Genomic DNA, 120,787 nt, shown 5'->3' with positions numbered 1-120,787 from the left:
CTAGGAATTTATTGTCCAGTAAACATTTTCACAGGCAAAAATATTACTATAAAATCATGTTTATTACATCAATCTGTGCAAAACGAAAAAATACACAATTAAAATGGCCATCAAAAGGAGTATTGATTAAATGAATGATAGTAAATCCATTCATTAGTAATCATATTATCCAAAAAGAATGAGGCATATTTATGTGACACGGGAAGATCCACAACTAATGTTAAATGGTAAAAGATATAAAACGTTATGCCCAATAAAATACTTTCTGTGAGAGAATATGTTAATTTATGCAAGTGGCGCCAATGTGGAGGGTTTATGCTAATTTCATTATACCTCACAGACAGACCTGGGCTCTCCCACTCATCATCTATGTGGCCTGGGGTAAGTCATTGAACTGCTGTAACCCTCAGCTTCTTCATCTGTCAGGCAGTGATACCCTGACTACTCTGCAGGGTAACTCTGAGATTTAAACGTGATCATCCCAGAATATGCCTGGCAAACAGTAGGAGCTCAGAACTTGATGTTTTTTTCCTACAGCAACTGCTGTAGGGGATAGTAGCTAATGGAACATGTTGGTAAATCCTTATATATAGCAAATATTGTAGAAACATAACTACATGCTACTATTTTTTCAAACCCTCCCCCCACCCTTTTTTTTTCCCCTGAGACAGAGTCTCACTCTGTTGCCCAGGCTGGAGTGCAGTGACACCATCTCGGCTTGGCTCACTGCAACCTCTGACTCCCGGGTTCAAGTGATTCTTGTGCCTCAGTCTCCCAAGTAGCTGGGATTACAGGCATGTGCCACCATGCCCAGGTAATTTTTTTGGTATTTTTAATAGAGATGGGGTTTCTCCTTGTTGGCCAGGTGGGTCTCCAGCTCCTGGCCTCAAGTGATCTGCCTGTCTCGGCCCCCCAAAGTGCTTCCTCAAACCTCTTCTATCCAGTAAAACAGCCTCACTGGGTCCATGGATATCATGTGGCTGCCTCACATTTTTACTTTATAAAAGGTCATCCTGAGGCATGTGAAAGCATGAATGAAAACACTTTAGGAACAGGGCCACAGGTTTGCATGAGGCTTGTCAGTGCACCTCCAGGATGAAGACCAAAGGAATTGTGCAATTTCTAGTGGAATCATTTACACTTAAGATCTTATTTATTTATCAAAAGACTGCTTGCTGTGAGGTAGGAATTCTTAACCCCAATTTGCAGAAACTGAGACTTTGCCTGACACCACAGAGCTAGGAAAAGGTGGGCATAAGATCCTCACCAAGTCTGACTTCCAAAGGAAGATTTGAAAAGAAACCTCCTTGCTACCTGCCAAATCTCTGTAGAGCCAGCAGCCATGTTCCCACATGAAACAGGACAATGACAATAGCACCAGGAATACCTAGTCCTGGTCAGATGCCCTCATGAGCTCAACTCCGCAGGATGGGGACACCGGGCCCTGCTTAGGGGAAAGGAAGGGGGTTTGTAGAGGAAGCCCAGCCAGCCAAGCAACCAGAGATGGGAAAAACCCATTGGGAGGAACTTGCTTGCTCTAGCTGGGCTTTGCAAAGAACAGGAAAAGATGAGTCTGCACAGACAGAAATGGTCTAGAATGGCTGAATGTTTCATGTAGAACTTTTATGATTAATACACTTGTACCATTTCTTAGAATCATTTGCTTATTTAATTCCAGTGTATCAAGTGATAATTTTGTTGATATTTAGAGGCCCCTCAGTTAATTTCTGTGCGATTTTTGATTATATTTAATAAGGAAAATAATATGAAATGTCTAAGAAAAAAAGAAACAAAGCCAATTATTCCTGAGAATGTTTAAATTTATTGAAGTACACTTGTTAATTTTTAGTATAGAACCTACATTTCATAATAGAAAACCTTGGACTTGCCAGTGGTAGCTGCTGGAATGAGGTGTTTGTCCAGTACATCCAGAACATTGCCACAGATTAACTTTAGCTCAGTCTCAACCTGAAAAAATAAAAATAAATTTAAAAAAATCAGATCGTTGAAGTCTAGAAATTCTGTAAATTATTACACATTCTATGTACCTCTGTTTTTGTGGAAGAGAGCTTAGTGTTACAGAGAATTCGTTTCCCTCTCCAAACTCCCTTCCTCCCTTTTGACACAAAAGCAGAGAAAAGCTGCCTCTCCGTTAGCAAAAGTATCTTTTCCTTTCCGCACGCAATTACTGCCTCTCCGTTAGCAAATGTATCTTTTCCTTTCCGCACGCAATTAAGTGCTACACACACACACACACCACCCCCCACCCCAACACTCCCTCACAGTCCAGCGGAAGAATCACCAATGACTGAAATTAAACACCGATGCTTCTCGGTAAACACTGGTCAATTACATGAATATTTCACAAGGTAGCAACTATTGTGTCCATTTACTTGGGAAAACAGAAGCTAAGACATTAGCTGAAAGATCATCCCCTTGAAAGAACTTAATAAGCAGAGCTAGGATTTCAAGCCAGGCAGGGTGCAAGGGACAGCACAAAATTCAAACCCAGGCAGTTTGCCTTCAGTACTTATATTCCTAACAACATTCAACAGGCAATCCCTTTAGGGGAAGAGATCAAGAACTAGTTAAGATACCAAAAATCTGTGGACTAAAGTAACTATTGCCACTCATTTATATTCATGTATAATGCTGAAAATGTACGCCACCTCTTAAGGCACATACCCAGTTTACTTTTTTTTTTTTTTTTTTTTTGAGAGGGAGTCTCACTTTGTCACCCAGGCTGGAGTGCAGTGGCATAATCTCAGCTCACTGCAACCTCCACCTCCCGGGTTCACGCCATTCTCCTGTTTCAGCCTCCCGAGGAGCCGGGACCACAGGCGCCTGCCACCACGCCCAGCTAATTTTTTTGTATTTTTAGTAGAGACGGGGTTTCACCATGTTAGCCAGGATGGTCTCGATCTCCTGACCTCGTGATCCACCTGCCTCGGCCTCCCAAAGTGCTGGGATTACAGGCATGAGCCACCACGCCCAGCCTATTTTTTGTTTTTTAGACAGAGTCTTCCCCTGTCACCCAGGCTGGAGTGCAGTGGCCCTATCTCAGCTCACTGCAGCCTCTGCCTTCCAGGTTCAAGCAGTTCTCATGCCTCAGCCCCCTGAGTAGCTGGGATTACAGGGGTGCGCCACTGTATCGGGTTAATTTTTGTATTTTTAGTAGAGATGGGCTTTCACCATGTTGGACAGGCTGGTCTTGAATTCCTGGCCTCAAGAGATCCACCTACCTCGGCCTCCCAAACTACTGGATTATCGGTGTGGGCCACGTGTGGCCCAACTCTACTATTTCAATGAAGCTCCTGTACCCTAGGTCATCACTGACTTCCCAGTTGCTGAATCCAGTTGTCTTTACTGAGTTGGTCCTTAATTTAACTTTCTTCTGCATTGAAGCTACTGACTGACCACAGCATTTTGAAACTCTGTTCCTCTTATTACTGTGATTCTAGTTTCCTTATTTTTCGTCTTATCTCTTAAGTCTGTGGTTTCTCAGACTTCCTCACAATTCATTGCATATTTTAAAAACTCAAAAATATAAACCTCCTGAGCAGTTCAAAAATAATATACCTTTGAAATTTTTTAAACTTTTCGCAGTTGCAAGAATAGTTCAGTGATCACCAGTTGTTATCATTTTGCCATATTTTCTTTGTCTGTGTGTCCCTCCCTTTCTACCTGCCCCCACATATATGTATATCTATGAATATTCATGTTTTTTAACTTTAATAAATTTTCTCCCTCTACAATTTGAGAGTTAACTGCAGATTGCATAGCACTTTACCCCTAATTTCTTCTATATGTCTGCTAAGAATAAGGGCATTTTTTTTTTTTTTTTTTTTTTGAGAATGAGTCTCACTCTGTCACCCAGGCTGGAATGCAGTGGCACAATCTTGGCTGACTGCAACCTCCACCTCCTGGGTTCAAGCGATTCTCCTGCCTCAGCCCCCCAAATAGCTGGGATTACAGGTGCCTGCTACCATGCCTGCCTAATTTTTGTAATTGTAGTAGAGATGGGGTTTTGCCATGTCGGCCAGGCTGATCTCAAACTCCTGACCTAAAGTGATCCAACCTCCTTGGCCTCCCAAAGTGTTGGGATTACAGATGTGAGCCTCCATTCCCGGCCTCTTTTTCCTTTTGTAATTAACAAGTGATCTATGGAATGATAGAAACAGTGTGAATATTCTGTCCCATAATAATCTTTACTTAATGGTTGCATCTGGATTGCCCCTTTCCCAAATCAAATATTACTATAGTGATTAGAAAATGGAGACTTTTCTATTTTTTCTGTATTTTTTCTATATTGTCATTCTTCTGTAAAGATTTTTTTATACTCCTTTTTTTTTTTTTGAGAGGAAGTCTCACTTTGTCACCAGGCTGGAGTGCAGTGGTATGATCTCAGCTCACTGCAACTTCCGCCTTCCAGGTTCAGGCGATCCTCCTGTCTCAGCCTCCAGAGTAGCTGGGACTACAGGGATTCGCCACTGTGTCCAGCTAATTTTTTGTATTTTTAGTAGAGATGGGGTCACACCATGTTGGCCAGGATGGTCTTGATCTCTTGACCCCATGATCCAGCCACCTCGGCCTCCCAAAGTGCTGGGATTACAGGCGTAAGCCACCGCGCCTGGCCCTATACTCCCTTTTTACATTTTTTTTCTTTTGAGATGGAGGTTCACTCTGTTGCCCAGGCTGGAGTGCAATGATGTGGTCTTGGCTCACTGCAACCTCCACCTCCCAGGTTCAAGCAATTCTCCTGCCTCAACCTCCTGAGTAGCTGGGATTACAGGTACCTGCCACCACACTCGGCTGATTTTTATATTTTTAGTAGAGATGGGGTTTCACTGTGTTGGCCAGGCTGGTCTTGAACTCCTGACCTCATGATCTGCCCGCCTCAGCCTCCTAAAATGCTGGGATTACAGGTGTGAGCCACTGCACCTGGCCCTTTTATTTTTTTTTCTTTCTTTATTTTTTGAGACAGGGTCTTCCTCTGTTGCCCAGGCTTGAGTGCAGTGGCACGATCATGGCTCACCACAGCCTTGGACCCCAGGCTGTCTCAGCTCACTGCAACCTCTGCTTCCCGGGTTCCAGTGATTCTCGTGCCTCAGCCTCTGGAGTAACTGGGAGTACAGGTGCTCACCACCATACCTGGCTAATTCTTGTATTTTTAGTAAAGATGAGGTTTCACCATGTTGGGCAGGCTGGTCTCAAACTCCTGGCCAACATGGTGATCCACCTGCCTTGGCTTCCCAAAGTGCTTCATATTGTTAGCCCTAATTTTAGTCGAATTCCATAGCGTTCTTCTTCTTTATTTTTATTTTTTATTTTTGAGATGGAGTCTCTATCTGTCCCCCAGGCTGGAGTGCAGTGGTGTGATCTCAGGTCACTGCAGCCTCCACCTCCGGGGTTCAAGCAAGTCTCTGCCTCCGCCTCCTGAGTATCTGGGATTACAGATGCCTGCCACCATGCCCAGAAAATTTTTGTATTTTTAGTAGACACGGGATTTCATCATCTTGGCCAGGCTGGTCTTGAACTCCTGACCTTGTGATCCACCCGCCTCAGCCTCCCAAAGTGCTGGGATTACAAGCGTGAGCCACTGCGCTCGGCCACATTCTTCTTTCAGTTCACATTTGGATATCCTTTTTTTCTACAGTGAGAACTCTGGTAACAACATAAATAAATGCAGTCATTTGTTCGGTTGTACAATATATGCATAATGAAAATTAGAATACCAATAGTATTTCCAGCTACAAACCTACTAAGTTTGATTTAATATTTCTTTGCAAGTTTTTGTGTGCTTACCTATAGGCCACTAAGGGTGTGCAGTCTAAAATTACTTAAGTATCTTTTTCTTACTGGGCGCAGTGGCTCACGCCTGTAATCCCAGCACTTTGGGAGGCCAAGGCGGGCAGATCATGAGGTCAGGAGTTCGAAACCAGCCTGGCCAACATGGTGAAACCCCATCTCTACTAAAAATACAAAAATTAGCTGGGCATGGTGGCGGGCACCTGTAGTCCCACCTACTTGGGAGGCTGAGGCAGGAGAATCAGTAGAACCTGGGAGGCAGAGGTTGCAGTGAGCCGAGACCACGCCACTGCACTGCAGCCTGGGTGACAGAGTGAGACTCCGTCTAAAAAAAAAATCTTTTTCTCTTATATCTTTTTTCTCTTTCTCTTTCTGTGGTAAAGTTATTGGTGTAATAGTCAATTAAATTTATGTATTCCTATTGTATTCAGTTGTACTTCTCACCCCTCATCCTTGTTGATTTTATTTTACTTTTGAAATATATTAAACATTAATATGGTTCAAAAGAAAAAATCTACATTTTATAATTGCAGTAATATTTGATTTAGGAAAGAAAAAAATGGATGATGAAACCGTTGAGGTTTTACTCAGAAGGTATACTGAAAAGTCTTATTTCTTGTCCTTCCCTTCCATTATCGTTAGCTTTTAGTTTATCTTAGTTGTCTTCATTTTTGCAGGTATAAGCAGATACATATTATATATATATTCTCATTTCCCCTTTCTTGTACAAAAGATAGCATAGTATCCATGCTGTTGTACTTTTAAATACTCTTCTGTATCTTGCTTTTATGGAGATTTTCCTTATTTTTATAGCTTTGTTTAGATTCCTTAGGTTTGGGGCCAATATCCTATGTCCGAGCATTTAGGCTGTTTCCAGTGTTTCACTTTCACAGATAATGTTGCAACCAATAACCTGTGTGTTTGCTTTCCATATTACTTATGGAGATGTACCATCGGGGTAACTTCCTGGAACTTATACCTGGCATGTCTAAAACAGGGCATCATTTTCCCAAAACTTTTTCACTTTCATTTGACGATACTGAATGGCACCATTATCTAACCTATTACTTATGCAGAAATAAAGGTATCATCATTTCCTCTCATATCTAGTTTGTCAGCAAATGCAAATTATGTATTCTTAGCCTTTCATTTTTTTCTACCTTCATTTTCTTATAGATCTTCTTAGTTGGTTTATTATACTAGCCTCCTAACTAGCCTTATTTCTCTCCTAATACTCCCTACTGCTACTAGACGTGTCTGTCGTAAAGCCAAATATTTGTTCATTTCACCCAGACCTTCCTTTGTCCAGACCTTCCGTTTCCTGGCCTCTACCTACTTCTCTAGCCTAATCTCTACCCACTTCTAACCATAGTGAACTACTTGTAGATTCCCCAGACATATCCTGTCCTATCAAGCCTCTTTTGCACTGGAATGCCTTTTTTTTACCTTCTACATTTCCTGCTTTCTTTGTTTCTTTTTTTTCTTTTTTTTTTTTTTTTACCATTTTTGTGGAGAATGGGGTCATGCTTGTTACCAGGCAGATCTCTGAACTCCTGAACTCAGGTGATCCACCTGCCTCGGCCTCCCAAAGTGCTGGGAATACAGGCGTGAGCCATGGTGCCTGGCCTATCTCCTCATTCTATATATGAGAAAACTGAGGCACAAATAGGTGAACTGGCTTGCTTGAGGTCACAGAACTACGTTGTGAACTCATGCAGCCAAGAACTTGCCGTGAACCAAGAGTCAATGCCAATAACCACCATGTTACAGGACCTCAATGCAGAGAAAGAACAGGATCTGGCAACTTTGTTATTACTTTCTCCTTTAAAACATTAAAATCCAGGAAGAAGTGCCCTTTCAGACAAGAAAAACTGATAGCTCTTTCCTACTGCTTTCTGAATCTTGGTTCCCACAAATTAAATAAACTAGGCTGTACTGTGTAAATAGCAGAGTGAACTGATGGAATTATTTGTTACAATTTCTAAGGTCAATTTGCAACATATAAAATTATATACAAGCAGGCAGTCATTGAAAATGTTTGTGGAAGGCTTATGAACTAAAGTTGATAAAAAGTATTAAGCAATATGTGGACACACACACATATATCCACCCTACAGAGCAGACAATCCCAAGTGCTACAGTGCTTGAGCAAATATCTTTAATGAAACTTAAGTAGAGTTACTGCCTTCCAAAATAAAAGCAGCTGCTTGTTTTAATATTATCAATGAGGAAGCTGTGATCAAAACGCATCAGCTGGAATTAAAAGTCATTTTTATTTCACTACTTTAATCCCTAGTCCTGAAACAAGGGAACAAGCCCCACAGTGTTACATTTCACTTGCTAGTAACTAAAGGAATGTATACTCATAACAAAACTTCCTAACCTTATGGAAAGACACAATAGAGAAAAGGAAAAGTTCTCCAGAAAATTTTCTCTCCAGAGATTATCATTATCTATGATTTTTATTTCTTCAGATTTTTTTCTATTCGTATATGAGGTCAGCCTCTATCTGCAGATATAGCTTTTATAAAACACAATTAACAACTCCAAAAGCCTTAGAGAGCAATGGAGAACTTCATTACAGCTTTGAGAAAATGAATAACTGAAAATTACATTGCATGTCACAATAAAACTTCCAAAATGTCCACGTTAGCCATTTTCCCTCCATCTCACAAAACTGCCCTTTCTCTCTTTCTTCCTCCAAACTCATAGCTACCTTGTCTCAAACCTACTTCCTCTTGTTTCTTTTCCTTTTATGTTTTCCTATTCCTAAGTAAAGCAGTCTATAGGCATTTTCAGTTTCCAGCCTAAGTGACCCCATGGTTGAACAACTTGTCAAGTAAATGAAGGCTGCTTCCCCCTTAGAAAGGTCCCCAAAGGGAGGACAGAAACAGCAACAGAAAACACTCATAATTTAATGTTATGGTCCTTTTCACACATATGTAGCTATATCTATTTTATTTTATTTTACTTTATTTTATTTTAATTTTTTAAGACAGAGTTTCACTCTGTCACCCAGGCTGGAGTGCAATGGTGCGGTCTCAGCTCACTGTGACCTCCACCTCCCAGGTTCAAGCAATTCTTCTGCCTCAGCCTCCCAAGTAGCTGGGATTACAGACGTGCACCACCATGCCTAGCTAATTTTTGTATTTTTAGTACAGACGAGGTTTCACCATGTTGGCCAGGCTGGTCTTGAACTCCTGACCTCAGGTGATCCACCTGCCTCAGCCTCCCGAAGTGCTGGGATTACAGCACTTTTACAGCATGAGCTGCCATGCCCAGCCTATTTTATTTTATTTTGTCTTATTTTATTTAGAGACAGTCTTGCTCTATCCCCAGGCTGCAGTGCAGTGGCGTGATCATAGCTCACTTGGCTAATTTTTAAACTTTTTGTAGATATGGGGTCTGGGTATGGTGCCCAGCCTGATCTTGAACTCCTAGGCTTAAGTGATCCTCCTGCCCTGACCTCCCAAAGTGCTGGGATTACAGGCGTGAGCCATCCTGCCCAGCCTGTATCTATTTTATAAGTTGGTTTTTTTGATTACTTTAATGCAAATGAGATTATACCATACTCTCTTCTTTGTCACTTCCTATTTTCATGTAATTTAAGTTAGACATCTGTTGATGTCAGTATAAATAGATCTAGATCATTTTTTATAGTTGTATAGCTTTCATTACATGGATGTTTCACAATTTATTTAGCTAACTACCTATTGTTGGACATTTGGTTATTTCCAAATTTTTGCTATTTTATATAATGCTGCACTTATATAAAATAGTTTTATATAATTATGTTTAATTATACTACTACTATGTCTGACAATTGACTTGTATCAAGAACATACAAAGAATTGTTACAAGTTGCCAGGCAGAGTGGCTCATGTCTGTAATCCCAGTGCTTTGGGAGGCCAAGTTGGGCAGACCTCTTGAGCCCAGGAGTTGAAGACCACCCTGGGCAACATCGGGAGACCCCATCTCTACAAAAATACAAAAATTAGCCAGGCATAAGGGCACACATCTGTAGTTCCAGCTACTTAGAGGCTGAGGTGGGAAGACTGCTTGAGCCCAGGAAGTTGAGGCTGCAGTAAGCCAAGATCACACCACGGCACTCCAGCCAGCGCATCAAAGGCCCTGTCTCAAAAAAAAGGAAGAAGCGGGGGTGGCAAATAAGTAGAGTATAAGCCACCTCATCCAACCTGATTGGAACCAGTAGTTGACTGGTTAATCAGTTCAAGCAAGGAATCATAAAAATTGATGCATGTGCCGGGCATGGTGGCTCATGCCTGCAATCGCCTCACTTTGTGAGACCGAGGCGGGCTGATCACCTGAGGTTAGGAGTTCAAGACCAGCCTGGCCAACATGGTGAAACCCTGTCTCTACTAAAAATACAAAAGTTAGCCATGCATGGTGGCACACATCTGTAATCCCAGCTACTCAGGAGGCTGAGGCAGAAAAAAGAAGAAGAAATGCTATGTGAAGCCTTTTTATAAGGGCATTAATTTTATTCACAAGGGCAGAGCACTCATGACCTAATCACCACCTTGAAGGCCTCACTTCTTAACATCATCACATTAGGTCTTAGGTTATAACATGAATTTTGGAGGACTCAAGAAAAAAAAAGTGAAAGACAACCCACAGAATGGGAGAAAATACTTGCAAATTATATACAAAGTAGGCCCACTTTATTTGTGGAAAATATGTAGCCAGACACAGTGGCTCATGCCTGTAATCCCAGAACTTTGGAAAGCTGAGGTGGGAGGGTCACTGTCCCAGGAGCTCAAGACTAACCTGGGCAACATAGGGATACCCTATCTCTACGATAAATAAATAAAATTACCCAGATGTGGTGATATGTGCCTGTGGTCCCAGCTACTTGGGAGGTTGAGGTGGGAGAATAACGTGAGCCCAGGAGGTTGAGGCTGCAGTGAGCCAAGATCACATTAATGTACCCCAGCCTGGGTGATAGACCGAGACCTTATCTCAAAAAAAAAATCTATACATCTATATATATATTTATCTATATATAGATATAGATAAATATAGATATATAAACTTATATTTATAGTTATATCAATACATAAATATATAGCTATATATAAATATGTTTATAAATATATAGATACATATATGTAACAAAATATGTTCCAAGACCTCCAGTGTATACCTGAAACTGCAGGTAGTACCAAACTCTATAGATACTTTTTTTTTCCTATACATACATACATACTTATGATAAAGTTTAATTTATAAATTAGGTACTGTAATAGAATAACAACAACTAATAATACAAGAGAACGATTAGAATATACTTTTTTTTTGAGATGGAATCTTGCTCTGTTGCCCAGGCTGGAGTGCCATGGCACCATCTTGGCTCACTGCAACCTCCACCTCCCAGGTTGAAGCAATTCTCCTGCCTCAGCCTCCCAAGTAGCTGGGACTACAGGCGCCTGCCACCCCTGGCTAATGTTTGTATTTTTAGTAGAGACAGGGTTTCACCATATTGGCCAGTCTGGTCTCAAACTCCTGACCTTGTGATCCACTCACCTTGGCCTCCCAAAGTGCTGGGATTACAGGTGTGAGCCACCGTGCCCGGCTACAATATACTTTAATATAAGTGACATGAATAGTTTTCTCTCTCTCTCAAAATACTGTAATATTTGGGATTGCAGCTGCCTGCAGGTAACTGAAACTGCAGAAAGCATAAGGGGGACTACTGTATCTGACAATGGACTTGGATCTAGAACACATAAAGAACTCTTACAACTTGATAATAAAAAGGATATAACCCAATTTAAAAATGGACAAAAGATCTGAACAGATATTTCTCCAAAGAAGACATACAAATGGCCAGTAAGGGCCAGGTGCTGTGGCTTATGCCTATAATCCCAGCACTATGGGAGGCCAAGGCAGGTGGATCACTTGAGGCCAGGAGTTCAAGACCAGCCTGGCCAACATGGCAAAAATCCATCTCTACTAAAAATATAAAAATTAGCCAGGCGTTGTGGCGCATGCCTGTAGTCCCAGGTACTCAGGCAGATGAGACACAAGAATCACTTGAACCCGGGAGGCAGAGGTTGCAGTGAGCTAAGATTGCACCACTGCACTCCAGCCTGGGCAACAGAGCAAAACCCCACCTAAAAATAAATAAATAAATAAAAATAAAAGAAAGAAAATAAATAGCCAATAAGCACAAGAAAGTACACTCAATTTCTGTCTTAGTCTGTTTGTGCTGCTGTAACAAAATACCTGAGACTGAGTAATTTATAAGCAAAAAATTTATTCCTCACAGTTCCAGAGGCTGGGAAATCCAAATTCAAGGTGATAGCACATTTGGCATTTGGTGAGGGCCTGTTCCATTGTTCCCGTTCTCGCAGAGGCATCTTCACACGGCAGGAGAAGAAAGGAAAAAAGAAGAAGAAATGTTATACGAAGCCTTTTTATAAGGGCATTAATTTCATTCACGAGGGCAGAGCACTCATGACCTAATCACCACCTTGAAGGCCTCACTTCTTAACATCATCACATTAGGTCTTCGGTTATAACATGAATTTTGGAGGACACAAACATTCAAACCATAGAAACATCGTTAGCCATCAGGGAAGTGCAAATCCAAACCACGTGAAGATACCACTTCACACTCACAAGAATGGCCATAATAAAACGACAGATAATAACAAGTGTTCGAGAGAATGTGGAAAAATTGAAACACTCATATGTTGCTGGAGGGAATGTAAAATGCTTTGCAATGAAGTTGGAACTGCTTTGGAAATAGTCTGGCAGTTCCTTCAAAGTTTAAACATAGAGTTATCATATGATCTGGCAATGCCAGGCTTCATCATATTCCCAAGGGAAATGAAAACATATGTCCACACAAAAACTTATACGTGAATGTTCATAGCAGCATTATTCATAATAATCAAAAAGTGGAGACAGCTGGGCGTGGTGGCTCCCAACACTTTGGGAGGCCAAGGCAGGAGGATCGCTTGAGCTCAGGAGTTCGAGACCAGCCTGGCCAGCATAGTGAAATGTGATCTCTACTAAAAATACAAAAATTAGCGGGACATGGTATACGTGCCTGTAATCCCAGCTACTTGGGAGGCTGAGGCAGGTGAACGGCTTGAATCCAGGAGGCGGATGCTGCAGTGAGCCAAGATCACACCACCGTACTCCAGCCTGAATGACAGACTGAGACTCCATTTAAAAAAAAAAAGAAAGTGATAAAACAGATAAATGAAATGTATTATATTCCTACAATGGAATATTATTGAGCCATAAAAAAACAAAAGGAAAGAAGTACTGACACATGCTATAACATGAATGAACCTTGAAAACATTAGGTTACTTGAAAGAAGCCAGTCACAAAAGACCACAAATTGTGTGGTTCCATTTATATGAAATGTCCAAGTATGCAAATCCTATCCTAAAAGAAAGTAAATTAGCGGTTGCCTAGGACTGAGGGATGGAGGAAATGGGGAGTGACTGCTCATAGGTATGGGATTTCTTTTTTGGGAGAAATGAAAATATTCTAAAATTGATTGTGGTGGCCAGGCTCAGGGGCTCACGCCTGTAATCCCAGCACTTTGGGAGGCCAAGGCGGGCAGATCACCTGCGGTCAGGAGTTCAAGACTAGCCTGACCAGCATGTAGAAACCCCATCTCTACAAAAAATACAAAATTAGCTGGGCATGGTGGCGCATACCTGTAATCCCAGCTACTCGGGAGGCTGAGGCAGGAGAATTGCTTGAACCAGGGAGGTGGAGGTTGCAGTGAGCTGAGATCGTGCCGTTGCACTCCAGTCTGGCGAGAGAGTGAGACTCCATCTCATAAAAAAAAAAAAAAAAGAATGTTTCAGGCAGAGGGAAGAGAAGTGCAATGGTGCTATTTCAGGCAGAAGCTTGTCAGGTTTGCTGTGGTGTGGCTAATGTGGAAGGACTCAGTGGGAAGGAAAAGAGATGAGGGCAGAGTACTGGGCAGGGCCAAGTTAAAGCCATATGCATACTGTTACATTTTTTACTTGTCTAATATATTTCGGTAAATATAGACAAAACATTACAAATAAAGATGTAACTTTTGATGTTTGTAAGGTCATCTGTTATTTCCACTCCTTTTTTTTGAGATAGGGTCTCACTCTGTCACCCAGGCTGGAGTGCAGTGGTGCGACCACAGCTCACAGAAGCCTCGACGTCCTGGGCTCAAGCGCTCCTCCCACCTTAGCCTCCTGAGTATCTGGGACTACAGGCACATGCCACCGTGCCCCACTAATTTTTTATTTTTTGTAAAGACAGGATTACTCCATTGTACCCAGGCTGGTCTCAAACTCTTGAACTCAAACACTCTACCCACCTTGGTCTCCCAAAGAGCTAAGATTACAGGCATGAGCCACTGTGCCCAGCTTGTTATTTGCATTTGTGATTTTAAAACTCCATGTTTTTTATCATAAGATTGTCAGGTGCTTTCTGAACAGGAAATGCCTTAATTTATGACTCAAAATACAAACAAATGTAGGTGATCAAAGGCATATCTATGTCTTCAATGGAAATATATATACATATGTCATTAATGAAGACAACCTGAGAACATGAAATTCATGATATATTTTCTTTTCCATCACCTAGCCCCCTAAAGGAGAGATCTTTCATTCAGAGCCCTGGGTTTTGTTTTGTTTCATGATTTGCTTTTTTTTTAAAATAAGAGTTTATTTATTTCTCTATCTGGGACAGGGTTTCACTCCCATCAGCCAGGCTGGAGTGCAATGGCATGATCTCAGTTCACTGCAACTTCTGCCTCCTGGACTTAAGTGATTCTCTTGCCTCAGCCTCCCGAGTAGCTGGGACTACAGGCACATGCCACTGCATCCAGCTAATTTTTTGTAGAGACAGGGTTTCACCATGTTGGCCAGGCTGGTCTTGAACTCCTGAGTTCAAGCGATCCGTCTGCCTCTGCTTCCCAAAGTGCTAGGGTTGCAGGAATGAGCCACCGCGTGGCCAAAAGAGTTTATTTTTTAAAGAAAATTGACTTCTTTGAAAAAGTAGAAATGAGGCTGGGCGCGGTGGCTCACACCTGTAATTCCAACACTTTGTGAGGCCGAGGCAGGTAGATCGCTTGAACTCAAGAGTTTGAGACCAACCTGGCCAACATGGTGAAGCCCTGTCTCTACTAAAAATACAAACATTAGCCTGGTGTGGCGGCAGGTGCCCATAATCCCAGCTACTCGGGAGGCTGAGGCAGGAGAGTAGCTTGAACCCGGGAGGAGGAGGCTGCAGTGAGCCAAGATCGCACCATTGCACTCCGGCCTGGGCAACAAGAGCAAAACTCCATCTCAAAAAGAAAAGAAAAAGTAGAAATGAGGAAGTGGCCAGCCTGTGTGGGGATCTAATCAAACAAATCTTCCCTTGATGAGGGTAGTACTTAAGTTGAAAAAAATTTGCCTATATAATAAATATTGCAATACTTTATTTTATTTTACATTTTTTGAGATGAGGGTCTCACTGTGTTGCCCAGGCTAGTCTTGAACTCTTGGGCTCAAGGGCTTCTCCTGCCTCAGCCTCCCCAGTGGCTGGGCTAATAAGCACACACCACCGTGCCCAGCTCTACATACAGATTTTTTTTTTTTTTTTTTGAGATCCAGTCTTCCCTGTCGCCCAGACTGGAGTGCAGTGGTGTGATCTCCGCTGACTGCAAGCTCCGCCTCCCGGGTTCACGCCATTCTCCTTCCTCAGCCTCCGGAGTAGCTGGGACTACAGGCGCCTGCCACTGCGCCCAGCTAATTTTTTGTATTTTTAGTAGAGACGGGGTTTCACCGTGTTAGCCAGGATGGTCTCGATCTGCTGACCTCGTGATCTGCCCACCTCGGCCTCCCAAAGTGCTGGGATTACAGGTGTGAGCCACTGCGCCCGGCCCATACTGATTTTTAAATTAAAAAAATCTACATTCTATATGCCCATCATAGCTTCTCCCTAATAAAATCTTTGTGAGTGTTTATGGGACTTCTTCCCTGGAAAATCTGCAAGCAGCCTGGTAGCTTTATATATACAGGAAAGCCAAAGGACAAACTAGGAATTATGTCAGAGATGGGGAAAGACTAAGGATTTTACCCAAATCAGTTGAGAATCAGCCTTAAGTATAAATGGGCCAGGTGTTGGTGGCTCACACCTGTAATCCTAGCACTTTGGGAGGCCAAGGCGGGCAGATCACTTGAGGTCAGGAGTTCGAGACCACCCTGGCCAACATGGCAAAACCCCGTCTCTACTGAAAATACCAAAATTAGCCAGGCATGGTGGCACGTGCCTGTAGTCCCAGCTACTTGGGAGGCTGAGGCAGGAGAATCACTTGAACCTGGGAGGCAGAGGTTGCAGTGAGCTGAGATCACGCCACTGCACTGCAGCCTGGGTGACGCAGCGAGACTCCATCTCAAAAAAAAATAAAAAAATAAAAAATAAATGAAGCACAATTAACATTTTATAATTTTATAGAGCAAAAGTTCATAAAAATAAATATTCTAATTAACTGTTTCTCCTACATCTTATAAACACTATTATCAAGCTCATTTAATATTGAAGATAAATTATATCATGGCATGGGTAAAGATTTTCGATAAGGAGTTGCTGAGATAAGAGTCAAAATTCTCCAGCATAAATTCACTGACAGGGATTTCTGTTCAATCTTTTTAAAATTCTAATATCCAATTTATTTCCTCTAGAGAATAACTCATGTAGAATCATAACCTCTTTGGTGGACCTTGATTTTTCCATCAGTAAAAGTATAGAACTAGTTTTGACTTAACAGTCAAGAAATGCCTACCGTCTCCATATCTGGCTGATGAGAGCGCCCTCATGTGTGCATTTTTTGTAATGTTTTAGAAATCTGAAAAAGACAATATTAATCTCAGCAGTAATACAATAAATAATATCTTCATTTGCACATTTATGATAGCTTCAGGTATTACTCAGTAAAAGCTAAAGGCAAATGCTGTAGTAGGTTAATCTTACTGTCGTTCACTATCAAACCTTTCATATGCCAATTTCATCCTAAAACAGTGAAGTTATTGTTTTGGTTTAAATTTTAATTTAATGACCTAAGGGATTTTTTCCCTTAAAACTTCTAAGTATTTCATTATAATATTATTTCATCATTAGGCTTAAAGGAAAATATGTGGTCAATTGAGTTGTTATTTATTATACATGATAGCTTGACATCATCTTTTTAGAGATGGAAAACAGCTCCAGGGACCAAGTCTAACTCAGGTTTTTGATATAAGAATTTACCTGTCGGCCGGGCGTAATGGCTCACACCTGTAATCCCAGCACTTTGGGAAGCCGAGGCGGGTGGATATAGGTCAGCAGATTGAGACCAGGAGTTCAAGACCAGCCTGGCCAAGATGGTGACACCCCATCTGTACTAAAACTACAAAAATTAGCCAGGTGGGATGGCAGGCACCTGTAATCCCAGCTACTTGGGAGGCTGAGGCAGGAGAATTACTTGAACCCAGGCAGCACAGGTTGCAGTGAGCCAAGTTCACGCCACTGAACTCCAGCCTGGGCAATAAGAGTGAGACTCCATCTCAAAAAAAAAAAAAAAGAATTTGTTAGTTTAAATCATAGCAATTTCTTCCTACTCAAAGAGACTACATTGGAAGAAGCCAAAAGAGAAGCTTATTTATTTATTTATATGCTTTATTTATTTATTTTTGAGACAGAGTCTTGCTCTGTCACCCAGGCTGGAGTGCAGTGGTGTGATCTCGGCTCACTGCAACATCCGCCTCCTGGGTTCAAGCGATTTTCCTGCCTCAGCCTCCCTAGTAGCTGGGATTACAGGTGTGTGCCACAACAGCCAGCTAAATTTTGTATTTTTAGTAGAGATGGGTTTTCACCATGTTGGCCAGGCTGGTCTCAAACTCCTGACCTCAGGTGTTCCACCTGCCTCAGCCTCCCAAACTTCTGGGATTACAGGCATGAGCCAGCAAGTCCAGCCTAGAGAAGCTTATTTTTTAAAAGAAAATATACAAAAAAATCAAAATCTCATAAGTCCAATTGTAATTTTTTTGGCGTTTAAAAAATGCTAATGCCCTCAAATATTCTCCTATCCAATCATTGTATTTTAAATGGCATTCCTCCAACAAATATTTGTTGAGCCCCCCACTATATGCCAGGATTGAAATGTCAAATTGAAGGAGGCAATAGCTACTGAAGTAAAGCAAAAAAAAGTACTGATTATTTTTCCTTCTATAAAATGACCTAGTAATAACCGCTTTACCCAGGAGAGTTGCTGTAAAGATCTAATAACATGACATATATAACCATACCCCTAAAGAATGAGGTGTTATTAAAATGTTTGCAAGAGAAACCTTAGTAATTCCAAGCACATATTTTAGGAATGGTTTCTTGTGTAGAAAATCCTTGAATGTGAGGCTCTGCTGATTTTTGTAATGCATATTCTCTTCTTATGTATGTGGATTTTTTTTTTTTTTTTTTTTGAGACAGAGTCTCACTCTGTTGCTCAGGCTGGAGTGCATTGGCATGATCTTGGCTCACTGCAACTGCCACCTCCCAGTTTCAAGTGATTCTCCTGCCTCAGCCTCCCGAGTAGATGGAATTACAGGTGTGTGCCACCACACTTGGCTAATATTTGTATTTTTAGTAGAGATGGGGTTTCACCATATTGGCCAGGCTGTTCCGGAACTCCTGACCTTGTGATCCACCCACTTCAGCCTCTCAAAGTGCTGGGATTACAGGCATGAGCCACTGTGCCCGGCCTATTTTTTTAACTAATGTTTAAAGAGACCCACTTTATGTACAGAATTCTGGCTACAACCTAACACATGAGTTGCTCTGTTCATCAGTTATAGCCAATTTAAGTAATTGTGAAAAGCTCAGCAATACTTTAACTGGCAATGAAAGCTTCAATATCTCACGTTTACCACCACAACTTTGGATTTCTTGGTAGCTAAATAAAATGCTTCTATTTTGTGGGGGAAATACTTTCACATAAGTTGAAATTCTGCAATGTTCAATTGACAAAAAGGTCTCTATGTTAAATCAAAGCTATAAATTCCACATCAGTAATACATGAGAGAGAAAAAAAGCCAAAATTAAAGTGATTCATGCTCACTTCCCTAACTGAACCTAAGATTTTACTAACAGAGATGCCGTAACTTTGATCACGCACACATCAAACTTGAATTTAAAAACATACATGCACTCACTCATCTTTTATCTCTTATGTAATTAATACTGTAAGATTATATTTTGCCTACGTGCTCTATATTACTAATTTATAGGATTATTACTATTCAGTGTTGTTTACTTGAAACCATACTGTACTATACACAACTTTTGCATTCCATGCTAACTTTATTTTTTTTAATTAATTTTTTTTGATACAGAGTCTCACTCACTCTGTCACCCAGGCTGGAGTGCAGTGGCATGATCTTGGCTCCTGCAACCTCTGCCTCTCGGGTTCAAGTCATTCTCCTGCCTCAGCCTCCTAAGTAGTTGGTACCACAGGTACATGCCACCACACCCGGCTAATTTTTGTATTTTTGGTAGAGATGGGGTTTCACCATGTGGGCCAGGCTGGTCTCGAACTCCTGACCTCAAGGTTATAGGCATGAGCCACCATGTCCCAACCCCATGCTAACTTTAGAGCTTATTTCACATCCCGTAAGATACAACACTACTTGTGTTACGTAGTGAGCAGTGTGGGGAAGAAAAGCATAGAATTAAGTTAGTGACAAATCCAGTGAACTCAAAAAGAGGGAAAAAAACACTCCCAAACAATTGTTGTCCCCATATTCTATTCTCCCTAGAGGTAGTCCAAAAAGGAATGACAAAAGAAAAAAAAGGATACAAAATGAGATAATGGTTCATGTGACATATAAGTACAGTAATAAAATAAACATATATGATATTTAAGCAAAATAGTATGTATGCATTGATGGTCATCTGATATAAATCCATCATTTCTGTTGGCCAATATCTAAAACCTTTACTTTTCTGAGGAGACAAGCTATAAATCTATACAGATATTTCTACAATGAGAATTCACTATTACATATGAACCAATATAATTTGGTGTCAAATATTCACAATTAGTTTTAAAAAATCCCCTACTTGGCCGGGCGCGGTGGCTCATGCCTATAATCCCAGCACTTTGGGAGGCCAAGGCGGGTGGATCATAAGGTCAAGAAATTGAGACCATCCCGGCCAACATGGTGAAGCCCTGTCTCTACTAAAAATACAAAAATTAACTGGGCATGGTGGCAGGCGCCTGTAGTCCCAGCTACTCAGGGGGCTGAGGCAGGACAATCACTTGAACCCAGGAGGCAGAGGTTGCAGTGAGCTGAGATCGCGCTACTGCACTCTAGCCTGATGACAGACTGAGACTCAGTCTCAAAAAAAAAAAAAAAAAAAAATCCCCTACTTATGTTAAGAGCACCAAAAATAGGGCCAGGAATGATGGCTCATGCCTATAATTTTGGCACTTTGGGAAGCCGAGGCGGGAAGATAGCTTGACTCCAGGAGTAAAATAGTGAGACTCTGTCTCTACAAAAAAATAAAAAATTAGCTGGATGTGGCACACACCTGTAGTCCAGGTACTCACGGGGCTGAAATGGGTGGATCACTTCAGCCTGGGAGGTCAAGGCTGCAGTGAACTGTGATCACACCACTACACCCTACACCCAGCCTGGGCTACAAGGTGAGACCCTGTCTCAAAAGAAAAAAAATTAAAAAGGTACCAAAAATCTATAGCTCTTTCAGGAATAAAATACATGTAGTTAGTGAGGTTTTTCTCTCCCACTGCTATAACTTAATTTTTGGTTGAGATGCTAAGCCAAACATCATTTTAAGTCTGTGGCCCAACTGAAAAAGGGAATCATACTCTTCAAAGAATTGTACATTCCCACTCTAATTGCTAAAATAAAATGTTGGATTATGAAAATCAATTTTGTAGGTATCAATAAGTTATAAGAGCATGGCTTATTTAAAAAAAAAAAAAAGTGGGCCAGGTGACCTACGGAGCTGCAAAGCAAGCAAACTGAATTTACTTATCGAAGAGCCCATCCTCATACTTAAAATTTCCCATGACTACATGGAAATTCTTTCACTTACCAGAAAGACCTGATTGGCACTTTCACTGAGAGCTGCATCATCTGGGCTGTCGACAGGTGTCTGACGTGTAAACTTGGAATCAAACTGACTTACATCCTCTTCAGATTGCTTTATACAAACAAAATAATTTAGAAAATAATGAATAGTCTATATGACATCAATCAAATGCACTGTAAGCTCTGGGAGCTCTTTTCGCAGGGTTTAACTATAATAAAGTATTAGAATAGTCTTAGCAGGCACAGAATGAAGAAAAAAATGCAAGTGGAAAGTACTGAGTCAAATTACATCTTCAAATCTTAAACATGCACTAAAATAGATTTTAGTACACTGTTATTCCTATTAAAACTGTGAATATATCAACTAGGCATGGTGGCTTACGCCTGTAATCCCAGCACTTTGGGAGGCTGAGGCGGGCAGATCATGAGGTCAGGAGTTCGAGACCAGCCTGGCCAATATAGCAAAACCCCCTCTCTACTAAAAATACAAAACATCAGCCGGGCGTGGTGGCGGGCGCCTGTAATCCTAGCTACTCGGGAGGCTGAGGCAGGGGAATTGCTTGAACCTGGGAGGCAGAGCTTGCAGCAAGCAGAGATCATGCCACTGCACACCAGCCCAGGTGACAGTGCGAGAGTCTGTCTCAATTAAAAAAAAAAAAAAAAAGAATACATCGAGCACAAAACAAGCTGGAAAAAATGTGAATATCAATTTCCCCTCTCACAAAGCTTCAGTGTGCCTAGTCCACTGGCTAAATCCCTGTTTAGAGATAATTAATTCAGTTGGCTACTGCAGGTTTGTAATAAACCTGAAAAACTACTGAAGCAGAGTTAAAACATGAATAATACTGGTAAGATGCTCCAGTTAAAATTTCTTCCCGCAGCTTATTTCATTCCTTTAGAAATCTAAAGGAGCAAAAATAATTTTCTATTCCGCATGGGTTATGCTATATTTCCTTGTGAAAGTATAGTTGTCACTTCAGTTGTAACCATGAGATTTATTTATTTAATTCCTTCTCTGTTTCCCAAAATATCTGGTTAGACTCTTGGGCCAAATGTGGGAAGTAAATAATAATTTAGAATATCTGACTTAATAGTAAAAGATGACCACACTGACCTTATAATTCTCTTGGAGCCCAGACTGTGAACCTGCACTCCCTGGAGGAATGGCTGATTCCAAGTGTGGGGAAAATGTACAAGGTAAGCATAGAACACCAGTTTCCTTATTTTGCTCTCTCGTACAACACCAGACAATGTGCTCATGTCAAAAGGACTCAGAACCCAACATGAAGATGCACCCAGCATTCACTGCACCCAGCATTCAACGAAGGGAAAAAATGAGCATCAATAAAAATAACTGCCAGGTGCGGTGGCTCACGCCTATCATCCCAACACTTTGGGGAGGCAGAGGCAGGTGGATTGCTTTTGTGCTCAGGATTTGAAGACCAGCCTGGTGAACATGGCAAAACCCCGTCTCTACCAGAAACACAAAAATTAGCTGGGTATGGTGGTGTACCTGTGGTCCCAGCTACTCAAGAGGGTGAGGTGGAAGGATTGCTGGAGGCCGGGACGTCAAGGCTGCAGTGGGCAGAGATTATACCACTGCACTACAGCTTGGGTGACAGAGTAAGACCCTGCCTCAAAACAATAAATGAATAAATAAAAATAACTGCAATGAAATGAAACACAAATATGTTAAAACGTGTAAGTTCATAACATACTAAAAAAGAAAAAAACACACACACAAGGTTCATTGGTCAATTTTGGAAGATGCTAGGGAGCTAATTCATTATTTTGAAAACTAGGAAAGAATCAAACATACATCCTGCCTTTCCTGTATGAACTGTACCTTGGGTAACTAACTGATCAAAGAATTTCTCTTTATGAAAGAATTCCAGCTAACAAAGAAAGAAGAAATAACAGAATAAGACCATTTCACAAACACCTGATGAAATTATAAAAGTAGGCCAGAGTTTCTCAACCTCAGGGCTACTGACATCTTAGGCCTATTAACACTTTGCTGTAGGGGGCTGTGCTGTGCTGACTCTTACCCCTGAAGGTACCTATAGCATTCCCTCCCGCAAGCTGTGACAATCAGTGTGTCTCCAGACATTGCCAAATTACCCTGGTAGTGAAATCCTGACACAGACAGTGACCACGAACATAACTAAAAAAAACACACATACACACACACAAGTACACATTATGCCTCCTGATCAAAGCATATGCAATATTGAGAGTTTAATCTGAATCAGATCAACCACCTAAATTTAACTACCAGTTTTTGCAAATTTGGGGAACAGATGAACATAGTCAATGATACTCTGGGGATAATATCAGCAAAATCAAAATTTGAGAATTCTACAGGACAAATGACCCCGTTTCTTCAATAAATCAAGAGGGGAATCTATAAATGAAAAGAGACCTAAGAGACATAGTAACCAAACTACATACAGACCTTGATTAAATCCTTACAAACAGGAGAAAAAAAAAAAAAAAGAATGGAACAACAACAACAAAAAAAATTAGGTGGGGCAACACAGGGAGACCTCATCTCTAGAAAAATTCAAAAAATTGGATGTGGTGATGCACCCCTGTGGTCCCAGCTATATGGGAGGATCCCTTGAGCCTCGGAAGTTGAGGCTGCCATGAGCCACTATCATGCCACTGCACTCCAGCCTGGGCAACAGAGAAAGACCCTATCTCAAAAAAAAAAGAGGAAAAAAAAAACTGGGGAAAGTGTCAGCTTCTTAGGTGTGATGACGGGATGACAGTTATGTTTAAACAAGATGATCTAATTATTTTTAAGCTGGGCAGTAGGTGTATGACAGTTATCCTCCTTACAATTGTTTATTGTTTTTAAAAGTGGGTCACATTATGCTCCATGACCAAAACATAATCACCATCATCATCCTCCTCCTTCTCCACCTACAGCCCAAAGAATGGAAAAAGAAACTGTGTTTTCTCAGATTCTGAGGTGGCAGAAAGACAATAACACACTAACTCATTTACTCATAAACATATTGTTATGAGTTGAATCGTGTGCCTTACCCACCCCCAAAAATTTCATATGTTGAAATTCTAACCTCTAGTTCCTCAGAATGTGACCTTATTTGGAAAGGGTTATTGCAGATGTAATTAGTGAAGATGAGGTCCTACTGGAGTAGAGAGGAACCCTAATCCAATATGCCTGGTATCCTTATAAAAAGGGGAAATTTGGCCACAGATATGCACACAGGTAGAACACCATGTGAACATGAAGGCAGAGATCCGAGTGATGCACCTACAAGCCAAAGAATGACAAAGATTACCAGCAAACCACCAGATGCCAGGGGAGAGGCATGGAACATACAGTTTCTCACAGTAGTCAAAGAAACCAACTCTAACAACGTGATCTAGAGTTTCTAGTCTCCAGATCTACGAGATAATAAATTTCTGTTTTCTAAGAACCACGGTTTGTGGTACTTTGTTGCAGCAAGCCTAGCAAACGAATGCACACATATTCTATATTTTGAAGAAAAAATTCCCAGAGAATCATATTTAAAATAGTTAAATTAAGCAAAATAAAACAAACCAAAAAAAGTCCCAACTACCTGAAATATTTAATTGTCTTAGGTAACTGACTTAAGAATATCTAATGCAGTCAATTGCCACTGGTTTTAGTTCTTTAAAAGATAGTACAAAAATAAAAGATGCTTGGCTGGGTGCAGAAGCCCACACCTGTAATCCCAGCACTTTGAGAGGCTGAGGTGGGTGGATCACTTGAGTGCAGGAGTTCGAGACCAGCCTGGGCGACATGGCGAAACCCCGTTTCTACAAAAAATACAAAAAAATTAGCCAGGTATGGTGACACATGTCTGTAGTCGCAGATATTCAGGAAGCTGAGGTGGGAGAATCACCTGAGCCTGGGGAGGTCAAGGCTGCATTGAACTGTGATCGTGCTACTGCACTCCTTCCTGAGTGACAGAGTGAGACCTCGTCTCAAAATAAAATAAACAGGCCGGGCACGGTGGCTCACGCCTGTAATTGCAGCACTTTTGGAGGCCGAGGCGGACAGATCATGAGGTCAGGAAATCGAGACCATCCTGGCTAACACGGTGAAACCCCGTCTCTGCTAAAAATACAAAAAATTAGCCGGGAGTGGTGGCGGGCGCCTGTAGTCCCAGCTACTAGGGAGGCTGAGGCAGGAGAATGGCGTGAACCCGGGAGGCGGAGCTTGCAGTGAACCGAGATCGCGCCACTGCACTCCAGCCTGGGCGACAGAGCGAGACTCCATCTCAGAAAAAAAAAAAAAAATATATATATATATATATATAAAATAAAATAAATAAAAAATAAAAACAAAGATGCTGAAGAGAGGATAAACCAGAGATCTTTGAACTGCTAATAAAAATAATGTTTCTGTCTGCTCTGAGATTTTTCTTTTCTTTCTTTCTTTTTTTTTTTCTTTTATTATTATTATTATTATACTTTAGGTTTTATGGTACATGTGCGCAATGTGCAGGTAAGTTACATATGTATACATGTGCCATGCTGGTGCGCTGCACCCACCAACTCGTCATCTAGCATTAGGTATATCTCCCAATGCTATCCCTCCCCCCTCCCCCCACCCCACAACAGTCCCCGAAGTGTGATGTTCCCCTTCCTGTGTCCATGTGTTCTCATTGTTCAATTCCCACCTATGAGTGAGAATATACGGTGTTTGGTTTTTTGTTCTTGCGATAGTTTACTGAGAATGATGATTTCCAATTTCATCCATGTCCCTACAAAGGACACGAACTCATCATTTTTTATGGCTGCATAGTATTCCATGGGGTATATGTGCCACATTTTCTTAATCCAGTCTATCATTGTTGGACATTTGGGTTGGTTCCAAGTCTTTGCTATTGTGAATAATGCGGCAATAAACATACGTGTGCATGTGTCTTTATAGCAGCATGATTTATAGTCCTTTGGGTATATACCCAGTAATGGGATGGCTGGGTCGAATGGAATTTCTAGTTCTAGATCCCTGAGGAATCGCCACACTGACTTCCACAAGGTGTTGGAAGTTCTGGCCAGGGCAATTAGGCAGGAGAAGGAAATCAAGGGTATTCAATTAGGAAAAGAGGAAGTCAAATTGTCCCTGTTTGCAGATGACATGATAGTATATCTAGAAAAGCCCATTGTCTCAGCCCAAAATCTCCTTAAGCTGATAAGCAACTTCAGCAAAGTCTCAGGATACAAAATCAATGTGCAAAAATCACAAGCATTCTTATACATCAATAACAGACAAACAGAGAGCCAAATCATGAGTGAACTCCCATTCACAGTTGCTTCAAAGAGAATAAAATACCTAGGAATCCAACTTACAAGGGATGTGAAAGACCTCTTCAAGGAGAACTACAAACCACTGCTCAAGGAAATAAAAGAGGATACAAACAAATGGAAGAACATTCCATGCTCATGGGTAGGAAGAATCAATATCATGAAAATGGCCATCCTTCCCAAGGTAATTTACAGATTCAATGCCATCCCCATCAAGCTACCAATGACTTTCTTCACAGAATTGGAGAAAACTACTTTAAAGTTCATATGGAACCAAAAAAGAGCCCGCATCGCCAAGTCAATCCTAAGCCAAAAGAACAAAGCTGGAGGCATCACACTACCTGACTTCAAACTATACTACAAGGCTACAGTAACCAAAACAGCATGGTACTGGTACCAAAACAGAGATATAGATCAATGGAACAGAACAGAGCCGTCAGAAATAATGCCACATATCTACAAGTATCTGATCTTTGACAAACCTGACAAAAACAAGAAATGGGAAAAGGATTCCCTATTTAATAAATGGTGCTGGGAAAACTGGCTAGCCATATGGAGAAAGCTGAAACTGGATCCCTTCCTTACACCTTATACAAAAATCAATTCAAGATGGATTAAAGACTTAAATGTTAGACCTAAAACCATAAAAACCCTAGAAGAAAACCTAGGCATTACCATTCAGGACATAGGCATGGGCAAGGACTTCATGTCTAAAACACCAAAAGCAATGGCAACAAAAGCCAAAATTGACAAATGGGATCTAATTAAACTAAAGAGCTTCTGCACAGCAAAGGAAACTACCATCAGAGTGAACAGGCAACCTACAAAATGGGAGAAAATTTTCACAACCTACTCATCTGACAAAGGGCTAATATCCAGAATCTACAATGAACTCCAACAAATTTACAAGAAAAAAACAAACAACCCCATCAAAAAGTGGGCGAAGGACATGAACAGACACTTCTCAAAAGAAGACATTTATGCAGCCAAAAAACACATGAAAAAATGCTCACCGTCACTGGCCATCAGAGAAATGCAAATCAAAACCACAATGAGATACCATCTCACACCAGTTAGAATGGCAATCATTAACAAGTCAGGAAACAACAGGTGCTGGAGAGGATGTGGAGAAATAGGAACACTTTTACACTGTTGGTGGGACTGTAAACTAGTTCTTTCTTTTTTTTTTTTTTTTTTTTTGAGACAGAGTCTTGCTCTGTCGCCCAGGCTGGGGTGCAGTGGCACAATCTCGGCTCACTGCAAGCTCCACCTCCTGGGTTCACGCCATTCTCCTGCTTCAGCCTCCAGAGCAGCTGGGACTACAGGCGCCCACCACCGCGCCTGGCTAATTGTTTGTATTTTTAGTAGAGACGGGGTTTCACTGTGTTAGCCAGGATGGTCTCGATCTCCTGACCTCGTGATCCGCCCGCCTCGGCCTCCCAAAGTGCTGGGATTACAGGCCTGAGCCACTGCACCCGGCCGAGATTTTTCTTATTCTAAAACAATCTCAAGCGATCTTCCTGCCTCAGCCTGGCAAGTAGCTGGGACTTACAGGCACAAGCCACCACACCCAGCTAACTTTTAAATGTTTTGTAGAGATGGAGTCTTGTTACGTTGCCTATGCTGGTCTTGAACTCCTGGCTTCAAACAATCCTCCCACCTCGGCCCTTTAAAGTTTGGGGATTACAGGCGTGAGCCACTGCACCCAATTATACGCTTTCATGTATACTTACCAACAGAGGTTTAAAAGGGGGCTCCACCTTTTGAGCCAGAAGTTTTTCCCAGTTAATGTGTCTAAAGAATGGATGAGCCTAGGGAAAAACAGCAGAAAGAAAAGTTGAGGGGACTAGACTTTGCTGGATTGATAATCACCTTTTTGAAGTTACAAGTCACAAAATAAGCTAAACTTATAAGCAACTACATATAACCCTCAGAAATACATAAAACTAGCATTATCTTCCCCACAAAACAGCAAACATGCCAATCTCTACTTGCACTTCTCCAGCATCCCCAGGACCAGCTCACAGATGAGAAGCAGCATTTCTTTTCAGCAGCTTTAAAGAGGATAAAGAACCTTAGTCAAACTGATTTTTTTCCTTTTTAGACTTTGTTTGTCTACTTTGCCTTGAGAAAATATAGTTTATTGGCTGGGCACGGTGGCTCATGCCTATAATCTCAGCACTTTGGGAGGCTGAGGCAGGTGGATCACCTGAGGTTGGGAGTTCGAGACCAGCCTGGCCAACATGGTGAAACCCCTTCTCTACTAAAAATACAAAAATTAGCCAGGCATGATGGGGCATGCCTGTAATCCCAGCTACTAGGGAGACTGAGGCAGGAGAATCACTTGAACCTGGGAGGCGGAGGTTGCAGTGAACCAAGATCATGCCATTGTACTCCAGCCTGGACAATAGAGTAAGACTCCATTTAAAAAAAAAAAGAAAAGTAAAAAATATATAGTTTACTAATTACTACTGAAAAATTGTTTAAGGGCCTGTAATCCCAGCACTTTGAGAGGCCAAGGCAGGTGGATCACCTGAGGTCAGGTGTTCCAGACCAGCCTGACCAACATGGTAAAATCCTGTCTCTATTAAAAATACAAGAATTAGCTGGGCGTGGTGGTGGGCGCCTGTAATCCCAGCTACTCGAGAGGCTGAGGCAGGAGAATTGCTTGGACCTGGGGGACTGAGGTTGCAGTGAGCCAAGATGGCACCACTGCACTCTAGCCTGGGCGACAGAGTGAGACTCCGTCTCAAAAAAAAAAAATTAAAAAAAAGAATATGAAAAGAAAGTCGTTAAACAAATCTGTACTTTGCCTTCAAAATTCAAAGACTCTTTTGGTTCCATATATATTATTCAAAATATACATTAAATTCTATCTAGTTAAATCCTAGTCATTGAATCTTACAGTGTCAGTGACCATTTAAGAACCTTACCTTTTTAAGCAGACCTCTGGCTTCTTGTGTGAGGTAGGGAGGCAAATTGAGTTTACATTTGAGGATGTTGTCAATTGTTTTCTTTCTATTCTCCCCAGTAAATGGGGGCTAAGAGTAGAAGACAAGTGAAAAATATTAGTATATATGAAACAAATTTTAAATAACAATATCTATTTCCTGAATTAGTTATGCATGGAGATCAGAAATGTATGCTGTGAAATGGGCTAACTGCTAAAGACCTTTATTTTGTTTTAGAGACAGGGTCTTGCTATGTTGTCAAGGCTAGATTCTATTAATAATCCTTAGCTCAAATGATCCTCCCACCTCAGCCTCCTGAGTAGCTTGGGCTACAGGCATGCACCACAGTGCCCGGCAGACGTGCAGTTTTTAAGCAACAGGACAGAGGAAGTAGCAGTGTCCTGGAAGGAAGCCTGTGTTTCCACCGTTAACTTGCTGTGTGATAATAAGTGAGCCATGTGATTTTATGCTTCAATTTCTCCATTTATAAAATAAGGGCATTATCTGTTCAACATCTATTTCACAGGCCTGCTATGACATAGATCATTTAAATGAAAATGTTTCTGAAAGTATGAGATCCCATATAATCATACAGCATTATTAGTGTTAAACTGCTAATAACAAATCTTTGGGCTTTGAAAACTCCACTGGTAACATTTTCAGAAAGCACAGGACAGGTCTCTTGCTACAGTGACTCAGCACAGACCATAATACACACAGCTTTTAACTGTGCACCTACTGCTCCAGTCAGCATGTCATACATGAATGCTCCCAAACTCCACCAATCCACAGCACGATTGTGGCCACTTCTCATCAAGATTTCAGGGGCCCTACAATGAGGAAAATAATATGTTTAAAAATGCACCCATTTGCATATCATCTGAATTAGAATTTTAAAAACAATATACAGAGTCAATGAGGCTACAGAAAACAGATACTATTCCTTAAAACAGGTAAAATTAGCTATTACCCCCAAACCAATTATGTTTAACATGCAGCTCACATGTATTTTATTGTTCCACAAAACATGTGTGTGACTGTTCCATCATGAATAGATTCTTTGCGTAGTCCAAAGTCTGTTAGTTTCACATGACCTACAATGAAAGATTACAGCATGATTATTCTCAGAATTCCAAGTATGTGCAGTATTTGAACATGTCATATAACACCTTAGTCTATGCTTCCATTTAACTTTCCTTGCCTCAAACTTTTCTTGCAGATGTCAAGAACAAGGTACCATCCATAAAATGGGATGCTAACTGTTTAAGGCTAGGGCAAAGTCACCTTTTGCCAATGATATAATCTCTCTAGTAAAGAGAAAATAAAGATAGAGAAAAAAGTGAAATAACCTGTTTAAGGCCCTAGCTTTAAGTATACGCAGAATCCTCTACCATCCTGAAAAAGAAAAATCCTGTTTTATGAAGTCTAGTTTAAGTACACAGACCCTAATAAAGATATTCTGTACCTTTTAAACAAAGGTGTGAGATAGTACTTCAAATATATAGCTTTTATCACAGTGAACTGCGAAGGGTTCTTAAAATGGTCTCAGAAAGTCACTATAACAAGGTAGCTCATTCTACCCAATGCTGCTAATTAGGGGAAAGAAATAAAATTGCTAGATAGTATGAATCAATCATTGCTGATCCAGAAAGTAAAAAACTTACCACCTTATACAAAGATCGTTTCAGTTCAAGTTTAGTTTTCTTTACTGGACTGTCATAACAAGTGGTTCAACAGTCTCAGGGACTCTAGTATTTGAGGTTCATTTCACAGAAAAGGCACAATGACCTATTGATTCAAATGTAAACATATACTACACTCTGATACAGAATAAGTATGGCCTTTATTTTCACAGAACCATCTGATACACTCAACCTTATAAATCAAAGAAGTTAACTATTCTTCACTCCCCTATTCTATCCTGTGACTTAGAATTCACATCAGAATCCAGGTTTTGGGGAGTGAGGAGGTGTTGATGAGAGGAAGGAAGAGACACTGATTCCCTTGATATATTCAGTTAAGTATATCATTTCTCCTTAAAAAAAAAAAAGGTGGGTGGAGGAGTATAATCTGGAATGTTTATATGAGCCTCGGTTGTTCATACATCATTTTCTAAGAGTTTGAAACAATTAACTACCTCATGGATTATTCTGTAGACATCTAAGGATTAGCAGCTGCTACCACTTTCTAGATACCCTGGGTCAGCTGGTTGCTCCTTTGGGGTACGAGTGAATTGCCAAGTCTACCCACAGCCCAGATTAGCATAAGTTGAGCTGTCTGTAGCAGCATGCAGTTGTAGTCAAGGCTCACTATGCTATATCTATAGCTATAAAGATTATTAGTCTCTCTGATGTTTATGTTTGTTGTTGCAAACAAACAGCAAGAATAAACTGATTCTGGCAGTGGGGGAGGTGGGTTATGCCTGTAATCCCAGCAATTTGGGAAGCCAAGGCAGGCAGATCAACTGAGCTCAGGAGTTTGAGACCACCCTGGGCAACATGATGAAACCCCATTTCTACAAAAAATACCAAAAATTAGCTAGGCGTGGTGGTGTGCCACAGTGGCCCCAGCTACTTGAGGGGCTGGGGTGGGAGGATCACTTGAGCCTGGGAGGTGGAGGTTGCAGTGAGCTATAATCATGCCACTGTATTCCAGCCTGGGTGACAGAGTGAGACCCCCATCTCAAAAAAAAAAGAGTAACCTGATGCGTACTAAACATCATATTCCCAAAGTTTTATCAAATACTTTGGTTCAATTGCAATCCTTTTTCCAGCATTAATAAAACCTACTGTAAGAAGCATAGCTTCTAAAATTTGCATATTTTCTTTTTCTTTCTTTCTTTTTTTTTTTTTTTTTTTTTTTGAGACGGAGTCTCCCTCTGTCACCCAGGCTGGAGTGCAATGTTGTGATATTGGCTCACTGCAACTTTCGCCTCCTGGGTTCAGGCGATTCTCCCACCTCAGCCTCCTGAGTAGCCAGGATTACAGGCACCCACCATCATGCCCGGCTAATTTTTTTTTTTTTTTTTGTATTTTTGTAGAGATGGGGTTTCACCATGTTGGCCAGGCATCTTGAACTCCTGACCTCAGGTGATCCGCCTGCCTCAGCTTCCCAAAGTGCTGGGATTACAGGTGTGAGCCACTGTGCCCAGCCAATATTTACATATTCTCATTATTAAAACTCAACTTGTATAATTAAGATTCACTTTTCAATTTAAGTAACAAGCCAAAATTAATGTTTACACTGGCTTTTACAGTCGAAAACATTACACAACATTTGATGTAAGGATTCCAAAAACATGAAAAACTATAAAGAGTAAGGATTAAACTAAAAAAGGCAGTTGAGCGACTATTATCCTCAACTTCTGTTACTCTCACCAAGCGTAATTACCTAAAGACTTAAAACATCACCAAGTACTATGATGCCATGAATTCTGAGGGAGGAAATATACAAAATAGAGAGATGAGTATGGGGCTTTGAAAATGGCCACGACCTGTGTGGGAGGATTTTAAGATGATTATTTACATAGAATTGTTTACAGTATGTCTCCACCTTGGTGATTAAGCATGATATTCTCCGGCTTCAGGTCTCTGTAGATGATCCCCTTTTGACGTAAATGCCCCAAAGCCATGGAGATTTCTGCCAAGTAAAAGCTGGAAACAAAAGTGATTTAATAAAATTAAAAAGAGTGTAATCTATCCAAAGCAGTTTATGTATGGAGCAAAATTCCTGGAAAGAAACAGACATGCACCAAAGACCAAATTAGTGGGGTAGGGGGATGTATGGGAAAAAGAGATAGCATAGGATGCTGCCAAAAGGCATGGGGACATTTATGTTTCACTCATTTTAGTGAAACTATGAAGTGCTTTATTTTGCCCTTAGAACATACTGCTAAAATTGCAAAGATGTCCGGAATATGCTAAATGGCCATTGGTCATGTTTTGTTCTGTCTGTGTAGGAATTAAGCTAATAGTCAATCATTTCAAAGCAAATTTCTCCCATCCACCCTCAACTTTAAAATCCCATAGGAAATAGGAACTTAATTATTCTCAGAGATCAAGTCTTGATTTCAAAAGGTGTCTTATAACCTGACCCTTAGAAGCCCACTCATCCCTTACTTAATACAGCTACATATTTATAGACAGCTTAGGCCCACAGTATCTGCCCTCCCTCCTGTCAGCCAGCCCACAACTATAAACTGTGTGACACTCAAATTTATCTACCTCAAAAGAATAAAGGGCTGAATCAACCCTGTCTGGATTCGAAAAGCACAAGGCGCTGCAATACTGGCTGCATAACAATGTTGCAATCCTGCAGATTACTCCAGGATGGAGAGGGTGTGTCCCAGAGGACTGAGGCAGTTTCACAGCCAGCACGACCACAAACACAGCCTCCAACACGGCTCAGTGAGCCTCCTCCAAAAAAGGGCACTTCATCCCTAAGGCTCTTCAATGCAGCTTCTGCGTTAGAAAAGGCCTGAAATTAAACAATGGAATGCAGTTTTGGTAATTAAGGTAGAAAAAAACATTTAAGTGTTGTTTTCTATTAAATTAATGTGTAGGAGAAACTGATTTATTGTGACCCAATATTGTTGCTTCACAAAAGGATGTGCATATTTTTAATTTGAAGCAGATGACATGTTTAGAAATAGGAGGGTAAATCCCATCCTGACTATAATCAATCCACAGATGATATGCCCTGGCTTATCACCTCCCTAAGACTGCACCTTGAGAAATAGAAAGCCTAAAAAAAAGAGATGATTTCTGATAATTTCCATTGCTCCACACATAAAGGTTCACTGGAAAACCACACTCACCCACAGCCAAGGCAGGCAGCTTACCAATTCAAGGAAAGAAAGCAGCAATGAGAATGGTTCTGTTAGGAGCAACTGGTGTGAAGAGCGTTCCACTCAAGCCTAAGGGCAAAGGAATGATGTGACCTCCATAGCTGCCCAGTCCCAAAACTGCTTCTCCCCCTTGAGGTCCTGAGTGAGTGACTGGCTCCAGCTCAATTTACTGAATCATGTGGCTGCCCATAGTGGGAATGGGGCTTTGCTTGTAATTACCTGAATCTATGCAACCACAAAAAGTTCACTTACCAGGCAGTGTCTTCCATAAATATTCCCTCTCTTTCTAACTGCATAAATAGTTCTCCTCCTGTAAAAAAAAGAAAAAAACATTAGAAATAAAACAATATGGCCAGGCGCAGTGGCTCACGCCTGTAATCCCAGCACTTTGGGAGGCCGAGGCGGGCAGATCACGAGGTCAGGAAATCGAGACCACGGTGAAACCCCATCTCTACTAAAAACACAAAAAATTAGCCGGGCGTGGTGGCGGGTGCCTGTAGTCCCAGCTACTGGGGAGGCTGAGGCAGGAGAATTGCGGGAACCCAGGAGATGGAGCTTGCAGTGAGCCGAGATCGTGCCACTGCACTTAAGCCTGGGTGACAGAGCGAGACTCCATCTCAAAAAAAAAAGGAAAAAAAAGAAATAAAACAATGTTTATTTCCAACCCACTTCTAATAAGAGAGTTTGTGCTTTCCTTCTAACCATAATTAAAAGACATCATCCCCTTAAAAATGAAAAACAAATCCTAAAAATTATAGGTTTTAAAACTAAGTCCTCAGGATTCTATTTTTAGTAGCATTCTTATTCTTCTGTAACACACATGTGTTTAAAAACTAGAACCGGCTTGGAATTCCAGGTTTTATATCTACAAACTTTGAAATATTTGTAGATTCCAGACGTGAGGTTAAAATAAAAAATCTTGATTAAAGACCCTTTAACATTTTACCCGTAAGTAGAAAAATGATAGTCTACAATTAAATCACCCTCCCTAATTTTAGTGAATGCTCATATTTTGTATTTTCAGAACCCTTAAATAAACAGAATGAACCTGGCAGTGGCCTAGTAAAAAACATGGCACAATTTGAGTATCAAAATAAATAATGATAATGAAAGGTTACATCACATCAAATGATATCAGAATCCCTAAGTCCACAATGACATAAATAAATGAATACATAAATTTTTTAAATGGGGAAGAAGAGAAAGTTCCTTATTACAGCAGAATGCCAAGTAATAAATGAAGAAGGCATGATGGAGTAAGAAAAATTACTTGGCAAACATCACAACTAATTGTTGCAGGCAAGAATCAATGGATGTCAAAACTGAATGTGGGCCGGGCGCAGTGGCTCACGCCTGTAATCCCAGCACTTTGGGAGGCCAAGGCAGGCAGATCACCTGAGGTCAGGGGTTCAAGACCAGCCTGGCCATCATGGCAAAAGCCCATCTCTACTAAAACTAAAAACATTAGCTGGGTGTGGTGGTGCCTGCCTGTCATCCCAGCTACCCGGGAGGCTGAGGCAGGAGAATCACTTGAACCTGGGAGGTGTAGGTTGCAGTGAGCTGAGATCCCACCACTGCAATCCAGCCTGGGCGACAGAGTGAGACTCCGTCTCAAACAACAACAACAACAAAAAACTGAACATGAAAGTCTGATGGAAGATATTTAAATAATCTCAAAGTATCTCCTCAAAAGATACTTATTAATTACAAAGGCAAAAATGTCACCAGGGAAAAAATCGGCAGACACCACCTTATACATGTGACCGAAGTTAACATCACAAGTAATAGGACAAAGATATAAATATCATGTACCTCTTAATCTGATGCATTAAGGGGACACAATGTCACTTCAGTGGTCCTGCCAAAATTGCATAACCTGAATCTAATACTAAGGAAACATCAGCTAAACCCAAAGCATTCTACAAACTCACTGGCCTGTGCTAATCAAAAATATCAACATCGTGAAAGTCAAAGAAAGACTGAGGAAATGTTCCAGATTAAAGGAAACTAAGGAGAGTTATAATTGCATCAATGTCAACTTCCTATTTCTGATCATTTTAGTATAGTTATGTAAGACACTGTCCTTGATTTTGGAAAATATACACTGAATAGGCTGGGTGCAGTGGCTCACACCTGTCATCCCAGCACTTTGGGAGGCTGAGGCGGGCAGATCACCTAAGGTCAGGAGTTCGAGACCAGCCTGGTCAACATGGTGAAACCCCATCTCTACTAAAAATACAAAAATTAGCCGGGCGTGGTGGTGGATGCGTGCAATCCCAGCTACTCGACAGGCAGAGGTTGTAGTGAGCCCGAGATTGCGCCACTGCACTCCAGTCTGGGCGAGAGAGTGATACTCCATCTCAAACAAACAAACAAAAAAGAAAGAAAACATACACTGAAATTTTAGGGGTAAAGGGAAATCATGTCTGTATCACTCTCAAACAGTTCAAAAAATTATGTATGCGTGCGTGTATATATGTATACACATATATACATATACATAGAAGGATAAAACAAAATAAATGTGGTGAAATGGTGACATTTGGGGAATCCAGGTGAGAGATACATAGGAATTCTTTCTTTTTTTCGTGACTGAGTCTCGCTCTGTTGCCCAGGTTGGAGTATAGTGGTGCGATCTTTGCTCACCACAACCTCCACCTCCCAGGTTCAAGCGATTCTCCTGCCTCAGCCTCCCGAGTAGCTGGGATTACAGGAGCACACCACCATGCCCGGCTAACTTTTCTATTTTTAGTAGAGACAGAGTTTCACTATGTTGGCCAGACTGGTCTCAAACTCCTGACCTCATGATCCACCTGCCTTGGCCTCCCAAAGTGCTAGGATTACAGACATGAGCCACTGAGCCTGGCATAGGAATTCTTTATACTACTCTTAAAACGTTTTAAGTATGAAATTATGTCAAAATAAAGTTTTTCTAGGACGGCATGGTGGCCCACACCTGTAATCTCAGCACTTGGGAAGGCCAAGGCGGGCAGATCACCTGAGGTCAGGAGTTCAAGACCAGCCTGGCCAACATGGTGAAAGCCCAGCTCTACTGAAAATACAAAAACATAGCCCGGTGTGGTGGCGCATGCCTGTAATCACAGCTAAATGGGAGGCCCAGGCAGGAGAATCGCTTGAACCTGGGAGGCGCAGGTTGTGATGAGCTGAGATCACGCCTCTGTGCTCCAGCCTGGGCAAGAAGAGTAAAACTCCATCTTCACAAAAAAAAAAAAAAAAAAAAAAAAAAAAAAGTTTTTCCAATGGCAGTACTCACAAAAAAGTTGCTCCATTCTGCACCTTTCTGTTCCATGTTACATGTTACTGCAAAATCAAGAAGAGAAGAGTGTATGTAAGTACTTCTCAACCAGTTTACCTCTCTGACCACTCTTACGGTGTTTGGGGGCAAAAAACTAAGGATCTAGACTCCCTAAACCGCTCGCTGGGTCCTTCTCTCCCCACAACGCACCGGGGCCAGCAGGAAGGCCGCTCCGACCCCTAATTTTTCCGCGAATTCAGTTCAAAGAGGCGGCCGGGCCCGCGATCGGCAGCGCGCACGGGCCAACCAAGCCGCGCCTCCGCGAGAAGCGCCTCCGCGTGACTGACGGGGGAATCCGCGGGCCAACGGGCTGGGCGGCCCGGCGGCGCGCGCTCCCGCCGGCCACTCAGAGCGCCGGACGGGGGAAATGGGCGGAGCAAGGCCAGGGTAGGGTGAGCGGCCTCCGAAGCGGAGCCGGGCTCTGAGGAGACGCTTTTTTTTCCCTCTTTCCTTTCCTCCTCTCCTCCTCCCTTCCCTTCCCCTCTCCTCCCCTCTCTCCTCCTTCCCCCCTCGGTCCGCCGGAGCCTGCTGGGGCGAGCGGTTGGTATTGCAGGCGCTTACTCTCCGGGGCCGCCCGGCGGGTAGCTGGCGGGGGGAGGAGGCAGGAACCGCGATGGCGCCTCAGAAGCACGGCGGTGGTGGAGGGGGCGGCTCGGGGCCCAGCGCGGGGTCCGGGGGAGGCGGCTTCGGGGATTCGGCGGCGGCGGCGACGGTTTCGGGCGGCAAATCCGGCGGCGGGGGCTGTGGAGGCGGTGGCAGTTACTCGGCCTCCTCCTCCTCCGCGGCGTTACCGGTGAAGAAGCCGAAAATGGAGCACGTCCAGGCTGACCACGAGCTTTTCCTCCAGGCCTTTGAGAGTGAGTGTGTGCGAGGCTTTGAGGGCAGGAAGACCCACTCTGCCAACACCGGGGATGGGACACTCTGCTGGGCCCCCTTCCTCCTCGGGAGTCCACTTGTGTGGTAGTGGAGGGAGGAATTGAGGGGATGTCCCCCTTTCGGAGATTACGTCTCCAGGGGATCCGGAGTCTAGGGCCTTGGGAGAGCCGGAAAAGAGGGTCCGGGTAGGTTCTTGACTCCCCCAAGATTGACGCAAGAGGCTCGGGACTGGGGCCCCACGTTCAGAGCAGGCGGCTTTTAGATGAGGAGGTAGCAGTTGAACTGAGCCGCAGTCACATCCCGAGACTGGTTCTTGTTTTCTTTCATGCCTTTCGGACTCTAGAAATACAGGGGTTTCGGTTGTAGCTTTTGAGGGGCAAAATGAAGCCAGTGAAGGGGTGAGTGCAGTGGAACCGAAGAAATTGTCCTTAGTCTGAAATGCCTTCGCGCTAACTTGGTGCTGCAGGTTCATATGGCACCTTTGGATGCTTAAAACCCTTCAAATCTGTCCACCCATTTTGTGGATATGTAAACTGAGCCAGAGAGTGGTCAAGCATCTTCTCTGGAGACGACCCCGGAATTCTGCTTTTTCTCCTCGGCTTACAGAACATTTTCTTGCGTCAATTTCTGTTTCTAAGGTCTGTCCGGAAGGGGAAACTGACTTACTTGGAAAGGAGAGCGAGGTGTCTGGAAACAAACAATAGAGTTTATTAAAAACATCGTAAGTATAAATAATCCTGATTGTTCTTTAAGGAATGTTATATCCTGATTGGTTTCCTTTTTTGCTTTTGTGTGTTATAATTTGGGTGATCTTTAATAGCTAAATAATCTTACAGAAACTTGAATAAACTTGGCTCTACCGCCCAGTGTCCTTATTTATAATTTCACTGTGGCGTATGTTAAGGGCATGGTATCAGCTGTGCTTAGAAAGACGTATTACGTTGTTTAATACCCTTCCTTCATTCTCTCTCATTAGTGCTTCATGAAATTCTAATTGGAACTTAATAGAAGGAATTTCAGTTTTTATCGAAACGAATATTGAACCTGCTTCAGAGAGATTCACATTATCCACGTATTATATTTCTTAATATACTTTGAAATATCTGGAGAGGCTTTAATTGGAAATAGGATGGAGAACTGAAGGGCAGTGGTGACAAAAATGATACTTGTTTGTACCCCTTCTAAAGTATCTCATCTCCCTCTAGTTAATTGAAAATAAAACTAACCAATGGAAGATTTAGGTGGAAATTTTAAAAGTTCTTTCTGAATGTTAAGAGAAGACACATCCTCTAAGAAAGTTTTAACTATTTGCGTTGTGATGAGTCTACCTCAGGGAAGTCAAGTGTCATTTGAGCTAGATCTGGTCATAAAACAACTTGAAGTTGTTTACTGGAAAGTTTAAATACTTGAATGTAATTATTCACATAGTTGTTTCTATTTGGTTTATTCTAATACTGCTGTATAATGACCTAAAGTGGTACTAATAGGTCATTAATGTAACTGATATAATGGTATATGTATTTTTCATCGACTTAAGTCCTGTATAACAAATTACATTTTAACTAATTTGAAATTTAATTCAACTCATTTTAAGCGTTAGAAAGACTGTTTTGTGAATCTGTCAGTTGTGTAAAAAATGTATTGAGGTAATATTTATATTGAACAAAATAGATACAACTTTAAATTATAATTAGGAATATTTATTGAGAATTTTTGCTGCAGTTTGTGTCCGAGGTTTATTTCAATATTGACTGACTTTTGAGTGCAGTGGATCCCACCTGTAATCCTAGCTACTCTGGAGGCTGAGGCAGGAGGATCTGTTGAGCCCACGAGTTTGAGACCAGCCTGGGCAACATATCAAGACCCCTTTTCAAAAAAAGAAAAAAAAAATCTTGACTGACTTTCATCATACCTGTATTAGGAATGTCTGGATCTGTATTAGGATGTATTAGGATTCTGTTTTGGCTGACTACAATTTTTTTTTATTTCTTATTTCTTTTTTGAGACGGAGTTTCGCTCTTTGTTGCCCAGGCTGGAGTGCAGTGACGCGATCTCGGCTCACAGCAACCTCCGCCTCCCAGGTTCCAGTGATTCTCCTGCCTCAGCCTCCCAAATAGCTGGGATTACAGGCATGCGCCACTATGCCTGGCTATTTTTGTATTGTTAGTGGAGACAGGGTTTCTCCATGTTGGTCAGGCTGGTCTGGAACTCCCGACCTCAGGTGATCTGCCCACCTCGGCCTCCCAAAGTGCTGGGAATACAGGCGTGAGCCACCGCGCCTGGCCGGCTGACTACAAATTTTTTAAGTGACCATTTAAAAAGTGAAATTTTCATCTTGTTTGGCATCAATCAATAGTTCTTTTGTTGACTCCGGCTACCTATTACAGCTGCTTTTTGGAATAAAATCGGTTATAAATAGTTTAAATTAGCTAAGTTAAATGAGTACAACTACTTCTCTTGAGTTCTGCTCGGTAACAATAACTATCTTAGAAAGGCTTAAGAAAAATATTGTAGAGAACCTTCAGTATAAAAAGTGTAGATGATGAACTTTGTGAATGTATGCCATTGATTGAATACCTTTTGATCTTACTGTGCATACTTTCTTGATGTAAATATTTAGTGCAATATAAATATTTAGTGCATGATTTCCATAGCAGATGATAAGTTTATATTGATTATAACATGGTCTTGGTTGATATTTTTCTGACAAGTAAGTTTAGATCATGTTTGGATTTTGTTTCCTATTACCTAGAGCCAACACAGATCTATAGATGTTTTTGAACTCGGAATCTCATAGCAGTAAGTAGTCAACAAAATTCATCAGTATTATTTCTCTCTTATAACTGCATCTGTATTCAGTTTTAACATTTTTAAAACTATTTTTGTAGCCAATATTTTTGCACAGAACTCTTACTTACATGTCTCATCGAAACTCCAGAACAAACATCAAAAGGTACATTTTATGAATCTTATTTCAAGCTGATCAAACCATGTTAGTTTTATTTTAAAGTACTATTTCTCAAAATTAAAAAAAAATGAACAAAAATAAGTACTGTTTCTAACTAAAAATTTAATATGAAAACTGAAGTGAGAGAGTGACTGGTTGAATTGGTTGCAGAGTGGTTTTCAATAGTATAATCTTTGTAAGTCTCAGGTTGTTACTAGCTTTTTTTTTTTTTTTCCCGTAACAGAAATGAGGCTGGGTGTGGTGGCTCATGCCTATAATCCCAGCACTTTGGGAGGCCAAGTTGGGCGGATCACTTGAGGTCAGGAGTTTGAGACCAGTTTGGCCAACATGGCAAAACCCTGTCTCTACTAAAACAAAAATTAGCCGGGCGTGGTGGTGTGTGCCTGTAATCCCAGTTACTTGGGAGGCTGAGGCAGGAGAATTGTTTGAGCCTGGGAGGTGGAGGTTGCAGTGAGCCGAGATTGCGCCGTTGCACTCCAGCCTGGGCAACAGAGCGAGACTCTACCTCGAAAAAAAAAAAGAACTGATTTTAGTAGTGAAGTGAATAAAGTGATTTTACTGATTATATTTTTACTCTGTGCCATGGGTTATTTCTCTTTTTTTTTTGTTTGTTTGTTTGTTTTTTTGAGACAGAGTCTCTGTCGTCCAGGTTGGAGTGCAGTGGCGCGATCTCGGCTCACTGCAAGCTCCGCCTCCTGAGTTCATGCCATTCTCCTGCCTCAGCCTCCTTATTTTTTTATTTATTGTTGTTGTTGTTTTGTTTTTGTTTTTTTTTTTTTTTTGAGAGAAATCTCACTCTTGTCCCCCAGGCTGGAGTGTAATGGTGCAATCTTGGCTCACTGCGACCTCTGCCTCCTGGGTTTAAACGATTCTCCTGCCTCAGCTTCCCAAGTAGCTGGGATTACAGGCACCTGCCACCACACCTGGCTAAGTTTTGTATTTTTAGTAGAGACGGGGTTTCCCCATGTTGGCCAGGCTGGTCTCGAACTCCTGACCTCAGGTGATCCACCCGCCTCGGCCTCCTAAAGTGCTAGGATTACAGGCATGAGCCACCGTGACTGGCCCTTTTTTTTTTGAAACGGAGTCTCGCTCTGTCTCCCAGGCTGGAGTGCAGTGGCGCAACTTCGGCTCACTGCAACCTCCGCCTCCCAGATTCAAGAGATTCTCCTGCTTCAGCCTCCCGAGTAGCTTGGACTATAGGCGCGTGCCACCATGCTTGGCTAATTTTTTGTATTTTTGGTACAGACGGGATTTCTGTGTGTTAGCCAGGATGGTCTCGATCTCCTGACGTCAGGATCCACCTGCCTTGGCCTCCCAAAGTGCTGGCATTACAGGAGTGAGCCACCATGCCCAGCCTGGCCTTCTTTTTTTTTTTTTTTGAGATGGAGTTTCGCTCTTGTCTCCCAGGCTGGAGTGCAGTGGTGCGATACCGGCTCACTGCAACCTCCGCTTCCCGGATTCAGGCAATTCTCCTGCCTCAGCCTCCCGAGTAGCTGGAATTATAGTCTCCCGCCACCACACCCAGCTAATTTTTTGTATTTTTAGTAGAGATGGGGTTTCACTATGTTGGCCAAACTGGTCTCAAACTCCTGACTTCATGATCTTCCCGCCTTGGCCTCCCAAAGTGCTGAGATGACAGGTGTGAGCCACTGCGCCCGGCCTCCGCTGGTTATTTTCAAGTTTGATAGAAGTTGAGGATTTAAATATTTACTAAAGGGCTCAGGGTAACTATATTTGTTACGTAAAATTTAAGTTAATTTTTGATTATTGTGTGTAATTTGAATTAGCTCCTGTAATGGTGGGTTCAGAAAGTCTCATTTTATATCTTTGGTTTTTTGTTTTTTTGTTTTTTTGTTTTTTTTGAGACAGAGTTTCACTCTTGTTGCCCAGGCTGGAGTGCAATGGCACAATCTTGGCTCACTGCAACCTCCACCTCCCGGGTTCAAGGAAGTATCCTGTCTCAGCTTCCCAGGTAGCTGAGATTACAGGTGCCCACCACCACGCCTGGCTAATTTTTTGTATTTTTCATGAAGTCGGGGTTTTACCATTTTGGCCTGGCTGGTCTTGAACTCCTGACCTCAGGCGATCCACCCACCTTGGCCTCCTGAAGTGCTGGGATTACAGACCTGAGCCACAGCGCCCAGCTTTGGTGGTGGTCTTATTGAAGGGGAAACACTTTTGAAATCAATAGGATGAAGGTTTTTTAAAAACAATGAAGTCTCAAATCATTAGATTTTAAAGTGGGGTCTGGAGGTGGGAGACAGCTTATTTTTGCTGTGTAACATTTAGTACTTAACCATACATAATTATCAATGCAAGTTTTTTGTCCTAGGTGCAAGATTATATTTATTTGAGAGTATCAGGTGAACAAGTTTACATTTAAAGGTGAGAATTGTGTTAAGCATTTGGTATTGTCATTATAGTTTTAGTAAAACCATCAAGTTATCTGGATAGAGTTTGAAACTAAGCTCTTTGGTGGACTGCTACTGTTTATTAAGTAGGTATCACATTTCTATAGCAAGACATAGTTGAGTTTTGTAAATCTACTTGTATTTTGAAGGATTGAAGTGTGAAAATTATTTTTCTTTTGGCAATCTTTCTGAATAGAGAGCGTGCATGAGCAAGTTTGCATTGCAATTAATAGGTGAAAATTACTGAGCACCTAAGTAACTAAAAAGGAGGTGATGAATTAGGTTACAGAATTAGTTTTGTCCACCCTTTACCTGTCTACTCCATTATTTGATTTTTGCCAGCATTCAGCATGCTTTTTCTGTAAAGGACCAGTAAATAGTAATTATTTTAGGCTTTGGGGCCAGGATGCAAAATTGAGGATATTATGTAGGTACTTCATATTAAAAGAAAGAAAAAATTTACAGTTTTTTAAAATTTCAGTCCAAAATGTCAATCTGTAAATTTTTTGTTGATAAAAATACAACAATATAAGATAGAACATTTTGTAATACAGGCCTACTAATGAGAAACGAGAATTTTATTTTTGTGAGGGTAGGGGAGATAACACTTAGCTGAATTGGGGTTCAGAGTTAGTGTTTTCTATAATCAAATCAATTGCTAATGTTTATCTGTAAAAACCATTCTTTCCGGGCTGTACAAAAACAGGCGATAGGCCAGATTTGACCATGGTCCATAGTTTCCCCACCCTTGATTTATTCTATAAAACTAGTAGAATTTGACTAACTGTTTTGTTTCATCAAAGGTTTTTTTTTTTTTGAGACAGAGTCTTGCTCTGTCGTCTAGGCTGGAGTGCCGTGGCGCAATTTCGGCTCCCTGCAGTCTTCGCCTCCCAAGTTCAAGCAATTCTGCCTCAGCCTCCTGAGTAGCTGGGATTACAGGTGTGTGGTACTACGCCCAGCTAATTTTTGTATTTTTAGTAGAGACAGGGTTTTACCATGTTGGCCTGGCTGGTCTCAAACTCCTGACCTCATGATCCGCCTGCCTTGGCCTCCCAAAGTGCTGGGATTACAGTCATGAGCCACCGTGCCTGGCCATCAAAGCATTTTTAATATAGAAGGTCAGTTGAGTTGCTGCCTAGGATGCAACCTGATCTTAATTTACAAAGTAATTAAATTATTATAAAATAAGTTTGCATTCATAGATTAAAAAGTACACATTTATTTTATTATTATTATTATTTTTTGAGATGGAGTTTCGCTCTCGTTGCCCAGGCTGGAGTGCAATGGTGCAATCTTGGCTCACTGCCACTTCCACCTCCTGGGTTCAAGTGATTCTCCTGCCTCAGCCTCCCGAGTAGCTGGGATTACAGGCATGCGCCACCATGCCTGGCTAATTTTGTATTTTTAGGAGAGAGAGGGTTTCTCCATGTTGGTCAGGCTGATCTCGAACTCCCGACCTCAGGTGATCTGCCCACCTCGGACTCCCAAAATGCTGGGATTACAGGTGTGAACCACCGCGTCCTGCTAAAAAGTACACATTTAAAATCTAAGTTCCATTTTCCCGTTATGTTTATTAATTTGTCCCATTGCAGGATATGTTTCTATTGTCTGCATGGGTAGAGATAATTTTAAAAGCTTGGTTAAGTAAAAACTGATTTTCTTAATTATTGCCCTTTAGGTTAAAAAAAAAAAAAAGTCTTTGGGGAATTTTTAAGCAATCTGCCAGCCAAGAAACAAATTTAAGTCCCACCTAGTTTAGTTCCTACAGAAATGGGTAGGAATAGGCTAGGCATGGTGTTTCAGACCTGTAATTTCAGTATTTTGGGAGACTGAGTTGGGAGGATTGCTTGTGTAACATTTAGTACTTAACCATACATAATTATGAATGCAAGTTTTTTGTCCTAGGTGCAAGATTATATTTATTTGAGCATATCAAGTGAACAAGTTTACATTTAAAGGCGAGAGTTATAGGGTCAGCCCTGGCAACATGGCGAGGCCCTATATCTACAAAAAATTAAAACAATTAGCTGGGCGTGGTGGCTCATGACTGTAGTCCCAAATACTCAGGAGGCTGAGGCAGGAGGGTCACTTGAGCCCAGAAGTTCGAAGGTTGCTATGAATGTGCCGGTGCACTCTAGCCTGGGCAGTAGAGGGAGACTGTGTCTCAAAAAAAAAAAAAAAAAAGTATGGGAATCGTTTAATCATCTTGTTAGATGCCTGATCTTATTACTTATTAGGACTAGTTATTAAGAAATTAAAGCACAACTCGTTTGCTGTTGTCTTCAGCGTAGTTGGTGACTTTGGAAGGTGGCAGATTTGGCCCAGTGATTGTCGTCTTTTCTCAAAATGTTTTCAGAACTCCTTTTTTGCTATTACAACAACATAATATCCATTGTTGGAATAAGCATATCACTCCCTTTAAAGTCATACTCTCAGTTGTGATATTAATTCTGGTATATTTATTAAAGTCAGCTTGTGCTTTACTCTTTCTAGAAGTATTCAACTTGTATAGGCTAACACTGCCCCAACAAAGTAGAAATAATAGGTCACGAGAAGGGCATCTTTTATTGAATCCATCTTGCTAGATTTTGTGTAAGCTGTTTCTGAAGTCTCCCAAGAAAGTTTTCTGAAATTTCTTGAATTTTTAAATATTCTCCTTTTCGATGACCTTTTGATAATTATTTCCTACTTTAAATCTGACCTACAATAACATTACCTTTCTAAAGAACAGAAATACTTGGTGTTGGGGGAGGAGCGGCTTTTATATAGTTGCTTATAAGGTTTGTTTTGTTTTTTTCCTAAGGAAGGCTGGGTTGCTTTTGTGATCTTATCTGTTTCAAATGGTTAATATTCAATTCTGTTCACTTCTCCTGTATACAGCTTCATAAAGGTAGACGAGATGAACCTTAGAACGTACAGTCTTTTTCTGCAGACAGAATTTCTTAATCATTACATAAACATTATTCTGAAAAGTTTCCAGTAATTTCTTGGCCCTCCTCAATAGTAACTTTCAGTATTTATACTGAATAGCTCTTTGCAACTAGCCTAAAAGAGTCCTTTATTTTTGTTCTTTTTTCTCTCTTATCTGTGGAGATTGAAAATATATTGCCATCCTTCAGAAAGCACTTCTTACTATACTCTATTGGATGAAACTTTAATATTGAAGTTTTCAGTAACTCTAAAGGTAAAGAGAGAAGCTTTTTTTCCCTTAAGATCTTCGCTATGGAGGCTCTTCTCATTCACTTGAAATATAGATTGTATCAATTCTGCTGTAATATCAGTAGTTTACTATAATACATTTACATTAACGTTTTTCTACTGATAATTTTTACAGTAGTTGAATACAATAAATAGCTCTTTTTTGGCCAGACATGGTGGCTCACACCTTTAATCCTAGCAGTTTGGGAGACGGGTGGATAGATCACCTGAGGTCAGGAGTTCAAGACCAGCCTGACCAACATGGTGAAACCCTGTCTCTACTAAAAATGCAAAAATTAGCTGGGCGTGGTGGTGCACACCTGTAATCCCAGCTACGCGGGAGGCTGAGGCAGGAGAATTGCCTGAACCCAGGAGGTGGAGGTTGCAGTGAGCCGAGATCACGTCATTGTACTCCAGCCTGGGCAACAAGAGTGACACTCGCATCTCAAAAACAAAACAAAACAAACAACCAAAAAAAAAAAAACACAAACAAGAAAAGCTCTTTTTGAGGAATGAGATCATTCGTAATTTTTGGTGTCTGCATTCAAGCATTATAAAGTAATAAATTGATGTGGAATACATGTGGCTTTTCAGGTCCTAAAGAGGAAGGGACTATGTGAGTATAAAGAGAAACATTTTTTCTAATTAAATTATATATGGGTATAGATTTTTAGACTCTATCTCTAGAACATGTCATAGACCACCTTAAGAACTAAGATGAGGCTTGTTTTACAATCCATTCATTCTTTAATTGCTTTGAGAAGTTATACTTAAGTTTCTATTTTTTGGGAAATAGCTTTTTTCTCTTAAACTTGTCAAGTTAAAAGCTAATAGTTTTATTACGATTTGATGGATCATTCCCTAACTTCAAAATTTTTTCATGATGTCAACAACCATCTCTTTAATATGACATCATTGAGCTTTAGGCTTTGCTGATAATCTTTGAGGATACCTTATGAACTTCAAATATATTTTATAGAATATTTCTTTTTTTATGTGATGGTGCTAGTACATATTTGTTGTGTCGCTTAGTAGACGTATTAAGTGTTTCAGAATACACATAATTTATATTTGTTTGGCTTAATTCAACAGATACTTGAATACCTACCAAGTATAAGGCACTATGCCAGCACTGCATAGCTTTCCTTGAAGAAGAGCAATTACTGCCCTTCAGGAGTGTATAATCTAGTAGGAGAAATAAAATATTTACATGAGTTTTACATGTAGGAAACTGAATGAAAACTAAGTGTCAAAATAAATATAAACCCAGTACCATGGGTAAGGAGAAATCACTGGTTTGGGAATAATTGGGTAAAAGGTTTAATGAAAACAAGTTAGCGTTTTAGATGGGGCTTGAAGGCTTGTGTGCTGTATTATACACCGTCTCCATAGTATTCATTGTTATGGCTAATCATCCATAATTTATCTTACTAAAAATAATCAAAATCTGATTTCCATCTTGCCTGTTAGAGTGACAATAAAGTATAATTTGTTTCTTTTTTCCAGTTGAGAAGTGATTATTTTGTTTATCTCTTTCTTCCAGGAAAACATTTAAAGTTGATGATATGTTATCAAAAGTAGAGAAAATGAAAGGAGAGCAAGAATCTCATAGGTAAGATAACCTATCAGTTTACATTAAGTGATATACTTTAGGAAAGAGGAAAAATTACAGTGATAATTTTCCTAGTGATCACCTTGATATAAGGAGTTAGAAGGAATCTTAGAGGTCAGTCAGTTTGGTCCAAACTCACACACAAGTCAGAAATTAATTTCTGTAGCATTACTGGCAGGGAATACTTAAGCTGTGGCTTGAATACCTCCAGTGTAGGTGTATTTATTATTGTTTGTCTTTATTACCAGTTTCTTCCATTTTGAGCGAAACCTCTGACTTCAGCCATTGGTCTTAACTCTACCACCTCATTTAAAGAGGGATACTCACATTTATAGTATATGTGCTAGGTACCGTGGCAGGGACTTCACAATATCACATATCTTGTAAGTTATTCTCAAATATGAGAGGGGTTCTCTTTTTTCCATCTTTTTCTTCTCATTTAAATCTGTCAGGCAACATATTCATAACTTTTATTTCATATTTGAAATATGTTTCTCACGTAGTTTCAGAAACGTGAACATTTGGACAGAATCTACTTATTGTACGTTATCAAATATATACCAAGAACGAATCCCTAAATATTCTGACTAGTCTAATATCTGTCTACTCTAGATAGTATGCTTCTATTTATTTTTTGATATTTTTGATAGAAAATTGAATAGTCTAAAGAGAAACAGCAGCTTGGGTGGTGTTTGTTCATTCATTAACTACCTTTAGAGAGAATGCAGAACTAAAAATATTAGATTCTTGGAAAAATAGAGTTGGAAAATTTGTCACAATGCATTTTTCTTTTCCTTCTAGTTTTAAATCACAGCTTATGAATTTAGATAGGATATACACTTAATGATGCATCATTTATGCATCTCATTGTTTTCCCATTGTTCTGTTGACTGGTAAAAGACTTCCTTTTTTTCAGTTTGGCTTCCTTATATTTAAAGTTTGGCTTTGGAATTAAGTGATTTTTTTTACTTGGATTGTAAAATGATATTTTTTATTTTATATCCTGCAATCTTGTGGGGTTGAAGTATAATTTATATTTCCATGTCTAGGCAATCCTGACTTGTAAATAAACTGTGATAGTCCATTCTAGAAGCTGAGATCCTGAATTGTTACCTGTTATATCTGTTAATGCCCAGGGAGGACCCTATAAGATAGAACTGAGAATATTCCCAGTGCACACACATTTTTCTTTACTGGAATTTATATTCCAGATTCTTGTCTGGTCATCCACCCTAGACAGAGCTCTTGGGATCCTCAGGGCCTTTTTTACTTAAAATACAGACTGTAGTAAGATCCTGGTCTGACCTCCCTGCTGCTTTTCTCCTGCCCACATTAAAAGTTTGCCCTATAGTCATTTCAGGGTTCAAGTGAGAAGGAAGCATGAACCAACAACAAGAACACTTGACTCTTTTCTTCATCTTCCTCATCAAGGTTTACCTTCACTACTAAACCCTATTACTATCTCATTGTGACATTGGGTTTGAAATTACAGAGCTTCCCTAAGTAAGAGTGTGTGGGAGATACATACTGTGCAATTCTCTCTGAACAATTGTTTCCCCAGTAATTTTGTTCCTTTTCACCCGGTGGGTTCAATAGCAACTCAAAGATTAAAATCAGAGGGTTACATGAATTCCTGCTCGTAGTTTTGGAAGAGAATTTTTTCAGTCTTTAGGGTCTAGCTAGGACCAGTGAGTTGGCCATTTAAGCCTCTCAAGATTCTTATGAATGTCTCAGTATTGCTCCCAGAGGCACTAAAGATGAATTAAGAAAGTGTATCATTTTAAGTTTACTGCTAAGACCCTACATTATTAACTTTCTTTAATCTATTTCTTTTTTTTGAGATGGAGTCGTGCAGTGGTGCTATTTCAGCTCACTGCAACTGCCACCTCCTGGATTCAAGCAATTATCCTGCCTCAGCCTCCCAATTACCGAGGATTACAGGCGCCTGCCACCACACCCAGCCTTTTTTTTTTTTTTTTTTTTTTTTTGAGACCAAGTCTCCTCCTTGCTGAGGCTGGAGTGCAGTGGCGCGATCTTGGCTCTACAGCCTCCACCTCCCGGGCTCAAGCGATTCACCTGTCTCAGCCTCCTGAATAGGTGGGAATACAGACGTGCACCACCACACCCAGCTAATTTTGTATTTTTAGTAGAAACAGAGTTTCACCATGTTGGCCAGGCTGGTCTTGAACTCCTGACCTCAAGTGATCCACCTGCCTTGGCCTCCCGAAGTGCTGGGATTACAGGTGTGAGCCACCAAGCCTGGCCAATTTTTGTATTTATTTATTTATTTATTTTGAAATGGAGGTTTGCTCTTGTTGAGCAGGCTGGAGTGCAATGGCGTGATCTCCGTTCACTGCAGCCTCTGCCTCCCGCGTTCTCCTGCCTCAGTCTCCCAAGTAGCAGGGATTACAGGTGCCCGCCATCACACCCAGCTAATTTTTTCTTGAACTCCTGACCTCAGGTGATCTGCCCCACCTCAGCCTCCCAAAGTGCTGGAATTACAGGTGTGAGTCACTGCGCCCAGCCTCCTTTAATCTATTTCTTATTTCAAATTAAGGTAATCTTATTTTTCTCCTAAACCTATCACACAGGGTTGTAAGAAGGACCCTAAACACCAGTATATGATGCCAGCAGTATAAATATTTGCTTCTAAAATCTATTGTCAAAGATAACACAGGCCGGGCATAGTGGCTCACACCTATAATCCCAGCATTTTGGTGGCTGAGGTGGGTGGATCACTTGAGGCTAGGAATTTGAGACTGCCCTGGCCAACAGGGGAAAACCCTTTCTCTACAAAAAACACAAAATTCAGCCAGGCGAGGTGGTGTACACCTGTAATTCCAGCTACTTGGGTGACTGAGGCAGGAGAATCCCTTGAACCCAGGAGGCAGAGGTTGCAGTGAGCTAAGATTGTGCTACTGCACTCCAGCCTGGGCAAGATGTGACTCTGTCTCAAAAAAAGAAAAAAGATGATAAATCTTTGTTGTTCCATAACATTAGTAGAAGTTAATATCTTAAGTCATACACAAAAGTATCTCTCCTCCATTTATATTCTTTTTTTTTTTTTTTTTTTTTTTGAGACGGAGTCTCGCTCTGTTACCCAGGCTGGAGTGCAGTGACGTGATCTCGGCTCACTGCAGGCTCTGTCCCCCGGGGTTCATGCCATTCTCCTGCCTCAGCCTCCCGAGTAGCTGGGACTACAGGCACCCACCACCTTGCCCAGCTAATTTTTTGTATTTTTAGTAGAGACGGGGTTTCACCGTGTTAGCCAGGATGGTCTCGATCTCCTGACCTCGTGATCCACCCATCTCGGCCTCCCAAAGTGCTGGGATTACAGGTGTAAGCCACCGTGCCCAGCCTTTTTTTTTTTTTTTTTTTTTGAGACAGAGTCTCACACTGTTGCTCAGGCTGGAGTGTAGTGGTGCGATCTTGGCTTACTGCAACCTCCATCCCCCAGGTTCAAGAGATTCTCCTGCCGCAGCCTCCCTAGTAGCTGGGATTACATGCATGCCCTACCACGTCTGACTAATTTTTGTATTTTTAGTAGAGACGGTTTCACCATGTTGGCCAGGCTGGTGTCAAACTCCTGACCTCAAGTGATCCTTCCACCTTGGCCTCTCAAAGTGTTGCAATTACAGGCGTGAGCCACTGTGCCCAGCCTTCTTTTTCTAAGAGACAGGGTCTTGCTCTGTTGCCCAGGCTGGAGCACAAGTGGCTGCTCACTGCAGCCTCTAACTCCTGGCCTCAAACCATCCCCCTATCTTAGCCTCTTGAATAGCTGGGACTACAGGTGCATACCACCATGCCTGGCTAATTTTTAAATTTTCATAGAGGCAGGTTCTTGCTATGTTGCCCAGGCTGGTCTCAAACTTCTGGCCTCAAGTGATCCTTTCAGATTGGCTTCCCAAAGTTCTGGGATTACAGGTGTGAGCCACCACGCCTGGCCTTTATTTTCTTTACAGAAGGTCTGATATGATGCCTTACATCCTTTCCAGCTCTTGTTTCTGGTACTCCAGTTTTGAATTTTTCATGGATTTTGACCAGGCACTAAGGCTGATTAGAATAAGTCTCTTGCCTTTGTGTGGTTGTATATGCTAGCAGGATTCTAGGGATTCTTATGCTGTCCTACCAGTTTTGGAATTATCTTTTTTTTGTTGCTGTTTTTTTGAGATGGAATGTAGCTTTGTCGCTCAGGCTGGAGTGCAGTAGCATGATCTCGGCTTACTGCAACCTCCTCTTCGCGGGTTCAAGCAGTTTTCATGCCTCAGCCTCCTGAGTAGCTGGGATTACAGGCATCCGCCACCACGCCCAGCTACTTTTTGTATTTTTAGTAGAGACAGGGTTTTACCATGTTGGTCAGGCTGGTCTTGAACTCCTGACCTCAAGTGATCCGCCTTCCGTGGCCTCCCGAAGTGCTGGGATTACAGGCGTGTGCCACCGTGCCTGTCCCCAATGTTGGAATTCTCTGGTAACAACTCTTGAGTGCTGAGTGCATCTCCATGGACTAAAATGCATCATGAAAAGATTTTTAAATCTGAGTTGCTTCCAAGTGTTTACCAGGGCCAAACGAAGCAAAATGTCACTTCTCTCTTGCCCTTATTCCTCTTCTATTCCTGGTCTTCTGTTAGTAGCTGGAGAAAAATCCCCTCAAAGGATACCCGAATTAGAACTTTTATTAGGGTTATTTTCAAGCATATATTTTTATTTTTTGAGACAAAGTCTTGCTCTGTCACCCAGGCAGGAATACAGTGGCATGATCTTGGCTCACTGCAACCTCCGCCTCCCAGATTCAAGCAGTTCTCGAGCCTCAGCCTCCCCAGTAGCTGGGATTACAGGCACCTGCCACCACACCTGGCTAATTTTTGTTTTGTTTTGTTTTGTTTTTCAGTAGAGACAGGGTTTCACCTATTGGCCAGGCTGGTCTCAAACTCCTGACCTCAGGTGATGCACCTGCCTCGACCTCCCAAATTGCTGGGATTACAGGTGTGAGCCACCATGCCTGGCCTTATTTTTATTTTTTGAGACAAGGTCTTGCTTTGTCACCGAGGCTGGAGTATAGTGGCACAATGATAGGTCACTGATGGATTGAACTCGTGGACTAAAGGGATCCTCCTGCCTCAGCCTCCTGAGTAGCTGGGACTATGGGCATGTACTGTCGCACCTCACTAATTTTTTGAATTTTTGTAGAGTCAGGGTCTCACCATCTTGCCCAGGCCAGTTTTGAACTCCTATCCTCAAGTGATCCTCCCACCTCGACATCCTGAAGTGCTGAGATTACAGGAATGAGCCCCCATGCCCAGCCTCAAATTTTTTTTTTTTTTTTGAGACTGAGTCTCGCCCTGTTGCCAGGCTGGAGTGCAGTGGCAAGATCTCAGCTCACTGCAACCTCTAACTCCTTGGTTCAAGCAATTCTCCTGCCTCAGCCTCCCGAGTAGCTGGGATTATAGGCACGCGGTACCACGCCCAGCTAATTTTTGTATTTTTAGTAGAGAAGGGGTTTCACCATGTTGGCCAGGATGGTCTCGATCTCCTGACCTTGTGATCCACCCACCTCAGCCTCCCAAAGTGCTGGGATTACAGGTGTGAGCCACCGTGCCCAGCTCATTTTTATTTTTAGTAGGTTGATAAATCAATGTGCCTTTTTTGACTATGTATTTATTTATTTATTTTTGAGACGGAGTCTTGCTTTGTTGCCCAGGCAAGAGTGCAGTGGTGCCATCTTGGCTCACTGCAACCTCCGCCTCCTGAGTTCAAGCTGTTCTCCTGCCTCAGCCTCCTGAGTAGTTGGGATTATAGGCACACACCACCACACCCGGTTAATTTTTGTATTTTTGGTAGAGACGGGGTTTCGCCATGTTGGTCAGGCTGGTCTCGAACTCCTGACCTCGTGTTCTGCCCACCTCAGCCTCCCAAAGTGCTGGGATTACAGGCGTGAGCCACCGCGCCCAGCCCCTTTTGTACTTTTTGTAGAGATGAGGTTTCACCATATTGCCCAGTGTGACCTCGAACTACTGAGTTCAAGTGATCTGCCCACTTTGTCCTCCTAAAGTGTTAGGATTACAGGCGTGAGCCACTGCATCCGACCTATTAAATTATTTTTAAGAGAACTATTGTATTAATGATTTTTTCCTACTTTTCTATTTTGTACATTTAGCTGCATTTTAAAATCTTTAGGCTGGCCAGGCATGGTGACTCACGCCTGTATCCCAGCACTTTGGGAGGTCAAGGCAGGCGGTTCACTTGAGGTGAAGAGTTCGAGAGCAGCTTGACCACTGTGGTGAAACCCCATCTCTACTAAAAATAAAAAAAATAGGCCAGGTGCAGTGGCTCACGCCTGTAATCCCAGCACTGTGGGAGGTCAAGGCAGGCGGATCATGAGGTCAAGAGATTGAGAGTATCCTGGCCAACATGGTGAAACCCCGTCTCTAGTAAAAATACAAAAATTAGCTGGGTGTGGTGGCACGTGCCTGTATTTCTAGCTACTCGGGAGGCTGAGGCAGGAGAATTGCTTAAACCTGGGAGGCGGAGGTTGCAGTGAGCCGAGATTACACCGCTGCACTCCAGCCTGGCTACGGAGTGAAACTCTTGTCTCAAAAATAAATAAATAAATAAAAAATTAGCTGGGCATGGCGGTGTACACCTGTAATTTCATCTACTCGGGAGGCTGAGGCAGGAGAATTGCTTGAACCCAGGAGGCAGAGGTTGCAGTGAGCAGATATCGCACCACTGCACTCCAGCCTGGGTGAGAGAGGGAGACTCCGTCTCAAAATAAATAAATAAATAAAATCTGTAGACTACCTCTTAGGTTGGTTGTGTGTTTTTCCCACCATTAATAAGATCTGATGTTTTCCCTTTCTTGTTTTTTTTTTAATACATTTTGCCTTGACTATAAGCTTTGAAGTTGTTTTCAAATTGTCATCTTTTCAGTCTTGAGTTTTTGTTCTTTTTTCAGAACCTGGCTATACATTTCTTTTTGCATACTTACTCTTGAAGGTGCCTCATCAGTTGCCGCTTGAGCGTATCTGATTCTTAAAAATTTGAATATTCAAGAACAAATTGTAAAAATATTCCTTGTATAATTTTTGGTTTTGTAGTAATTCCTTTGTTTTCTTCACAGTACTTCTGCAGAGTGATCCATTTATAATTAATAGACACACACACATCATCCACTATTCAGCTTTATCTTCTCATTACAAAGTGCGTCTAACCCCTATATTTTGAGATCCTGGATTTCAGAATATTGGACTTGATGTAGACACGAGTTTTTCAGCTTTACATATCATAGGATAAAATGTATATGACAAAAGTTGAATAGCTAACATCTAACTATAGAAACCAAGTAGATTATCAGACTTGTCCTCTTTTGAGGTAATACTGCCATGCCCTTAAAATGAACCCTTATTCCTGCCGCTAGCAGATTCATGTATATAAATTAAAGGCACTAATCTTGGTCTCCTCTTGTCATAAAAACTACTTCCTCTGTGGGATCTGGCTGTTCTTAAAATGGGAGGCTCTTCCTTGAATTAGATTTCAAAGTGTTAGTCTCTTATGAATTAGCTTAGCATCATTTTCTGTAGACTGTATCAGAACTGTCAGATGTTTGTGCTTGGAATGCTGAAATTTGCATCTCAAAATTTCAAATTCTCTACCTGATTTCTTGTTATCATGTGTCTTACTTCCTGAGAAGATACAGGGAGCACATCACATAGATGAACTAAGTTTCTTATATCTTATTCTGGTCATCTAAACTAGATTTTTTTGTGGCCTAAAACCAAATAGTCCTGACCAACCTTACATGTTTCTTTTCCTCCCGTTCATCCGGTCCAGCCTAATCAATTAAGATGTGGACAAAGTAGCTGCAAGAGAGGGGAGAGGGAAGGGAGAGAAAACTTTGCCCTTTTCCTTGGAACAAACTACCTATGGGAGGGATCCTTGGTACACTTTATTCTAGGTACATATCAGAGTGTTTACTTTTTTTTTTTTTTTGAGACGGCGTCTCGCTCTGTTGCCCAGGTTGGAGTGCAGTGACGCAATCTCGGCTCACTGCAACCTCCGCCTCCCAGGTTTAAGCGATTCTCCTGCCTCAGCCTCCTGAGTAGCTGGGATTACAGATGCCTGCCACCACGGCCAGCTAATTTTTGTGTTTTTAGTAGAGACGAGGTTTCACCACGTTAGTCAGGCTGGTCTCGAACTCCTGACCTTGTGATCTGCCCGCTTCGGCCTCCCAAAGTGCTGGGATTACAGGCGTGAGCCACTGTGCCTAGCCAGAGTGTTTACTTTTAGGTGAGGAAGGGGAAATCATGCATAGCAAGTCACATTCCCAATGTCACCTTTATTTATTATTTATTTATTTATTTTTGAGACTTGCTCTGTCACCTAGGCTGGAGTGCAGTGGTGTGATCTTGGCTCACTGCAATGTCCGCCTCCCAGGTTCAAGCTATTCTTCTGCTTCAGCCTCCTGAGTAACCGGGATTACACGCAGGTGTCACCACGCCCAGCTAATTTTTTGTATTTTTAGTAGAGACAAGGTTTCACCATGTTGGCCAGGCTGGTCTCCAACTCCTGACCTCAAGTGGTTCCCCCTGCCTCCTTCCCAAAGTGCTGGGATTATAGGTGTGAAGTCACCGTGCCTGGCCCCAATGTTCCTTTTAAAATTGGTTAATTGAAATTTAGAATTCTTTCTTAAAGTCTGGGTATGGTGGCTCACACCTGTAATCCTAGCACGTTGGGAGGCCGAGGCAGGTGGATTTCCTGAGCTCAGGAGTTTGAGACCAGCCTGGGCAATACGACGAAACCGCTCTCCACTAAAAAATACAAAAAATTAACTGGGCATGGCAGCATGTGTCTGACTCCCAGCTATTCAGGAGGCTGAGACAGGAGACAGGAGAATGGCTTGAACCCTGGGAGGCAGAAGTTACAGTGAGCCGAGATCACGCCATTGAACTCCAGCCTGGGTGACAGAGCGAGACTCCAGCTCAAAAAAAAAAAAAATTCTTTCTCACAACGAAACACTAGTATAATAATGGCTGGTTGGCTGGGCACAGTACTCATACCTGTAATCTCAGCACTGGGAGGCCGAGGCGGGTGGATCACCTGAGGTCAGGAGTTCTAGAACAGCCTGGTCAACGTGGTGAAACCTCATCTCTACCAAAAATAGGAAAATTAACCTGGCATGGTGGCGGGCACCTGTAATCCCTGCTACCCAGAGACTGAGGCAGGAGAATCACTTGAACCCAGGTGGGAGGTTGCGGTGAGCTGAGATCATGCCACTGCACTCCAGCCTGGGCTACAGTGACACTCCATCTCAAAGAAAAAACAAAACAAAGCTGGTTATACAGGCTATCCTATGTAAGGTATAATGTACCATTTAAACTGTCTCAAATCACCTGTGGTGAAAGATCATTTTGTTTATTTGTTAATTTTCAGTGTGTTGTTAGTAGTATTCTCAATTTCTTGAGTTGTTATAGAATGGTAAGATTTTTCCTAATGACCTCAGTTTGTAGACAACATTTTAAGTAACACTGATTTAAAATATTCTCTGGGGTAAATAAATGTAAGATCTTTCTGGCATTTCAGAGTTGGAGCTTACCCTCACACTTCTCAGAAAAATAATGTAAATAATACTAATAGTACTGCAATGTAATGGGCCATCATTCCTGACCTTTAAATTTGTATTACTCTAGGAGGACATTATCTTATGAAAAAAATTTGTTGGGTCACTTTCTGTAAGACACTGCTAGGTGCTAGGGACACTAATAAAATGATGTATATGGAAAAATAGTGGTAAATAAGAGTGCTTGTAAAGGGATAAAGTGGTCATTTAGCTCTTGATTGATTGGGTTTAGGGTCTTTGTAGAAGAGAGAGAATTTTGCTGGATACTTTATTACTTTCTGCAAGCCTGACTGGGCACAGTGGCTCATGCCTATAATCGCAGCACTTGGGGAGGCTGAGGTGGGATGATCACTTGTGCCCAGGAGTTCATTACCAGCCTGGGCAACATAGCGAGACCCTGTCTCTAAAAGAAAAAAAAAATAATAGAATTAAAACCTTAAACAGGCCAGTCGCAATGGCTCACACCTGTAATCCCAGCACTTTGGGAGGCTGAGGCAGGTGGATCTCTTGATCTCAGGAGTTTGAGACCAGCCTGGGCAACATGGCAAAACCCTGACTCCACAAACATGCAAAAATTAGCCAGGCGTGATGGTGCATGCCTGTAGTCTCAGCTACTCTTGGAGGCTGAGGTGGGAGGATCGTTTGAGCCTGGAAGTTGGAGGTTGCAGTGAGCCTAGATTGTGCCACTGTACACCAGTCTGGGTGACACAACGAGACCCTGTCTGAAAGCAAAAAACAAAATCTTAAGCCTCACACTGTGAGACAAAATATCCTCATTTTATAGATAACAGACCACAGCGAATAAGTGGCACCAGAATTCAAACTTGGATTTTCTGACTCTCTAAATTCGATTCTATTTTCATATGTAAGGCTTTCGTAGAACAAGAAATGAGAACCATTTCAGCAGTTAGACAAAAGATTTGGTAGTTGGGGTCTCAGTAGATGTGGAGAAAGGAATGATAGATAAAAAGATTCTTATGAAAGTTAATCTGGACTTAGTATGTAGGTTTAATTGAAGCAACAAAGTAGGATAGATTTGTTGTGACTGGTGGATTATCTTCTAATGTGAGAATTGTAGAATATTCCTCTTTCACTTATGTTTTGGGTTTTAGCTAATTCTGCTATGTAAGGTAGTATTTATGGAACTTTTCCTAGGATAATGCTGTCTTTTTAGTAAAATAGCATGTAGAAATTATCTGATTTATGTAAAAATGTTTATAATATATGAGTTGCTTATACAGAATACGTTTTTAAGACTCCTATTGTACACGATTTTTTGTTTGTTTGTTTGTTTGAGACAGTCTCGCTCTGTCGCCCAGGCTGGAGTGCAGTGGCACAATCTTGGCTCACTGCAGCCTCCACCTCCTGGGTTCAAGTGATTCTCCTGCCTCAGCCTCCTGAGGAGCTGGGACTACAGGCGCATGCCACGACGCCTGGCTAATTTTGTATTTTTAGTAGAGATTGGGTTTCACGGTGTTAGCCGGGATGGTTCTTGATCTCCTGACCTCGTGATCCACCCGCTTCATCTCCCATCCCACCTTATCTCCTGTCCCGCCTCATCTCCCGTCCCGCCTCATCTCCCAAAGTGCTAGGATTACAGGCATGAGCCACCATGCCCAGCTGATACTTAAGTTGTGGTGGTGGTTCTTAGGGGTTTTTTTGTCTTTTTGTGTTTTGTTTTTTGTTTTTTGAGACGGAGTCTCACTCTGTCGCCCATGCTGGAGTGCAGTGGCGCGATCTTGGTCACTGCCACCTCCGCCCTCCGAGTTCAAGTGATTCCTCCGCCCTTTGAGTTCAAGCGATTCTCCTGCCTCAGCCTCCCGAGTAGCTGGGATTACAGGTGCCTGCCACCGCGCCCGGCATTTTTCTTTTGTAGTTTTAGTAGAGACGGGGTTTCACCATCTTGGCCGGGCTGGTCTTGAACTCCTGATCTCATGATCCACCCGCCTCGGCCTCCCAAAGTGCTGGGATTACAGGCGTGAGCCACCGCGCCCGGCCATTCTTAGTTTTTAACTTTATATTTTTGCTTTCTCCCATCCAAGTACCGACCCTGCTTAGCTTTCGAGATTTGGTGCGTTCAGGGTGATATGGCCATAGGCACCGGCCCTGTGTTTTCTAACTCTGCTTGGACCCTTATAGTTCTACTCTTCGTAATAATTTTGTCCTCTACTGATAGCATACTTTTTTGTTGTTTGTTTTTTGTTTTTTTGAGGCGGAGTCTTGCTCTGTTGCCCAGGCTGGAATGCAGTGATGCAGTCTCGGCTCACTGCAACCTCTGCCTCCTGGGCTCAAGTGATTCTCCTGCCTCAGCCTCTCGAGTAGCTGGGACTACAGGCACACGCCACCGTGCCTGGCTAATATTTGTATTTTTAGTAGAGATTGGGTTTCACCGTGTTAGCCAGGATGGTCTCCATCTTCTGATCTCTTGATCCTCCTGTCTTGGCCTCCCAAAATGCTGGGATTACAGTTGTGAGCCACTGCACCCAGCCCCTAGCATACTTTCTGTACTACTGTTCTAGAAATGCCCTTCAAAATGCCAACTCTGTAGGTGTTTTTTTTTTGAGACGGAGTCTCCCCCTGTCGCCCAGGCTGGAGCGCAATGGCTCAATCTCGGCTCACTGTAACCTCTGCCTCCTAGGTTCAAGCGATTCTCCTGCCTCAGCCTCCTGAGTAGCTGAGACTACAGCCATGTGCCACCATATCCAGCTAATTTTTGTATTTTTAGTAGAGACGGGGTTTCACCATATTGGCCAGGCTGGTCTCGAACTCCTGACCTGGTGATCCACTGCGCCCGGCCCACACTGTAGTTTTTTTAGCAGACAGTTTCATGGCCTACTTCACTAAGTAGATGGAGATATCCCCCCATCTTCCATGGAAATGTCTTTCTTTCCTGCATCTTGTTTCTCTATCTTAGAAAAAGAGGAATCCAGTCGGGCTCGGTGGCTCACACCTATAATCCCAGCTACTTGGGAGGCTGAGGCAGGAGAATCGCTTGAACTCAGGAGGCGGAGGTTGCAGTGAGCCAAGATTGCGCCATTGCACTCCAACCTGGGTGAGAAGAGCGAAACTTCATCTCAAAAAAAAGAAAAAGAGGAGTCCTGGTCAAATTTACAGGGCTGACCTCTTCATAATATGTCCTTATTTCCAGTCATTACTTGCTCCTTAGTACTCTTTTGCCACAATGTCTTTCTGTAACTGTTCCCATCTGACTATAAAAATGCCTAGATTGTCACCATCATTTAAAAATATATATATATATATATATATATATGCCCTTTACTAGTCCTTAGTGCCCAGCAACTATTTCATTAGTAAATGCCTTATGTGAGGGATCAGTACTACTTTCCTTTGCCCACCATCTGCTCTGTATAGCCCTCCATAATCTGGTGTCTGTACATGTCACACTATGGAAACTATGCTCAGGAAAGTTATGAATGTCTCCTGATAAACAACTGTATTCTGTTTTGCAGTTTAAAGGTACTTCAAAAGCTTATTGATGCTTCTGTTTATTTTATCCCATCCTTATAGTTTTTTTCTATTGTTAATAGATGTTTGTGAAAATAGAAGGAGCACTAGTTCTAGTTCATGCTTTCTTTTGCTTTTCCGTAGCTTCTAAAACTAACAGTGAAAATGATATATTGAAACCGTAAATTATAGCTCTATACCAGATTTGTAATTGTGTATTTCATTGCTATTTGAAGTATAAAGTAATGGTTCTGTATCATTTATTGGGAAGGTTGAATTTCCATAGCTTCAAAATATTCAAATTTTTTTGCATGGATGTAGCTACCCTTTTCAAAATTTCCTTTTGATGAAGTCATTGACTAAAGCGTCATTAAAACAAAACAAAAAATTCCAAAAACCCTCCAAAATTCCTTTTTAAAGATAGAATGGCATACTTGCTGTCATTTTACAGGTAGAACACTAAAACACAGTAAATTACCTGGCCTCCAACTTGGTAGTCTGATTTTTTCTGCCTTGCTCTGGTGTTTTTGTGGTTTTGTTCTTACTTTTTGTGAGTTGTGAGGGGTTTTTTGTTGTTTATTTTTTGTTAGGTGTATAGACACACTTTTGGATGTCATATTTAACAGGGAAAGCAGAGTCATGGGCCTGAATAACAATTGAGTACAAATATTTATAAATTAGTTGAAGTAACTTTGATTTCAATGTTATACTTTAAAGTCTAGGTTATTTTACTACTGAGCATTAAAATGATAAAATATTTCCTTTTTTTTTTTTTTTTTTTAGCTTGTCAGCTCATTTGCAGCTTACGTTTACTGGTCTCTTCCACAAAAATGGTATGTACTTAAAAGTAAATAAAGTGGCATTTTAATAGCAAGATACCTTTATGAATGTAAAAAAAGTGGGGCTTCTGAGTGTAAATTTATAAAATTATGTTTAATGGAAAAGATGTTGATTCTGATGTTTTTGAGCTTTAAGGTATGAAGGCTAATGATGAAATTTGTTTTTGGTGGGGCGGTGGGGCAGAGTCTTGCTCTGTCGTCCAGGCTGGAGTGCAATGTTGTGATCTTGGCTCACTGCAGCCTCCGCCTCCCGAGTTCAAGCAATTCTCCTGCCTCAGCCTCCTGAATAGCTGGGATTACAGGCATGCGCCCCATGCCTGGCTAATTTTTTGTATTTTTAGTAGAGACAGGGTCTCACCATGCTGGCCAGGCTGGTCTTGAACTCCTGACCTCATGATCCACCCGCCTTGGCCTCCCAAGGGGGCGTGAGCCACCACGCCTGGCTAATGGTGAAGATTTTAACAAATTGTCTTAGAACTTCAATAGGTAAAGAATCTCCTCGGTAGAACCTTTTATGCATAAACATTTTGAATTAATATACTGTGTCATGTTTTTAAAAAACACAGTAAAACAACTGAAATAACCACTATTACCAATGGCATATATTAATATTTTAGATATTATTCAAAGGAAATTATAGAGTATATTACTCCAGTAAAAGCTCAAAGCATGCTGGAAAGAATTAGAGGTGTTTCAAAAATGGAAAAATACGGCCGGGCGCAGTGGCTCACGCCTGTAATCCCAACATTTTGGGAGGCTGAGGCGGGTGTATCGTGAGGTCAGGAGTTAAGGACCAGCCTGGCCAATATGGTGAAACCCCATCTCTACTAAAAATATAAACATTAGCCAGGCATGGTGGTGGGTGCCTGTAGTCCCAGTTACTTGGGAGACTTAGGCAGAAGAATCGCTTGAACCTGAGAGTTGGAGGTTGCAGTGAGCTGAGATTGCGTTACTGCACTCCAGCCTGGGCGACAGAGCGAGACTCCATCTCAAAAAAAAAAAAAAAGGGAAAATTACTTATCAGCTTATCCATCGTAATTCTGTGTATATGGCATATCTTATTATTATGCAATGGAATAAAACCATTATTAGAAACATGCCAGGTTGGTTGTCTTGGTATCGTTTATTAAGAAACAAAGATTGAAAATGAGTCCTGGTGGGCCGGGCATGGTGGCTCACGCCTGTAATGCCAGCACTTTGGGAGGCCGAGGCGGGTGGATCACAAGGTCAGGAGATCGAGACCATCCTGGCTAACATGGTGAAACCCCGTCTCTACTAAAATACAAAAAAAACTAGCTGGGCGTGGTGGTACACACCTGTAGTCCCAGCTACTTGGGAGGCTGAGGCAGGGGAATGGCTTGAACCCGGGAGTTGGAGGTTGCAGTGAGCCAAGATCATCCCACTGCACTCCAACCTGGTGACAGTGAGACTCTGTCTTTAAAAAAAAAAAAAAAAAAAAAGAAAGAAAATGAGGCCTGGCCTGGTGGCTCATGTCTGTAATCTCAGCATTTTGGGAGGCTGAGGTGGGAAGATGACTTGAAGCCAGGAGTTCAAGACCAGCCTGGGCAACACAGACCCCATCTCTACAAAAATTAGCCAGATATGGTGGTATGTCCTGTAGTTCTAGGTACTTGGAAGTCCAAGATGGCAGGATGGTGTAAGCTCAGGAATTCAAGGTTACAGTGAGCTATGATTGCACAACTCTACTCCAGGCTGGGCAACAGAGTGAGACCCTGTCTCCAAAAAATCCCAAATTATTAGACTGGGCATGGTGGCTCACAGCTATAATGTCAACACCTTGGGAGGCTGAGATGGAAGAATTGCTTGAGGCTTGCCTGGGCAACATAGGGAGAACCTATCTGTGGGCAACATAGGGAGAACCTATCTGTAAGAAGTAAAAAAAGATTAACTGGGCACAGTGGCACATGCCTGTAGTTCCAGCTATTCTGTAGTCTCAGCTACTCAGGAGGCTGAGGTGGGAGGATTGCTTGCGTCTTAGAGGTTGAGGCTGCAGTGAGCCAAGATCACACCACTGTACTCCAGCCTGAGTGACAGAGTGAGACACTGTCTAAAAAAGACAAAAAGACAACCTTGCCAGTTGGCCAATTGTCAAAATGCTCTAATATAACCATTTTTTAATGACTCTTTGGGGGTTGGTTGTTTGTTTAGATGGGGTCTTGCTCGTGTCACCCAGGCTGGAGTGCAGTGGTATGATCAACTTCTGGGCTGAAGTGATCCTCCTGCCTCAGCCTCCTGAGTAGCTGGAACTACAGGCGTCCCCACGATGCCTGGCTAATTAAAAAAATTTTTTTTTGTTAAGATGGAATCTCACTACATTTCCCAGGCTGGTCTCAAACTCCTGGTCTCAAGTGATCCTCTCACCTCATTCTCCCAAAGTGCTGGGATTACTGGTGTGAGCCACTGAGACTGGCCCCAGTCAGGGTTTTTATGTAAGAAATTTGAAATCTCGTATTTGTATTAGTAGCTAATGTAACTTCTAGTTTTTACCTTAGATCTGGTCTATTTTTTATATAGAAGTAACCTGGGTAGCATTACGGTTTTTGTTTTCCTTAAATTATTTGTAATGGTCTGCTTAGAGTCCTTATTTCTAGTCATCGTATTTTGTTTTCTGTGGTACTTCTGACGTGTCTAGACTTTAATTCCTCAGAAGCTTATAATTTGAATTTTATACATTCATTAGCCCTTTGTTCTCAGGGACCTGTGTAGAACACATAGTTTATCCATCACTGAAATTTTTGGAAAGTAGTCATATTAAGCTTTTTTCCTATCTACATGACAAAATATATAAAGTTCAACAATCGCTCAGATTTACTTTGTTTTTATTTTTCTTGATATTGAAGTAAAAGAGATAGTGAACTCTGTTGATACCTCTGTTTCCAGAAAATAATTCCTCTGTCACCCAGGCTGGAGTGTAGTGGTTTGATCTCAGATCACTGCAGCCTCTGCCTCCAGGTTCAAGTGATTCTCATGCCTCAGCCTCCCAAGTATCTGGGATTACAGGCGGGTGCCACCACACTAGCTAATTTTTTTTTCTTTTTCTGAGGTGGAGTTTCGCTCTTGTTGCCCAGGCTGGAGTGCAATGGCGCAATCTCGCCTCACTACAACCTCTACCTCCTGGGTTCAAGCAATTCTCTTGCCTCAGCCTCCAGAGTAGCTGGTATTACAGGCATGCGCCACCATGCCCCGCTAATTTTTTGTATTTTTAGTAGAGATGGGGTTTCTCCATGTTGGTCAGGTTGGTCTCTTGAACTCCCGATCTCAGGTGATTTGCCCGCCTCGGCCTCCCAAAGTGCTGGGATTTCAATAGGCATGAGCCACCGAGCCCGACCCCTAATTTTTATATTTTTAATGGAGACAGGATTTCATTTCACCAGGTTGGCCAGTCTGGTCTCAAACTCCTGGCCTCAAGTGATTCGCCCACCTCGGCCTCCCAAAGTGCTGGGATTATAGGCGTGAGCCACCACGCCTATGTTGAAAATAATTTCTGTTATAACTTTGAAACTAGTAGAAGTTGGAAGTAGATATATTGTGTTTCTTTTCCATCCAAGGTTTATTTGTACCTTTTTTGTCTTCAATAATATTTTTAAGAAACCAGGATAGAAAACCAACATGAAGTTCTCTAAAATGTACCAGGAGCAGTGATGCTTGCCTGTATTTCCAGCTACTGAGGAGGCTGAGCTGGGAGGATTGCTTGAGCCTAGGAGTTTGAATAGAGTCTGGGCAACATAGTGGGACCCTCTCTCAAAACAAGCAAAAAAATTTTTTAATTCTTAAAATGTGATTTTTTCTTCTTATTTTCTTACTATTAATTATTTTTTAGACAGAGTCTTGCTCTGTCACCCATGCTGGAGTGCAGTGAGCAGTCTTGCTTCATTGCAGCCTCCCGGGCTCAAGCGATCCTCTCACCTCAGCCTCCCAAAGGGCTAGGATTACAGGCATGAGCCACTGCATCCGGCCTCTTTTGTTTTTAAATGAAAACTTTTGTTTGGCAATTACTACTTGAAACTGCTTCTTAGAATGAATACACAAAGATTATTTGGGTACTATTTTCATGGTGAGTATTGTTCGGCAAATATTTTTGTTACTGCATTTAGACATTGGACTATTTTTTTGCTGTATTAAGGTGTTTTTATCCTGGATGCAACTTCCGAAGAAACTGATCAAATGTGTTTTACACACACACCCCCAATAAGAATGTTTTTAAGTAGAAAAAAAGTGTTGCCGGCCAGGTGCAATGGCTCATCCCAGCACTTTGGGAGGCTGAGGCAGGTAGATCACCTGAGGTAGGGAGTTTGAGACCAGCCTGGCCAACATGGTGAAGCCCCGTCTCTACTGAAAATAACAAAATTAGCTGGGAATGGTGTTTCATCCCCGTAATCCCAGCTACTCTGGAGATTGAATCATGAGAAGTGCTTGAATCTGGGAGGTGCAGGCTGCAGTGAGCCGAGATCGTGCCACTGCATTCCAGCCTGAGCAACCAAGTCAGACTGACTCAAGAAGAAAAAAAAAAAAAAATTACCCGGGCTTGGTGGCGTGTGCCTGTAGTCCCAGCTACTCGGGAGGCTGAGGCAGGGAGAACTGCTTTAACCCAGGAGGCGGAGGTTGCAGTGAGTCAAGAACATTCCATTGCACTCTAGCCTGGGCAACAGAGCGAGACTCTATCTCTCAAAAAAAAAAAGTAAAGAAAAAATGTGTTGCCCAATGCCTTAGAACAAAAAAATTTTTTTGTATGTTCATGGATTCATCTATGATAATAGTTCTGGATGTTATTGAAGCTATTTGATGAATTAGTGATTTAATATTCAGTTATGAACTGTTAATACCTTTGGGACTTTAAAAACAAGTTATGGAGGACTACTCTAGAACCTTAAGTTGTAAAGCCTTTGTTAGTTAATTTACATGGAGAATATAGACTATGGTATTCAAAATTAACACTCCTAAATTTTTTGTAAGCCAAGATATTCTTCTAGATAGTAAATAATATCTTGATTTTTGTTATCCCATTTAAACTGTAGAGAAATTCTGGGGAAAGCTTCTAAAAATAGCCCTGTCTCTACGTTTTATAATGTTTAATGTTTTTTGAAATTCATTTGTTATCCTTTTGGCCACAAGTCTTGGTCAGATCAAGAACTTTTTAGTTTAGTTGTCTCTATGCATTCAGAATGAAACATGTATAATAGTAACTAATTTAATTCAAATGTTATCTTAATAATTTTTCCAGTAGATTTTAGGAGAAGAAAAAAATTGAAGATGCTTATTTTGAACGTGGTTGTCTCCTGCAATTTTTTTTTTTTTTTTTTTGGAGATGGAGTTTCGCTCTTGTTGCCCAGGCTGGAGTGCAATGGTGTGATCTCGGCCCACTGCAACCTCTGCCCCCCACCCCTGGTTCAAGCAGTTCTGCCTCAGCCTCCCAAGTAGCTGAGATTACAGGCTTGCACCACCGTGCCTGGCTGATGTTGTATTTTTAGTAGAGACGGGGTTTCTCTGTGTTGGTCAGGCTGGTCTCGAACTCCTGGCCTCAGGTGATCCACCTGCCTCGACCTCCCTAAGTGCTGGGATTACAGGCGTGAGCCACCACACCTGGCCCTCCTGCAACTATTTTCATTTATGCTTTCTGCCAAGAAGCTTTAACTGTATTTGTCAGAATTACTTTTGACTAGCAGTGTATTATCATAAATGTTAAATCTTCAAGCCAGCCCAGTTGCATGTGCCTGTAGTCTCAGCTACTTAGGAGGCTTAAAATGGGAGAATCACTTGAGCCCAGAAGTTTGAGACCACCCTGGGCAACATAGCCAGACCCTTGTCTGAAAAACAAACACAAATATTAAATCTTCAAATTAGAAATATTCAGTAAATATGGCCAGGTGTGGTGGCTCACACCTGTAATCCCAGCATTTTGGGAGGCCAAGGCAGGTGGATCACTTGAGGTCAGGAGTTCAAGACCAGCCTAGCCAACATGGTGAAACCCCATCTCTACTAAAAATTAAAAAAATTAGCTGGGTGTCGTGGTGCGCACCTGTAGTCCCAGATACTTTTGGGAAGCTGAGGTGGGAGGTTCATTTTAACCCGGGAGGCAGAAGTTGCAGTGAGCCAAGATCGCCCTATTGCACTCCAGCCTGGGTGACAGAACGAGTCTCTGTCTCAAAAAGAAAAAAGGAGTTAGGAAATATATATAGAAATAGAAACGTGTAGATGTGTTTTAGACACAGGATCTCACTCTTTCACCCAGACTAGAGGGTAGTGACAGGATCATAGCTCACTGCAGCCTTGAACTCCTTGGCTCAAGAGAGCCTTCCACCTAGCCTCTGAGGGTAGCTAGGACTACAGGCACATGACACCCGCCACACCCAGCTAATTTTTTGACATTTTGTAGAGACAGGGTCTCTGTGTTGCCCAGGCTGGTCTTGAACTCTTGGCCTTAAGTGATATTCTTGCCTTGGCCTCCCAAAGTGTTGGGATTACAGGCATGAGCCACTGTGCCTGGCCAGTGAATATTTTTTATACTTAAAACCTGGGCATGGTGGCTCACGCCTGTAATCCCAGGTACTCAGGAGGCTGCCTTGCTGATGTGTGAGGATCACTTGATCCCAGGAGCTTGTGACTGCAGTGAGCTGTGATTGTGCCACTGCACTGTACCTTGGGCAACAGAGCAAAACCTATATCTAATGGAAAAAAAAATTACAGCATATAGGACGGTAATTATATTTGTTTTGTGAGTGGTTTATTTACACTATATATAAAGGCTTTTAAAGAGTTTGCTGTAAGTTTGGAACTGATTTGAGGAAAAAAGAACGAGTGAACTTTTGAGAAGTCTTATTATGGGAAATCTCTGTTTGAAGTTCCCTGACTTGTTAGCAAAATGAATACCGTGTTCATATATTTTTAAAATACATTTTAAAATACTGATTTTCTATTTAGATAAGCCATCACAAACTCAGAAAATGAACAAAATTCTGTTACCCTGGAAGTCCTGCTTGTGAAAGTTTGCCACAAAAAAAGAAAGGTAATGTCAACAAAATGATATTGGTAGATTAAATGGAATAATTTGCTTAATTGGACATCTTTATGCATATATATTGTATTTTAAAGCTGAGTTTTAAATTTTGAAAGCTTAAGAAATATGTTGATGGCCTAATTATAAAACTGATAACCTCTTTTGCCAACTCGCATATCTGTGTAGTTTTTCTAGTCTTTTAATAAGTGTCTGTACAAAACTTTCTCATAGGAGTCTGGAAATGGAGAAGCTGTGTTTTAGCATCTGGCATAAATTCAGTTGCTTTTTTACCATTTCAATCTGTTAGCGTATTTCTTAGCTATTTGTACCCATTGACATTTTAGATAAGGGCTAAGAGAAAGTGTTTTCCACAAGATTATCCTTTGTAACACTGCCCTCAGGCAAAGAAATTTTGTTGTCAGTGTTATTAGCCATTCACTTATTAGTACATTGCTTCAAATTTTTATAAGGTAAAGTTATTTCACCATAGAAACAAGTGTTAAGATGTTTCCTGGTCAACCGATGAAAGCCAACATATGTGCCTTTAGTTGCCTCAAGTCCTCGAGTGTTTCAAGAGGAGTAGGAACTGGTCTGGGTCCAGGGTCCCAGTGCTGATATTCTTCCAAGACCATAGGCCATACGGGCCTCAATCATTGGGAGGGAGTAGACTAAGGCACCTCGGAGGCAGCAGTGGAACTTTATTTTTGAAAGTTTATGTAAAGGCCGGTTGCCGTAGCTCACACCTATAATCCCAGCACTTTGGGAGACAGAAGTGGGCAGATTGCTTGAACCCGGGAGTTAAGCATCCTGGGCAACATGGCGAAACCCTGTCTCTACCAAAAATACAAAAATGAGCTAGGCATGACGGCCTGTGCCTGTAGTCCCAGCTACTCGAGAGGATTGCTTGAGCCCAGTAAGTCAAGGCTGCAGTGAACCATGATTGCACCACTGAGCTCCAGCCTGTGCGACAGAGTGAAACTGTCTCAAGGAAAAAAAAAAAATGTATGTAAAGTTAGGAGATATCACTCCTTGCCAGGTGCAGTGGCTCACGCCTGTAATCCAGCACTTTGAGAGGCCAAGGTGGGCAGATCAAGAGGTCAGGAGATCGACTGGCTAACACAGTGAAATCTCGTCTCTGCTAAAAATACAAAAAATTAGCCAGGCGTGGTGACGGGCACCTGTAGTGCCAGCTACTTAGGAGGCTGAGGCAGGAGAATGGTACGAACCCGGGAGGCGGAGCTTGCAGCGAGCCGAGATCGCACAACTGCACTCCAGCCTTTATCACTTCTTACTCCTAACCTCCATACACATTACAAGTGATAGGAAAATCCAAGATACATTACTTAGAATAAGATATGAATATAGTCTTTCTTATGTTCAAAAAAATGTATCAGGGGTAATCATTTTCCTGGAAGAATATACACAGCCAACTGCTAGTATTAGTCATCTCCGGAGCGTAAGACCTGGGGGTGGGTGAGAATTCATAGTTTTCACTTTATAGTCTTATAAAATAGAAATTTTTTTAGACTGTATGTATTCTATTTATTTTAAAAGAAGTAGCTGCTGTAAGATACTGTCATAAAGGTCTTCTGATCCTTCCAGTTTTTCTAGTATGCATTTTCAGTGTAACTAATCATACAATAACAGAATATCACTCAGAATATGATCATTGGTAGATAAAACCAGTTTTGTTTTTGTTTTTTTAAGGATGATGATCCTTTCTGTTAAACAACATATTTTAACTATATGGATTTACTGTTTCATAATGTAGTTGTTGACCATGGGATTATTAGTCATTTTTTTTATTTCTAATGGTCCTATTAGTCATTGTCATGTTAAAATAGAACATTTAAGAGATTTGATAAAAGTACATGAGTTGAACATTTAGCATGGTTTTTTTGTTGTTGCTAAAAAGCCTTACCAGAGAGATTTAGCATGCTTTTAGTTCTAAATTTGTAATATACAACTGTTTCAGATCACTGTTAGCTAAATATTAGATGTACTGTATCATAATTTCATTATGTTGGAGAAAACCTCAATTGCTTTAATATTTGGAATATAGGTATTTCGAATTTTTATTTTTGCTTCACAGTTTTCAGAACTATGGTTAGAATTTTAACATTCCATTTGGTAATCATGGCCTATCTCCCGTGTTTCCTATAGCTGTGATTAGAAGTTTTATTATAATTCTTATTGCTTATGTACAAATAAACATAAATTAATAATCCTTACCTTTGCAGGATGTAAGTTGTCCAATAAGGCAAGTTCCTAGAGGTAAAAAGCAGGTGCCTTTGAATCCTGACCTCAATCAAACAAAACCTGGAAATTTCCCGTCCCTTGCAGTTTCCGGTAATGAATTTGAACCTAATAACAGCCATATGGTGAAGTCTTACTCGTTGCTGTTTAGAGTGACTCGTCCAGGAAGAAGAGAGTTTAATGGAATGATTAATGGAGAAACCAGTGAAAATATTGGTAATTTTTTTTTTTTACTAGATTTTATCACTGGAGATTAAGATGGTCATTGAAAATGATTGTACCAGTGTTCCTTCATGATAGTCATGGTGCTGAGTGTTAAAGCAAACAGTGAATTCACCTCCACCTCAACATTTTGTTGTGCAGATTTTCAAACATAAAGGACAATGAGGAGTATTTTATAGTGAACACCTATCTACTTACCTCTTAGATTCAACAATGAACATTTTATTATACTTGTTGCGTATTTATCCCCCTACCCATCCCTCTTTTCTTCCAACAATTGTGAATTCATCTTTGAGGTATTCATTCAACAAACACATAGGTGCTGGGGATGATTTAATTTAATCCAAGATGATTAAAACATTCAGTCCTATCCTCCAAAGTCTCACAACCTAGTGTAGGGAAATATACATGAAATATATCATTGCAGCAAAATGATGAGTGGCATAATACAGGTATATGTGAAGTTCAGCAGAGAAACACGTTGGAAGAAATAATCTTTGACTCTTTGAAGTATTGTTTGAAGTTTTTGGAGAGTTACCATGAGTGAGAAGGAGTTTGCCTAGCAAAGATAATTCTAAACAGCAACATTAGCATTTGCAAAGATGTGGGGTTAATGTTGTGAGTGTTAAAAAGAACATACAGTAAAAATGCAAAATTGGAAAACATGTGGTCTGTATATTATTGCAACTTTAGTGTAATTCGTACCTCATTTGGGATAAATGTAGCATGTTTTATGTTAAGGGACCATATATCATAACACATTTTTGTTCTAATATTTGATTTATGAGAAATGTTTGTTAAATTTAGATGTCAATGAAGAGCTTCCAGCCAGAAGAAAACGAAATCGTGAGGATAGGGAAAAGACCTTTGTTGCACAAATGACAGTATTTGATAAAAACAGGTAATGTTGATGAACAAGTGAGGCTCCCACAATGTTCTGGAAATGTTTTCATTCTGAAGCAGAATATAATTATTTATATTGATTATTTCATTGCCTTTGTTTCTTTTTATTCTTACGGATGAAAAAACAAATTTGCAAACACTGAATTTTTGTCTGTTTCATAGAAAACAATAATTAAGGAACTATTTGGATAGATAGCTTAGTTAAACTTACTTATTTGGCAAATATTTTCTGAGTGTCTACTCTTTGCCAGACACTGTTCTAGACATTAAGAAGGCAACAAAATCCCTGCCTTCACCATGGAGCTTAACTTTTAGTGGAGGAAACAGACCACCACCCAAAAGATCAACTAATGTCACTTAGTGATGAGTGTTGTGAAGAAAAATAGAGAATAAATGGTTACTGTTTTAGAGAGATATCCTCTGGGAGGAGGTAATATTTGAGAAGAGACTTAAATGGACTGGGCCCTACGTAAATCTTGGGGTTATGTGTTTATTAAAAATTAAGGAAGAGGAGCTGGTCATGGTGGGTATGCACCTGTAGTTGCAGCTACATAGGAGGCTAAGGTGGGAGGATTGTTTGAGCCCAGGAGTTCAAGGCAGCAATGAGCTATGATCATGCCACTGTACTCTGGCCTGAGTGACAAAGTGAGATCCCATCTTTTTTTTTTTTTTTTTTAGGATGGTGTCTCACTGTGTCACCCAGGCAGGAGTGCAGTGGCGCAATCTCTGCTCACTGCGACCCCTCTGCCACCTGGGTTAGAGCAAGTCTCCTGCTTCAGCCTCTGGAGTAGCTGGGACTACAGGTGCGTGCCACCACGCCCAGCTAATTTTTTGTATTTTCAGTAGAGATGGGGTTTCACCGTGTTAGCCAGAATGGTGTCGGTCTCCTGACCTTGTGATCCGCCTGCCTTGGCCTCCCAAAGTGCTGGGATTACAGGCATGAGCCACCATGCGTAGGTGAGACCCCATCTTTTTTAAAAAAAGAAAGAAGGCCGGGCGCAGTGGCTCACACCTGCAATCCCAGCTCTTTGGGAGGCTGAAGCGGGTGGATCACGAGGTCAGGAGTTTGAGACCAGCCTGGCCAAGATGGTGAAACCCTGTCTCTAGTAAAAATACAAAAATTAGCCGGGCACGGTGGCGTGTGCCTGTAATCCCAGCTACTCAGGAGGCTGAGGCAGGAGAATCGCTTGAACCCGGGAGGCAGAGGTTGCAGTGAGCCGAGATCATGCCACTGCACTCCTTCCTGGGGATCATACCACTGCACTCCTTCCTGGGTGACAGAGCAAGACTCTATCTTAAAAAAAAAAAAAAAAAAAAAAAAATCATGTATAATCATTGTGTACCTCTGTGCATTTGGTACAGGATGGCAAGAAACACAGACTTATAATAATTTCTGCAATTTCTATTTGGAAACGAAATATTTTAGTGAAAATATCACCAGTGAAAGAATGTCTGGGAAGCAAATCCAGCATTTTTTCTTTTTGAGACTGGAGAAAGAAACCTATGCCGTCATTTCTTGTAGCAGGCTGCGTGCTGGTAGTTAACAGTTTATTGTCAGGTATAGGACAAAGAACCAGGGAAAGTAACTAGGCCATTCTTCCTGTTGTTTATTTTTTATTTATTTATTTGTTTATTTTTGAGACGGACTCCTGCTGTGTCACCCAGGCTGGAGTTCAGTGGCATGATCTCAGCTCACTGCAACCTCTGCCTCCTGGGTTCAAGCGATTCACCTGCCTCAGCCTCCTGAATAGCTGGGATTACAGGCACCTGCTACCATGCCCAGCTAATTTTTGTATTTTTAGAGAGATGAGGTTTCACCATGTTGGCCAGGCTGGTCTGTAGCTCCTGACCTCAGATCATCCACCTGCCTCAGCCTCCCAAAGTGCTAGGATTACAGGTGAGCCACCGTGCCCGGCCAGTGTCTTCTTAAAGTCAGAAATTTTATTGTGGATCGAAGATTTAAATGGAAAACAGTAGAACCATAAATGTACTAGAAAATAGTGGTCATGTCTGGGGGGGAAACAATTAGAATGAGGCGCATTGGACTTCATCGATGCTGTTAATTGTTCTATTTTAGGCAGCATGGGGTATGTTCTATTTTCTTTTTCAATCCCTGTACCTGACACATATGTTTACACATTTCTTGTAAGAAAAAGATAATACTTTTATTTTAAAGAAAAAGTGCCAAGAAGAAACTGGGAGAATTTCCCCACAGCAGCTTATTTTGAAAATATTCATCCGGGCGTGGTGGCTCACGCCTGTAATCCCAGCACTTTGGGAGGCTGAGGCGGGCGGATCACGAGGTCAAGAGTTCGAGACCGTCCTGGCCAACATTGGTGAAACCCCATCTCTACTAAAAATACAAAAATTAGCTGGGCGTGGTGGTGTGTGCCTGTAGTCCCAGCTACTCAGGAGGCTGAGGCAGGAGAATTGCTTGAATCCAGGAGGCAGGGGTTGCAGTGAGTTGAGATCACGCCACTGCACTCCAGCCTGGTGACAGCGAGACTCTGTCTCAAGAAAAAAAAAAAAAAAATTCCAAACTATAGGAAAGTTGAAAGAATACTGAAGTCATTTAATATCCACATACCTTTCATCTAGATTGTATCTTTTGTTAACATTTTGCCACATTTGATTTATTTATGAGTATATATTTTATTTCTGTGCTGAACAATTTGAAAGTTGGCTTTATTCCTCATTTATAAACTCTCTTGCATGTATCTCCTAAGAATGAAGACATTTTCTGGTATAACCACCGTACACTTATGAGGAAAATTAAAATACAAATACAATACTATCTCCCCAGTTGACCTCAATAATGTCCTTTATAATTTGTCCTGTCCCCACCCCGATTCCATAGCTAGATGTCAGTTCTTCAGTCTCCTTCAATTTGGAATAGTCCTCTAGCCTTTCTCCCTACCTTCTGTGACATTTTTCCCCCAGTATAGGCCTGTAGTTTTGCAGAATGTATCTCAATTAGGACGTCTGTGATGATTTCCTCTTGATTAGCTTCAGGTTAAACATTTTTGGCAGGGATTCTAATGAGGGATGTGTTGTTTACGTACTACATCACAGACAAAAGGTAATATTAGGTTTGATCACTCAGTTAAAATGCTGTTCACAATATTTCTCCATTGTAACAGTACTTTTTTTCCCTTTTATATAAATCAGCATATAATTCTTATGCTAATACATGAAGCTGAGTAAATATCCATTTTCTTCCCATAGCCTTTCACCCAATAGTTTTAGCATCGATTGATTATTTTTGCTTGAATAAATTATTCCTTTGGCAGTTGGAAAATGGTAATTTTCTAACATTTCTTCCACATTTATTTGCATTTTTTTTATAAAGAAGAGCATTCCTTCTCTGCTCCCACTGCTTCACTTGACTAACCTTAAAAATATCTATGTGTGTGTGTATATATATATATAGACAGACAGAGAGAGAGAGAGAGAGAGAAACAGGCAGGCATGGTGGCTGATACCTGTAACCCTAACACTCTGAAAGTCCAAGGCAGGAAGACTATTTGAGCCCAGGAGTTTGAGACCAGTTTGGGCAACATAGCAAGACCTCGTTCCTAAAAAGAAAAAAAAAAATTTTTTTTAAGTTACATGTGAATTTAAAAAGAAGAGCATTCCTTTCCTCAGCTTTGATATTTTAAAATCAGTATGGATTAACAAATTCTATTTATTCAATTAGTTTTAATCTATTGATACTGTTATTTTAATGCTCAAATTGTCTCATATTTGGTCAGGAGGAGCCCTTCTAAGTAGGCTTCTGTGTCCTGTTTTGTTGCTGCTATTTTTCCTGATTTTCTAGAATAGTAACATTTACCAGAATCACCTTCTCTTTTTTTTTTTTTTTTTTTTTTTTGGAGACGGAGTTTCGCTCCTGTTTCCCAGGCTGGAGCGCAAAAGCACGATCTCAGCTCACCGCTACCTCTGCCTCCTGGGTTCAAGCGATTCTCCTGCCTCAGCCTCCCGAGTAGCTGGGATTACAGGCATGCGCCACCATGCCTGGCAAATTTTGTATTTCTAGTAGAGACAAGGTTTCTCCCTGTTGGTCAGGCTGGTCTTGAACTTCCGACCTCAGGTGATCCTCCCACCTCAGCCTCCCAAAGTGTTGGGATTACGGGCATGAGCCACTGCGTCCGGCCTACCTTCTTCTTTTCTTACCTCTGCTCTGAAGTTGTGATTTCTTCAAGGAACCCTAATTCCTTATGGAAGAATAGTATTTTTAAGCCAAAATCTGCATGTTAGATGTGTAAAAATTGTTTTTAAAATCTCACAGAGGGCTGAGTGCAGTGGCTCACACTTGTAATCTTAGTACTTTGGAAGACCAAGGTGGGAGGATCTCTTGAGCCCAGGAGTCTGAGGCTGTAGTGAGCTATGATTGTGTCACTGCACTCCAGCCTGGGTGACAGAGCGACTGTCAAAAAAAAAAAACGAAATCCAGTTAATTCCTTGAAATAGTAACCAATATTCAAAAGCCATATAGGAAAAGAATGCAAAGTTGAACAAAATAAAAATCAAAAACTTCTTCAGAAAACAAAAAAGCCACCATAACCAAAGTCAAAAATGACAAGATGGGGAGAAATTATTTTCAACTTGTCTTTTAGGTAGATACCTCATTCTTGAATGTAAACAGGTCATACTAATTTTAAAAGACCACTGCCCAATAGAAGAATGGGCAAAGGAAACAATAAAAAGTTTACCAAAATAGATATATATGGTTCTTAAACAATTAAAACGATAAAACATCTGAATTAAAAGTACACTGAGATGAGTTTTTTCACTTATCAGATTGACAGAGATCAAAAAACTTGATAAAGCACTTGATGAGGCTGTGGGGGAAAGGTCTCCACATACATTACAGATAGGGTGCATTGGATTGTAGGTATCAAATGTACACCCACAAAATGGAATAGTATGTATCTATGTAAAAGCATAAGGAAGCTCCTTTGTGATTTAGAAATACATGAATTTATTACCTATTTGAATAAAGAAATTAGTTTTTAAAATAAAGAGTTGAATGGCTTTGCTGATGTACTATTGAAGTTGACTAAATTTAAGTAGTACAGCATAGAGAAAAGACAAAAATTCTTAAGTGTCAATCATTTGGTTTTAAGAGACTTTAGAGACAGACACCTGGATTCATTTGCTAGATCTGGCTATTTACGGTTTGATTTGAAGGCAAGTTATTTAACCTTTTCTTGCCTCAGTTTTCTCTTCTGGCAGTGGAGTAATAGTACATAGTTCATAGCATTGTTGGGAAGATTAAATGAACCATGTAAAATCTTTATAATAGTGCCTGGCACATAGTGAACACTCAATAAATGTCAGCTGTTTTTATCTAATAGAATTTCTCTAAGAGTGATGAACAGAAGCCAGTTTCTTGATATATACAGTTAATTACTGAGCATGGTTGAAGAATGGTGTTTAGTAGTGGTTACTAGTGTTTAAAGTATGGAAAAAATAAATTATACATAGACACATACGTACACATACCTTAAAACTATATTGTGTGAATATATTTGAATTATTTGATTCAATTAGTATTCCATGAAGTGTTTATTGAGCACCTATATGTGCCAGGTGCCCCCAGAATTCCATAGTTACCAGATTCGTCATTATAATAATCAGTTTACTGGTCAAGTATAAAAGTAAAGGATTCTAGTTCAAACAATTACAGTAGTTAAAAGTAACAGAATTCTTAGTGTTTCTCTAAGACAAGCATTGTAACACTGTTATCCTATTTTTAAAAATATAAAGCCTGGGCTGGATGCGGTGGTTCACGCCTGTAATCCCAGCACTTTAGGAGGCCGAGGTGGGTGGAACAGGAGGGCAGGAGTTTAAGACCAGCCTGGCCAAGATGCAGAAACCTGTCTCTACTAAAAATACAAAAATTAGCCGGGCATGGTGGCACGCGCCTGTAATCCCAGCTACTCGGGAGGCTGAGGCAGGAGAATCGCTTGAACCTGGGCAGCAGAGATTATGGTGAGCGGAGATTGCACCACTGCACTCCAGCCTGGGTTGCAACAGAGCAAGACTCCGTCTCAAATGAATAAATAAATAAAGCCTGTACTTACGCTTTATATTTAATGTTGACAACGTACCAGGTTTTGAGACCTCAGGCATATTATACTTTACATGTTTAGAGTTCTATCTGAGTAGCTACAGTAATGAATTCCTAGTAATACAGTTTTTAGTGTACCTCATTAAAATTGCTTTCATCAGGAATGGAGTGTAGGTGTATTTTTAAAATCTTGTTGGGTATGTAAGCTAGTTTATAAATTTAATAAATGGTTTTAGTATAAATCTAAAGATGTAGAATTTGTGTACTTATAGTAATAACACAGGTTACGTTAAAGTATATGTGTTTGTCTAACAGGCGCTCACAGCTTTTAGATGGGGAATATGAAGTAGCCATGCAGGAAATGGAAGAATGTCCAATAAGCAAGAAAAGAGCAACACGGGAGACTATTCTTGATGGGAAGGTACGGACTACTTAGAAAGTTGAGCACGTTATAGTTATGAACTCCCGTTTTTGATTGATGTTTTCTTCCCCAAATGCTAATTCATGTTGGAAGTAGAGTCCTTTGTTTTTTGTACTTTAAAAAACACAAGTAAGTGATCTAGTCAGAGCATTTAACGGAGGGTATCATTCTTTTTTTTTTTTTTTTTTTTTTTTTTTTTGTGAGGGGGAGTCTTGCTCTGTTTCCCAGGCTGGAGTGCAGTGGCATGGTCTCGGCTCACTGCAACCTCCACCTCCCGGGTTCAAGCGATTCTCCTGTCTCAGCCTTCCGAGTAGCTGTGATTACAGGTGCGTGCCACCACGCCTGGCTAATTTTTTTTTATTTTCAGTAGAGGCGGGGTTTGACCATGTTGGCCAGGCTCGTCTGGAACTCCTTACCTTGTGATCCACCCACCTTGGCCTCCCAAAGCGCTGGGATTACAGGCATGAGCCACTGCACCCGGCCACACAGAAGGCATCATACTTCGAGAGCCAGACTGCCTGATTCAAATCTCTGCTCCTAGCTATGTGGCGTTTGGCAAGTTACTTATCCATGTCTCAGTTTCTTCACCTGTAACATGAGACATAAAATTGATGGATTAGATGAAATAATAAAATATTTAGTACAGTGCCTGGCATACAGTAAGTGCTCGATAAATGTTAACGGCTATTTTAAATTCTATTCATTGTAATGGCAGGTAATAAGGGATGACTAGTCATACGTTTATCAAGAAATCTGCAGAATTTAGATTAAGCATACTTAAAATAACTTTTAAGAGATGAAGAGGAATTCATACATTTCTTAAATAGGTAGATTCAAAACTAACGATGTCTTTTATTTCTAAATATGTTAGGTCAGTGTACCATCCAATGCAAAATCTCATAAGGATTTTTTTAAGCCTTAAAATTAGTTCCAAGTTAATCTAGAAGGACAAGTATTTAGTAATAGTAAGAGAAATTTTAGAAAAATATTTTGAGAATTTTTACGTACCAGTTGTAGTATGATATACAATATACAGTAGTACATACCATAAGGTTAAGAGAACTTAAACTCTATGGTATAAGCATAGGAATAGACAAGCGTATCATTCAGGCATAGTCCTGAAATAGTTTGATGTATATTTGAAATTTAGTTTATGATAAAGGTGGTGGTATAGCTATGTGAGAAAGAGAAACTGTTCATTAATTGTGACAACTCTTCTCCAGTCATCTGGAAATAATCTTAGACCTAATACATTCTGGAAGGCTCATAAACATGTAAAAATGAACATTCATAGGCATGGAAAAAAAATAGGTGAATGTTAATATATTGCAGTGAGGAAGACCCTTCTAAGGATGATTTAAAAGTAAGAAAGCATAAAGTAAAAATTGTCGGGTTAAAATTAGTCATTTTTATACTGCAAAATATCTAAAGTTACAAACAAATTATGGAATGGGGGAAATATCTGTAACACAAAATGCTAATATGAATACATAATATTGTGAATTATAAAACAAGAAAAAGATACGCAGTCTAATAAGAAATATGTGTCAAGGACTATCACGCAGTTCTTAAAAAAACAAATATAGATGGCCAGCAAACTTTTAAAGCAGTACTCAACCTTATTAGTACTCAAAGGCATGCAAATGCAGAGATAACTACTTTTGAGAGTTCAACAAAGATTAAAAGTTTGACAGTTTCTAGTGTTTTAGGGATGTGAGGACACATGTACTCTCAAATAATATTTTGATGTAACAGTAAGTTGGGGTCGGGCTCAGTGGCTCATGCCTGTAATCCCAGCACTTTGGGAGGCCAAGGCGGGTGGATCACCTGAGGTTATGAGTTTGACACCAGCCTGGCCAACATGTCAAACCACATCTCTACCAAAAACACAAAAAATTAGCCGGGCATGGTGGCAGATGCTTGTAGTCCCAGCTACTTGGGAGGCTTAGGAATATTAACTTGAATCTGGGAGGCAGAGGTTTCAGTGAGCTGAGATTTTGCCACTTCAACTTTATCCGGGGAGACAGAGCAAGACTCTGTCTCAAAAAAAACGTTGATACAGTCTTACTATAGGGCAGACTGGCAATATATATAAAGTTAAAATTGTATATTTTAACAGTCCAAGGCTGTGGTGAGCCATGATCGTGCCACTGCACTGAAGCCTGGGCAACATAGGAAGACCCTGTCTCAAAAAAAAAAAAAAGGGCCAGGTGCAGTGGCTCAACACCTGTAATCCCAGCATTTTAGGAGGCTGAGGTGGGCAGATCATGAGGTCAGGAGTTCAAGACCAGCCTGGCCAACATAGTGAAACCCCATCTCTACTAAAAATATAAAAATCAGCCGAGTGTGGTGGCACGTACCTGTAATCCCAGCTACTCAGGAGGTTGAGGCAGGAGAATTGCTTGAACCTGGGAGGTGGAGGTTGCAGTGAGCCAAGACCACATCATTGCACTCCAGCCTGGGCAACAGAGTGAACCTCCATCTCAAAAAAAAAAAAAAATGTAAAAAGGGAGTATAGGGCCAGGCGCGGTGGCTCACACCGGTAATCCCAGCACTTTGGGAGGCCGAGGTGGCTGGATCATGGGGTCAAGAGATCAAGACCATCCTGGCCAACATGGTGTCACCCCATCTCTACTGAAAATACAAAAAATTAGCTGGACACAGTGGCGAATGCCTGTAGTCCCAGCTACTCTGGAGGCTGAGACAGGAGGATCGCCTGAACCTGGAAGGCGGAAGTTGCAGTGAGCTGAGATCATACCACTGCACTCCAGCCTGGTGACATAGTGAGACTTCGTCTCAAAAAAAAAAAAAAAAAAGGAGTATAAAAAAATCTTTACAGAAGAATGACAATATAGAACAAATAGAAAAGTCTCCATTTTCTAATCACTATAGTAATATTTGATTTGGGCAAGAAGCAATCCAGATGCAACCATTAAGTAAAGATTATTATGGGACAGAATATTCACACTGTTTCTATCATTCCATAGATCACTTGTTAATTACAAAACGAAAAAGAGGCCGGGAACGGAGGCTCACGTCTGTAATCCCAACACTTTGGGAGACCGAGGAGGGCGGATCACCTTAGGTCAGGAGTTTGAGATCAGCCTGGCCGACATGGCAAAACCCCATCTCTACTACAATTACAAAAGTTAGGCAGGCGTGGTAGCAGGCACCTGTAATCCCAGCTACTTGGGGGGCTGAGGCAGGAGAATCGCTTGAACCCAGGAGGTGGAGGTTGCAGTGAGCCAAGATTGTGCCACTGCACTCCAGCCTGGGTGACAGAGTGAGACTCATTCTCAAAAAAAACAAAAAAAATGCCCTTATTCTTAGCAGACATATTCTTAGCAGAAATTAGGGGTAAAGTGCTATGAAATCTGCAGTTAACTCTCAAATTGTACAGGGAGAAAATTTATTAAAGTTAAAAAACATGAATATTCATAGATATACATATATGTGGGGGCAGGTAGGGAGGGACGCACAGACAAAATATGGCAAAATGGTAACAACTGGTGATCACTGAACTATTCTTGCAACTCTGAAAAGTTTAAAAAATTTCAAAGGTATATTATTTTTGAACTGCTCAGGAGGTTTAAATTTTTGAGTTTTTAAAATAAGCAATGAATTGTGAGGAAGTCTGAGAAGCCACAGACTTAAGAGATAAGATGAAAAATAAGGAAAGTAGAATCACAGTAATAAGAGGAACAGAGTTTCAAAATGCTGTGATCAGTCAGTAGCTGCAATGCAAAAGAAAGTTAAATTAAGGACCAACTCAGTAAAGACAACTGGATTCAGCAACTGGCAAGTCAGTGATGACCTAGGGTACAGGAGCTTCATTGAAATAGTAGAGTTGGGCCACACGTGGCCCACACCGATAATCCAGCAGTTTGGGAGTCCGAGGTAGGTGGATCTCTTGAGGCCAGGAATTCAAGACCAGCCTGGCCAACATGGTGAAACCCCATCTCTACTACAAATACAAAAATTAACCCGATACAGTGGCGCACCCCTGTAATCCCAGCTACTCAGGGGGCTGAGGCATGAGAACTGCTTGAACCTGGAAGGCGGAGGCTGCAGTGAGCCGAGATCGGGCCACTGCACTCCAGCCTGGGTGACAGGGGAAGACTCTGTCTAAAAAACAAAAAATAGGCCGGGTGTGCTGGCTCATGCCTGTAATCCCAGCACTTTGGGAGGCCGAGGCAGGCAGATCACGAGGTCAGGAGATCGAGACCATCCTGGCTAACATGGTGAAACCCCGTCTCTACTAAAAATACAAAAAACTAGCTGGGCGTGGTGGCAGGCACCTGTGGTCCCAGCTCCTCGGGAGGCTGAGACAGGAGAATGGCGTGAACCCGGGAGGTGGAGGTTGCAGTGAGCTGAGATTACGCCACTGCACTCCAGCCTGGGCGACAAAGTGAGACTCCCTCTCAAAAAAAAAAAGAAGTAAACTGGGTATGTACCTTTAGAGGTGGTGTACATTTTCAGCATTATACGTGAATATAAATGAGTGGCAATAGTTACTTTGGTCCACAGATTTTTGGTATCTTAACTAGTTTTGGATCTCTTCCCCTAAAGGGATTGCCTGTTGAACGTTGTTAGGAATATAAGTACTGAAGGCAAACTGCCTGGGTTTGAATTTTCTACTGTCCTTTGCACCCTGCCTGGCTTCAAATCCTAGCTCTGCTTATTAAGTTCTTTTAAGGGGATGACCTTTCAGCAAATGTCTTAGCTTCTGCTGTTTTCCCAAGTAAATGGACACAATAGTTGCTACCTTGTGAAATATTCATGTAATTGACCAGTGTTTACCAAGTAGCATCGGTGTTTAGTTTCAGTCATTGCTGATTCTTCCGTTGGACTGTGAGGGGGTGTTGGGGTGGGGGATGGTGTGCGTGTGTAGCACTTAATTGCCTGCCGAAAGGAAAAGATACTTTTGATAACCGACAGGCAGCTTTTCTCTGCTTTTGTGTCAAAAGGGAAGAAGGGAGTTTGGAGAGGGAAATGAATTCTCTGTAACACTAAGCTCTCTTCCACAAAAACAGAGGTACATAGAATGTGTAATAATTTACAGAATTTCTAGACTTCAACGATCTGATTTTTTTAAATTTATTTTTATTTTTTCAGGTTGAGACTGAGCTAAAGTTAATCTGTGGCAATGTTCTGGATGTACTGGACAAACACCTCATTCCAGCAGCTACCACTGGCAAGTCCAAGGTTTTCTATTATGAAATGTAGGTTCTATACTAAAAATTAACAAGTGTGCTTCAATAAATTTAAACATTCTCAGGAATAATTGGCTTTGTTTCTTTTTTTCTTAGACATTTCATATTATTTTCCTTATTAAATATAACCAAAAATCCCACAGAAATTAACTGAGGAGCCTCTAAATATCAATAAAATTATCACTTGATGAACTGGAATTAAACAAGCAAATGATTCTAAGAAATGGTACAAGTGTATTAATCATAAAATTTCTACATGAAACATTCAGCCATTCTAGACCATTTCTGTCTGTGCAGACTCATCTTTTCCTGTTCTTTGCAAAGCCCAGCTAGAGCAAGCAAGTTCCTCCCAATGGGTTTTTCCCATCTCTGGTTGCTTGGCTGGCTGGGCTTCCTCTACAAACCCCCTTCCTTTCCCCTAAGCAGGGCCCGGTGTCCCCATCCTGCGGGGTTGAGCTCATGAGGGGATCTGACCAGGAGTAGCTATTCCTGGTGCTGTTGTCATTGTCCTGTTTCATGTGGGAACATGGCTGCTGGCTCTACAGAGATTTGGCAGGTAGCAAGGAGGTTTCTTTTCAAACCTTCCTTTGGAAGTCAGACTTGGTGAGGATCTTATGCCCACCTTTTCCTAGCTCTGTGGTGTCAGGCAAAGTCTCAGTTTCTGCAAATTGGGGTTAAGAATTCCTACCTCACAGCAAGCAGTCTTTTGATAAATAAATAAGATCTTAAGTGTAAATGATTCCACTAGAAATTGCACAATTCCTTTGGTCTTCATCCTGGAGGTCCATGACAAGCCTCATGCAAACCTGTGGCCCTGTTCCTAAAGTGTTTTGATTCATACTTTCGAATGGCCTCAGGATGACCTTTTATAAAGTAAAAATGTGAGGCAGCCACATGATATCCACTGACCCAGTGAGGCTGTTTTACTGGATAGAAGAGGTTTGAGGAAGCACTTTGGGGGGCCGAGACAGGCAGATCACTTGAGGCCAGGAGCTGGAGACCCGCCTGGCCGACATGGAGAAACCCCATCTCTATTAAAAATACCAAAAAAATTACCTGGGCATGGTGGCACATGCCTGTAATCCCAGCTACTTGGGAGACTGAGGCACAAGAATCACTTGAACCCGGGAGTCAGAGGTTGCAGTGAGCGAAGCCGAGATGGTGTCACTGCACTCCAGCCTGGGCAACAGAGTGAGACTCTGTCTCAGGGGAAAAAAAAAGGGTGGGGAGAGGTTTTGATAAAGTAGTAGCATGTAGTTATGTTTCTACAATATTTGCTATATATAAGGATTTACCAACCTCTTGCATTAGCTACTATCCCCTACAGCAGTTGCTGTAGGAAAAAAACATCAAGTTCTGAGCTCCTACTGTTTGCCAGGCATATTCTGAGATGATCACGTTTAAATCTCAGAGTTACCCTGCAGAGCAGTCAGGGTATCACTGCCTGACAGATGAAGAAGCTGAGGCTTACAGCAGTTCAATGACTTACCCCAGGCCACATAGATGATGAGTGGGAGAGCCCAGGTCTGTCTGTGAGGTATAATGAAATTAGCATAAACCCTCCACATTGGCGCCACTTGCATAAATTAACATACTCTCACAGAAAGTATTTTATTGGGCATAACATTTTATATCTTTTACCATTTAACATTAGTTGTGGATCTTCCCATGTCACATAAATATGCCTCATTCTTTTTGGATAATATGATTACTAATGAATGGATTTACTATCATTCATTTAATCAATACTCCTTTTGATGGCCATTTTAATTGTGTATTTTTTTGTTTTGCACAGATTGATGTAATAAACATGATTTTATAGTAATATTTTTGCCTGTGAAAATGTTTACTGGACAATAAATTCCTAGGAGTAAAATAAGGTCAAAGATTATAAAGACAGTATTTATTTTCATAAACATTACCAAGTCAGCCACAAATGTTTAAATCACTAATGGTTTCAGATTATTGTATTTAATGAGTAAACACTTTCATAGGGTTTACTTTTATAAACACTTTTATTTGCCAGATATCACTCTAAGTGCTTTACAAAATTAACTTTTTCACTTTTTAATATAACCCTGAGATGTATATTATGATTATCCCCATTCTACAGCTAAGAACACTGAGAAGTTAATTAACTTGCCACATATCTAGGAAATGACAAGGCTAATTGCACAGCCAGGCAGTCTGGCTCCTGAGTCCACATTTTAGACAACACTATACCTCCTGGTTCTTTTGAGGCATTACTACTGGAACTATCCTAATACTCATAAATAAACATTTCTTTTGGGGAGGGCCAAATAAAATTTTAAACGGAAAAGTTTTCACCAACTGTCAAGCTCATAAAGTTGTACATTATACACTTTTTTCATGATGCCCACAGATAATTTATTAGTGATATCATCTATTTTAAAAGACATATGTAAAACCCAACCCTTAAGAAAGGACTCCTATCACTGTTCCCCACAGGCACCCTCTTCAGTCTTACACCTTTCCACCCCCCAAAACAAATCATTCAGCGTATTTATTTCATACTGTAATATAGGAAATAGCTTCTTTTTAGATTTTCTTATATTATTAACATTGATCATACAAACAGGGAATAGAAATTCCTTATGTTTTATCTGGATTTAAGGTGCTACATAATGGAATATATTTATATCAAGCCATACACATTGGAGATAATGAAATCACTTGTGTTCTAGCTTAAACATTATGGGAATTTCAGAACTGCAACATAACAAATAATCCTCGGATGAAAACTAAATCTCTCCTCTGGTCAAGCATCTATGTGCATCAGTGAAGAGAAGACAGGGACTGTGGAAGGGAAAACAGTGAGTCGGGAAGGGCTGTGGCCACATCTGTTCCCTGGTACCTCAAGTAGTTAAATCCTGACCTCCTCTACCCCAGACTGTCCTGGGGAGTGGCCAACACTGGCCTTTCACAACTGTGTGTTACTAGAAATGCAACAGAAACCCAGCTGAATCCCCAGGGTTTCCCTTCTGCCCTTCTCAATGGAAAGATCTGTCCCAGGACCATTTATTCCAACATTTTCAATTATGAGAAATCTGGGAAGATAAAGTTATTTTCACATTCCTCAAGAAATACGTATTTATTCATACTCATTAGAGGAAAGTCAGAATGTACGGAAAACCAGGAAGATTTTTAAAAATCCATGATAACCACCATCCAAAGAACCACACTTAGTATGTTGGTCCACAGGTTTCCCAGCACCCTTTTCTGTTGGTGTATGCACAAAATGCACAATCACGTTCTGTCTACATTTTACTATTTGCTGTTTTTTGATTAACACTATATATTGAACAATTTTTAAGACCTGCAACATATGTCGACAACATTATTTCAAAATAATATATTTAGAAATAAACACACAAACAGTTTGTCTTATATACAACATGTCTTATTTTCTAATTCTCCACTCTTGAAGATTTAGGTTTTTCTAACTTTTTCTTAATGTACTCACCAGGAGTCAGTAAACTTTTTTAATAAAAGGCCAAAGGGTTGATATTTTAAACTCTGCAGCCCATAGGTTTCCGGTGCAACACTCAACTCTGCTGTTGCAGGGAAAGAAGCCATACACAATTTGTAAATGAATGGGCATGACTGTGTTCTGGTAAACTTTACAAAAACAGGTGGTGGACTAGATGCAGCCTGCTCCTCTGGACATGGTTTGCCAGCCCCTGACATATACCACTACAGAGGATGCTGTTAGAATGAAATCTCTTTACACATCTCTGATCATCTCCTTAGGACTAATGGCTAGACATGACATCATGGTAGCTGTGGGTCAAAGGGCATGCATGCTCTGGGCTGTACATTGCCAAATTGCTCATGATCAGCCTTTCTCATGTCAAAATGTTTTGTGACCACCAGAAGGCTGGTTCTGCTTTTTTTATCCATTGAATGAGGAATAGAAATGGCATGGCATGTATGCAGGATATTTAATCATCATATAGATAATGCTTTGTGCACAAGTGTATTCTACATTCTTTTGCAATAAGTCTACATCTGCCAGAGTTGAAATAAAATAAAACAAAACAAACCTATTTAGGACCTTCTGTGTAGTAGGTCCCTTCATGTATGTTGTTGTCTTTATCAGAATTCTTATGACCTAGGCATTTAAGAAAAATTTTTTTAAATACTTAGTTGACAAGGATTGTGTATATTTAATGCATACAATGTGATGATTTCATATATGTATATATTGTGTACTAATTATCACAATCAAATTTATTACATCCATTACCACCTATGCTGTACATTAAATCTCCAGAATTTTGTTCATCTTATAACTGAAAGTTTACACCCTTTGATTAATAGCTTCCCATTTTCCCCACCCCCAGCCGTTGGCAACCACCATTCTACTATCTGTTTTTATGAGTTTGACTCTCTTAGATTCCACATAGAAGTGAGATCATACAAAACTTGTCTTTCTGTGTCTGGCTTATTTCACTTAGCGTAATGTTCTCCAGGTTTATCCAGGACAGGAGTTTCTTCTTTTTGATGGCTAATAGTCCATTGTTTATATATATTTTATTTATCCATTCATCTGTTGCTGGACACTTAGGCTGTTTCCATATCTTGGGTATTGTGAATAGTGTTGTAATAAACATGGGGCGCAGATCTCTCTTCAACATTCTAACTTGATTGCTGAATTGTATGGTAGTTCTGCTTCTGATTTTTTGAGGAAGCTCCATACTGTTTTCCATGAACGTTATACCACTTTACATTCCAACCAACAGTGTACAAGGGTTCTCTTTCCTCTATGCTTTCGCCAACACTTGTTATCTCTTGTCATTTTTTATAACAGCTGTCTTATCCTATGTAGCAATATCCCATTGTGGTTTTGATTTGCATTTCTCTGATGATTAGTGGTGTTGAGCACCTTTTCATATGCTGGCTGGCCATTTGTATGTCTTCCTTGGAGAAAAAAGTCCATTGGGGTACTTTGCCTATTTTTAATTGGGTTATTGATGTATTTATTGATTTTTGGTATTGAGTTGTGTGAATTCCTCATATATTTTCAATTAACCCCTTATCAAATATATGGGTTGCAACTATTTTCTTCCATTTCGTAGGTTGCCTTTTCATTTTGTCATGGTTTCCTTTGGTGTGTAATACCTTTTAAGGTTGATGTAGTCCCATTTATTTATTTTTGCTTTTGTTGCCTGTGCTTTGGTGTTATAGCAAAAAAAAATTGCCAATTATGACCAATGGCAAGGAGATTTTTCCCTATGTTTGCTTCTAGGATTTGCATGGTTTCAGATATTACATTTAAATCTTTAATGCATTTTGAGCTAATTTTCTGTATATGATGTAAAACAAGTGTGCAATTTCATTCTTTTTCAAGCACTTTCCCCAACACCATTCATTGAAGAGAGTTTCCTTTCTACGTTGTGCATTTTTTTATAGTACAGTGAAAGCAAGTCTATTAAGAAAGTAAAGGAATAAAAGAATCTACATTGTGTATCCTTGATGACTTTGTCAAAGATCGGTTGACCACATATGCATGCGGTTATTTCTGGGTGAGCTTGGCATTTTTATCTACCTCATTCTACCAATGAGGAGGCCGAGTGTCAGAGAGTTCATAGACCTGCCTAAGGTCACTCAGCTAGAGGTGATACAACCAGGGTTTGAAATGAGATCTGCCAAGCTTCTGAGTTTATTCTTTTTCCCCCACATGAAGGATCCTCAATTCTGCCTTACTGACATCAGGATCCAGTCAATTCTTTGTGATGGGGGCTGTCCTGTGCCTGGCAGGGTGTTTAACAGCTTCTCTGGCCTCCACCCACTGGATGCCAGGGGAATGCACAAGAGGCTTGCTCATTTTCCCATTTAATCCTGAGGACAATATCTGGCATAAATGTTATGTCTTTTATTTTATAAATGAAGAAAATGAGACTCAGAAAGGCTTAAGTGAGTTCTTAAGAACACACAGACAGCAAGAGGTAGAACCCGAAACTGAACACAGGTGTCCATATGGGACAACAAGAAAGTTCAGGTTCCAGCTTCTTTTGAGTCTCTCATTTCAACAATTACCATCATCTGGATACTAGCTGAAGTACAGGAAACCTGGGGTGAACTGTCCTCCCATCAGGCCTAGGAGCCCCAGACCAGAACCCGAGCCCAAGGTCTCCCAGTCAGGCCTGCTGGAGTGAGCTGGCATCCACACTAGCCTGGTTTCCCAAAGCTACAGGGATGCCAGTCTCGCCGCTGATGAACAAAATGAAGGGCACTTGCTTCTCCTGCAGGCTGCCAGGATTGAACACAGATTCCTTTTCTTGCTCTCTTCTCCCGTAGCACAAAACCGGGTGGTCCATCCCCCTCCCGGTGTCCCAAGGCTTTGTTGCATGTTCTCTTTAATTTCTCCTACTCTCGCAGTGCACCCTACCTGCATCTCCCTGGGAACATTTCTGCTCTATCCTCTCAACACCTGGATCACAAGAACACTTGTGAGGCCCCTTAACAAGCTACATCCCAAATTATCATTCCACTTTGTCCTAAGCCAGTGCCCAGGTCCAACTTGCTCTCCTGGGGTGACTTTCTTTCCTGCCCAGTGTGGTTTCATCATCTGTAAATTGGGGATAATTAAAGTCTTGATCGTGGTATTGGACTCTCAAAGCAGAAGTAGCAAGCTCAGCCAAGTCACGTAAACAAGAGGAGACGTTCCTTCTGAACTGAAAAGGCACTGGTCACAAGGGCTGCTCCTTCTTCTCTCAGGCCTCTCCAGCACGCCCTTGGCTCAGCCAAAGAAGAGACTCAGGCTGTGCTTCTGCGCTGTTGGGATGACATAGGCCTCCTCCATGTGGTTCCACAGCAGGAACATGGGGACAATCAGACCTCTCCCAGTGTGGGCATGAGGATACAACAAGATCATGTCAATATTGACATTCATAATGGCTGGGCGCGGTATCACACGCCTGAAATCCCAGCACTTTGGGAGGCTGAGGTGGGCAGATCGCTTGAGCCCCAGAGTTCAAAACCAGCCTGGGCAACTTGGCAAAATCAGTCTCTACTGAAAATACAAAAAATTGGCTGGGCTTGGTGGTACACACCTGTAGTCTCAGCTACTTGGGAGACTGAGGTGGGAGGATGGCTTGACCCCAGGGAGGTTGAGGCTTCAGTGAGCTATGATGGCACTGCTGTACTCCAGCCTGGGTGACAGAGTGAGGCCCTGTCTCAAAACAAAAACAAAGACAAAACAACATTCCTAATAGTAGCAATAGCTACTATGTGCCAAGCCCAGGCACCTCTTCGAGTGTTTGCTGTCACCCTATGAGGTAAGTGTGCTTAGAAGTTACACAAAGCACACGGCTCAGTGTTTGGCCCATGGTAAGGGCCTAAAAGTGGTAGCCCCAGTGGTGGGGATGCTGCTGCTGCTGCTGACCATTAACCCCAGTCTGCTCCACCTTCTTCCAGGCAGCCTGTGAGATGTTTGATGTCCGAGGCAAACAGCACATTCAGATCCCCAAGCTCTACACCTCCAGTGTGACCAGGCACGTGCACCACTTCAGGCTCATGTGGGACTCACAGCCTTCGGACCTCAGCTAAAGGACCTGCTTCTCTTCAGCACACGGGGCTTGTGTTGGGGTCCGAGCCCTGAGCCCATGGTCAAGGAGACCCCCAAGTCTTTCTGACCAGAGACAGCTGGCCTGGGGGCCTCCCTCTCACTGCATGCAAGAGCCTGTTAGGGTGCAAGACTCGAGGCGCTGAGGGAGGCTGTTTCAGGAGGGAGCCCCAGGAGGGTGGTGGAGGCAGAAGGGGGCAGCATCTGCCGAGGGCCTACTGTGTGCCGGGCACCGTGCGGGGTTTCTGGCCCATATGGGCTAAGTGAGCCTGGACACTCCTCTTGGGAGAAAGGCTCAGATGGAGAAATTGCAGTTCAGGAAGGTGAAGCAAGCTGCTAGCCTGTGGCCACATTGGGATCTGGGCGTCAGCCTTCCAGCCATGAAGGCAGCCAAGTATCATGAAGAAGGCATCACAGAGGCGATTCCAGGCTGCAGTGGTGAACTCTCCACTCTGCATCCCCAGGTGCTGTGCCCTGTGCCCTGTCTAAGGTAGTCCTGCGGGTTTCTACATGTTTAAGATATCCCCAGCATCAATGATGCTCTCCTGTGGATCCCAAGCCACGGAGATGTCCTGGGGCTTTTCATTTTTAGGGACCTAAATTGAATTTCTCAACACCTAGAAGCAAGACAGCCGCCCTAACAGACTCTTGCATGCAGTGAGAGGGAGGCCCCCAGGCCAGCTGTCTCTGTTCAGAAAGACCTGGGGGTCTCCTTGACCATGTGCTCAGGGCTCAGACCCCAACACAAACAAGCCCCATGTGCTGAAGAGAAGCAGGTCCCTTAGCTGAGGTCCAAAGGCTGTGAGTCCTGCATGAGCCTGAAGTGGTGCACGTCCCTGGTCACACTGAAGGTGTAGAGCTTGGGGATCTGAATGTGCTGTTTGCCTTGGATCTTTATTCGTGATTCAGAAACAGTGGAATAAAAGGAAAGGAAAGAAAACCCGAATGGCCACCTCAGCAGGATGCTCCAAGGGTAGTGTCCAGGTGGCACTGACTCAGAAATGTGGGGGCTTCCCCCACCCACGCTCAAGAGCCACTTTGCCATTTCACCATCTCTCTGTCCTCCACACCCCTCAGCAGCAAGCACACCAAGAATGTGTTCACCGTGAAGCTCAAATCTCAGCAGAATCTAGAGTCTGAAATCCAGGGATGGGAAAGTGTAGAGCTTCTTGGATGATGCCCTGTCAATTTTATTTTAACGAATGAAAGAAAAGAAGAAGTCAGTCTTTGAAAGGAGAGGACGGGAACATCTGCTGGCATTAGCAGCCATGCCATCATAAGACCGGCTCACCGGGACCCGCGGCTGCCTGTGCTTTTACATCTAGTCTTGGTTAACCACGGGCCACTTTTCCAGCTTGGAAACTAAGCATCTGCTCCACTTCCTCTCCTTCCTTATTGAACTCTTTCACTAAAAGGACAATGCAAGAGAGACTTAAACTGTTTGCCTCATTCTTAAGAACTTTCAGGAAAAGTTTTGGCAGGGAAGGAGATTTCCCAGCTCTGGGATAGAGTCTTATGGATTATCTGCTGGTTTCACTGGTCTGTGCTGTCCTCCCTGCATTCATTAGGAAAACTGGCCTTGGTTCAAATAAGAACAGGATTTGTCCTGGTGACAGAGAAAGGTTTCTTCTGATATCCATATATCTCCGAGGGGGATGCTTTCTCCAGGCAGGGGCTGTGGCCAAGCAATCGGGGGGCTCAGAGGGCTGCTGGGAAGGGGTGGGCCCCTCTCTCCCCAGAGGGAATCTCCTGGGGACCTCTCGAGCACCCCTGCCCATCCTTTAAACATAAATTCATAAATACAAACAAGTAGGCCATTCATAGAAATATATAAAATATGTCATAGGAAAGGTGGAACTCTCATATGGCAATAATTATGACAGAGGCTGGCAAATGACCTGAGTGACCCAGAGTGACCTGAGCACTGACTCCCAAACACCCTCAGTAGGATGTTCTGCATCCCTGAGACCCTTTCCTGGGTCCTCCTGGGCCCTACCACCCGCTGCACCATCCAGACCTCAGGCCATCCCCCTCTCTGTTGACAGAGCAGTCTCCGTTCCTGAATGTGCTGGTCACCACCAACAGCAGCTGCTCCTCCTCCAGGCAGCTCAGCGTATATTTCTACATGCAGAGAGCCTGGACGGCACCCAGGTGGACATAAGCCTTCAGCTCCCAGTAGACACTCTGGGCTTCCTACCCTGCACAGACATTCTGGGCTTCCCCCGACATCTCCCCCAGCCTGGGGCTCCTGTGCTCATCTGTCTCACCCAGTGCCCAGCACAGGCGCGGCACACAGAAAGTGAGTGAACCGATTTGAACACATCATCCTCGACTCTCCTTCCCTGCTCAAGCCCTGCAGCTAACCCATCGGCAAGTCCTGGCTCTGCCCCCAAAATACTGTGTATCCTACGTCCAAACACCTCTCACCATATCCACTGCTATTTGCAGTTCTGTGTGTGTGTGGAAATATTTCCAAAAAATTGGAATGAGCAGGTCACAGCTGTGCCTGGAGGGAATGGCTGGGGAAATGTGCCCTCGCCTTGCTGTTCTATCCAGGCCCACCCAGCTGAGGATAGGGGACCTGCCACAACTCTCCTGGAAGTTCCGGACTCCTGGGAGCTGGCAGGTGAGGACCCAAGAGTATTTTCAGCAACCTGGCTGACCTGGTCATCAGTCAGTCCCACCTTGGCCCACGCCTCTACATGGCACAGATCACAGCTCATTCCATCCTGGCATTACACTGGCCTGTGCCCTGCCCTCAGGGTCACATCTGTCTCCCAGAAGCCGTGCAACCCTGGAAAACCCAGGTCTAACAGTCAGGTTCCTCCTCTGTGCATTAACGATGGCGTTGATGCCTGCTTTGCAGGGCGCTGGGAGGGGAGAGGGAGGTGTATGCTGGAGAGCTCCCCAAGGGCAAGGCCTGGCTCAGCGTCACTCACTGTCAGATCCTCAGAGCCCGGGGCTGGCCCAGCACGTGGTCACTATTCCCTAAGCATTGGATGTGATCCGTCAGTGCTGCAGGCAGGAGATAGAGCTTAGACAGACCCCCTGTGTCCTGTCTTCTTTATCTGCAGCTTACTCATCCTTGCCTGTTTCACATGCACATGCAGAGCAGGTTTTCACTGAGCTTGAACAAAATTCAAGCTAGAGCAGCTGATGGATATTGAGGCCTAGATTCACTATCAAAGTGTTTCTCAAACGGTGCTCTCCAGAACACCATGGAAAACTCATTTACTGCAAAAGTTTGAAAATCCCTGCCCACCGGTCTACCCTTGTGTATGAGCAATCAGCTCTACCATTCAGCCCAGGTGTGTGTTTGCTGGACCATCTGGAGGAAGCTGAAGAGACATGAGCTGAAGGCAGAGGGTGAGTCCAAGGTGGGATCTTCGGACAGGTACAAGAAGTTAGGCAAAAATGGGATAATTCTAGCCTTAATAACCTTAGATAATAGTTCACATTATTATTTAGTTAATAGGATTGTACTCACGTTACATTTCTCAATTTTTTTTAAGAGCTAAAGTCTCACTCTGTCACCCAGGCTGGAGTGCAGTGGTGCAATCATGGCTCACTGCTTCCTGGAACTCACGGGCTCCAGCAATCCTCCTGCCTCAGCCTCCTGACTAGGTGGGACTATAGGCACACACCACCATGCCTGGCTAATTTCTTTGACTTTTCTCTAGAGACAGGGTCCGCCTATGCTTCCCAGGCTGGTCTCAGACTTCTAGACTCAAGTGAACCTGAACCTCCCACCTCGACCTCTCAAATTGCCGGGATTACAGGTGTGAGCCACCACACACGGCCTAAATTTCTTATGTGCCATGGGACTACAAAACGTCATTATTAGGGGCAGCCGGATGGAAGGTGTAAGAGGACACTGTAGTGCCTTTTGAATATTTCTGTCTAAAATCTAAAATCATTCAACAGGAAACATTTATTTTAAAACGTGAAGGTGGTTATCCTTCCATGAGTTTAAAGTACAAAGGCAGGCTCGCGGTGTCATAAGAATTCAGAACACTGGTCGTGGGGCTGGGGGTGCTGGGAGGGGCTGGGCATGGTTGGCTTTGTGATCTGGGGGCTGGTGTGTTCCATCTCTGAATGTCTCTCGAGCTGTACACTTTCTTAATAAATTTTCATAAGTTTAACAAAAAATAAAACGAGGATGGGAAGCTTGCTTGGGTTGTTAAGCCTTGGGAAATTATCCAGCCATGAGCCCTGGCCCAGATGCTTCTAGAAACCTGGAGGGAACTGAGAACTTTCCAAGTGGAGGCAGCAGAGGCAAGGCCCTGAGGTGGGAGCACACTGCTGCTCATCCCTAGCTCTGAAGGGGGTGCCCTGGTTGGATTCAGTGCTGGGTGCACTGCAGGGCCGGGAAGTCCATGCCCACGTTGTGGCTCAGTGCAGTGAAAGCCAATCTCACCCCCTTCGCAGGGTGTTCAGCCTGCCAGCAGGTGGCCAGCTGGTCCTCCTGGGATATGGCACGGACCCAGCAGCTCTGTTCGAAATCATAATGGGGGAACCAAGGGCCCCCTACATCCAGGTCCGTTGGGAGGCGGGGCATGGAGTTCCACTGCAGGAATCTCCAGGAACCCTGAGGTCCTCCCTGAGCCAGGGCCGGGCTGGGTACACCCCGAGTGCCCACAGGGTAGGTGTCTTCGCAGACAGCCCCAGCAGGACAGGGTGTGGAAGAACGAGGTGCCCATGGCGGGGAAGCTGACCAAATGGGCCGCTGGAACCAGGCTGGTGGGCCTGGAGGGGCCTGCCTGTCCCCCTTGCAGAGGGTCTTCCCGCCACGTGAAGCCGGCACAGGCCTGGATGCTGAGGACCCTTGCTCGGTTTTCGCTGAAAGGAAAACAGACACGGTCAGCGTCTCCAGTGAGCCCATGCAGGCCTTTCCGGGCTGGGCCCCACCTGCCTGCATCTCTGTAGTCCTCGGGGTCTCTATGTGGCCCCCGTGGCCTGACACTGAGGACACGCCTGTAGTCTGCTGATCTCAGAGGGAGGGGTGTGTGCTGCCTGGCGTGGGGAAGCTGTCGTGGCATGGCGGGCGGCTCCTGGGACTGCCCCCAGGATTCAGACTGGCTGGGGGCTTCCTGCCACACACCTTCGTCCCAGGGCTGTTGGGCCTGGGATACGGCCCCCAGTCAGAACTCAGGTGGGAGGGGCCTTGGATGTCACCCAGCCCCTTGCCACCTCACATGGGGACCCGTCTCTGCAGTGGGTTTTTGGGCCCGGACGTGGGACACCCTCTGCCCTCCTGGGCTGCCCAGACCATGCCAGGACTGACCATTCCCACGTCTGGCTGAACTCTTGGCTCTGGCTCTGGGCCCGGGGTCCCGCCTGTGCCCTCTCCCTGAATGCTGTGGGGGTCAGGGACACCGATTCCCTTGTCTCCCTGGCTCAAGGCTTGTTGTCCTGGCAACCTTGGAGGAGCGTGCACGAGTGAGGGGCCTCTGCTGCTCTCTGAGGCTGTGGGTGCTTGCAGGGAGGGGCGGGGTCTCCCACAAATGGGTCTGGGCTCGTCTAGTTACTTTGAGGGCCCTGTGAGGGGGAGAGCGAGACACCGTGGAAAGTGGGAGGGGGCTTGTTGGAGGGTCTTGCCCACATCCCCCTCCTGCGTGCACAGCACGTCCAGTATACAGGCACTGAGCGCCTGCCCTGAGGACCGGTGGGCCTCCTGTACTTTCTTAGAGTGCAGGAGGAAGAGGAGGAAGAAAAGGTGAAGAGGAATGCCCAGGTAGTAGGGTTGTGGGTCCCGGGCACTCCCCTACTATTGACTACCCCAGAGGGTGACATGGGAGGGGACATGGCACTGGAGCCCACCTGGGGGTAGCAGGTCCTCCTGCTTTCTTGTTAGTTTCTTCATAGAGACCCTAAGATGCTTGAGCACAGCGTCATCATCACTGGCCCAGGTGTAAACGAACTGGTTCCGAAAACGTGCCCACAGGCCACACCTGGACGTCTTCATGAGGCGCTCTAGGGACAGGGTGGATATCAGGCCAGGAGAGTTACCTGGGAATGGTCACAGCTCATACCCCGTGGCCACTTCAGTCTCCCACTGGGCAGTGCTGGATCCTTTTGTGGCCACCCCAGGCATCCAGATATACACAGGAGACTGTGGCTGGGGGCGACCTGGGCAGGGAAGTGCGCACCACACTCTGGACTTTCATCTGGGTCATGTGGGGGATGGACTTGGTGTCACAGTGTCCTGCCCAGCCCCCATGGCCAGACCTCCCTCTGGGCCAGAACTGAGGATCATGAGGACAGGGTGAGGAAGCTGCCCTCTGGCCAGTCGGGGTCTGACCCCAGGGCTCCCCAGGCCCCACTGGGTGGACGTAGTCTTACTCTGCTGAACCTTAAAGGCAATGCTTGTCATCGGCATCAACACCTGTTCTCCTTCCAGCAAATAGACGTCCCACAGGCGCAGGGTGAGCCTGAGAGAGATCTGTGGGGACAGCAAGTGTGAAAGAACCTGGTCCTTGCAAGCTGGGGCTGGTGGCTCGAGCTGCGCACAATGGGGCTTCAGTCTCCAGAGTCAGTGACCTTCCCTATGAGGGTCGCCTGAGCCCTCCAGGATGCTGGGTCAGACAAGGTCTTGCAGCTCCTCATGGGGGGCACTCATTTGAGTGGGGATGTGGCTCCTGGAGAGAGGGGCTTGCCCAGGGCTTGAGGCTTCCCTGAGCCCTCTCAAGTCGGGTCCTGGCCCAGTCTGCCCATGAGGCTGGGCCTGAGCCCCAGCCACTGCCCTGGGATGACCCCTCTTGGGCAGAGGGTTTTGCTTGTGTGTCCTTTGGGGACCCGCCTGAGCCTCCTGTGGGCTGGGAGTGAGCCAGACCCCTGGGCTGGGGAAGCAGGGCACTGCAGGGCATGGAGGGTTCCTGAGCCAGGGTCTCCCTATGCCTCCTTACCCCATCAATCAGTGTCCAGATAAGGCTGCCTAACGAGGAACACTGCCCACATAGACCTTCCTTGTCCTGATGGAAGCAACAGAGGTGCTCAGGCCACTGGGCTGCCCTAAAAACCTCCCTCTTCCTGGACCTCTGAAGACCCTTCCCCTAGTGGAGAACACTGGGCGGTGTCCAGAGCTCCCCACAACACTGTCACCTTCCCACACTCCCGGTGGACACACTGCCCTTTGCCCTGCTCTGCAGGAGCTGGGCCCCCATCCCTGTGCCTCTGTCTCCTCCAGGAGGAAAGGAAACCAACTCCCAGCCCACGGAGAACCCGACGTCCCAGGTCAGGCCCTGGCTGGGATTCAACCAGTCACCAGCCCCATGAGGGGCTCCAGCTCCCCTGCTCCTACAGCCCCACGGGAGGCAGGGCCTCTGGGAAGAGCTGAGGGGACCACAAACTCACCTGATGCCACATGGTCTTGGGTTGTGACGTGGGTACCACATGCTCCTGTTGGTCTTGGAGCCCCTGGACTCTCCCGCCATTTGGGCTGTGAAATCCTGAGAATCCCCCAGCCCATCATGAAATCAGAGCCTTCCCCCAAGATGTGGAGCCATCAGCTGCAAGAGCTGGGCAGCTGGAGAGGCCCCCAAACCCCAAGGCCTCCCACCCTCCCATCTGGTGACCCCACCATGCGGCCTTTACCCTGGGGAGGTGGGGCGGGAACATTCCCTGGAGCCTGGCTGGAGGTTCTCCTGGAGGCCTCCTGGGCCAGGGTGCAAAAAGGGCAAGCCTGACTTTGAGGCCACGACAGGGTGGCCAGAACTCGGTGGGTGCTGGGCTTCCTGGTCGTCTCCTGGAAGTGGGGTCGGGCCAGTGAACGGGATTGGGGAGATGCTGCCACCTGGGCTTGGTCGGCCCATTCGTGGGCACCAATGGCAGCAGGAGCCTGGGCAGCTGGAGGGCAGGAGGACTCTCAGGGAGGGGAGAGTCAGCTGCACCGAATCAGAGCCGGAGGGTGTGGCTCCAGGACACAGAGGGTGGCCACGGGGAGGATGAGATGCCCTCTGCTGATGGGGATGAAAGGCGTCTGATTTGGGCTTTGGGGGTCAGCCGTGGACTCCTGTGGGACCCTCAGCAGAGACATCCTAAAGTCTCTCAACAAGCTGGCGACACAAGGAGGGTGCCTTGGCTGAAAGCTGTGATCACCTGGCCAGGGTGGCCATCCCCGGGTCTGGCTGCAGGAGGTCCCCGGGGCAGCTGTTCACTTACCCTGCAGAGAGTGCCTCTCACTGGCCAGCAGCTGCACCAGTGCCCAGAATGCATCCTCCTCAGGCAGGTAAAGGAGGAACAAGGCAGCGATGTTGCTGAGGTCCCTGCAGTAGCCCACCTCCTGCAAGAGTCAGAGTTACCATAGATGGACATCACCTGGGAGGGCTGAGGTCACCTGGGAGGACTCATGTCATTGGAGAGGGCAGAGGTGACTGGAGAGGCTTCCTCTGAAGAAGAGGCTTCCTCAGGATGCAAATTCATTTCACGACAAGAGCCAAGTCCATCAGGCACTTCAGCACCTTGTCCAAAATGTCTGCCGATAGCACCATCCTGTGTGGGATGCTGCCAAGCTCCTGGGCTTTGGGGCAGCCCCAGGAGGAGGGCGTCATTTCTTGTTCTGAGAAGTGGTGGTCAGGCCCATGTGACAGCAGGAGTCCAGGCCCTGACTCCTTTGTGTCTCAGCTTGACCCCTTGAGACCACTCCCTTGCTTGGAGGTTTATGGTAGTGGTGAGCTGGAGTCCTACCTCCTATATCCTGGTGGGTCACAAATACTAACTTTAAAAGAAGCAACGACACCCCCACCAGACACCCACTCCTGTGAATATGGAAATACGGCCCAGGAACCTCACTGCCGGGAATACTCACCGGGTTATACTGCGAATATGCCAGGAGGATGTAGAATAGTTCCCGCTGCCTAGGCAACAGAGAAAGGGGGCTAAGGTTTGGTTTGTGCAGATGCTGTTAGTTTTACTTTGTCTACACAGCCTAACAGCAAATCCTATTTCAGGTTCAGATGATTCACCAGATAAGCAGTGAGCTCTTCAGGGCCTGAGACTGTTGAAGAAATGTTTCAGTAAAATCCACATCTGTGACATGCAAATACCCAGTTGTACAGTGACTTGCCTGATCCTTTTCACTCTGAATGATTTTTTTTTTTCAGTTTGCACACATGCCTGTTCAGTCTGTGGGTGTACAGTTCCTCCACAGTCCTAAACCAATGTGCAGCATCTCCTGGCCACCGCCGCAGCCCCTCCTGGAGCGACTCCATCCTCCAAGTCTCCAGGGTGGCCCCTATGCACCCAGCCTCTCCCCAATCCGTCAGCCCCTGGCCACCCAGACTGCTTCTCAGTCCGTATGGTTTGGCCTTTTCCAGAATGACCTAGGAATGGGAATCCTACTATGGTAGCTTATTGGATCTGCCTTCTTTCCCTTAGCAAAATGCATCTAGGATCCACCCACGTTCGTGCGGGCATCACTGGCTCCTTCCCTTTTCTCACTGGGTCTTCCGTTTGAAGGGAGGACCAGCCTTACTCTCCCCATTCCCGTGTTCAAGGCCGTCCCCGAAGGCTCCCTGTGTGAGTGACGAGCAATCAAGCAGTGAACCTGGCATGCAGGTTTCATGTGGATGTCAGTTTTCAAATCGGTGGGTTCAATATCTGTGACACTTTGGGGACGCGTGGTTCAAGTCCACTGAGCTTTGTGAGCCAATGCCCAACTGGCTGCCAACGTGGCTGTGCCATGTCATGTTCCCAGCAGACCTGGATGAGAGTTTCCAGGACCCCTAATTCTCCTAGCATTTGGTGCTGTCATTGTTGCCTGGGGGGGCTCAGGGGCCCTCTATCCTGCCACCCTCCCATGGGTCCTACCATGGGTCCGCATGGGTCAGGGAGAGCACCTTTCACCATTGTGCATGATTTTCTTTGCTGTCTTCTGTCTCCTCAGGATCCTCCTGGGTTCTGGCCCCACATGTTCCAGTCTGACCCAGGGCTTGGAACCAGGGAGGTGCTCGGTTCATGGTGCCGGCTGCTCCCTGGGCCAGGAGAGCTCTTGGCAGCTCTGTCATCCCTCCTGGGTGACCCTGGCTTCTGCTCCAGGGAAGCCCCCATCCCCCTAGTTCACTCCATCTCCCCTGGGGCCCTGTGGCTCCCGTAGGCTTACTTGGCTCCATATCGATCCCTGAAGAAGATATGCTTCCTTAAGGTCCCGCTTAAGTCCAGGTCAATCTGGTGGATGTGTTCAGATGACCTCTTGCCCTTCTCTTTCATGATCTGCAGGGCAGGGCCAAGAGGAGGAAGCAGACTCAGAACAGATGAAAGACTCCCTGCCCCCAGTGGCAGTCAGCCCACAGTCAGCACTTCGGGAAGAAAGGACAGAAGGAAGGTTTCCTTCTGCAGAAAGCTGCATTTTGGCTTCTTACTGAAGCCAGGGAGGGTCACCACAGCTGAGTTTGTCTGTGGTGACTGTGTAACCATGTGTGCCCAGGGTGTTCATCTGACCTTTGCCCCCAGCCCCCCAGGGTGGTCTTGACGTTCCCTCCAGCTGGAGACCTGGGCCCCTGACATGGCCTGTCATGTTTGTTGTGCTCTGGCTGAGCGTACCTTGTATTTTCTGGGGTTTTTCAACTTGATTTCCTGAATGTTCAGGAGGACTGACCACACTGGGCCCCGGATGTTCATGGGAATTCCCTTGTACACTCGATCTATGAGCTGTGGGCAGAAAACAATGTGGTGTCCCAGGCCACAGGGTGACCCCAGTGAGGACCAGAGCCCGGGGATTCTGGAAATTGTCGGTTTTGGCCCCATGATTCCTCAGTAGAGGTGAAATCAAGTTGGGACAGGGTCTCCCTTCCCAGGACTGAAAGAGTGGATGGACACTCAGAGTCGAAACTCTGATCTGAACCTTTTCCTTCCTTTGGGTCACCAGGGCATCCCTAGCCTTGAGCTCTGGGTTGTCCCAGCCCTAGATTCAGATTCCCTCCCAGCAAGGTGACGCTTGCACGAACAGGCAGGAAATCTGGCGACCAGGCCTGCAGTCCTCCAGGCGAGGACAGTGTGCCACCTGCCCTCTGAGAGGCTGATGGGGCCAGGCCACAGCCATGGGTGCCTGTCCCCTGTCTCTGCAGAGAGTGCTTCCAGAGGCCTCTCCCCCCACACATTACTTTTGTACTGTGCTTATACGTCTCCCATTCTCCCAGCATTTTCCTCCACTTGCTCGTCCGTCTCATCTCCCGCCGATTCTGTCAAATGAGGCATTTTGGAGTTAGCGGAGCTGCCAGGCTTCCCAGAGCCGTCCGCGGATGCTGGGTCTTGGGCTCTGGAGCCCTGGTGGGACCCAGCTGGAAGGAGCCAGGGAAGGGCAGACCTCAAGGGCTGAGAGCCTTTGAGCAAATGAGCACCAGTGGGCTGACTTTGGGACCCCGGGATGTACCATCCTCAGGCCACAGACACACCAGTCTTAGGTCCCAGCCTCTAGGTGGGGTCGTGACACAAGCACGCAGCCACCCGCAAGCCAGGACTGTGGTTCTCCTTTTGAAAATTTTATCAAACTGCCAAAGTTAACAGCAACCTGGAGTCAGGTCCAGCAGGGACTGCTGCCCCTCCCAGTGACAGCGTGTTGCCCTCACCCACCACCACCCAGGCTGGCTGCTTCCTCTGCCTCACCGACCACACGCCCAGTCCCTACATCCCTGGACCAGCCCCTCCATGCATCAGGCTCTTACCTTCACCTCCTGTGCAGCCAGAGGAGGCAGCTCCGTCTCACTGTAAGGCAACCCAGGCAGAGCTGAGGACCTGCACGGGGCCTGGAGCCGCCCCAGCCCGGGAGCAGACCCCTAGAAAGCACTGGCTCTGTCCCTATCCAGCTCAGGGCTCAGCCCAGGAGAAGGCACAGGGAAGGGAGGACAAGGGCCTTCCTGTGGGTCTGACTCCCAGGAGGGGCAGGACCTGGGAGAAGAAGGAGTGCAGGGACAGCCTGGCTGGGGTTACTGGGGCCCCTGGTGTGGGAGGCGGTCAGGCTGCCCAGTGGGGCTGCCCGCCCTGGACTCCAGGTGGTGCTTTCTGCTGGAGCTGAGAAAGGTTAGCACTGAGATGGGATGGGGGTCGCCCACGGTGGGCAACTGGGCCCTGACAGGAGTCCCTCAGGGAGTGACCACATCACCCCACCAGGGTCAAGGGAGCCTGCCCTGAGACCTGCCTGGTGTACTCTGGGTGTACCAGGGGCCCATCCCACTTGACAGCCCCAAGGCCCTTGCAGGTTCTGACCTCCCAGCATCCACCTGCCTCTCCCTGCACCCGATCCACACACCTGCATTTCAGAAGTGGCACGGCTCATCAGCTCCCTCCCACCCTACCTCCCCAGGGATCCTCTGTCTCTCCATTTTATGATCCCGGAGGGATGGGCTCCTGGCTGGGCTCCTCTTACCTGGCCCCAGATCCCTTCCCAGCACCAGACCCAGGGTCTTTAGCCACAAGCCCTGCTGCCTCCTGGCCTCACCGTGAGATACCCAGAATGGGGCCCTGCCCATCTTCTCCCCCATTCTCCTAGGGCTGCAGCCTCCATTGTCACCATGTCTTTTCCCCTCATGGGACAGTGAGGGCTGTAGCTCTAGGGGAATGGGGGAGAATAGGGGCAGGTGGGCCCTCAGAGACCTGCTGGACAACAGCCCGGTGGCTGGGCCAGGCGTCCCCTCACCCTGTGGCCACAACGCTTGGATCTCACTGGGGTTGTGTCCAAGTAGACATTGCAGACCCTCAGGCTGCCCTGCTCCTCTTGTGCTCACTTGCCGACAGAACTGCTGAGAGCCCAGGTGCCTGACCTAGCCCAGTCTCCATTCCCACCGGCTCCCTAGATGGGCCCCACACCTCTGGCCTAACAACAACCTCGGGCTGGACCTGCAGGGGAGCCAGGGAGGAGTTCTGTCCCTGGAAAGGAGGTTGACCTGACCTGGTGAGACATGTCCTGTGTCAGAAAGGCCTTTCTAAAAGCAAACCCATCCCTAAGCTGAGACAGGTGCTTTAGGGGTGAGGGGAGTGCAGAGGACTCACTGCAGAATTCCAAAGTGATCAATGTTGCCGTAGATTCCAACAGGCACAGGCCCCTTCTCCTCTGGCAGCTGAGCTCGGTGTCCCTGTAGCCCAGAGGGAGCCTTGCTGAGGGGTCCAAGGTAGGGTGCAAGGGCCTGGGGGCATTGGCCACCCGTCCCTGCCCTGTGCTCCTAGGGAGCCCAGGACCCTTTGACCAGGGCGCACTGGAAGAGGCCTCCCTCCAAGAAGCAGACTGACTTGTACCTTTTCATATTTCATAATGATGTCCTCTCGCTCTTGTGCCCACCAACTGTCCGCGTCCTCTACCATGTCCATCCTGTGAGACAAAATTGTCTAAAGGTTACACTGTACCTGACAGCTTTGGAGAACACATGAACCGCTCCCGCCAGGCTCCTAGATGCTGGCTGGCTCTGTAAACCCCATTCCACCGCTGCCCCCAGGTAAAATGGGGCCAGACCCAGTGGCCACTGGGATGCTCAGGGCCACAGAGATGCCCCGTTTCCTACAGTGAACAAGATCTCTCCTGACTGCTTGGTTCTACTCCGCTCATCACTTTGGCTACCGTGGCCCTTCAGTCAGAACAGTGAATCCACTTTAGGAATAATGCCTGTTGAGCAGGAGGGTGTTTGGTTTGGGGATGAAAAAGATCTATTGTACTCATGGAAACCACGTCTCTCGCAGAGAGACTGTGGAGTCCACCATTCTGAGCTGTCCCTAGAGGAGAAGGCTTCATTTTCCTGGGTCACTGAGGAAGAACAGTGGGTCCTTGGTCCTGGAGAACACCTGGATTGACCATCCCTCCTAGGAATACTTGGGGCAAAAGGAGGGCGAGGCTTCGAGAGGACCACACAGAGCAAGAAATACCTGGGGAGAACCCTAGTGCCTGGACTCCTTTGAACAGAAGGGAAGATAGTCTCCACTCAGCCAGCCCTCCAGGGCTCCTTCATTTTCCACGGCTGCCCAAGGGCAGCAGGCTCCCCCAGACAAGGGACCATGTGTGTTCAGTGGGGCCCACAGCGACCATCAGGACCCAGCTTAGGGCACAGAGGTGTTCTGAGGACCGTCCTATTCACCCCACCCACAGTGGATCTACACCAGTGGCTCTGCCAGGGCCAGGCTCTGCCCCATCGGGATCAGAAACCTGGGCAGATTTGGGATCTAGGGCAGGGAGGTCACAGGGTTCAGGCCTGAATTCCAGCACAGCACATGTCAGGGTTGAGAGCAAAACTCAGGGTCACGTCTGGATTCCCAGGCCGGTTCCTGCCTCTCTGACCCCAGACGTCTCATCTGTCGAATGGGTACATTTGGGAACAGCACCCACTCTACGAAGCCACCATGAGGACGAAAGAGCCAATCGTCTACACGGGCAGTGTAGAACGGGCGCCTGGTGAGTGCTCAGGGATGACCCTCCTAGGTCACTGCCCCACAGATGCCAACACCGCCCACACCGTAGCCACTGTCCCCAAGTCATCCTGGAGGGAAGAGAGCAGGTCACACTCACCTGATTCTGATGAATCAGCTGGCCTGGGTTATGCCTCTCAAGGGAGAAAACCTTTGAGTCCACAGAGCTGCTCACAGATACCACGGCCTGTGTGTAACTGCTGTGGAACACTGAGGCAGGCCAGAGAGCGGATAGGTGCTAAGCACCAGTGACATTCTGAGGTCATGGCACGCATCACAATGGGGCCTTGCCCGGGTCAGCAGGGCCCATAGTCAGGGTCCTCTGCTGCCTGAGGTGTCAACATGCCTGCCTGCGATGTGTTTGTGCACGTGCGTGCACACGTGTATGTGGGTAAACACGTCTGTACACGTGTGTGTTGCTTCTCTGGCCAGGCCCGGCTGCCCCACTCATGTGTGCACCCAGTTCCTCATCACTGTCACCCCCGAGGCCCAGGGCCAGCATCAGAGCATCCATGGGTGCTCCCTAACTTCAGCCCTCCCTGCCCAGGGTGGTCCTGGGATACACATAGGGGTGGAGGGAAGTGACTGCTGCTGTTGGATCTCAGAATACAAAAGCTAATACTATTACCTACTGGTCTTTTTAGTGTCTCTAATGGTATCACTTCTTCATTTCTGATATTTTAACTGGGTATTTCTCTCCATGACCCTTGGATATTCTAGCTAGAGGATCCTGTGGGGAAAGTGCCGGGCACACACTAGGGGCTCACTCTTCTAGACATGTTATCTAAAACCTGGTTCAGCTGTCCTTCCACGCAGGGCCTAGGGGAGGCCAAATTCCAGGGTCCAGAAAGAGCTTGGGATAAAATGAAACTTCAAGGGGACGGCTTTGACCTGGGCTGAGTCTGCCTTTGCCATCCAACTGGAGTCTCAAGTCCTGAGGCAGGACGTCCAGATGCCCCAGTGCAGGGTCCTCCCGATCAACACCTGCTCCCCTGTACTCATTAGCAACCTCACCCACCCTACTCTCAAAGCACACTTGGCTCTCGTATCCAGGAGCTCTGCATCTGTAGATTCAGCAACAGCAGATGGAAAATATTCAGAAAATAAATTGGATGGTTATGTTTCTATGGAACATGTGCAGACTTTGTTCTTGTCATCATTCCCTAAAGAATACAGTGTCACGACCATTCATGTAGCATCTGCATTGTATTACATATCATAAATAATCTAGTAATGGTCTAATGTCTACGGGAGGATGTGCATAGCTTATACGTAAATACTAGGCCATGTTATATCAGAGACTTGAGCATCCATGGATTTTGGCATTCCCGGGGACCCTAGAACTAATCCTCCATGGATACCAAGGGATGACTGTATATACTCACTCAGGAAGGCTTCTCATTGGAGGAAGGGCCGAGTTCAGGACAGACAGGGACATCATCCGTGGACTACTGTCCATCCATCCATTCATCCATTGGCACCACCCTCTAGGACTGTCCCAACGACAGCCCTAGCAAGTGGAGACAAGAAAAAAGCCTGGCTCAAATGGTACAGCTTTGAGGTCTTGGAAGCTGTACCAAGACTGGTACTCATACTGGTGATGTTGCACCAGTATGAGAATAGTGGGTCAGTTTCCTCCAGGATCCAGAAAGCGTATCAGGCAGGCTCGGGGAAAGGAAAGGAGCACGGAAATTAATATTACCCTGAAACAAGACTTTGTTTATTTTTTATTTTGAAAATTTTTTAAAATTATACTTTAAGTTCTGGGATACATGTGCAGAACGTGCAGGTTTGTTACATGGATATACGTGTGCCGTGGTGGTTCGCTGCACCTATCGACCTGTCGTGTAGGTTTTAAGCCCCGCATGCATTAAGTATTTGTCCTAATGCTATCCCTCCCCTTGCCCGCCATCCCCTGACAGGCCCTGGTGTGTGATGTTCCCCTCCCTGTGCCCATGTGTTCTCATTGTTCAACTCCCACTTATGAGTGAGAACGTGTGGTGTTTGGTTTTCTGTTCCTGTGTTGGTTTGCTGAGATGATGGTTTCCAGCTTCATCCATGTCCCTGAAAATGACATGAACTCATTCTTTTTTCTGGCTCCATAGTATTCCATGGTGTATATGTGCCACATTTTCTTTATGCAGTCTATGCTTGATGGGCATTTGGGTTGGTTCCAAGTCTTTGCTATTGTAAATAGTGCCGCAATAAACATATGTGTGCATGTGTCTTCATAGTAGAATGATTTACGATCCTTTGGGTATATAGCCAGTAATGGGATTGCTGGGTCCAATGGTATTTCTGGTTCTAAATGTCTTAAAATATCCTCTAAAGTAGATTTCAAAATACAACATACATGAGTCTGCAGGACACCTGCTCACAGAAGGCATCTATAATTTATAGGAAGATGATGCTGACACTAGCTTAACCATGCATTTAGCACACCTCAGTTACAGTGAAAATCCAATTTTGTGCAAAAAGTGGGAAATAAATGGAGGCGTGTTTGCTTTATGAGACTTTATTTGATTTTTGTACATAGAAAATTGTTTTATTACATGTAAAATATAATTTAAATTGGTCACTGTGAGGAATCACCACACTGTCTTCCATAATGACAGAACTAATTTACACTCCCACCAATGGTGTAAAAGCGTGCCTGTATCTCCACATCCTTTCCAGCATCTGTTGTTTCCTGACTTTTTAATGATCACCATTCTAACTGGCATGAGATGTTATCTAATTGTGGTTTTGATTTGCATGTCTCTAATGAGCAGTGATGGTGAGCTTTTTTTCATATATTTGTTGGCCACATAAGTATCTTCTTTTGAGAAGTGTCTGTTCATACCCTTCACCCTCTTTTTGATGGGGTTGTTCTTTTTCCTTATAAATTTGTTTAAATTCCTTGTAGATCCTGGATATTAGACCTTTCTCAGATGGATAGATTGCAAACATTTCCTCCCATTCTCTAGGTTGCCTGTTCACTCTGATGATATATATATTTTTTTTGCTGTGCAGAAGCTCTTTAAGTGTTTATTTTAATATTTAATTTTTTAATATTTGTGTAATAGTGTCCAGTTTTACCAAGGATCTACATAGGAGCTTTTATGCAGAACTCATTGCTCTTCACTAAGAGCTTGTTAGTGCAGTAGTAAAATCAAATCCATCTTCAGTTGCTATGTGGCTTTGTTAAACAGTTAAACTTGAGTTGGAGATGCTCTGCCGTAGGGAGGAATTTTCGCTCCCCAGATGTGTTTGTATATAATATAATGTATTTTTCCCCTTTCCCCTGTGGAAACTTTGTGGAAAGATTATTTCAGTGTCAACCCTGATTGATATTTTAGTAATCGAACAAGTGCCTGTTACTCCTTTATTCATTCATTTATCAAGTGCTTACTGGGTGTCTTCTGGGTGCCAGACACTGCATTAGACTCTGGGGAATCAAAGATGAATCACACTTAGTCTCTACCCCCTGGGAATTTATTCTGGTTAGAGAAATTGTAAACACATAATCATGATCCTATGGGATATTTTTAAAGTATGAAATGAGATAATGTGTGTGAAAAAGCTTTGTAAGCTTTACACATTTAAGATTTTTTCTCCAGTGCATAGCATGATGCCTGACATATTTTAACTAGTCGTTACACTCTTGAATGAACTGGTGAAGAGCCAAGAGTTATGAGAGCATAATACTAGAGTGTAGATGGATTAGTTCTGCCTGGATGGACAGGAGGGATGCGGTGGCTTCCAAGAATATAACTTTTGAACTGGACTTGGAAATATAAGTTGTTTATGTTAAGAATCGAGAAAGGAGGTTCTGGGGGGGCAGCTATCAGTCGTTAAAGTGCCTAGATTTAGATGAACCGCGTATCTACAGGCTTATGCAGTTTACAAGATGCTTTTGTTTACAGTATCTCTTTTGAGCCTTATGACAGGTCCATGAAGTGAGTTCATACAACCAAGAGAAGCTTTGAATAGATCCTGGGTTCTAGGGTGTAAGAGACAGCATCCGGCCAGTTTATTCTTTACAGTTTCACGAATGTTATGATTGCCAATATTATTGTATTTCTATTATTATATTTGTGAAAGCATGGTTTTCTGAGTTACAAGTATATGAAAGACAGATGTATACATGTAATAAAATGTATAGTTTTCTTTTTTCTTTTTCTTTTTCTTTTTTTTTTTTTTTGAGACAGAGTCTCGCTGGGTCCCTGGCTGGAGTGCAGTGGTGCGATCTCGGCTCACTGCAATCTCTGCCTCCGAGGTTCAAGCAACTTTCCTGCCTTAGCCTCTCAAGGAGGTGGGATTACAGGTGCCTGCCACCATGCCTGGTTAATTTTTGTATTTTTGGTAAAGACAAGGTTTTGCCATGTTGGCCAGGCTGGTCTCAAACTCCTGACCACAAGTGATCCTCCTGCCTCAGCCTCCCAAAGTATTAGGATTACTAGTGTGAGCCACTGTGCCCAGCACATCTTGGCACCCTTTTCAAAACTCACCTGGCCACTGACATGAGGGTTTGTTTCTGGGCCCTCTATTCCACCCCATTGATCTCGATGTCTGTCTTTATGCCAGTATCACAGCTTTCGGTTTTTCTTTTCCTTTTTTTTTTTTTGAAACAGAGTCTCACTCTGTCACCCAGGCTGGAATGCAGTGGTGTGATCTTGGCTCACTACAACCTCTGCCTCCTGGGTTCAAGTGACTCTCCTGCCTCAGCCTCCCGAGTAGCTGGAATTACAGGTACATGCCACCATGCCCAGCTATTTTGTATTTGTAGTAGAGATGGAGTTTCACCATGTTGGCCAGGCTGGTCTTGAACTCCTGACCTCAAGAGATCCACCCATCTTGGCCACCCAAAGTGCTGGGATTACAGGTGTGAGCCACTGCACCTGGCCTGTTGTTTTTTTTTTTTTTTTTTTGAGACAGCAGTCTCACTCTGTTGCCCAGGCTGGGGTGCAGTGGCATGATCTCAGCTCACTGCAAGCTCTGCCTCCTGGGTTCATGCCATTCTCCTGCCTCAGCCTCCCGAGTAGCTGGGACTACAGGTGCCTGCCACCACGCCTGGCTAATTTTTTTGTATTTTTAGTAGAGACGGGGTTTCACTGTGTTAGCCAGGATGGTCTCGATCTCCTGACCTCATGATCCACCTGCCTTGGCCTCCCAAAGTGCTGGGATTACAGGCATGAGCCACCATGCCCGGCCAAGTTCTCCAACTCTTTTCTTCTTTTTCACAATTGTTTTGATTATTCAGGGAGGGTGACTTGAAATTCCCTATGAGGTTTAGAACGAGTTTTCTACTTCAGAAAGAAAAACAGACATGCCATTGGAATGTTCAGAAGGATTACATCGAATCTGTAGATTGCTTTGGATAGTCTTGACATTATAACAATATTAAGTCCTCCTTCATAAACATAGGATGTCTTTCATTTATTTATGTCTTCTTTAATTACTTTCAGCAAGGTTTTATCATTTTCAGTGTATGAGTCTTTCACCTTCTTGGATAAACTTATTCTAAAGTGCCTTATTCTTTTTGATGCTACTATAATGATATTCTTTTCTCTGGAATGTTTATTGCTATTGTATATAAATGCAACTGATTTTTGCGTGTTGATTTTGAATCTTGTAACTTTGCTGGATTGGTTTATTTGCTCTAACAATTTTTTGTAGAATCCTTATGGTTCTTTACACAGAAAATCAATAGGCAAACAGAGATAATTTTTCTTCTTGGCCAGGTGCAGTGGCTCATCCCTATAATCCCAGCACTTTGGGAGGTGAAGTCAAGCTGATAGCTTCAGTCCAGCAGTTCGAGACCAGCCTGGCCAACATGGTGAAACCCCATCTACTAAAAATACACACACACACAAAAATCAGCCAGGTGAGGTGGCACGCACCTGTAGTACCAGCTACTTGGGAGGCTGAGGCAGAAGAATCGCTTGAACCCAGGAGGCAGAGGTTGCAGTGAGCTGAGATCGCACCACTGCACTCCAGCCTGGGAGACAGAGTGAGACTCCATCTCAAAAAGAAAAAAAAAAGCAATATCAACAAAGCAAAATGACAGCCTACCAAACAGGAGAAAATACTCACAAAGAGATTACTATCTGGAATAGATAAAGAACTCCAAACACTCAAACTAAAAAACAAATTCAAAAATGGGCAAAAAGGCCAGGTGCAGTGGCTCATGCCTGTAGTCCCAGCATTTTGGGAGGCTGAGGCAGGAGGATCACTTTGGGCCAGGAGTTCAAGACCAGCCTAGACAACATAGTGAGACCCTGCCTCTACAAAAAAAATTTAAAAATGAGCCAGGCATGGTGGCGCAAGCCTCTAGTGCCAGCTACTTGGGAGGCTCAGGCAGGAGAATCACCTGAGTCCAGGAAGTTGAGGCTGCAGTGAGCCATGATTGCACCACTGCAGGGACAGAATAAGATCCCGTGTCTTAAAAAAAAGTAATTACCTGTTCCACTTCCACTCCCAGGTGGAATTGAAACAAGAACTCACGCAAATAGTGCACCAATGTTCATAGCAGCATTAGTCACACAATAGGAAAAGGTGAAAAGAAACTCACTGTCCATCAAAAGTTCAATGGCTAAACGATGTGTGAAAAATACATAAAATGGATTATTATTCAGTCATAAAAAGGACTGAAGCTCTGATCCACGCTTAATATTAATGAAACATTGAAAGCATTATGCTAACTGAAATAAAGACAGCTACAAGGCACAAATATTATATGATCCCACTTCTACGAGGTATCTAAAATGGGCCAATTCATAGGGACAAAGTAAAATAGAGGTTACTGGCAGCTGGGGAGGGGGAAATGAAGAGTTATTGTTTAATGGCTATAGTTTGTTTTGTGTGAGTGAAGAAAAAGTTTTCACATAGTGGTGGTGATTACACAACACTGTTGATGTACTTGGGGCCACTGAACTGCACATTTCAAAATGGCTATAATGATCAATTGTATGTATATTTTGTCACAACTTTTTAAAAGTAAAATGTTATGTACATATAAATATTCCTTAAATTTGTATCTACATTATCAAAAACTGGGAACAAGCTGAAGTATAAAAGGGGGAACAATTTAACACATATCAGTAAGAATGAAACTTGTTTATGCTAAAACAGAAAATATAAAATGATGTTTGCTAGGAGAATAACTATTAAAAACATGCCCACAAAGACTGAACACTAATATACAAAAATTAAGATAATTCTATTATAATTTTCTCTCATTTCCTTCCTCTAGTTATATTAACATGTTAGATTTCTTTTCAGTCTACTAACAACAACCATATGCCACATCAAAAGAATTATCCTGACTGCTGTGCTACTGGGTTGAGATAGGTCTGTTTTAATACAAAGCAGCTTCAACTAAGAGCCGTAAGAATTACTACGCAGCCAAGCCTACAAAGGCAGTCCCAAGAAACAAGATGGAACACTCAAATAGCTATCCTTCACTTTCACACTGACAGCTTGTGTTCTTCCCCACAGCTTACCTGCAGGCAGGGTCAGGGAAATTCAGAATTTCACAGGAGAATATGGAAAAATGGAGAGCAAGACATAAGTGAATGGGATGCACTGGTGAAATTTCTCTTACTGCAATATCACTAGCAGCTTTGTAAGCCACCAGGCTGTTCTCTGCTGCCTCCTTCCTGTCATTTCCTGTGGCAAATTCTGCCAGATACCTGTGGTAGTCCCCTTTCCTAGATTTAAACCAGGAACAATGACTTTTAAAGTAAAATAGCTAAAATTGTTCTATATAATATAAAATATGTGACAAAAATATATGTAACAATTAACAAGTGTACTTCAATAATTTTAAACACTCTCAAGAATATTTGGCTTCATTTCATTTTTTTCTTAGACATTTCATACTATTTTCCTTATTAAATATAATCAAAAATCCCACAGAAATTAACTGAGGAACCTCTAAATATCAACAAAACTATCGCTTGATAGACTGGAATTAAACAAGCAAGTGGTTCCAAGAAATGGCACAAGTGTATTAATCATAAAATAAAATTTCTACATGAAACATTCAGCCAGCACTGTGCAATGTGTGGCCGTTTGGGGGAGGGGAATGAGATAGGTCCCATGAAAGCAAAGCAATATAAATAAGTAAAGCAAAAGCTAATGCATTTTTATAATAGCCTGACCATCTTTTTATTCCAACATCAACTATCCTTCTAACATTTAACAATTATTTGTAAATAAAAGTTGGAAACCTACATAGAAGAAAGTCATGATTCTAAAAAGGCCAACTTTTAATGTTACATTTTCCTTTCTAGTATAGAACCTACATTTCATAATAGAAAACCTTGGACTTGCCAGTGGTAGCTGCTGGAATGAGGTGTTTGTCCAGTGCATCCAGAACGTCGCCACGGATTAACTTTAGCTCAGTCTCAACCTGAAAAAATAAAAATAAATTTTAAAAAATCAGACTGTTTCAGTCTAGAAATTCTGTAAATTTATTACACATTCTATCTACCTCTGGTTTTGAGGAAGAGAACTTAGTATTAAAGAGAATTCGTATCCCTCTCCAAACTCCCTTCTTCCCTTTTGACACAAAGGCAGAGAAAAGCTGCCTCTCAGTTATCAAAAGTATCTTTTGCTTTCTGCACGCAATTAAGTGCTACACACACACCACCCCCTACCCCAACACCCCCTCACAATCCAACTACAAAATCAGCAATGACTGAAACTGAACACTGATGCTACTTGGTAAACGCTGGTCAATTACATGAATCTTTCACAAGGTAGCAACTATTGTGTCCATTTACTTGGGAAAGCAGAACCTAAGACATTTGCTCAAAGATCATCCCCTTAAAAGGACTTAATAAGCAGAGCTAGGATTTGAAGCCAGGCAGGGTGCAAGTGGCAGAACAAAATTCAAACCCAGGCAGTTTGCCTTCAGTACTTACATTCCTAACAACGTTGAACAGGCAATCCCTTTAGGGGAAGAGATCCAAAACTAGTTAAGATACCAAAAATCTATGGACCAAAAAAACTATTGCCACTCATCTCTATTCATTTATAATGCTGAAAATGTACAGCACCTCTAAACGCACATACCCAGCTTGCTTCCTTTTTTTTTTTTTTGAGACGGAGTCTTGCTTTGTCCCTCAGGCTGGAGTGCAATGGCACCATCTCAGCTTACTCCAAGCTCTGCCTCCCAGGTTCACACCATTCTCCTGCCTCAGCCTCCAGAGTAGCCGGGACTACAGGCGCCACAACCATGCCCTGCTAATTTTTTTTATTTTTTGTATTTTTTGTATTTTTAGTAGAGACAGGGTTTCACCATGTTAGCCAAGATGGCCTCGATCTCCTGTCCCCGTGATCCTCCCACCTCGGCCTCCCAAAGTGCTGGGATTACAGGCATGAATCACTGTGCCCGGCTGCTTGCTTCCTATTTTCTATGAACACATGGTACTACCATTGAACCTTTCTAGGTTCCTCTCATGCCCCTGGAACCTCCTTTCCACTGTAAAACATTCTCCCACTCTTTCTTCCATAATTGCATTCTTTTCTTAGCTAAGCAAAAGTGTTTTCTGAATCAACTATCTCCATGATGACTTTTCAGATAGAGACTGCTGTAGGAGATGAAAGGTTTCCATGTTCTCCTAGCTCCTCACATACTCAATGACTGCTCTCCTGTTACTTACTCCAAATCCTTCCTTCTCACAAGCCGATATTCTACATTCCATTTCTCAGTTTCTGTCATCAATAGCTCTCTGGGCCATTCTCCTACATTCAATGACTATCTACAGCCAACCTATCCAATACCTGAGATCACACCAAGGTATGGTGTGGCCACGTTCCATTCAACAGAGTTATTTGCTTTCTACTCCAAGACTTGCACATGTCCATACCCCTAACTGTGCTGCTCCATACTAGAAGTCTTACACTGTAATGCTCCACTCTTGGCTGTGGCTTCCTCTTTTAGTTCTTTTTCTCTTCTTGTTTCTACTTAGGGACTCATCAAGATATCTCCTCCCTCCCTCCCTCCCTCCCTCCCTCCCTCCCTCCCTCCTTCCCTCCCTCCCTCCCTCCTTCCCTCCCTTCATCTAAGACATCCAGACTGGAACTTTTCACATCTTCTCCCAATGTATCAGTTGCTCTCTTTGTTTCCTGCTTCCCTTTCCTAGCTAGCCCAAGTCCCACAGTGTAGCTCATGGACTTCTTTCTTCAGCACTTTCAACTTTCTCACTTCCTCATTCCTCCAGGACACAAAACTTGTCTATTGGTCATCGAAATTCTTTGACCCAACACATTTCATGTTAATGGTAACATCAACCCCAGCTTACAACTTTATTTTTAGGGACAGGGTCTCACTTTTTTTTGCCCACTACTGCAGCTTCCAGGAGAAAAAGTTATTCACCTCTGCCCTGAAATATTCTGTAGCCTAATCCAAGAGAGCAAAAGATAAAAACCTACCAAGATATAAAATGTGTACTTCATATACCATCAAGTGAGCACTAGGCTGTGACCTCAAATGCCAATGACTATGGCCAAATTACTGACAGACATACCCTGAGAACTAAGCCAGACACTCAAAAGAAACAAGCCTCCCTTTTCAGAGACATTTTCTAAAACTATAAAAATAAAAGGCAAAAATTAGGACATATTCAGGTGACAACAACTTCCTTCCCCCTGACAATTTATGTTGTATAAAACCTAAAGATTAAAAACTATGACATTGGATAAAAAAGAAAACCCTGAGTCTTTCAATAAAAAGAAGAATGGAACAAATTTAACCAAAAACACTAATCATTTTTCTTGAAAATACAGTAGTTCCCTTTTATCTGAGGGGGATCTATTCTGAGACTCCCTAGTGGATACACTGAAACCATGGATAATGCCAAACCTTATATATACTATGTTTTGTTCTATACATACACATTCATGGTAAAGATTAATTTGTAAACTAGGCACAGTAAAAGATTAATAACAGAACAATTATAACATACTCTAATAGAAGTTATATGAACGTAGTCTCTTTTTCTCTCCAAATATCTTATTGTACTGTACCACTGGTAACTCAAACTGTGGATAAGGGGGGACTGTGGTACAACAGTCTCACCATTTGCTGGTATTTCCCAATCATTTTTTGCTTGTCTTCTCCTCCCTTGTTTCCTTCTTTCTGTTCAAGGCTGCTGATTATTCTCCAGGAGGCTCTTGTAGCTCCAATCACATTCTTATATGTAACAGATAGGAAGTTTCTTTCTTCAGCTGTCAGCTCTACATCCATCCCTGCTAATTTCTTCATTGGCTCCACCATTTCTATAAGGGAAAAGCAAAATCTGTACACCTGCAGAATTAGCACCACATGGATGCTGCCAAAGGGTTTTCTGCCTGTGTCCTCTGGGGTGGTGACATCACATCCCCCCTGGACAGGAGCCCATTAAGCAACACTTGGTGCAGTCAAGCAGTGCCACACCAGAATGTGGGGACCAGTGACTTCAGGGAGTGCTGGGCAGCAAGCCCCAAGGTCCTCAGGGTGCCCCAGGGCCTTCCTTGGAAACCGCACTGCTGTCAGTGCCCTGGCACCATGGGCCTGTGATGAGAGTGCAGCCTGATTGATCTACACAATGCCTTCAGGGTCGTTCTTCCATCGTCCTGGTGAGGAGCACAGCCCTGATCCATGCAGGCCTCCTGACCCACACCCTCATGTTCTCTCCCAAACACACTTTCTTGTCTGTTCAATATGGGCAGGCTGAGAAGGCTAAAAATTTCCCAGATTTTTAAGTTCTGCTTTCCTTTTGATTATAAGTTCTGTCTCTAAACCATTCCTCTTTTCTTTCATTTTCCTAGAAATATTCAAGAGAATGAAGCTGCTCCTTCAATACTTTGCTTAGATATTTCTTCTGCCAAATTTCAGGTTCATCACTCACAAGTTCTGCCTTCTGGAAAACACTAGGAGCACAATGCAGCCAAGTTCTTAGTCACTTTACAAGCGTCACCTTTCCTCCAGTTTCCAATAACATGTTCTTCATTGCCATCTGAGACTTCATCTGAATGACTTTTCCCTTCCATATTTTTATTTTTTTAAGAGACTTGGTCTCCCTGTATTAGCCAGGTTGGTCTTGAACTCTCATCCTCAAGCAATCCTCCCGTCTCAGCCTCCCAAAGTGCTAAGATTCCAGGCATGAGACACCTTGCCTGACCCACTCCATATGCTACCAACATTCTGTCCAGCTCTCCTCTTCTGAGCCCTCACCAGAATCACCCTTCATGTTTTAAAATAAATGTTTCCTGTTGAAATGATTTTAGATATACAGAAATATTGAAAAGGCACTATAGTGTCCTCCTACACCTTCCATCCAGCTGCCCCTAATAATGACATTTTGCAGTACCGTGGCACAAAAGAAATTCAGGCCAGGTGTGGTGGCTCATACCTGTAATCCCAGCAATTTGAGAGGTTGAGGCGGGAGGTTCAGGTTCACTTGAGTCTAGAAGTCTGAGACCAGCCTGGGAAACAGGTGGACCCTGTCTCTAGAGAAAAGTCAAAGAAATTAGCCAGGCATGGTGGCGTGTGCCTAGTCCGACCTAATCAGGAGGCTGAGGCAGGAGGACTGCTGGAGCCCATGAGTTCCAGGAAGCAGGGAGCCATGATTGCACCACTGAAGAATAGAAAGGTAAATATTTGAAGTGCTACTTTATGCCACTAGGAAAAGCAAGAAGACTTTTAATCTTATACCAACAGTATTAAGGTATACAGTTTTCTAAAAATTTATCTCTGCAGTTCAATAAGAAAAAGTTCCTGCACATCATATTTGATAGAGCAAATAAAGAAAAAAATTTAAAAATTAAAGGAAATGTCATTATTAGACTCATGCATTTTTCCAAGCATTACTAAAAAGCATCACACATTTCTGTTTAAAACACTTGTACCATTGCATAATTAAGTATGAAGGTGAGAGTTATTTGAGGTGTTTAAAAGTTGGTGGTACCACATCTAATTGGTGTAGACTAGATAAAAATGACTATAAAAAATTCAAATTCCATGCAAATGTAAAGATTATACAATCTTATTAAATTATTAAACAGACATTTTTTCCCAACTATCAAATGGGATAACATCATGTCTATAATTAGCAATAAGAAAATTCTATTTGCACAATCTTCGAAGTCCTTTTTTTAAATTGTATATACATCATCTCTCATTTAAAAATGAACATTTCTGTATGCTTATTACACCTAGGAAGAAATATTTTCAATCTTTTTTTTTTTAAAGACAGAGTCTCGCCCTGTTGCCCAGGCTGGAGTGCAGTGGTGCAATCTCAGCTCACTGCAAGCTCTGCCTCCCAGGTTCATGCCATTCTCCTGTCTCAGCCTCCCCAGCAGCTGGGACTACAGGTGCACGCTGCCATGCCCAGCTAATTTTTTGTATTTTTAGTAGAGATGGGGTTTCACTGTGTTAGTCAGGATTGTCTCCATCTCCTGACCTTGTGATCTGCCTGCCTCAGCCTCCCAAAGTGCTGGGATTACAGGCGTGAGCCACCACGCCTGGCAAAAATTTTCAATTTTATAATCTCAAAATTTTTGTTAGTCATTAAAATAAATCAAAGCATTCGGCATCAAAGGATATACAGACACACACTCTTAAGTAAGTCATATATGAGAACCAGAATATTAGAGGCCTAAGCTGCTCATTTCATAAGACAGGGGCCCCTTGTAGTATTTATTTTAAAAAGAAATAGCCCCATTCACAAGGGAAAGATAATAATTTAAAAATTAGAAACTAAAAGAAAAATAAAGAAGCCTTAAACCTTCAGTGTATGAATATCTACCGTTAAAAAGAATGAGAAATAGACACTCAGCACATCAGACATACTGACCCTTCAAAGGAACATGGATACAAATATGTAACAGCCAATCAGATGGTACTAACACCAAGATCCTGTGTGACAGCAAGTAGTGACCAAATCTAAAGAATTCCCAAAGTTGTATTCAAATATATTTTTATGAAGGTTTTTATGTGAGTTACAAAACAGCCCTACTTCAGTTTTACTATTTCCCAGTAAGTAAAAATGAAAATAAATAAATGGATAATAGTAATTAAACAGAAAATGAGAAACAAAGTGATAATCACAAAATGTATAATTGGTGCCAAAAATCCAATTAACTAAAGATGTTAAAAATATAAAGAGTTTCCTACAGATTAATTTTTCTGACTAAATGTATACCAACATTCACTATCAATATTAATATATATTCTTTTTTTTTTTTGAGACGGAGTTTTTGCTCATTGCCCAGGCTGGAGTGCAATGGCATGATCTCAGCTCACCACAACCTCTGCCTCCTGGGTTCAAGCAATTCTCCTGCCTCAGATCCCAAGTAGCTGGGATTACAGGCATGCAGCAGCATGCCCCACTAATTTTGTATTTTTAGTAGAGACGAGGTTTCTCCATGCT

General features: G+C 43.1%; 3 protein-coding genes and 1 pseudogene across 30 annotated transcripts; 1 reads left to right on the top strand and 3 right to left on the bottom strand.

Annotated features, from left to right (window-relative positions):
* Window positions 1-1,804: 1,804 nt before the first annotated feature.
* LOC129051351 (ribosomal protein S6 kinase beta-1-like) lies at window positions 1,805-37,634 on the bottom strand. Of its 27 annotated transcripts, XM_063718610.1 has the most exons (15): window positions 37,478-37,633; window positions 37,286-37,332; window positions 34,264-34,321; window positions 34,006-34,080; window positions 33,389-33,641; window positions 32,718-32,818; window positions 30,169-30,259; window positions 29,884-29,995; window positions 29,148-29,255; window positions 27,948-28,025; window positions 24,628-24,720; window positions 20,915-21,022; window positions 13,507-13,604; window positions 12,884-12,999; window positions 12,005-12,188 (listed from the first exon to the last, which is right to left on the bottom strand). In XM_063718610.1, exons 6-15 carry the CDS (start codon window positions 32,794-32,796, stop codon window positions 12,085-12,087), a joined length of 987 nt encoding a protein of 328 aa, XP_063574680.1. In that variant the 5' UTR covers window positions 32,797-32,818; window positions 33,389-33,641; window positions 34,006-34,080; window positions 34,264-34,321; window positions 37,286-37,332; window positions 37,478-37,633; the 3' UTR covers window positions 12,005-12,084. The 27 variants fall into 27 exon arrangements, 23 of the variants coding, with proteins under 23 accessions (XP_063574676.1, XP_063574686.1, XP_063574691.1 ...); XM_063718606.1 differs by lacking the exons at window positions 33,389-33,641; window positions 34,006-34,080 and adding an exon at window positions 1,805-1,968 and having other exon boundaries at window positions 12,096-12,188; window positions 37,478-37,634; XM_063718611.1 differs by lacking the exon at window positions 33,389-33,641 and having other exon boundaries at window positions 37,478-37,634.
* Window positions 37,635-37,681: 47 nt separating this feature from the next.
* On the top strand, window positions 37,682-84,483 carry LOC129051352 (polycomb protein SUZ12-like; annotated as a pseudogene).
* An 11,433-nt stretch (window positions 84,484-95,916) lies between these two features.
* On the bottom strand, window positions 95,917-108,066 carry LOC129047376 (TBC1 domain family member 3G-like). 2 transcript variants are annotated; one of them, XM_054536717.2, is made up of 15 exons: window positions 106,486-108,066; window positions 105,228-105,300; window positions 104,985-105,067; window positions 103,661-103,700; window positions 103,100-103,177; window positions 102,540-102,647; window positions 102,100-102,209; window positions 100,807-100,855; window positions 100,161-100,281; window positions 99,354-99,448; window positions 98,906-98,971; window positions 98,343-98,442; window positions 97,821-97,973; window positions 96,404-96,839; window positions 95,917-96,360 (listed from the first exon to the last, which is right to left on the bottom strand). In XM_054536717.2, the coding sequence occupies exons 2-15, from the start codon at window positions 105,297-105,299 to the stop codon at window positions 96,228-96,230; spliced, it is 1,644 nt and encodes a 547-aa protein (XP_054392692.2). In that variant the 5' UTR covers window position 105,300; window positions 106,486-108,066; the 3' UTR covers window positions 95,917-96,227. The 2 variants fall into 2 exon arrangements, with proteins under 2 accessions (XP_054392692.2, XP_054392690.2); XM_054536715.2 differs by having other exon boundaries at window positions 95,917-96,839.
* A 4,615-nt stretch (window positions 108,067-112,681) lies between these two features.
* LOC134760554 (14-3-3 protein epsilon-like) lies at window positions 112,682-119,062 on the bottom strand. The gene is made up of 4 exons (XM_063718602.1): window positions 118,769-119,062; window positions 117,454-117,653; window positions 114,674-114,780; window positions 112,682-114,076 (listed from the first exon to the last, which is right to left on the bottom strand). Exons 2-4 carry the CDS (start codon window positions 117,649-117,651, stop codon window positions 113,866-113,868), a joined length of 516 nt encoding a protein of 171 aa, XP_063574672.1. The 5' UTR covers window positions 117,652-117,653; window positions 118,769-119,062; the 3' UTR covers window positions 112,682-113,865.
* Between the last annotated feature and the right edge of the window lie 1,725 nt (window positions 119,063-120,787).

The sequence above is a fragment of the Pongo abelii genome, chromosome 19 (assembly GCF_028885655.2).
Source record: "Pongo abelii isolate AG06213 chromosome 19, NHGRI_mPonAbe1-v2.0_pri, whole genome shotgun sequence".
Taxonomy (NCBI): domain Eukaryota; kingdom Metazoa; phylum Chordata; class Mammalia; order Primates; family Hominidae; genus Pongo; species Pongo abelii.
Note: the sequence above shows the minus strand (reverse complement) of the source record. Positions and strands in the feature narration are given on the sequence as shown.

Coding starts and splice junctions, on each gene's coding strand:
- LOC129051351 (XM_063718603.1), bottom strand. CDS start 34,307: ATGCAGTTAGAAAGAGAGGGAATATTTATGGAAGACACTGCCTG. Junction 29,996..30,168: donor TGTGGAACAATAAAATACAT/GTGAGCTGCATG, acceptor TCCTCATTGTAG/GGCCCCTGAAATCTTGATGA. Junction 29,256..29,883: donor TAGGTGCACAGTTAAAAGCT/GTGTGTATTATG, acceptor TTCTACTCTTAG/CCCCCATTTACTGGGGAGAA.
- LOC134760554 (XM_063718602.1), bottom strand. CDS start 117,651: ATGGTGGAGCCAATGAAGAAATTAGCAGGGATGGATGTAGAGCTGACA. Junction 114,781..117,453: donor TTGGGAAATACCAGCAAATG/GTGAGACTGTTG, acceptor TTATTTTTTCAG/GTTGAGACTGAGCTAAAGTT. Junction 114,077..114,673: donor AAGGTTTTCTATTATGAAAT/GTAGGTTCTATA, acceptor GTTTAAATCTAG/GAAAGGGGACTACCACAGGT.
- LOC129047376 (XM_054536717.2), bottom strand. CDS start 105,299: ATGGACATGGTAGAGGACGCGGACAGTTGGTGGGCACAAGAGCGAGAG. Junction 99,449..100,160: donor TGAGAGGCACTCTCTGCAGG/GTAAGTGAACAG, acceptor GGGGATTCTCAG/GATTTCACAGCCCAAATGGC. Junction 97,974..98,342: donor TGCCTTTAAGGTTCAGCAGA/GTAAGACTACGT, acceptor CCCTGTCCCTAG/AGCGCCTCATGAAGACGTCC.